Source organism: Lagopus muta, chromosome 4 (assembly GCF_023343835.1).
Source record: "Lagopus muta isolate bLagMut1 chromosome 4, bLagMut1 primary, whole genome shotgun sequence".
NCBI classification, from domain to species: domain Eukaryota; kingdom Metazoa; phylum Chordata; class Aves; order Galliformes; family Phasianidae; genus Lagopus; species Lagopus muta.
Window position 1 is genome coordinate 19,679,798 of NC_064436.1, and position 143,819 is coordinate 19,823,616.

Consider the following 143,819-nt stretch of genomic DNA (forward strand, 5'->3'; position numbering starts at 1 on the left):
GTAACATGGCTTTTGGTTTTATTTGATTTGCATCTAAGCACCTTGAAATCCTGTGATGGTACCATAGCATTCTCCTGGAAAAACAAAACAAAACAAAACACACACAAAAAACAAAACAAAACAAAAAAAACAACACAAAACAACTCTGCCTTAAATAGAAATCTCTTTGTAGAATTATAATGAATATATGACTGAGTAACCATGAACTAAAAGGGCTGAGTTTATTATTCCTGTGAGTTTGATAGAGCTGATGGTCCACATCTGTGTGGATGAAGTCAGTGTGAGCAGTGAGGGGAATGGCTTTATGCTACATGATAGCAAATGTTTGCAGATATTCTGCTTTGTATCCAGAAGCCTGTTGTTGTTGTGCATGTTTTCAGTATCATGTATCCCATTAAATGCAGAAATAGGACAAAGGTTCGTTAAACGACTGCCTATCAACCATTTGTCATAAATGTCCAATTTGTGAGGCACTGGGAAGATCTGCTATTGCTTAAATTTTAAGAGCTCACTTCTAGACCAGCAGTGTCTACGAAAACACACAGTTTGAACTTTATTTTTTGCAATGGAGAAGTGTAAAGGGTTGGTTTGGATGAATTTTTGCTTTGTAAGCCACTGTTCTGGATCCTTAGCAAAGTTATTTTGTGTTGTTATTTCTTCAGGAATAGTATTGCTATTTTTTACTTTCCTGTGAATGGCAAAACCATAAAGAAAGCTGGCATCAAGGATTGTGTTTTATAAGAAAGGAAATAGGAAAGATGAAATGGCTACATATGGCAACATGGACTGTTTCCAACTGAATGGGGAAAAAAGAGTCAGATTTTTGCAGAGTATACAGAGAACTGAACTGTATTTTTATGCAAATGCTATAGAAAATGCAGCTCAGCAAAGGCTGTTTTCCTCCTGTTGGCTGCAAAGCACTTTGAGTGCCTAAAGACCTACATTTTCCACAAGAACTTCATGGGAAAGAGTATAAAGAGGTAATAGAGTGTCTAAAAACATTATGCCTACCACTTTTTTTTATATCCAATTTTCATCTCAGGAATCAAATACGAGGAGGAAGCTCCGTTGTGCCTTTGATAAGTCTCACTATTAGTGATGTTTTCCTTGCTGTTCTGACAGTGAGCACACCCAAGGGCCATTTGCAGACAAGACAGCGAGCTCTGAGTGTCCAATTCATATGCCATTAGGTAGGAAGAATTGTTATCTGGTTTTGGAGAATGTGTGAATGGACAGGTTGAGTTTGGAGGGACACTTACAAACAGGAGGGGATCCTAAAGAGATTGCAAGACATCTGCGTTGACCAGAAGGAAGCAGACTTCACTTCATCAGGTTAGCTGGAGCATTTAGTAGTGTCAGAAGCATTCCACTTACTAAAAGGGAAAACAGAGATGATTGAAAATGTAGTAGGGCCACAGGACAGCATAGATTGCTTCTGGTCATGCTATGCAGCTATGGCAAAAAAGTTTGCTCCAACCATATCAGCTTTGATCAGCTGGGTGTCTGGCTGCTGTAAAAGAAAAATAAAATAAAATCACAGAATCATAGGGGTTGGAAGAGACCTCTGGAGATCATCGCATCCAACCCTGCTAAAGCAGTTTCCCTAGGGTAGGTTGCATAGGAAAGCATTCAGGTGGATTTTAAGTATCTCCAGAGAAGAAAGCTCCACAACCTCTTTGGGCAGCCTGTTCTAGTGTTCTGCATCCTCAATTTTTTTCCTCATGTTCATATGAAACATCCTATGTTCCAATTTGTGCCTGTTGCCCTTTGGTGAGTCACTGGGCACAACCAGAAAGAGCCTGGCACCATCTGGTTGACTCCTGCCCTTTTAGATATTTATAAGCATTTATTAGATCCCCCTTGAGGGGGACAGCCCCAGGTCACAGCCTTTCCTTGTAAGCAAAATGCCCCAGGCTCAAAAGCATCTTTGTGGCCCTCTGCTGGACTCACTCCAGCAGTTCTCATTCTCTCTTGAACTGGGGAGCCCAGAGCTGGACACAGTACCCCAGATCTGGCCTCAGCAGAACAGAGTAGAGGGAGAGGATCAGCTTCCTCAACATCCTGGCCACGTTCTTTTTAATGTACCCCAGGATACCACAGGCCTTCATGGCTACAAAGGCACACTGCTGACCCACGGCCAACCTGTTGTCCACCAGGACACCCAGGTCCTTCTCTGCAGAGCTTCTTTCAAGCAAGTCAGCCCCTAAGCTGTACTGATGCATGTGGTAATACCTCCCCAGTTGTAGGACTCTGCTCTTGTCCTTGTTGAATCTCATCAGATTCCTCTCTGCCCAATTCTCCAGGCTGGCTGGGTCCCACAGAATGGCAGCACAGCCTTCTGCTGTGTCAGCTACTCCTCCCAGCTTTGTATCATCAGACTTGCTGAGGTGTATTCTTTCCCTTCATACTGGTCATTGATAAAGATGTTGAACAAGACAGGTATAGAGGAGTGAAATTAGATATTTTGACAATCAATTAATGTGAGTCCTTTGATATATTTTTATCTCTAGTATTAACTTTAGTATACTTACTGTAATTTCAAACACCATTTAAGGATGAGTGGAAAACGAACACAATGTCGTCTTACAGAGCATGTTCAAAAGTGGCCAGCATTCTTCTCAAATAACATAGCTCTGCCTCTCTTCACCACACAAAGCCCTTTTATCTATTCCGTGTGGATAAGTGGTACAACAACCTGTTGGGTGAAAATATCATGCTCATCACAGATTCAAAGCTATTGCAAGAAACATCGACACTGAGAATATGTATTTCTCTGCTGGCAGCAGACGTTGAGTATTCTTAGAGAAGCATTTTAACAAAATACTTTTGATAGTAATACCTCAAAAATACTTCCCTGTATTCATGGAGGGGAGCATTTCAATGCACATTTTCTTACCTACAGTCTCTTTCCTAATACTGCTAGAGAAATTTCTCTGGAAGCAAGAGGTGACCCTATTTTGGTTATGGGTACACACTATACACTTTGGGGATGCCCACATTACATCACCAGTGGCCAGCTTAATCCAGAATGCTTTCAGAAAATTGATGTTTTCCTTGGTTCTTGTCTGTGGGGAATACTAGGGACAATAAAGAAGCTTACAAATAAACATGCAGCTGTAATTACCTGAGTAGCACCAAGAGGCCATTATATTCAGAAGGAGGCAAGAAGCTGTGCTTCTGCCCCCCAGCTCGTGTCCATTGCAGCAGGTGGTGAGATGGTTTGGGGATATGCTACCATGTGTTGAATTTACAGGGGTGAGATAACTCATCGCTACACACTGCTGATGGCAAGAGTCACGCTGGAGGAACTGAAGACTTATTTAGGGCAGAACGTGTTGAAAGCAGCACCAGCCCCTATGCTTTGTTGCACCAAGACTGTCCTCAGCTTTCTAGGCATACCTGGCACAGCGCATTTCCCAGGCTGAAATGACGCAGGCTCAAAGCCTCACAGCAAAACAACAACTTCTGCCCAGGGCAGACATAACAAATGTAACAGGGGCCATATGGGTGACCTGTGGAAAAGGCATGGTGAACAGATTTCACTGACAGTTGCTTATGAAACTGAGGGTAAAGAGAATGTGATGAAGGGGTGTGCTGATGGATTGCTGAGATGAAAGCTTAGAGGAGATGTCATACATGGCCCCAGAAGTTAATAAAAATGGCTTAATCTTCGCAGATATTATGTCAGGCAGTGATAACCAAAAGGAGAGGGTAGGAAAACATGCCAGTCCCATCAGGAATGAAGAACAGGAAAGGACATTGGGCTCTCTCCCACTGTGAATTCTGAGAGCTCCCACAGGATTGCACCTGTGATTTATCTTCATATGGGAGATGTCATTTGGGCAATCTACCAGGGAGAAGTGTGCAGTATTGACAAGCTGTGCCAATGCTGCAAAGCATAAGGTGTTGCTGATTTCCAGCTCGCTGGATAAGGAGGCTGAGATTTTGTGCTTCGTTTCCATCACAATTATAGCACTATGAACTGATAGTCTTTTAGGGGTTGCTTTTTCACAGGAGTTATGGTTTTCCAGTTTCTGTGTGTGTATCAGCCACATAACTGTTTGGAAACAACCTACAGAGATGACAAATCTGCAATGATAGCTACTTGAACATTTCTCAGGTATGGGCTGTCCCTGTCACTTCTGGATCTGCCTGCACCTCCACCAATGCCAAATCTTGGGTGGAAGGGGGCAAGAGCTTTCCTGGCAGCCCAGACTCTGGGATTCCAGCCATTCTCACTTTCCATTAAAAGATCAAGTTTCCAGCTGCAAAGAAAAGGTTGAAAATGTAAACCCTAACTACGTCAAAGCAGCAGAAGCAACTATAAAGCAAATGATTTTTCTTTTTCCATTTAGTCCTGTTTTGAACTACTCCTCCTTTCTCTAGGAGTCTGATTCATTCTTTTGAATAGACTGTGTTGGCAATACTGCATTTTTGCTCCCGCAGGGATAACTTCAGAGCTTTTCTTTCAAAACTACTTTGCCCAGTTTAGACATCTCTTAGAAAAACTAAATGAGAAGGAATTTGTAAGAAAAATTAATGATCTGCTAACATAAATTTTTCACAACCTCGCACACGGATGGAGTGGGTTTGTAGAGTTACAGAACCATAGTGACTAATAATAGTAATGAAGGGTCTGATTGTATCATGTGGTTAAAGATAGTCATAATACTCTAATTGTCTTTGCCGTTTTCCCACTCCTTGCTGTGACATCAGCCCGTCCCCAGACCATTACATCCTGCTCATGGTTCTTTCTTTGTTGATAAATAATGAGTCACTATACGCATTGCTCTATGACTTGTGCAGCTGCATTGCCAAATTTTTCCTCTCTGCAGAATGAATCTCCTTTCCCAAGGGCTTAGTGTGCCTTGCAAATGGTGACGTTTATCTGTTGACATACAAGCCCATTAGCAGAGGATGAACTTGGCAAGGGGTGACTAGGCATGAGGTTCAACAAAGCCATGTGCAAGGTCAGACACTTGGGTTGTGGCAACCTCTGCTATCAGTACAAGCTGACGGATTCAGCGATGGAGAACAGATCTGCCACAAGGACCTGGGGGCACTGGTGGATGGCAGCTGGATATGAGCCAGCAGTGTGCCTTCACAGCCCAGAAGGCCAACCATATCCTGGGCTGCATCAGCAGAAGCATGGCAACAACCAGAGGAGTGCCACAAACATGATCTGAGGGATAGAACACCTCCCTACGAGGACAGAGAAAGCTGGGGCTGTGCAGCCTGGAGAAGAGAAGGCTCTGGGATGACTTGAGAGTGGCCTTTCAGTATCTAAAGGAGGGGCTGCAAGAAAGAAAGGGAGAGACTTTTTAGTAGGGTCTGCTGTGACAAGACAAGGGGAAATGGTTTCACACTAAAAGAGGGGAGATTTAGATTGGATACGAGGGAGAAGTGTTTTACACTGAGGGTGATGAAGCACTGACACAGGTTGCCCAGAGAGGCAGTGGATGCCCCATCCCTGGATACAGCCAAGGTCAGGCTGGAGGGGCTCTTAGCACCTGATAGACCTGCAGATGCTCCTGTTCACTACAGGGAATGGGACCAGGTGGCCTTTAGGGGTCCCTTCCAACCTAAATGACTTTGAATCTCTGAAACAAGGCTCTGGCTCTGGCTCTGGCTGGCTGCTGTGCCCTGGGAGCAGGCTCACCTAAGGGAAATGGCATGCCTTCATTCATGGCGAAGCATCACAACTGTGTACGAACAGTGGAAGCCACTGCGTGCCTGTGTGGGGTCTCCATGGACTGCCATTGTAGGGCACGTTGGATCCAGACCTCAGCCCTGCTGTAACTCAGATTGCAACTTGAGATGTTTACATTATAAGCAGGTGCACAAGGAAGTTCTGTGTTTCATCCACAAACAGTAATTCTGCAGTCAGAACCTACTTTCCAGCCTGCTGACAGGCTAAAGAACTCGTCGCGAGCTCTGAAACAGCTGCCAAAAAGTAGTAAAAGGTGTGAGGTTGAGATGTGGTGTTTTCCATAAGGACAGCAAAGCGCACCCTTCGCTTTGACACCATTTCAGAGCGGAGGCCGCATGGAGCCTGGCACTCTGACCCAACGGTATAACAGAGCCCTAGAGAACAGGGATCCTTTCCCGCCGATCATTCCCGCAGCGCTCGGCGCTGCGGCGCCCTGCGCGCCTTGGGGCTCCGGGGCGGGGCGGTGGGGGCCGGGAGCGCCGCGGGCGGGAGGGCGCTGAGCGGCGGCAGGGGGCGCTGCGGCCCCGCCGTTGCGGCGGCGCGGGGGCGGCGGGAGCGCTGATCCTAATTGGAGGCGACGCGCGGCTCCTCCATCATCCTCCCGCAGCCCCCGCCGGCTCGCAGCGCCTGGGCGGGCGCTGACGGCGGCTCCGCGGGGGAGCGGCAGCCGCCGGGGCAGGTGTTGCCGCCGGGTGGCCGCCCCCCGCGGCGAGGCGGGCCGCGCTGCGCAGTGCCGTGCTGGCTCCCCGCCCGCTCCCCCCCTCCTCCTTCCCCCCCGGGCGGCCATGTTGTCCCCCGGCGCGGTAAAGGCGTGACGAAGCAGAAAGGTGCGGGGAAAACGCTCCCGCGGGTTAATAATTAAGCTTGAATGTCCTCCCCAAAGCCCTTTTTTTTTCTTTCTTCTTTTTTTTTTTTTTTTTTTAATTTCAATCCTAGGTGTTGTGTACAAACACTGGCACCGTTCTCTTAAATATGAAAGGTGAGGGAGGCGGCAGCCCCAGGGACAAAAGGCGGCCCTGCGGGGAGGCCTGTGCCCTCCTGAGGTGAAGGGGAGCGCCTCACCATGGACACTGCCGGTACTCGAATGGGGACAGTGGTGTCCTGGTGGTGACACACACCAAGCAGGGCCCAGGTCCCTGAGGGGGCCTGTAAGCCAGCTATGGGGCAGCAGCCCAAAGCAGTCCCACTCTTCTAGGGGGAAGCTCCAAGCAATGGGGTGAGGCCTTCAGCTCGCGTTGGTTGGAGTGCATGATCTTACTGGTCTTTCCAACCTTAACGATTCTACGACTTGATGATCCTTATGGATCCTTTCCAACTCGGGATGTTCTGTATTCTGTGACTTTTCAGGTTGCGTGTGTGCCCATCCTTTGACGCAGATGAGGAGTGCTGCATGCAGCAGGGCCGTGTGTCAGTAGGAGAAGCTGCCAAGCCCTCCCCGCCCATCACACCCTGCCAGGGCCTGTCTGTAAGGTAGAGTTTCCTGCTCTGTGCATGTTCAGAGGGAAGGAGACATCATGGTGTTGCTCCTGGGCTGTGTGGGACACCTGGGCCAATGTAGCATGTTTGTCAGCCGGAGTAAGCAGAGTATCTGAGAAGCAGATGTTCTCTGTCTTGCAAGTGCTACTCTGGCTGAGTGTGGCTGAGAAGGCAACGAGGTCTCCTGAAACTCGTGTGAGGTGTGAATGTGTAGGTTGTAATGATGTCTTAGAGGCAGAGTCCATGCAATCTGATCCCTACATGCAGAATTTAAAAACTGTTACATACCCTGTCAGATGTGCTACAAACATGGATTGGCTTTACAGAGATCTGCCATTACGTGTCTCTTTGTGTCTGCCGTGAGCTATTAAATCAAGCTTAGTAGATGTATTCTTCTGCAGCTTTGTACTCTTGGGGCAGATTTATATCCCCATCCCGTAATCACGGGTGCTGTACATCGCACCCTTGAATGATGTCTAGTGTAGGAGTGCAACACGTAAAGGACTCTTTCAGTCCTTTACAACTGATATTAGAGCTTTTTTTGACGGGACTGGGCAGCTCTACTGCCCACAGCATGGCTGTGTATTTGCAGGATGACAAAGACTAGGTTTCTCCTGCCCTTTTACTTATACATGCTCCCTGATCCCAGAAGATGGCTGTGTACTGGACTGGAACAATACTTCTCTGACCTTTACATGAGCCCAGAGCAAGTATGAGGAGCACTCCCTTTGTCCAGTGTTGGCTTAGACTCCAGGTAAACCTGGGCTCTAGAATGGGGCCGTTCTCAAATACTTCTGCTTTTTTTCATCTTGTGGCCACCTGGAGAAGACCATTTATCTTACGCATTAGAGAGATTTGCTTTACAGGATTCTGCGTTTTCATTATTTAAGTAGCTTTTTTTCCTGTTTCTTCACATCGACTTTTTTCCACATGTAACTTTCGTGTGCTTTCTTCTCTGGTATTTTACAGTCACCTAGAATGGAAGGCAAGGATGTATCAATTTATCTTTTGTTGCTGTTACACTGTCAAAGAATATCCACCATTCCCCAGCAAGAATTATATTTTCCTTTTTTGTGTGTTTACTTTTGGATCTTCACTTGCACTTCCAGCCCCTGCACGTTTTGATTCCTTTTTAGATATTCTCTTTTCAAAATCCATCAAGTTTCTGCTTCCCCTTGCAAGCCTCTGCCTTTACTTTCTGGAGTTCTTTTTGAATATATATATATATTATTCTATGACTGTTTGAAGTCCTGGTTCTGCTTTGTCAATGTGTCTTCCAACTTCTTCATGTTGGCTGTCAGGTTCCTCTTCACAGCTTTACTTTTAGCCATTCTCCCATGCAAACATTACCCAGACAAAGCTGCTGGTAAACTCTGAGTGGGCTTTCTATCTCTTCAAGTTGTGCTTCTGGGGTGTTTAGCAGGCTTGTGATCCGTGGAAGCAAACTCTTTTGTGGACAATAGTTTGTAGAATATAGCATAAATATTGGCCAGTGCCTTATTCTGCATGTAGAAAAGGTGCGGAGGAAACAAGTTTAAACAGACTTTTGCCTGTCTACTATTGCTTTGGCTTATGAATTTATGATTTGGGTTTTCATGAAGACTTACAAATTCTTACAACGTTTATCATCCTGAGCAAATTTGGCTCCAATTCTGGTATATATACATAAGTATCTATTTTCTCTGGAAAATAGTAATGTTCGTATTTCCCAGCGGCAGTTCTGTAGACCTTTGTATTTTTCTTTTTTTGTCATTTTGAGCAAATTTCAACCTGATTTTTGTTATATACATTTATGTAGTAGAGAGTATCTGTTTGTATTCACCAAAGCCAGTACTGCAGCAGAAGCTCCTGAATCCAATTTATCTGCTTCTGTGCAAGCAAAGGAGCCAACTACCAACCCAGCCGGTCCTGATAGAGCTATATGAAACCAGTAACCACTTGGGTTTCCAGGTGCACCCACTGCCAGCCAAGCTAAGGAACACATTACATAGACTTGTGGGAATGTGCTGATGGCATCTCATGGACTCTACTGCCCTTGGTGTAAATCTGTCTGCCTTTCATCTCACGCAGGCACGGCTGTGGGAGCAAAATAAAAATCAGCTGAGTAAGGAACTGTGGCTGTGGTTTTGTTTATAGGAGAACAAAACACAGCAAGTACAGTACAGAGAGTAAGTGAGGGTAGTAGTCTGTCCTTCAGAGGATAGTATTTGGTCCTCTTTCCCCTTTGTGGGGGAAAAAAATTGGCTGTACGCATTTTTTGATGCGTAACAACTAAGCAGATGAGTTTTCTGGCTTGAAAACTTGTCTCTTTCCTTATAGGCAAAATTCTGGTTACTGGAGCTCTGTACTTCGGACTGTACAATTCTTCCTAGAGCTGGATGAAGGCAACGTGACACTGAGCAGTAGATTTGCTGAAGGAAACAAATTTTTCAGGGAGACCGGATCTGTTTTGTGTGACATGAAATTTAGCACAGGCTAAAACAAATAAAAATCACATGGAGCAAAAGGAAGGTTTTAAACGATGATTTAAATTTGTGTGGCCTTTTTTTTTCCCTTTCATGTCAAAAATGTAGAGGAGAGGATTTAATACATTAAAATCAAACATTTTCCTCCTTTCTTCCTCCTTGTTTTTTTTTTTTCCTCAGCCATATTCCCCACCCCCTCAGCTTTTATTCCAAGTAGATTCAACTGAATTTTTTTTCTACCCATGATTGTTTTTTGTTTGGCCGTTGAACCAGATAATCCAATATTTGCACAGCTCTCCCTGGAGCTGCACAAAGAGGTAACGCTGTCATTATGATAGGTAGACCTCAGGAGATAGCTTGGAAGCACAGGGTCTCCTAGCAGAAGCTCCCTGGCCTTTAAATGTTCACTCTCAGATCTTCAGGATTTCCCTGCAAATCTCTGGGTTGTGCTGTATTAGAGGGGTTGAAGTGGCGAGGGTCTGCGCGTTCCCAAAGGAAATAGAGGAAAAATGCTATTCAGCAACAGGGTGTGGAGTTCCTAGACTGTTCATGAATATTTTTCTTCTAGGGAAAGATAAGGCTTCTAGTGTTAAATGGCAGGATATATTCTTATATATATACTTACATATGTGTACATATATATATATATATATATATATATATATGAGATTTATTTTGTGTTTTTTTTTTTTTTTAATTATTATTCTGAGAACAGGGTTATTTATATACATGTATACTTCTCTGTTGCTATTGGTTCTCACTTAGTTCAATGTACCTCGTTCCGTTTGTACAGATATAATTGTTCTTGGTTAAACTCCTTTTCTGCTGTTTGCACCAAACCATTCTGGTATCATGAAAAGTGCCTGACCCACTAAACAGCCTATTTGGGCAGATGGCTTTTTCATGTCTATCAGTTTGCATGTGGAAATTCAAAGTTTTGTTTCTCTGCCTTGGACAGTTAGTTGTATGCACTGCCTAAGCAAATGCCCACTGTTAGAAGCAGCTGCAGGTTTTGTGCTTGTGAAATTTGTTTGCACAAATACTCTAAGCCACCAAATTCTCCACCCAAACCTGCCACAGTTGCTCAGATCTTCCGACAATTACATTCTAATTAGACCCGGCATTCAAAGTCGCCTCCAGCACTTGAAACAAAAGTAATTTAGCCGTAATAAAAGTGGTAGATTGACAGCTCTGGAGGCTGAACCCAGTTCGTCTGCAAAACATACCCAAGGTGGGAAAGAGCTACAAGAATCGCCACAGTGACTGTCTGAAGGGCTTAACCCCTGCCTTGAAATGACAACCTCCAAGGGCTGAACATATGGGTAATCTTCTGCAGGTCCCCTACTGTCACTACTGAGAGTGCTGCTAATTACTAACAATCATTAGTGTATTATCTGCACTATGAGTACTTTTCCACGATGGAAAAACACGTGATTCATTGTACGATAACAGTCAAATGCCCATCATGTAGTGACAGTGTTTAGTAAGTTAAGAATTATTCTGAATTTGAACCACAGCTGGCGAGGTGAAAGGCTTTATCCTATTACCAGTCCCCTGAATCGTTCAGTCTGGAGTGTGAGGCACAGGGCTGTGATTACCAATTCATTTCATAAAGGCCAACCATTTAAAATTCTCTCAAACTAGCAGCTGCTTGAGGAATGAAAAAGCTCCTAGGTCTGGACAAATATCTTTTTCTTCATCTAGGTTAATTTGAAAAGAAAAACAACAGTTCTTTCCCTTGACAAATGAGACTTTCAATCAGCATTGAGCTATCCTTGCTGAAGGATAACCTGTGTTCGCTTACTTGACATATGGGATTCTTCCACTTCCAGAGGTGGGAGCCATGGTTAGGCTGAAGAGCACTTGACAAAATAAGCTGCTTCATGTGACCGGTCCATAAGAGGGATCATTTAGGTTTAATGGGGAGAAAAGAACAGGCAATCACCCGCCTTTGGTTTTGGTTTTTTTTTTGGTGTGGTGCTGCTGGATTCTTTTATTACTATTGCTTATAACCACAGATGGAGACAGGAAGGACTTTTACTATTTTTCCCTCTCTTCCCTTTCCTTCTGTTCATTGGTTTCACAGGAAGGATCACCGATGACTTCTGAAATCAGGCAGGTCTTAGCTTTCCTCCAGATGCTGAGTTAGAATGCTCCTTACCGCAAGAGGCAAACCTTAATTTGCTTGGCGGTAGGATTACAGCAGGTACATTCATCCTCAAAAACACTCCTTTTTCCATACCTAATTATCTCTTGATCTGCCAAGTCACAAGGAAAATCAAAATCATCTTGTGTTTTAGATTATGTTTTCTTAGGATTGATGGGAGAATTCTGGGTGACATTCTGAAAAGCATTCAATTTATAGGATCAAAAGACTGTGGCTTTTAGGAGCATCTGTTCCTCAGATGTATTAGGGGCATAAGAAAACAGTACCTTTGGTTTAGCATAGGTGGAAGATTGCTGCCTTTATTGCCATTGATGTAGGGTAAGATCATCACTTGTGTTTTCAGATGAGGCTTTGAAAACAATTATCTGGTACATTCTGACTGGAAACTGAGTTGCCCATAGGGCATGCTTCAAAAGAGTAAGAGCGTGCACTAATAATTCCACTATATTTTTTCCTTTGTCCCTCTGCAATACATTTTCCCAGCAACCACAATCCACTCCAGAGGAGGAACAAGGTGGTTTGGTTTTGCGTGTGTGTGTAAGGCATTTGATTTATGCTTAGGGCAGCTGGTGTTGTTTTCTTCTTTTCTGCAACATTCCTGTGTGATCTTTACATTACTATTCCCTAATTGAAAATTGGTTATAAGCAAGATGCTTTTCTGCCTGCTTCGTCAGTCTATTCTGCTTAGCCTACAAGCAGTTTCAGACAGAGGCTGTCTCTCATTCCAGAGGCATGTACACTGCCAGTGTGCGTGCTTTAATGGCCTCAGAACACTGTGCTGTAACACTCGCTGGCCACTTCTGATGTGGACTGGTTGTACCTACAGTCACGCACCGCATGTCCTTTTCTCATCCCTTTCTGTTCCCTCAGCCCTACTTGAGCAGAATTTGCTCACTGTGACTCTGTCTGTGAATACCCATGGCAGCGTGTAGCTTTTCTCCTTCCCTCTGACTGCGTGAATCTGTACCAGCGTTTTGGTTTAATCTATCACATCCTGGATCTCGCCAAAATCCAAATCCCATATGTAAGGTAGCAGTACAGGTAGAAGCATTCCCATGGGTATATGGTTTGTAGAATAGCTTGGGATCATTTAAATTGGTAAGAGCTGCATAAGTTTAAAGAACTATTATGTCTCACGCTCGCATAAACTTACATTCTACAGCTTTGCACTCTGCCGTGCAGATTAAATCACAGCAGATCTGTCTGAAGCACCCATTGAGGCTAAACAGCGGCATGTCTTCCGCTCCGTTGTTTAATATCAGATGTTTTATTAAGGGAATTAAAATAAAACTTGACCTAAACAAGGCAGCGTCCTGCTATTTTTAGAACATTATGCTGTATTCCATGTTCTTATTTCGCAGACTGGTGTGTAATTAATGATGTGTGTCCTTCCTTCCCTTGCTAATTGATGCACGACCTTTTGGGAGGTGGGCATCATTATCAAACGTAATCACGCGGAAATGTGAGAAGTGGAAAAAGGAAGAAACAACAAAAAAAAATCGCCTTTCATTGATGTTTTCTCACAGTTGAAGCATGGGGCACGTTGCCTACAGTTCAGGACTTGCATGTCTCTCCCACTGCTGCAGGCTCCATGGGCTTTGAACAGCCTTTGGCTCCCAGCGCCTCCACGATCCTCTTTAGAGAAGTCGTCCTTGGTGTGTCTGCTCCTCCTGCCACCCCTTGCCCTGGCACATGGCAAGAGGGCAGAGGAGCCTCTCCCTCCATTTTCTGCTCAGTGATCTCCATCTCACTGCTGTTCACTTTCAGGTTGGAAAGCAGGTGTGCCAGAGACCGTAGGCTCCTTTAATCCCTATTAAGAACAGCAGATCACAGTGGCCCCTCTGGCCTTGTTCCCTATGACTATGAAACTAGCTTTAGCTGCACAGCGATTTAATCTTTCTAGTGGAAATGTAGTGCTGGTCAAAGGTCTGTGTTGCATCTTTTAGGATGGTTTCTTAGCTCCGTGAAGTTAATAGTGAGGTAGCGTCTGCTCCAACTCACAGATTTTGGCAGAAGGTGTGTGCAGCACACTCACCTTCCTGCAGCTCTGCTCTCTTGTGGGGAGAGGTCCTGAAAAGGAGAACCAAAGACGCGCAGCAAGCCTCTGCTGCAGGCCCCTCTTCTCAGTGCCACCCAGCCAGTGACCGCAGGGAGCGAGTGAGCAGCTCTGGCCCGTGTTATGAGCTGTGAGGGGATGAGAAGCAGCTCCTCGTCATTTTATCTCTAAAACTGACCTGGTGCAGCCCGTCAGCTGCTGCAAGTCCTTGCTGAGAGTGCAGACAGGGTGAGCTGGGGTGCCTGCTCTGCACAATGAGCAGGGGGCAGAGAGAAGGGCTGATGGGGGTATCTGCTCCTTTGGCTGTTCCCCCCAGCGCTGTTCCTCCATTTGCAGTTAATTTAGAGCCTACCTAAAGTGCGTCCACAACTACGTTTAAGCAAAAGTGGTTACCATAGTAACACTGGAGCTTTTCTAAATGCAGTCTATGATGTAAACAACTGAAACGACTGTCACAACCAAACAGTTGTTTATTTCATCTGTGTAGTTTATTGAGTATTTAAATCTGTTGTAGCACACACAGATTTACCGCTTCTAAGTATAACTTAGAGCAGTAACACATTTTTTTTTCTTTTTGCTTCCATTTCAGCTGATCTGTTTCCATGTCAACAGCACACATTGATAAAGAATTGACATTCTGACTGCATGTGGCAGTGCAGGGTACGAGGTGGTAATTAAAGTAAATCAATGTTTCTAATGATGGCGATGTTAAAACTGTGCCAAAATCCTGGGATTCCCATGCACAGTAGCCAGAGATTGCTTCTTGAAGCTGCAGAGAGCGAGGCAAGAATTCTCAAGGGAACAGACTTTCTTTGCGAGGTTTTCAAGCCTTCCTGCTTATAGATGCAGAAATACTGGGAAAGCAAACTCATTCGCTCTCTGCCTGTCTCTCAGAAAAATGCACCTAGCACTGTCTACGTGTGCACATGTGTATTTGCTTTGGCTCATCCAATTCTAATCTAGGTGCAGCCTAGAAATGCATAAAGCATGCATTAAAAACAAAGAACTCAATTCTTGGACTACAAACCTGTTTTGAGTCAAGTTTCTGGCAAAAACTGTGGAGCAGGAGGGCTTAATTAGCCCTCTCTACTCTTGATTTTCTTGCGGTGAATGTATGTATTGAACTTACTGAGGGACCAGAAACATGGAGGCCCAGAAGGGCATCTTTTAAACTTGGAGGCCTGCTCAACAAAGACCTGCACTCCAAATTGTGTACTTGGGGGATGAAAGTGGACTGCTTTTCTCTGTCTGTGTGAGCAGCATGTAGATTCACAATTGCCACAGTTGAGGTGTCATTGCTGTGTTTGTTTTGCTTTCTGTTAGAGCCTAGAGCAGCTCAGATCTGCATTAAGCACCCCATTTATACACCCTACGAGAGATGGATGTAGTCCCCAAGAATTCCCAGACTAACCAGGCAGCAGATGGGGAGAGAGACAAAATGCTATCTCCGTTTTGTAGGGACAGTGAGGGATTGAAAGGAATTTGTTTAAAGCTGCAGACAGGAGGATGCAGGCTCCCTACCTGCAGTTCGGGTGCCAGAAAATCCCTCATCTTCTATTTTCTCAGGGTCATACTGAGTCTTGTGGCAGGCATGGAAATTGACTCTCCATACTCCTTAATTGAAATGTGCCCATTTCCAAGGGTGAGCAAAGTTTGGGAATACATTTACATGGAGACATTTAGCTCTGTGGGGATGCTCTGTCCAGTTTGAAGTGGGATTGAGCTAGTAATTTCTGTTATTTTTAGGTCTATGCTAACTTCCTGGTCTCGAGCATCTAAATGACATGCCTAGTGGTCATTGTTGCTGTGGATTCTGTTGGTAGCCACTGGAAAGAAATAGTTGTGTCCAAGCAACAGTGCAGGTCACCTTCATCAGGCATTTAGTACTACTGCTTTGTGAATGTATAAATTCACTTGTTCTGTCTTCCATATTGTGGGTTTATAGCATCTCTGTTTTTGACAGACCCATGAACTTTCTGTCTAGGGAGGTTTCCATGTTTAAATTAAATTCTTAGGTATTGTTTTAGAGAAAAAAAAAATTAAACGCCGATAGCAGTAACGTGATTCCTGATACCACTGAGGTGTACTAAAACGTGGTGAGTTTTATGCTGTCATGCAAGCGCAGAGGAGCAAACACCTAACCCCAATTGCAGTTGTTTGTGTATTGGAGAATGGCAATGAATAGAATAAATCCCCCACATGTGCTAATGATCATGCTAATTTTATTTCCAGATTGATACTTTGGAGGATCTCTGAGCATTTCTGAAGAACTAAAGAATTATTCCTCACAGCAGCCCGTAAGGTGGTAAGTATTATTACTATATTTTGTAAATGTGAAAGAATTGTGAGATACTGATAAGCAGAGAAATTGCCAAATCAGTCAAGTCAGTGGCAAGTAACTTTTTCCCTGTAGAAAAATATCACTCTTTCTGATACAAGGTGGGTACAACGTTGATGCTTCTACAAACAAGCCATTGCTGAATGACTTTAATTTGATTGCCTCAGAGTGAGACTCTTTTTAGGGTGTATTCTGTGATTGTCACTGAGGTGGTATAACACAAAGAATAGATTGAGGCTGAGAGGGGATTTGTAATCTGTTTGTTGGGCTTGAATATTGGCTGTAGCTGGCAGTAGAACAGCAGCCGGTTAGATGGGTCCGCACAATAATGAGGGCTAAGAAGATCTAGTGCTCTCAGTTGAACTGCTGTTGGCCTTCCTTATCATATTACCTCACCTCCTAGCTGCAGGGACTGACAATCTTTCAAGGAGGTGTGCACAATACTGTTTTTCCCCTTTGCATTAGAGGGAGGAAAGCAGCAGAGGCTGTGAGTGTTTCTTCTGAGAGGCTTGGCTGACTGTGCGGGGGAGTTCTTTGAAGGGTAACATCCAGCACCCGAGGGATTTGGCTTTGGAAGGAGCCAGGGCAGGCAGGTGTCCTTCCTAGTGCTGCAGCCTCTCCTACCTCGCTCTGCCCTAGGTGGGGTGTCTCACTGGAAATGCTTTACTGTAATCTTGTGGCTTTCGGCTGCCAAGTGGTGTTTCGGCACCTACAGCTATTGTTCCATATGGCAGTGCTGCTTCTACCCTCATTTATTAGCTTGGATTAATTAGCAGGCATTTATAATAATCTGATAGATCAATACAATAGGCTACTGCCATGCTTTATCTTAAATAATGGCCACAGTAACCGCAGTGATACTGTTTTACTTAACTGAAGGTGGTTACGCATGCTATTGAGAATGAACTGAATGTGATACATGACATAAACTGGTTATTAACATGTGGTCCCTGATGTCCACAAGCTCTGGAAATCCATTCACAATCATAAACAGCAGAGTTCTGAAGAATGGAAGGACGATCACAAACATTTATATACAAACTAATGCAAAATGGAGGAAATGCATATCCAGCCACAGATAGCTGTTGAAGAAAAGCAGTACCAGAAATTGTGTACTAAAGGCCTAGACCTTAAAAAGAGTAAACAAGACCCATTGCTAAGACACAATTGAGAAATCTTTGTGTAGAACAAACAGAGGGAATATGTGATAGATATGTAATGATGTTTGGCTATAATTGCATACAGCATGACTACAGTGAAAGCATAAACCTAATTCTTTTCCAAATCTGAAACCAAATCTTGTTTTTACAACCTAGAATTTCTTAGCTTTGCTGAGGTGCAGTTTTGGAACCAGTAATTGAAAGAAAACTATCGCTCTTATAGTTGAACTTGCCTTTTTTTTGTCAGTGCAGTCCAGTGACAGAAAGGGGAGGATGAAAGAAACCAGTTACTTTACAACCCGTACGTACTTTTCACGTACAAAAAGGTGTGATGGGAAATGTAAGGGTTTTTATAAATAAATTTGGTATATTAAGCCGCAGTCTTATGCCATTCTAAAATAAAAGAAAGTAAGAGTTTGTCAGTGACAAAAGCAAAACAAAATGAAAACTATCTTGTGGGATTTTAATAGAATTGTAAACCACACTCTTTTGCCTTTGGGAAAATGCAAGGTGTTACTCACAGTTCTGCTTGGTTTCTGCTTGGTTTCATTCAGATCTGAATCGCCTTTTCTTGTCAATGGGGTGCAATTCTCATGGAGTGAGAATAAGGCTAATAGAGGCAGACGCTAACAACAGTGAACTGTAGCCAGTAAGAAAAAGGGGAGGCTGAAAGAGACAAGCAGGAATACAGTGTTGCGAATGCTGATTTCTCTGTTGTTACTTTGTGACACAGGTTGCAACCTGAAACATACACAACTGAAATACTGCTTCAAGCTTTCCTAAACTTCAAAGAGGCTCAGTTCTACTGAGCATTGGGCAGAAGAAGTGGGAAGGGCAGTGGCTAGGGCACACTGAAACCTAGTGGGGCTTTCTGCTGGGACAGACATTACTGAGCAGTCCCTTTGCTACTTTTTGAAGGGATAGGCTGTCTGTGCTGGTGAAGTAAGCGTGCGGACACAGATTTCCTAGTGCTGTGAAGAAACCGGGGACTGGAAAGAATGGTGCAGTGATTCAGAGTTAGTAGGTTTCTGACCACAAACAGGTTGAAAGTGCACACAGTGAAGCATGCAATACCGCTTTCTTCCTGTGCTGCCCTGAATGCGCCAGGTACAGTCCACATCTTTGTCTGCTTCGCAGCGGAGGAGCACCATAGTAAGTAACTGATTGCTCCATTAATTCTCCCATTCCAGTGATGTGAAGAGCTGCCACAGGGAGCAAAGCTCTGGGTCTCTGCTGGCAGGGGAAGCAATGTCTGGCAAGTGCATGTCACAGAGAAAGGGAGTTTCCAGGGTGTCAAAAATGTCACCTTGGCTTTTGTTTGGGTGTTGAAATGCTGAGCCAGCATCCTGATGCACTTTGTTATTCTGGAAGAAAGCTACTCCATTTATGCCTCAGGTTCCTGTAAGAATTGCTGGGCCAGAGGCTGGCCTGTAATTGCAGCTGTCAGCTCACTGTTAAATGGAGAGATGTAAAATACCTCCCTGCACATCATTTATTAACATTTAAAATCCATCAGGGGACATATAAAACGTTTCTCTTTTTGTAACATTTATAAACTATCGAGGAACACAGACACATTCCCTTATATTAATTACTCTAATTTAGGCAATGTCCATAGAGGGCCCATGAGCACACCAGCTATGATTCCCCCCACAATCCTTTTATTTCTAGTCATTGCGGTTCCCCTGAGCCCCTTCCAGCTGCACATTCTCCCAGCATGAAGCAGAGTAATGCTGGAGAGTGAATGTATTTCCAGACCTTGTATACATGAGGGAGTTGCACTGAGATGACTGATAAACCTGCTTAGTTAAACCAATGCAAAATGTGTTGTGGGCAGTCTTATTTCATGTGGCCGCTTCTTTTAGATGTAGATTAGCTTTGAAATCAAGTAAACTCCCATTTAACATCTTCAAATAAAGATGTATGAAGGCATTCGCATCAGTTTAACTTGAATTGTTTCAGTCAGATGCAAATGAAACCGGTGAAACTTTCTTGTACTGAGATGACCTTAGTAAATACAATTTTCTGTCTGTCTTTTACAGGCCTGAGGGGTTGCAGCTATTCTGCAACTTTCTTTTGGCAAGGCATCATTTTAATCACCTAAGCCAGGAGCCGGGGGTGGGGTTATAAACTCTGCCTGATCAGTGTAATTCAAAGGAGGGACATTTAGTAGTCAAGAAGGAATATGAAAGAAGGCAGCTTCACTTGTCCCCCTCCTCTCCTTTTAACCTCTTCAGGCCTGATGCTGTAAATGTGTTGGGCCTGCTACGCATCCTTGGTGCCTTACTGTTGCTGGAAGAATTTGCCACAGGGCTGGGACATGTAGCCCAAGCAATGCATCTGATTAGGTCACCCTGCTGCATCTTTAGACAGTGAATTCTCCAGAGCTTTCAATCTTCTCTGCCAGGCTTTGGGATTGGTACCCACATGCCAGAGCAAGAAAATGAGCTGTCCTATTCCTCCTGGGTTATTTCAGCCAGCTGTTAAAATAGCTGATGAAAAGAAACTTGGCTGCTTGCAGTAGGCATGTTTTCCTGTGCTAGCATGACATTTGGAGAATAAAATGAATGTCATCATGAGTTTCCCCCATGACGTAATTTGAAGAGTATTCCCCAGCTGTATGTGTTGAGCTGTGAGAGTTGTTGCTGAAAGCACATAATATTGTGTATGCTTAATTTTAAATGACTACACCGTGAATAAGTCTGTATGTGTTACAGAATTACCAAGGTTTCAAATGAATAGACCTATGGTTTTCTTCATTAGAGATGAGGCCAGATAAATGTTGCTTGTCACTTTCCTGCTCTACACTAGCCTTGTCACCTGGGGGTGTTTTAGCAAGTGTCCCATGTCAGCAATGGAAAGGCAGTGTGAAATGTGTGGGGAGGCTCCAGTAGGGTTGTTGTGCCAAGGGTGGCTGATGAGGTCCGGTGCCCTGAGGAGGGTCCTTTGGCAGAAGCATTCTTACCGTGAGCTGTGCCACTAAGTCATATATCATAGAGGGCTGAAATTTGTTTTTAGCAATTCAAGAACAAGATCCTACATCTGTTCCTAATTACAGGTAGGGATCTCAGAGGAGGTCTGAGTTACAGTGTATGTGGATATCAAAATGCATAGCTCTCATTACTTGAATAGGTAAATAATTTTATTCATCATCTGCGCAGGGACGTAGGAAGTGTAGCCCAGGAGATGTTAACAATTAACTGCAATCTCGTTTGCATTACCAGCTATCAATATCTTCAGCTTTTCTGCACAGTAGTTTAATATTGACTGTGTAAACCTTCTGAGAAGTGGGTTGGGGGCTAACTTTTTTTTTGAGAATCGGGCATTTAAAATATGCATTTATATTTTTGCCAGATTGTATTTATCTTCTACAGAAAAAAAATATAATGTATGTTTCAATGGTTCTTTGCTTTCTTTTAGGGCCCAAACATATTTTGTAGTATGTGGGCTATCCTCAGCTCGTGACTGGCTTCCATTCAGGTTGAGATGCTAACCACCATGCTGGACTGTTTCCTGTTTCTGAAACAGTTTTCCCTGGATCCCAGAATTTTAGTTTGGGCAATATTGGTGTTGTTGCTCATCCTTTTGAGGGCAGCTATTTATTTCCCCTGCAATATACAGACACTACAATCCATTAAGTGCAAGGATTTGCTCTTGATTTTCAAAGGATGTGTCTTCATTGTAGAGTGCACCGGGAGACTCCACAACCCGTATTAGTACAATTTATTGCTATAGATTGAAACAGACAGAAGAGAGAAAAATAATGAGAAGTGGAGCTATTTGTGGGCAAATACGCTCTAATTCAAATTTGTAACTTGAGTTGGCTTAAGTGAAGCGCGTTGGTGCCTTTTCCTGAAGTTGTCTTCATGCTTGGAGAGTATAGGCAAAAATGTGAGTTACTGCTACACAGCAGCTGCTAATAGGACTCCCTTCTATGGCTTAACCGTGACACTGCAGCACGACTGTCCTCCCTCTAGTGCTCCTAACTCAAAGGCAGTTAACTCAAGAGCATGCAACTGCTAGGAGACTCCTTTCTGCAGTTGAAGATTCCACCTGTATCCCAACCAGTGCAAAATACTGCTGTCACATTGGTTCTGCCCTCTGCTAACTGTGGTGTTAGAAGTGCTTTGTTGGTTTGTACGTACAGGGTTCGGAAACCCCCAGAGAACCACTGCATATGCAGTGATGTAAAGTACTCCCCTGCTGTTCCTTCAGTTGTTAAGCGTGTTGAGGTGAGCAGCTCCTACCTGCAAATGGGAAGATCACAAAATCTGGATGTTGCAAAGCAGCGTGTGAAACTGGAATTCAGTCCCAAATATGTTGTTGGAGTTATTGGTAAAGTTAGGATGCAGCTACAGCAATATGGATGGTAAATAGATGGCAGCAAGGATTTATTAAAAGTAAATCATACTAATTTCTTTCTGTGATAGGATAAAAAGCTTAGTGGATAAGGTAAATCCCCTCAGTTTTGGGAACGTTCTTCTCACAGTTCCGTACCACATTCTTATAAGAAATTTAGGAGCCTGGATAAGATACAATTTTTATAAAATAAGATGGATTGTAAGTCATTTTGAGCGACAGTAAATATATATGTCAAGGAATATCTGAAGTGCTTGTCACATTGGTGCTTATATACATATTAATAACTCAGATTTGAGAGAGGAGAGAGCTGTCTTTCAGGAATCAATTCTGGCTCCAATACTAAGCTAATGTGCTCTATTTTCGTTAATTGCTTTGATGGTAGGATTACAGCTTCATTGATTGTATGTGTGAATGATGTTAGTCATGTTGGGACTGCAAATACCACGCAGAGAGCAGTTATTAAATTATAACCTTTCCTAGACACATCCCTGGCATACAGCGTCAGGCCTCAAAGAGGGAATGTGCACACAGCTCAGCTGCTCTGGAATTCCTCTGTAAGCCAAAACTCCCACTGTCCTTCTAACTACAGTCAAGACATGTGCTCTCTAACTACGATTGCATTAAAAAAAAATCTTGAAAAATGTACATTAAAGGAGCATTAAGGTTGTAAAGCGCACCGCTGAGTAATTAGGAAATAATAGAATTCAAGTGGCCTGTATAATTTTATTTCAGCTTCCTAATGCATATGTATTATGAGGCGGTCTTCAATTCCAGGAATCCGTACTATTTTTAGCTCAGGATTCTCCTTTGGTAGCCCTCCATGCAGCAAGGAATTTCATGCAGACTGAGTTTTGCATCGTGCAATTTCATGAAAAATTCCTCCAAGCTTCATTCCATGATGGTTTGCAGCCCACTGTTTCTCATGGTCCTTTTACAGAATTAAGGTATGCATACAGAAATGGGGGATGCTTCAGTGAAATGTTTCAGAAACATGGGAGAAGGAAATACGCAATTTTGAAGTGCAACAATATCAGAAGCTTGCAATATCTAACATTTTTCATAAACAGAACTTAAAAATAACCATCAAAACCAAGCAAACCTTACAGATTCAAGTTTCATTGCAGATATTTTGCAATGCCTTTAATTGAAGTCATAATGCAATCTATGTGTACACTGAATCTTTGTGTCTGAAGATTTGCACTGTTGCCTTAGATGCATGACAATTAGGCATTTTCTGTTGGATGCTCTGGATAATACCATTAGATGCACAATAATTAGGTGTTTTAATCTCATTAATATTCATTTTCATACATTTAAATGCCTCTCTTATAGCATTTGTTAATTAATGTACATCACAATGGTATATTCCTCTTCCCCATTCACCCATTCTGATTTAATTTAATGAGTTGACATATCAGATGACTTCTCTTACAGGATTCTGCTGTCGTATCTCTGGTGGGAACAAAGCTGTGGTTATCGTGTTGTTTGTGGGTGGTATTAGTGCTGCTATTTTTCTCACAAGGAATCTGGGGCATGGACAGCCTGTCCTCAGTGATGCTGTTGCTAAATAGATGGCTCCTTGCCGTGCATTTCCTTTTATTCATCTTATTATTTCCCACATCCCAGAAAGAAAGTTTGGGTCCCAATGTGTTTTGTGAATTGAAAGTGAATCCCGTTTGTACCTCTAAAAGCTTGCGTTTCTTCCACCACAGAAAGTAAAACGCAGCCTGCAAAACTGCAGGACGTGGCAACAATTAAAAATAGCTTTCCTCACTCTTCTAAGTAGAACTAATTTAAAAGGTAAACTAAAGCATTCAAGGGAGTTGAAGGAAATCCCTGTCTCCTGACAATGTCTGCAAGGAGGTGAAGTAGTAAGTGAAAAGCTGCTGTATAATTACACCTACTGGGGATATTCATTATGATTCTTGGGTTACTCCAGAGCCTGACTATTAGTATTAAGTTAGACAGCTTGCCTGCGCGTTGTGCAAATATTTTAACAGACTGCACAGCACCTCCCACAATAACGTCTGTGCTTTCAGTTCCTGTCTTCTGCCAAATACAAATAATAACAATAACGGTAAACATACAGGGAATAAACTTTGTTTTGTCTGCCGACTTAGCAGATAGAGTTATTGTGGTGATTTGCTACTGTTTTTTGAGTCTCAGTTCATCAAAAGTTAAGGGAAAAACTCCCTAAATTCTTCGTACTGATAAATTGGAAAGCAGTCTTAGCAGTTAACAGATTATTCAAATCCAGATGGAGAAAACACACCTGGAGGGGAATTTTCAGAAGGGCTCAGTGTCAACTTAACTCTGCTCCTACTGAAGTCAATGGGAGTTAAGCCAGTACGGAGCGATTTTCAAAATCTTAACCCTTGGATCTGCATACCCGCCTGAGTTCGGTGAGGTTTCTTCTTTAGGAGATTCCAAGTTATTAGGGAAGAGATTTCCAGTAGCACCTGGGGGATTTAGAAGCACAGTTCAATTAGTCTTTCACTGCAATTTGTGCTTCTAAATACCTGAGACAGGTTTGGAGATCTCACTCTAAAGCCCCGTCTCAGCTGCTGGTTAAAGCCTCAGCACACGCGTCTATTCCGATAAAAACGGAATTCCGGACGGAGGCACATGCAGGATTTTGTGTGTGGTTAGAGAGTACACTGGGAGAACAGGCTGTCACATTATCGTTAACTGTAAATGAAGGGCACTGTCAGCTGGGAAACGTTTGAACAACATTTCAAATGCTGCTGCTGTGGTTCAGTGCTGGGTTCAGCTAACGCTGATGAATCACGTTGTGTGACCTCTGCTAAGCCGAGGGGCACGTAACTCGCAGCAGGTGCCGAGAGGGTAAGTTAGTGTCTGTCTGGGTCATGATGGAAGGATCTGGTGCTCCACTTTTTGGGCTGCCATGTCATTCAGGAGTGATGTGTACGGTTTTATGTTAGACAACATGATTTGCCTAGATTTAGTGGCTCCTTTTCATGTGTTTTTTATGCAGCACAGCTGCAGCCACCCAAAAAAGCCCTACCCCATAGTACAGGTAAGACGATAAGATTTAGGTGTCTTGACAGCCCCCGCTTTTTCTGCTGGCAAGAAAAGACAGTTCCTGCTTTTCTGTATTTCATGGGAGTGAAAGTAGCATTCCTTTTAAATGTCTGGAAGAGAAGGGGGAGAGGGATCCGTCACTGTGTTAGAAACAGGGAGATTTTCAGCTGTGGTTCTTAGGAGGAAGGATTCAGAGCCCAGCCCTGCTTCACTTGGAGGCAGTGAGTCCCAGCTAACCCCCAGCCTGTTCGGGAGCTCCAGTTGTGATGTGCCTCTGCTTTCGAGTTTAATGTACTTAGCTTGCTCATAGGACACAGTATATGTTTCACACAGAAGTGGGCATATGCCCTGATTTAGAGGTCAAATATTCATTCAGATGAATCCCAGCATAACCATCGATGGAAACTAGAGGGAAACTAGTAATGCTGGTGAACAGCGTTACTGTGAGAATGATGTTTTGTACCATACACCTCAGGACTCTTTATGAAGAATTCCTTGCTTTACCTTTGAAACTCCAACTGTAGTGTAACTGAACAAGAATTTGGGGTTGGGATGTGGAAGAATGGGAGTAAGAAATCTGATAAGCGTTCTCCTTTAACAAAGATGACTAAAATGGATATTTAATTTAGATTATTTTAGTTGTCATTACCATGCAAAAAAAGAAGAGGAAACTTGTAATTTATAATGAGATTGTCCCAGTCATGACAGAATTAAGCTTAACAGACAGCCAGTCTTGGTCTCAGCTTGGCTAAGCAAGTGAGTGAAGAAGAGTAAGTCTGTTTCTGTACCAGACCCTTTCCTCAGCAAGCCTTTTATTTCTGTCCTGGGGGGGGGAGGGGAGAAGCAGGAACGTTGTGGCTGCACACCTAGAGAAATATCAGATGCTCACATCCTGTGAGGTGGGGACAGTCAGGTAGGGGGAAATGGGAGGAGCTTCATCCTGGTGAGTGTATGGGGATAGCAAGCTGTGTAAAGCAGGGGAAACAGCTCCGCACTGCAAAAGGGAGGAATCTGGGGGTGAAGCACAACTCATGTCAGCCCCTTCAGGGGACTGTACTGTTGTCCAATGCAGAGTGAAGGATTAGGGTGTGACTCAGGATCTCCTTTGTACAGTACTGACACTAAACCAAGCCTATTGTGGCCATTTAAAGGGAGAGCATTTGGACTTTCGCTGGAACTAACCATTAAAGAATGGCTCCAGAAGGCTCAAATTATACTCAGAGCTGAGCTTACCTCTCTGATCTCCTTATGACATCACCTTTGTTTAAACAGAGAGCCATGGGAGGTGCTGACCCACGACATGGAAGAGCTGCAGCCATGATGGTGTGAGGCAGGGGGCAGAACCAGCACAGGTGCCTGAATTAGGCACAGTGTTGTTCTGTACCCCATGATGCCACGTGGAGGGCCATAAAGGCACAAGCTGTGAACTGGGGCCTGGCTACTGCTGGGGGGTTGGTGGGCGTCACTCAACAGCAGTGAGTCCTTGTGTTGCTGGTGGGGCATTGGTTGGTAAATTGCAGTTACGTATATTGCTATCATTGCATCTGTGTTTCCATTTTCTTCTTCTGTCTTAGTAAATAGTTTTTAACTCATAAGTTCTGTCTGGTTTCCAGTTCTCTCCTTCATCCCACTTGTAAGGGAGTGAGCGAGCAGCTGCGCGGTGCTGAGCTGATGCCAGGTTAAACCACAGAACTGCTGTGGGCATCAAAGGAATGGAAGAGAGTTCAAAACAGCCATCTCTTGGTCTGTGTGAAGTCAGGCAGTGTGGAGCTTACCGCAGATCAAAGCACAGCTGCATTACAAGAGCACTAATGGCATGGGAGCTGTTGTGGTTGTGTGGTGCTAAGTTTGGAGGCAGCCGAGGTGGAGGCACAGGAAGTGATGGAGTGAGCTGTTGTAGCAGGTAGGGAAGGAGAGGAGTGATGTTACCAAAAAGGATACAGAGGAGTAAGAAGAATACAAATGTATCTCCACGACAGGAGAAAGCACAGGACAGCTGTGGATCATTCTCTGATGAGGGATGAAAGGCCCTTGACTCACAGAGATTCATGTCTGGTAGTCAATCTCTGAACGTATCCAATCTAGTTTACTTTGGTTTCTGTGAACAATTGCGGCTCCTGATGAACAAATGTTGGAAATACCTGTTTCATTCTGTATGGCTTGGCTTGCCTTTAGGCTTAGCCTAGTGTGACGTGTAATGAGGCTTTGCTTTGGCAGGATTTGATGGTTTGGAAAGTAGCACTTCCTTCCCTCCATCAGTCTGTTAGAGGAAGTAAGTTACTGCTATTGTTCCTCATTTGCTTGGAGAGCTGTGCTGATGGGGGGAACATTATTATAAAGACTCTGGTTTCCTATCCTTCCCTTCCTTCCATGTTTGTCTCTTGAGCTAGCACATGCCACTTATGCAGAGGAAAAAAAAAAAAAGACTGGAAAGAGAGCCCATGGACAAGTGGCTCTAGAAGGGAGAGATGAGTTTTCTAATTAATGGCTTCTGTTTGCTCCTGCCAACCAACATAGTCTACTTCTGCCTTTAACTGGCTGAAGGAGAAGAGCTTATGGGGTGAGCAGAACCTGAGACTATTCAGCTTCACAAGGAAACAGTGGATATGCAGCAAATAAATGTCTGAGAGACATTAATCCTGATGCCAGTGCGAAGCTACTTTTATGTCAACACTAGTAGGATGGGCAGGCAAGATATAAGATGGGAGAGAGAAGAATTTCAGGACATCCCTTGGGCCACCCATGAACTTGTGCAAATCCAGGGCTAAGGGTTCTTTGTCCCTCCTCCAGCTGAGCTGCTCACAGTGCTGTGGCTGAAGGCTGGAAAACAGCACATATGCTAAGGTGAAAATAGCAGAACACACTGTATTTTGTGCTGTTCTCTCTCCTGACGTAATCAAGTACTGTAAGTTTTACATACCAGTGCACAGATTACTGGCATTTACTAGGAAGCACAAGAAGCAGGCTGGCAACTGCTTGGAGGCACGCAGAATATATAGGCAATTGCTCTGGAGCATGGGGGATGCACAAGCAATTCAATTCCCAACTGGTTTCTAGGCAGGAGCTACCAATTAAAATTAAAAGAATAAAAGACTGCAAGCTTGGGACTGATGATGTGCTTTGGAGAGAGGAGTTGCCAACAGCTTGTGCTACAAAGATGCCTCTCTTTCAGTGGATTTCAAATGGCAAAAGAAACTCAGGTAACAGATCATTCTTTTCTTCTGGCTTCCCTGATTTTCATGTACTCAGTCATGCAGCCAAAATTCCTACAAAGACAGACAGGGCTGCTCCCTGTGAATTCCAAGCAGCAAGCCAACCTTTGGAGAGCTGATGTAGTGAATATGCCAGCAGTCAGCTGTACCTAGGAAGCAAGATTTTAAAACCAAGCCTCAGACACCTGAGTGCTGAGTGATGGGGGCTCAGATAATCTATGAATGAGAGTATGGTATTTACTTGCGCATACATAAAAGGATTTAGGATTTAAAAAAATATATATAATCTTACCCATCTAAATGTGCCTTTCCCATTAATTGTTAATGAATCTCTGAAGTAAAACTTCCCTTCTGATGGAGAAAACTGAGGCCTAACTAGGTGAAGCTATTAGGCATATGTGGGATCTGCATAGCCTCTGCATTTATGCTGTAGCCATTACAGGGAGCCCTGAGAATCATGACGGAAACAGGCAAGTTTTAACTGCAGTTACCAAACTGCAGCTGCCTTGGGGCAGATGAAATCACAAATCACAATCTGTCATTGGTTTTGAAGTCAAAGCATGCTTTCCTTGCTCTTCTCGGAGGTCAGGTGAATGTTAATGAACTCAGCATTCCACCAGCCACAGAAAAATGGGTGCGCTAACGCAGTACTACAAATGGCTGGAAGTAGTGCATGCAGTATTTTAGGATGCATTTTGTCCATGCAGTCTTTAATAGGGAAGCAGAAGGAAAATGAACACCCTTCAGGCACTTCACCTCCAGCTGCTAACTCAGGAATCTCCACACCACAGAACAGAGTCAGTGCGGTACCTCGTGTCAACACAATTCTGTTCCATTAGGATTTGCCTTGTGAAGAACAGGTTGTGTAGCTCTCAGGTTTTTCTGTCAGAGAGCTTAGCGTCGGAACTGACCTGCTAGCAGGTGCAGGGTAGGATCATTTATTGTTGCTTAGCTTAATAAACTGCATCTTAAATTATGATATCGATTACAGCACAGAATGAAAAGGCTGAGCCGGCATTATTGTATTTGACACAAGAAGCATTTTAAAATGTTTACACTGATTGCATGGTGCATCAGTATTGTTTTTGGAAAGCAATAGACTGAAAATATGGTGTTACATAAAGTGCTAGGTGCTTCTGAATTCATTTACTTAAATTTTCATCTAAAAATCAAAGATTTCACATGGCAGTTGGAGCTCATTCGTGGTTCTTCTCCCCGTTAACAAATACAAGCCAGTGTTTACTGTATCAATTCACCAAATTAATGACACTGAAACACAGCAAAAATACGTTTGCAACCCTGGTAAGTTCTGTAGGATGCTCCTGACAGGATAAACATGTCTGCTCTGCCCTCCTTTCCTTCCCTCCCCCTCAAACAAGCAATAAAAACATTTTGCATAAACAAATTCCAAATTACAAGTAATCATAGGAAAGCTGACAAATGTATGCTATGCTAGTCTGTGAAAATACTAATCAAAGCAGCCTGTCAATTGTTAAAGTTAATGATTTAGATATGCAAAATTCTGACTAAATTTTTGTGGATAATTACATAATTATGGCTGGGTTAACACAATCAGAAATAGCTATTGCGTGCTCCATCTTGAAATCACTGTGGCAGTTCCCCACTATTTTTTAAAGACCTCTTTCCCCTCGTTCCACCTGCACACAAAAAGCAGTAGGGAGGGGGAAAAAAACTGGGAGCCACCAGTGAGAGGAAAGCAAGTGAGAAGGGTGCCTGCTGCCTGCTCCAGCCCCTCTTCACCTCCTCTGGAGAACAGAGCACCTGCTGGGCTGGTGGTGGTGTGGGAATGCCAGTCAGATAGAGGGGGATTGGAAACAAGAGAGTTGGCTGCTGTAACAACTACGGTAGCAGCACCTCTACCAGTGGATTAAAACCTGTGAAAATGAGCTTTTTCTGTGGGAAGCCTCTCTGACTGAAATGGAGTTTCTGCTTCATTTTAAAGTGCTTGCTCTGGTACAGGAACCTGGGACTGGCAAGGCTTACCTACGCCATTCCATTTTTGTTAAATTATGAAGTCATTCTGACAGCCCTTTCACTCACAATCAGTCTTCTTGCAGGTGTTTGGTTCAGAAGGTGCTGTGAGGCCTCCAGATGCCCTGAAAGCCCCCTCTGGTTCAACCTGGGGCTGGAGGAAGGCAGTCTTTAGCGGAGAGGAGATCCAGGGAGGAGGTAAGCATGCCCAGTTCTCTGGGCACTGGTCTTTTTTAAACTCCTTTGAAAGTTGTTCTGAATTGTTCTGTCCTCAGAAATCGTGAATTTCCCTTGCAGCACAGCTTTCTCCCTCTCACGTTGGCCTCATGGTCTCTTTTTATACTAGGTCTGACTGGTAGAGTGTAGAGATTCCAGTTGGGAATTTCAGGAGGGTGACAAAAGCATAAATAAAATGAATGTTGGGCTCTTTCCTGAATGTCACGTTGTCTGGGATGGGGTAATGATAGTGATTTAAAAAGTAATATATCTCTCATGTAATTTTTTATCATAATTTTTCTATACAGTTTCCATTAAATAGATAAATGACCTAAATGAGGAAGAGAAATAAAGTGAAAGCATAAAATTAGTCCCTGTCAAGAGGGACTACGTAGAAAGAGTTGAGATAGTGCATCATCTTTGCTGGTGCAGATTGCGATGAGCGCAGCTTGTAGGTTTCTGTTCATCACTGATGAAAATGCAGAGCTATGGTGGTGACTGTGTTGAAAAAGGGTGTTTTGTAGTCCAGAATTTGCTCTGTCAAGCAGTTATTGTGCTCTTTGTATTGGTTGTAGTTTCCATGGGAACAATTAGGAGGCATTACTTTCAGACAACCTTTGTAGATCTGGCCCTGGACAATTCCTCTTCACTCATTGTGGCCCAGGGAAGCCGCATGGTTGGACACCCGTGGTCTTGTGGGAGAGGGAAATAAATGCACCTTTATGTAGATGCAGATGTGTCATCCTCCTCCCCAGTATGTTGTCAAAGTCAGCTTGAGGTAATTGATGATACAGGGCCGATGGTTGCTTTTGTTATATCCTCAAGAGAAACTGCTACAAATTCATTTGGTGGATTGCTCAGCCTGCAATAAGGGCATGAAATTAAATAGCGGTGCTGTTGGACGTCTGAATGAAACTGAAATGCTCTTTTGGAAACATTGCAGGCACCTGGAGCAATGGCAGGGCTCTGAGGCACTATTCGTTGGTCTTACCCTGCTTACTTCTGCTGCGCTGATGAAGCAAAAATAAACTTCCTGTACTTAGACAGATTTTAAACATTTTTTCTACAAGACAGAAACCAGATGGAATATTTTCACAGCTGACACCAAAATTCACAGTTTTCGTGACTTCAGTGATATTATGATTTATACAGGGATTGTGTGTGTCGGCAGCCTCGAGCAGACAGCCTCTTGCCATCCAAGCTTTTAAACATTATTTGGATTGATAGGTCAAAAGATTCGATGAGCTGAGCGCAGTGTGAAGTATCACTGGATTTAAATGGTAACTGTGGGCTGTTCTGGTTCTGTATCTTGACTATAAGGCGTAACAATAAAATATGTTAAAAGGGCGTCACTCCAGAGGGATAGCAAACCCTTAGATGCCTTGAAATTAATCATTTGTAGAAGTAAACAAAGAATTGTCATGTCGGGTCACGAGCACAAAGCAGGCTATTGACTTGAAGCCTTCATTGGCTCTCATAATGCAAGAGGTGAGTGGCAGCAGGCATAGTGCTAGGGCTGCCAGTCTCACAGGCAGTGTTTTCAGATGGCCCTGAAAACAAAGAGGAGTTGAAGGGGCTTTTCTCTCCACTGGGGAGCGAGCAGTCAAGTAGAAGCTGCAGACAGCCCAGGTAGAGGGCAGGGTGGGAAGCAGGCCCACAGAGTTGGGCACAGGCAGGGGGTTCTCTCTGTTTCCTGTTTCTTTGCCCTCCATTTGTGCCTGGATCAGCTGCTATTCACTGCACATGAGCTTCTTTGCATCTTTGTGGGAATTCCTGGTTTCCTGGGAAACTTGTGCTGACCTGTGCCTGAGAGAACTTCAGAAACACGTTGATTTTTTTTATATTTAATGGCGTTTTCTCTATGCTTAAGAGTGGCAGCTCATTAACTTTGGTGGCTGCCTTTCTGTTTTCAGAGGCGTCTCCAGACTGTGTTTTCTCCTTGGAGTTTTAGGTGATGTGTTTCTGGCTATGTGAGACTTACAGATCAGCACCGCACCTTGGTGCTCATCATGCCAGCGGTGTTGGAGTTAATCCTTGTGTGCTCTGTGTATTTATAGGATCCGTTCTGTGAAGTCCACACCTGATAGTGCACCAGAGCTAGTTTGCACAGGGCTCCAGGGCTCTGAAAAATGCCTCGTCTCTAATCAGGTGTTTGCTTAGGAGGAGATGTGTTGTTGCTAGGGGATGTACGTTCTCTCAGGCTCGGAGATAGATGGAGGTATATATAATTTCAAGTGCTTATAATATGTACACCTAATCTTTATAGAAGGATTTATTGTGTAAATCAATGACAAAATAAATGGCAGCGGCTCCTACGCAGCTAGGGCAAGGAAAGGCTGCATCTAATGTGCTTTTCCTGCTCAGCCACTTACTTAGTAAGGCTACTGGCACACCAAAGTGTCCTACAGTCTTTTGCCATGCATGCTTCAGACTCAAATCCAGTGCAATGGTCAAAGAAATGGAGCATAAAACCACCCTGATCCTTCATGGTGACATGGTAGCTGATGATGTTTGGACCTGAGACTATTTTTTTCCCCCATAGAAATATGGTAGAAATACGGTAGAGACAGAGTGAGAAGATGGTTAATAACCTGTAGCAAACCCTGCTAAGTTGTGGGCTAAATAAATGTTGATTCCAATGATATCTGCTGAAAATCAGCATACGACAAAACATTTGGTGATAACATACGGAAGGAGGTGTGGGAGACAGTTAGAGGAAGCCTTTCACTTTTCTGTACATGTTTATAATCTGGTGTTCTCAACATAATAGAGACTACATATTGAAACTGTCTGTAAGGAGCCTGGCTTCCAAAAAAATAAAAAGCGCTCCTGTGAGTAGAAACACTGCCTTTTTTACGTGCTATTTCCTCCTTTGGACTTCCCACCCCAAGCCAGCTTCAGTGAACACAGACACTGCATTATAGGGGCCATGCAAGTGAACAGTTGTTTAGAAGGCTGTACCACAGATCTGTAATGTAAGTAATGTTCTCCTATGCACTGTCGCTTAAATCCAGGAAACCACATTTTAAATATGATGCCGATCGCTATCTAGGGGAGTTTAAACAAAAGCAGCCACTCTTGCAAGATACTTCCTTTGGCTAAGCTGGAAATCCTAGGCATGTAGGAGCTAATCTGGCAAATTGCTTAAGTGTATGCTTAAACCCGTGTGTATTTGCTTTGAAGTCAACGGGATTACTTGTATGTTTATACGCTTCGGTGGTTTGAGGCCTTGAAACATAGGAGGACATTTGGCATCTAGACAAGCAGGGCTAGAAGGAGCATGAAGAAATTATCTCCCTTCTCTGGGATTGGTTATACTTATGGCATTCCTGGCGGATTTTTTTTTTCCTCGGCTGTTGTTAAAAACATCTGGTGATAGAGACTCCACAGCTTTCCCAGGCTCCATTCCTGTGCTTCACTATTGTTACTATTACAAACATTTTTCCCTTAAGTCTGACTTGCATCTGTCTTGCTGCAAGTTAAACCCATTGATGTTTGGGCTTTCTAGCTTACAGGAACGCTGGGCATGACAATCTCCTACGCACTTAAGAGTTTTAACGTTGCCTTCTCAAGAACTCGTCTAAAGACCCCAACATTTCCTTATCTTTTTTGTAGTCCTCTTCCAGGACTTTGTAGTCCTTTTCTTTCAGGGCTCTCCAATGAGTCTGTCTCTACCCTGCACTCTTCCCCTTTTTTTCCCCCATTGAATTTCAGCCATTTCTTGGCACCGCTGTGATTTGTCAACGTCTTTGCAAACTGGGAGCCTCCTTACTTGCAGCTGCCCTACGCACCCCATTTGTGTAGTCCATGAGCACAGTAAGTATGCTGTTTGAGGTCTAGATGATTCATGAAAATACCAAACAGAATCATATCCACAGCAATTTTGTATCTTCCCCCAGGTGGCTTGCTTTGGCTGTGGGCAAACGGTAACTTTCTCTGCATGTTCAGCCACTTTGTATCTGTCTTGTAACTTTTTCATTCTGGCTGTGTTTCCTTGCTGTGCATATGAGAGAGACAGCCCCAAAAGCTTGACTAAATCAGGAAATGTGACATCTCTTGCTTTGCTTCTGTCTACGAGGCCCGCTGCCCTATGGCAGAAGGAAATTAAATTGATTTGACAGGATTTATTCTCTACAAATCCATACTAGCAGCTATTCATTTCAGTGTTATCTTCTAGGCGCTTACAAATAGTTTGATTACTCGTTCTGGTGTTTTTCTGAGGATTGAAAACAAATTGACTGGCTGCTAAGTCTTCAGCTCTGCTTTCCCCCACTTGCCAAGCAAGGTCTTATTTGCTCCCCTCCAGCCCTTGGGCACCTCATCTCCACCACCAGCACTCACAGAACTGACTGTCCAGTGATTTAGAGATCGCATGAGTGGCTACTTAAGAATCTGGGGTTGAAATTCATTGTGCCCAGTCAATTTGAAGACCTTTAATTTATCTAACGGCATTTTAATCTGCTCTTTTTAGGTCATTATCTTCCTGCTGCTACATATTCTGTTCCTTGTCTGTGCTGGTGTCTGTGTCCTTTGGAAGTTTCTCAGAGGCACTCCCAACTCTCCTTAATTATTTATTTTTGCCTTCTGTGAGGTCTGAGTTCAGGCCAACTGCCTGGGTTTAATCCTGTTGTCAGCCATGGTTGTGTTGCTTCTGAATTGAGGTGTAACTGGAGGGTAGGGAAACAGCCTTAATTTCTGCTTCTTACTCAGGCAGCACTCTTGCTAATGTATGAGTGCCCTGCTTAAAACTAAGAGCTGCAATAATGGGACGTGGTGTGTTGTGATTTGGGATGTCTGCTGACTGAGGCTGAGTCGGAGTTGATATATTGATTTTTATTTTTATTTTTTGTCAACTAACTAGAACAAATGACTCAATGGTCAATGGGAGAGGATTAAGAATACTCTCCTCTTTGTTAGGAGTGAGAATTAATTTTAACAAATAGTCTGCCTAGAGAATGAATTTATCACATTGCCATTTACCCCCTCAAGTTGTTTCTGGGTGCACTCTCTCTTTTGCAGTCATACTGTTGTTCATGTACTGGGGTGATAGCTTTGTCCCTTCCTGTTTTCCTGGAAAAGTCAAGTGGAGATCCTCATTACAAACTTCACTACACTGTCATTCTAGTGTCCTCATAGTATCAGTTTCTCCATAGCCAAATGAGGAACATTCCATTGAAATTACTACTGAACTAGTAGCAATTGACTGTATGTAAATCATAAGTTTCTGTAAGTTTGATTTGAGGGCTTTTAGTTTCTCTCCTACAGAAGAGCATTCTCACTGCTGTTATATTTTGCCATAACCTTTTTCTTTCTGAAAGGGAAAACTGCAAAGGTGCAGTAGCCAAAGTTGTCTAATTGTTTTGAGACATGCAGTGAGATACTGGGCTAAAAGAAATGGCAGTATTCTACATAATTTCACAGGATCTGCTAGGGAAGTAGCCTGATTTTATGGGAGCTTTTATGGAAAAATTCTGATTTTATGTGGATGAAAAGATAAATTTCTTGGATTTCTAAAATTGGGTGGATTTCTTGAGTTCTATGAAATCTGTGACAGCCATGGACAAATGCACAGTTCTTGCCATGGAGTAAACTTTTATTGTGGTCTGCAGAACTTTCTTTTCTGTGTACATCTGTGTCTCTGACACATGCATTATGGACCTCCTCCTCATCTTGTATTCTCTTCCTGTGAATATTTTATGCTTCTTGATGGATGCATAGCACTCTGATCCTCAGATGATAGAAATCCATGGATGCCTACAAAGGAGGTTCAGCGTGCAAATGAGTGCAACGGTGAAAGGGTGTGAAAAACAAGAAATACCAAACCAAACACAGGTCTGCAGGTTTTGTGCTTTTATGCTAATACCAGCTTATTTATGCATTACAGGAGGGAAAATTATTGGGAATAAGGAATAGTAATGATTCAGTGTATGATGCTACACTAAGGAGTGTAGCATCAACAGCAACCTTCTTGCAATTTGTAAAATCCTGGCTTATGCAGAAGGACCAGAACAAGACCACCTGAGGAGCATATAAAGCTTCAGAACAGAGTGATGATATTGCAGCATCTCAATTTATCCTGTAAGCAATGCCCTCTATGGCTAGGATGTAAGTGTGACTGTAGCATGCTTGTCTTGTTCCCTGTCTCAACAGAGGAAGCGGAGCTGAAATAGATCTTGTTTTTCAAGGAGAGAAATTAAGACACAGAGGAGAAAATCCTCAGACAAGGCTTGAAAATCAATGGTGAGATGAGGTGAAAACTTGTAGGAAGGCTGTGTCAGAAGGGCATGGGAAATGACAAAGAAAAAGCGATGTTAGATAAGAAGAGGAATCAGAAAGGGAAGAATTGTGAAAGAGATTAAGCCAAATCTATGCAGGGTTTTAAATGAAGAAGCCTGAACAGTAGCTTGAGATGATCAGGGAACCATCTGATTAGCTTTGATTTAATGATATTCTTGAACATCTTTGTATGCCTGAGCAGCCAGAACTGAGAACGTTCCCAATGGCAGAGCTGAAGTGTCTTGGAGGGAATCACCTGCCCCTAGCTGGGAGGATGTGAGGAAACGTCACGTGGAGCAGAGGCAGAGGAGGATGCAGGTCATTTCCTTGTACTGGCAAGATGAATATCAGGGTCCTGATGATGTCCCGTGCTGCTGTTGCTTCAATAAGAAATATGAAGCAGAGAGCTGGAACTGAGGCTGGTTGTTGGTGCAGTCAGAGCTGTCTATATTTAGCCAAGCCATGAGGAGTTTCTGCAGGGCAAGTGGGACAAATGGAAAGGGATGTCTGGTATATGAGGGAGCTGTTTGTATTAGCTGCAGCAGGCACAGGTATTTGTGCTCCACGTGATGCTGTGCTTTATTGCCTGCTACTCATTCTCTTTACTGAACCAAATAGGTTCCCAGGATCTCTATTCCCTTTTGCTCAGTTTCTGTAAATGCTGAATGGGATTTTGCCGTCTATAATGTTTTTCGGAGAAAACATCACCTTTTGCTGTATTAGCTATATTATTCTAAAGGAGTTTAGGTCCTACTGGGACTGAGAACTGCTTTTCCTCTTTCCCCATCAAACAACTTACAATCCAGCTCTCCTTTGCATAATCCTATTTCAAATATGAACAATATGAATCCTCCAGTTTATGCTAGCGAGGAAATTTGGGTGGTTATTTCATCATTGCCTGGAGAAGCAGGACAGGGAAGCTGCCAAGCTGTCTCTGTACAGCTTTGCTCTGCTGAAATCTAGTGTAGAAAGTGTAGTCATCTTGATAACATATTCAGCTCTTTTTCACCTTTTGCTAGCTCGTGCTATCGGTGAGTTGTGGCTGTGCATTTTTCTCTCACAGTAGATAACAGTCTGCCTACCTCCTCCCTAAAGGGTACAGGTCAGACAAAGGTCCTGTTGTCTCTTTCTCTGGCTGCAGTTTCCTGATGTATCTGTCTCTACACTGGTGACCCTCAGATCACGGTATCGATTCTTGCATCACCTCTAGGATTGCTAATAAAGAATGGCTAGTTAAAATGTTCCTGTAGCAGCATGTAGTAACCAGCTGGAGGCTTACCTGTTAGCTGTGGTGAAGTTTTCAGTGAAGAAGAGGGGTGCCCAGCTTGAGGACAGCGAAGCCTGGAAGCAGGTGGTTGTCCGACCAGGTGAGCCCACAGGTCAGAAGGAGGCAGGAGGCTGGGAGGCTGCTTTCCCCTGGCCTCTGCTCCAGTGCCCCCTTCCTTGCCATGGAGCTGCCCTATACTCCATGGAGCTGTGTGCCCGTAGAGCTACAGCCAGTCCTGCTCCTCCTGTGCCACAGGGCAGGGTGGGGGGCTGTGTCTGTGGGCACTGCGCATGTTGTGCAGTCCTTGTGGTGCAGGAATCAAAGGTAGCTGTGATGTTGAGTGGGGCGAGGAGAGGATGTGCTGCTACTTCCTCAAGAGTGCAGACCAGTTCCATTCTAATGTAAAGGCTTTGAAACTTTCCAATTATTCCTTTTCCTTATGTGCAAAGTATGCTTGCCTTGTGTGTTTTGTCAAGTTAGGAAAGAAGAAAATGTCCACTTTGTAGTACATTTTCTCCAACTGTCCCATTTTCCACTGCAGCAATTTGTGCCAATATCTAACTGCTCCAAAGACAAAATCTGCATGGCTAATACCTGCAAACATATTCATGCTGATGAGTCCCACGTGCTGAAAGCGTCTTGCTTGCACCACATTCTGCAGCCATGGCCATATATCTGTGGATTAGCATATTTGATTAAACATATATACAGAACTGGAGATCATAGTAAAAGGGCATGTACTATATGAGCCTTTAATCTCATGTGCCCCGTGGGTAAGGTAGATGGATTACTATTGTCACGTGTAATCATCTAATCTTACCTCTCAGCCCCATTGACAGAGCTTCAGGGTTGGAATCCCCAGAGATCCATGGAGATCTGAGAAGCTCTGGAACACCTGATTTTGCATAAGCAAAGATACAGATTGCCTGCCTTGGTTGTTGTCTCCAGCAAGGAAGATTGAAGTGGCAGCCCAGATGCTTCCCTGTGGGTGACTCCATTTGAAACAGTTAAAGGTAGTGGGACTTGGAATGCCTGATGCCCTGCTGCCTGCATGTATCTGACATCATAGTTTCTCTCACCATAGAAGCTGGCTAAATTAATTTGATTTTAAAGGAGTGAAGCACTGAAACTGTGCCTGACATTTTCAGGATTCCAGGACACCGTGTTCCCAGATCAATATGCTGATTTAGTAACATAACTTATGCTCAGGAAGGCCATGAGACATTCCTAGACCCATCCGTCTTAGTGTAGCTTTTCTGTTAGAGCTGTGCAAATCCTTTCCAGGAGAGCAACTGTGATTTTAGAAGCTTCCCATTAGAATGAAATAGTGTGAAATTACAAACAATTCCCACTAATAGCAGATTTGAAGGTGCCTCTTCTCATCTGAGTCTCAGATAGGTCCTTATGCAAGACCAGCACTATTTTGCTAACAATCAGACAGGCACATGCATAGGTAAATGCACAGATATAATACTACGAGCCTAGTGCCCAGAACATGAGTGCTTGCACATGGAGATAAAGAGGGTCCACCTTTAAGCAGACATTTCTTCAGATAAAAAAATGCACTTGGAAAGGCAAAAAGGCACTGAAAGCATCAAAAGTTTATGTATTCAAAAGCCAAGGAGATATTTAAATTCTTTTCAGTCTCAAGTAGAATCTGAATCATGCTACAAAGATAGCTTGGGTTTACATGTATGAAAACCAGCCAGATATCACTTGATCATGCTGCTCATTTAAAAGTTATCAAAACTGTTTTGTTATGGGCCATTTGTGTTTGTGATGCTCACAGAAACAGCACACTGAAGTCAACGGCTGTTGTGTCACTCACAAAGTGATTTTAGAATGCAGATTATATGAGCAGACTTTCTGTTCTATCATTTACTGGTAAAAGAAGAAAGAAAAAAAACAAATGCTACCCTCATTTTCTGGGCTAAACCTCTCAAGTTTTAGCTTTCTTAAACAAGACAATGCCTAGAAGTTATAGCTCCTTATGCTTACTTGATACTGGCAGCTGTGCCTCCTAGCAGTGCTAGGAAAATCTGAAGATATTTCTTTCAAGGTATATAGAAATTCTAGTTTAAATAATGAGACTGCTAGCTTAACTTCTTCTTCCAAACGGAGCAGAAATTAACATAGTAATTAAATTGATTGTAGCGATGAAGCATCACGACTTCTAAATCCACACTGTTTGTTTCTATGTTATCTTAGCTTTGATTCAGGATATCTCAGTAGCACAGTGCTTAGCTTGTAAGGATATTTGCCTGACTACAACTTTAAGAACAGGCTTAAGAGTACACTGAAAGAAATCTGCTCCTTGCTAAAGGCCACTCTTTTTAAAGTGCCTTTCCTACTCCATGTAGCCAAAGTACTGTTGAAGATGTTTGCAGTGGAAATGCTGTCACAGCCTGAACCAGTGATTGAGCACCTGGAGGGAAGGCGGGGCCTACCCAGGAGAGCTCAGGTGCATGTAATGAACCTGAGTGACAAGAAGGGTTGGAGCCAGGTTCCACCCCTTCCCAGACTTCATTTAAGGCTTGGCTGTGGAGGTGAGGGTATCTCTCTGGAGCTCCCTGTGTACCTGAGATCTTCTAAAGGTAAGAATATTCTTTCCTTTATTTCTGTGCCTGCTGCTGTTGTGTTTGAGCAAATCTTCATTGCTGCAGCTCGGGGTCTTGCTGCTCTGCTGTCGTTGTTGTGCTTTCCGTTGTATTACCGGAGTTTGGAAGATGGTTTAGTTAGTGGTTTTGTGTCTCGGTCTTACAGTCTTACTTTAACTGTGTGCTTTTGAAGTTACAGCCTTGGTTTTGGTCTTGTACTTACTAAGTGGTATGGAAATGTTACATATGTAGAAATGCTGTAATCTGTTGCTTTCTAAAAGCCGCCCGAAGTACTACACCATTATCAAATAGTACTTCTTGATGACGCTGTGTGCCCCAGCTGTGTCCTGAAATATAGGGACACAAATAAGTTAACAAGGGGCACACAGCCAATTGGGAAACCTTGCTAAATGGAGGGCTCACATGTGCTTTTTTGTGTGCTTAACTTATGGCTTTATTTTAACAAAATGCTTGCTATAACAGTGAGACTGTTATAAACCTACACATTTGGTCTGTCTTTGTTGTTCACAACTAGGTTATTGCTGTGGCTGTGTTCTGGACTGTAGTTAGCCTGTGGTTAGCTAATCTCCCTGAAGGGGAGCAAACAGGCCTTGTTTCACCCCCTCCTTCAGGTATGGTGGAGGACATCATTTTTCACCATACTTATACCATTAAAATACCCCTGTTCTCTTCTGTTGTCTCTTAAAAGTCTCCCATAGGAAACTGTTCCTGTAGACTTCCATTTTCTGGAAGGTTCCAGATAATGGCTTCTCTCTCATTAGTCCTGGAATTACCACCTGAGCAGGCTTCTTGTGCCTGCACCACTCCCCTTTGTTAATGTACTTCTGGCCCCCTGTCTGGCTGCGCTACCTTCCTGCCTCCCACTGGATATCCAGCAGTAAATGTTAGCCTAAGGACTTGGGCGCCTTTCTGCTCTGGCCTGTCCTTCTCCTGCCAGTTCTAGGAGCTGCTCTTCCATGCTTTTGGATAACTTGTCCCTTGTTGCTCAGCTACAGAAAGCAGTTAGTCTCAATTTCTTTTTTTGGTTTGCAAGAGGTAGGAGAACTTTAGTGTGTCTTTTTGCTTTCATTCTGTGACTAATGAGGTGTTTGGTAGGCACCTGTGTGCAAGAGGCAGGTGGCACGGTCTCTTGCATGGGCATTGCCTCAGTAGCCGTTACTACTGTTAATGAATAAATGGGGTTTGTGGTAACTTTGTCAGCTGTGCTTCCCCTTATTCTCAGTGTATTATTGCTCTAGGCTTATAAGTGTACCCTGTAGCTTTGGAAACAGTGGATCGTCTTCAACCCTGGCAGTATGTCCAGTAACTATATATAATATAATTATTGCACCTTAGTTTGCAGGTATCTTATGTTTTGCTTCATCTGATGTGTTTTATAGTGCTTTTTTGCACTGTTCACTTCAGATGATTTATTTTGTAAGACAATTTTGCCAATACTATGATTCTTGGAGTGTTGTGTTCTATAACACAAATAGAAGCTAGCATATTCATGCCTTCTGAAGTCGGTAAAAGTCTGTCTGTTGACTTTTGTGGGGCTCTGGATTAGATCTTTAATGAACATCTCCTGATATCATTATAGGAGCAAATATTGGAACAGCATCATGAAAACTTCAGATTTAGTCGATACGGAGGATTTATTACATTTTTTTATAGAACATAAAGTAGTTTGGAAATTGCTTCTTGAATGACTTCACCTGCTGCTCTGTTCATGTTTGTCCCACAGTGACCTGAGCCACCCAGATGAATATTTTTGTCAGACAGGAGCTGAGACCAAGAACAGGAGAAAGGAAGGGACCACATAGTGTAAAATCCAGCTACAGGCTTTGAGGCAAGCAGAAAACAAATCGCAGACTCAAAAATCAAAGTCTGAGTGCACCCAAAGAGGTGTGGAATTCCTGTTAGCCTCAAATGTTCTTCCCCTTAGTCTGGAGATTGAGTTGCAGAGAACCTGAGAGTTTGGAAATGTAAACATGCAACTCATAATGCAGAAGCCACAGAATTAATGAATTTCACACTGCCCCCACCTTAGACTAATTAGTGCAAATTAAATGCTGCACTTGTCAGGCAGAGCAGTTTGTGCAGTTTGTCATGTATTGTGTTAAGAATTTTTTTGGATCGATTTTCACAATGCAAAAATAGTGTGAAAATATCTTTATTTCAATTAGTGGTAGTTTTACAGCCATTAAAAGATTTCTTTAATAGGCTTAGACTCCCATGGCCTGCACAGCTGCATGAGGTCTGGTTTGCATTTAAAGGTGGGAGAAAATATAGTAGGAAGAGAGACATTTAGCTGACTGGATTTGCTTAATTAACCCCCACCCCATGTGAAAATGCCAAAGCAGGCCGATGAATTATCTGTCCCTTCATCACAGGCCAATCGCTTAATTGCAAATTATCCCTAATAATTACGCAGTCAAATAACTGCTGGATTTATATTTAATGAATTAGGGAGCCCTTAACAAGGATTTAAATGGACCCACCAGGATTACTCAAAATTGACAACTATCAAAGGACTGGAAGCTGCTGCTTGTGCTTATGTGGAGGAGAACCAGGCTCTGTTTCCCGTTGGGTGATGTTTCTCCATTTCCACTGTCTTAGTGGGACAAACTGAAAATGGGAGATGACTGAAAATGAAAAAGGGAATCAGAACCAGGGAGGCTGGAGGCAGGGCAGAATATAAGACCAAGTAAGGAAACCCCAGCCTGTACTAAGTGAGATGGAGCCCTGCCAGACAGCACAGGAAGGGCGCACACTTGCCCTTGGTGGCATTTCTGGAGGGACAACAGTCTGCCCACTGCAGAGGTGTGTGTGCGTGGATGCAATTACTGCCGATGCGAACATGGGGCAAGGGTTTTGGCACTTGTTTTTCAGTTTTGACAGCAAAGGGAAACAGAAAGGAGTCTTCTCACCTCCCTTTCTTATTTATTTCCCTTCCTCTGCTCTCTCCTCATAAATAGCTTTTTCTCTTCAAATTCCTGTAAATTACTCAGTGTGTGGGATGTGTTCCATGCAATGGCCACTTGTCTTATTTCCAGGCTGACATGTACCTTGCTGAAATACAAAACCAATTGAGAATAGGAATTTAAACGTAAAGCTGCGTTTGCTTGTAGTTGGGAGGGGAAGATTCATTAATTGAATAAGCAATAGAAAACTTGGAAAGTGAAGTAGCGAATAAGCTGAATGCGAAGGAGCGTGCAGAGGAGAGTTAGATGATGCTTGCTTTCCTTAACGTGGTCCAATCAGATTAAGATGACTGAACTGTTTTTGAAATGGAAACTAATATCTGTCTATTCCTTATCTTTCTTGTATTGATGTCCTGAGGTTCAGTTGGGAAATCGGGATCCCTCTGTGCCTACAACAGTAAAAGCACTAGCTCTGTCTCTCCCCACCACCTTTGCACAGCCTCTTAGCAAAAGTGCTCTCTGAGCTCTGATTTCCTTTTTCATTCCTATGTTGCTTGCTCTTTCAGGTCATGTGTAAGCAATTTTCTGCTGCTTTTTTTCTAAGAGGGTAAGTAATTAACTTGGAAGAGAGTGGGAAGCTCTGGTTTCAGGTGGCTTTGAAAGGCCTTTTACTGAGATTTCATGGAGTATGCCTCTTCCTCCTCAGAGATTTCTCACTATGGATTCATGTGTAAGAAAGTGATATTCTGGACTTCAAAGTCTCAACTCATATTGTGAAGCAACCTATCTTATACTCTTAAAGAGATTTTAACGTTTGTGAAGCAAGGCATGAGGAAATATTGGACTACTTCTTTAGGTTTGTTTGTTCTTGTTTTCTAAATGCTTGAGCCCTATCTGCATACACTCTGCCGTGATGACTGTCAAATTTTGCTAGGACAATCTCTGCCTGGGAATTTCAGATTGCACTTAACAGCTCAGTGGCTAGGGGACATGATATTGGAGCTGCAGAAACATGGCTGCGTCTCCTGGCTGTCAGTGACCCCAAGATTGGTGTAAATCAGGCTTGTCATCTAAAATCTGAAGTTCTTCGAAATGCAGATAATTCCCAAAAGAAAAATTCAGGGATGTTCATCATTCCTGTGGATCATTTTGACTACCTTGTTAAGGCTCTCTCTCTAAAGCTCTGTTTCTCTGGTAGGTTTGCTCCTAGCAGTGTTATGAGTGAAGTAACATACTAAAGTGGATGTGATTCTCTACCTGCAGCCTTATTCAGGGAAAGGAAATGTTGCTGCCTTTAAGTTGTGATCTTTTGAACCCATTGCAAGGCACAGCATGGTCTTCTGTATTGCAGTACAATGATTTGTTGTCCTTTCCCATTCCAGAGTGTCCCATAACCTGTTGCTTCAGAAGTTGGACTCGGTGATCCTTAAGGGTCTGTTCCAACTTAAGATATTCTGTGATTCTGTAAGACCTTGCATTGCCAAAGCAAAGTGCTGGATTTAATGTCTAGAGCAGGTGCCAGTAACAAGGGTCTGGAGAAAGACTCACCTGCCTATCCTTTTAAATGAGCAGGTCACTTATTTTTGTAATTGTTGTAACTTACCCTTTGATGTTGTCTTGATCAGTTTCTCATTCTCTCCTTGCCAGTTTTTCCCTCACCTTTAAATATACATTCTAGTCTGTGCTGCTGTTCACACATCTTCAATTGTGGTTCAGTTCTATAATTTATTCGCAATAAAAATACATTTTTCCAGTATATGTGCCCTTGAGTTAATGCTGGGAGTGGTAGCTTAAGGTTGCAAGAATCTCAGTCAATATAATAAGAAAACAGGACTGCTTTTTGGCCCCGTCAGCTCTTCTTAACCAGAATGAGCGCGTCTTCCAACTTCCACATGTCCCTTGTCATTTGCTCAACATGAGGGTTTCTCTAAGGGTAATAGCAGGCACAGACGCCATACTTCTTAGGGTATCCTTTTCCATTCTCTGTCTAATAGGGATTTTGTGGCATCAGAAATACTGATGTAAATCAACCTTTTCCTCAGAGTAGATTGGAGCACATATCTCAATGAATCTTTTCCTGTGTTCTTCATCTGGTTAATAAACGATCAGTAGTCCTGAAGAATGTTGTAATTAAAATATCTTGGATTATTGTTGTTATGGGTACTGTTAAGTGCACTGAAAAGTGCCATGGTTTAACTGAGACAGAACACATACTAATATATAGTCTTCTGATGTTACTTTAACCTGGGGCGGTGGGGGGTGGGGAGAAGGGAGTATGTGAAACACAGGTATGCACTTTTATCCAGATAGCACGTTGCAACTGGAATACAGAGCATTTCTTCAATTTTTTTTCTACTCTTTAGTACTCTTTTTTTAGAAAGTATTTCCAAATAGCATGAAACCCACTGTGTCAATTGGAAATTCAGGCTTTGTATTTCACTGTCTTCATCGCAAATTCCTCTGTGGGCGTTCTTCATTGCAGGTCACCTCCTCAGCATGGCTCCAGGCACCCCACAAGGACCTGGTGGGTGGGTGAGCAAATGGATGGGGGTCTGGCCAGCTGGGTAACTTACCTGGTAGCATGAGCAGCAAAGCTAGAGCCAATGCCTTTGTGTGCAGGGTGCCTTTCTGCTTTATCACCTTCAGATCTGAGATTCGCCATGCCTCCCACACTGTGCCTCTTCGTTTCTGGCAATGACATTCTGGAGGGGAATTTGTCAAACACCCTTTGAAAGTCCAAATAATGTATGTCATTTGGTTTTTCTCTCCTTGCTCTTGCTGACAGCCACAAAGGATTCTAACAGATTAGAGAGGACATCTTTCTGTCTTTTTTCTTCTTAGAGAAGGATGGGTTTGTTTTACCATGTTCCCTTCATAGCTTCAACTACTATTGCCTGTACTAAAGTAAGACTTCTCTGCAAGCACTGTTAGGTGTGTGTGTATGTATGTGTAGATATGTATTTGTATACGTGTATCTGATACTACTTCATAGCATCTTTGTTTCTAAAGATGTATTAAAAAGCTTTGGTTAAAAAAAAAAATCACTTTATCTGTTCAGCCACTTAGTTTTCCAGGCGTTTCTTATATCCTTTAATCAAACCAACCTGTTTTATTAATTTGACACAGTTTTCTATTTTGATACCTTTATCCCTTGTTTTACTCCTCTTCACTGGAAAGTAATGGTTCAACAGCTTTCACTGCTGTGAATATGTGTTCAAAGAATCTTTCACACAATACAGCGGTTCACCCAAGATGCAAAGCATAGCTTTGCTTTTACAATATATTGCAATGTGTCAGTGCTGCTGGCATTATCCCCTGTAAAGGGCAGTGTTCTGCCCAGTAATTCTGTAAAATGCATAGAAGCAGATTGCAGAAAAGAGAGGAAGTAAACCTTGGACATCCTAGGAAGCCCTGGGAAGACCTATAAACAAAAGTAATAAAAGTCTGGAATGAGCTAAACGAAAGGTAAATGTTGAAAAACAATTGAAGTGGTGAAAGCACAGAATAGACTTTTAAGTGCTGTGAAGGCCTCTCATATTTGAATACCCCATTAAGTCTGCATGGGAGTTGAGCACCTAAATACCTTAAAATCTGGGCCCACATGACTTGGATTTTAAGCTATCTGGAAAAAAAGTGATTTGATCTTCCAGGATAAAGAAATATGAGATAAGCAGTTACTTTTCACTCTGTATATTTAAGACTTGTTTCATCAATCTTAAACGTAAGAAATAATAGTGAAAATGTAAGCTCTGTACAGATACATACTGGCCTGTTCTCAGAAACAGAGTGAAAAAGAATGCTAGAGGTCTTGCCTTGTGAATTAAATACCTTGTAAATGGTGGCTGCCTGCTGTGAGGCGTTTGGTTCAGAGCAGAAGCAGAGCTCTGTGAGAGCATCTCTGCACTTGGCTGGGTGTGTGTGCATGTCCTTGCCTAATGGGGACGTGTGCTAGGTTCAGCCTGGAAAAGTTGGCAGGTTGAGGCACAAGCACCTGAACTGTACGCATATACTCTCACCCAACTGAGTTTTTTCAAACTTCTTTTCTTTTAAAACAGCAAAACAAACAAAACTCTTCAGTTCCAGGCATGACAAATTGAGAGTTTTAGGGAAAAAATGCTTTTCAGTTATAATACTGAATTCAATTAGGAACTGGAAGGAAGAAGAAAAAGCATCCCAAAGGTACAATTAGGCATTAATGCTGAAAAATTTCAGCATATACACAAAATTATAAGTAGCTAAGAATATATTTAAAAATGACTCTGCCCTTTCTGCCATGCCACCAATGTTGCTACCATGGCACTACAGTAATTTATTGTTGCAGAACATTCCCTCCTAGAACTGTCTAAATATTTTAAGGAGTTTCAATTACATATTGCAGAGGGGTGTCTTGAAAAGTATGCAGGTTTGCTAGCTTTGCTACCTTAGAGAAATACACACACAAAAAAGCAAACAAAGCCAGTAAGAAAAAGCAGTAAGAAATGTAGAGTGTTTAATTAAAATATCAGGTTTTGGCACGTTTGTGTTCTTGTTAACCATGACTTTAGGATAAAAACCCAGCATAAAATCCATTAATTGTAGAGACAGGATTTTTTTTTTTTTTTCTCCCCTTTGAGCTTTGTTCCAAAGGCTTATGTCCTCACCAGGAGGAAAAAAACAACAAAACAAAGTCTATACTGGCTCTTCAGCTTTATGTGGAAGTCAGATGTAGTGTCCTTGGCTGCTGTAACAATGGAGTTGCTACTTTCAGCAAAAAACAACTCCTCTTTGTGCTCCAGGTAAATTTTATAGGGGTTTCAAGGAGTGTAACTAGGAATAAGAGGATGGCTTGGATGTGTCAGTAAGTTGCTGAGGGCCTTCTCCAGCTCAGTGGCTGGCTGTGGCCCTGTGTGACGTGAAATACTGCACAGCAGTGCAAGCACACCTTGAAGCTTCAGTCTGAGAGGCAGTAAATGGTTTCAATCTTCTAACAGGCTTCAATTGAGAGCCAAAATTTCTGTATTTTCTGTACAAATGTAGTTGGTCACTGTTCTTCGTGCTTTTCTGTTGGCCAGTTTACTAAGCTACGTAAGATAAGCGATGTGTCTCGGTCCTTAGAAATAAATGTTTGTTTCCTTTCTAAGTCGGGACTTCTCTCACTACTGGAAGAGTGAGGAGATGAGACAGGGATGTGCATGCTACCATAAGAGTAGGTAGTGGAGGCCTGTTGGCAGAGTAATGCAGATATTTTGAGTTCCAGGTGAAGTGTGTCTGCTCCTTGTCGAATTGTCTTATCAGGAGTGTAGCAGGGAGGGAGGATCTTGGGCACGATTCTGGGCCTTGAGGATGCAGCTTGACCATGTGGGTCCATCCATGCTGGTCCCAAAGTAATTTCTCTCTCTGAGTATACTTGGGAATCTGCACTGCAGGATGGTAATGCCATACCCATCTCTTATGTAGGTATGATCAGTATAAAAATGTTGTAAGTTTTTCTGAGTAACACTAGTGTTCTTCTAAAATCAACCAGCAAAGAAAAAATAGCTGAGAGCAGCCTGTGGCTGTTTATTCATTTTTACATTCTCCTGCAGCTTGGACTTGGTGGTGGGGCCTCATGATGCCAGCACCCTAATGCCAAGCATCTCTTGGCAGGCACTCACCTTGTCATCCCAGAGCAAGCTGTTTTGTATGCCGGTTCTAAAGAGGGCTAAGTGGGTTCAGGTTATGGTATTAATAGTACAGAGGTAACTAGGTGATGCGCCAGAAGAATTTGAAATTGCTAGGTGAGTTATAAGCACTGGGGATTCTGGCTTGTTCTTCCTTAAATACACTCTTTCTATATTCCCTTGACTGCAACTAAATTGCAGAATATTTACCTGCCTGATTGTTGTTTGTAAATCTTTCCTCCACACGTTCTAAATCTTCCTTGGATTCTGAGAGGAAAAAAATAGCATACAAGAAAGTGGCTGTAAAGCATTTCTTTTCTGTTCTGCCTCTCGGCGTAGAGCTTTTTGTGGCACTCAGGGGTGCAGTAGGGCTTGAATAGTCCAGACAGTGTGCCAAACCGTATTCCTGTAGGACATCACTAGAGATCCCTGCTCGTAAATGCTGCCTGCAGAACTGTAACCAGATAGAGAGATGTGATTCAGGGAGGACAAGCAGGTGTGATTAAGGGCTTCCAGGGGAAGCAGGGAGGGAAAACAATGAAAAGGCAGGAAAGATGGGAAGCGTCAACATTCAAAAGCCAGAATGAAAACAAAGGGGTTGAAATAGGATGTAAAGGAAAAAAGATAATTGCAAATCTGATATGATGTATCAGAGTGAAAAGCTGGTCTGGTCATAACAAGCTATGTGGAAGGTCCGAGAGCTGGCTGGCAATCAGCAGGCAGAGGCAGCAAGAATAAGGGAGAGATGGAAGAAAGAGGTTGGCTGTGAGAGCAAGAAGATGTGCTGCTGTGCTTTGTGAGGGATTGAGAGTTGTGCTGGGAAGGTCTGTTTGGTTGTAGGCAAAATGCTCAGAAACCTACATGGAAAGAAGGAAAGGGTCTTGTGCAGGGAGACGGAATGATGAGCTGCTCACAGTGAATGTTTTTTTTTTTAAAAAAAAAAAGGTAAAAAGGGCAGAGAATTCATTAAGAACTGCTGGATGCTGAGCTCAGGTGAATTTCAGTCTGCTTCTTTGAGCATCTGAATGCGGATGTTAAGGGTGCGACTTACAAGAAAGAAAAATGTGGGAAGCCTGGCCTTATTCTTCCTTCTTTGCTGGTGTAGATCTCTAGAAATCAAGAAGATACCTGAATGGTGGGAGGCTTAGCTTACTGCTTTTGCAGTAGATTTTCAGCAAATCGTTTCATTCTTTAAAACATAAGAAATATTTGAGACAATGGAAGGAAAAGTTGATGGAGCTTGTGCAAGCCTTGCTAGCTCAGTCAACCTGAATGTTTGTAGTTATGGGTTAGCTTCACCTTGTTTCCTAGTGGATGGTTTGAAAACCTTTTCCCATTTTTATGAAATGCTTGTGTACTTCTAATACGCGACATCTCGTTACTCAATTTTCCTTAGCTTTGTATAAGCTAAAATTGAACATGAGTTCTGTACCATCTATGGTGATAAGTAGCAATTTTGATTCAGGATGTTATTTATGTGTCTGAGCCGAGGCTAAGGAATCCCTGCAATATTAAGAGACTTTTGAAATTTTCAGCCAGTTCCCTGATTCTGACTACTGATGTCATGAAAAGTCAGAAGTGGGATAAGTGAGTAGGGCTGACTGGGGGAGTCTGAGGGTTGTGTTTCTTCCCTTCCTCAGTTCATCACAACTTCCATTACATTACAGACAAGCTCAATAAAAACAATGAGTGAAAAAACCAATGGCTGAATTTTCAGACTTGGGTGATGTGAAAAGTTACTTTAAAGATGTTAGGAAACATAAAGTCTTGAAATGTGAGACTGTGAACATCCAGGAGCATGTTATATTTTTCTCTTTTCAACTTCTGGTATTCACTTTCATGACTAGCCCATTTCAGTGACATTAGTGGGACAAGATCCCTATGGGTATAATTCCTGTTACTTCAGTAACATCAGTTCAAGTCAACGTCTCTACACAGATTAGAACTTGCTTGGTGAATTTTGTGAGGTTTGTGTTAAACATAAGACAAGATGTGGCTGCTGTCATCAAACAGACGTGCAGGGGAGACTGGTGCTGCGTACCATCAAAGCAGTATTTGCTGCAAAGTGCAAATAAGGCAGTCCTACAAACAGCTGAGGTTCTGAGAGGTATCTGTGTGGGAAGGAGTGCAGAAGGTTATGAGTGGGATCATTGTGAAACAGTAGCTAAGGCTCTCAGGTGCACTAGGAAAGCACTAAATGTCCCCAGAAAAGCAGTTCAGCAAACGCCTTTTTATGGAGCTGAATGGAGTGTCCAAAAAGGAATCTAAGCAATGAGTAAATGACTTTATCAACACTGCTTGATAGGCAAGCTGATGTTGTTTGATAATCCAAGAAAGGAAGTATGAAATTGTTAGCAGCTGTTGCAGAAATGTGAGGAGTATTGTACTGAGAGAGCACAAAATGCTGGAGCTACAATACAGGTTTCATATGGGAGACCAAAAGAAGAAGGGGAAATCAGAAATGTGTAGCAGGCTTAAGACTTGAGCTGTATTAGATGATTTGGAATCCTTGCCTTAGAAATAGATGGTAATGGGCATCTTTTAGCAATAGGACAAGAGGGAATAGCTTCCAGTTGTGCCAGGGAAGGTTCAGGTTGGACATTAGGAAGAACTTCAAAAACAGTGGTGAGGTGCTGGAGGGAGCTGCCTGGAGAGGTGGCACAGTCGTCATCCCTGAAGGTGTTCAAGAAAAGGGTAGATGTTGCACTGAGTGGCTTTGTCTAGAATGGTCACAGGCATGAGCTGGTGGCTGGACTGGATGATCTTATTGGTCTTTCCAACCTTAATGATTCTATGATCAGAGACCCTAGCTGTGAACCCATGGTAGATCATCCTCATCATGTTAGATCATCCCGAGTTAACCCCAAAAAGCAGTAAGGATGTGTGAGGCTATGGAACAGTGCCTGACCAGCCTGTGCAGGTAGGAAAGCCACAGCAATGCTTCCATGGATCAGGGCTGCCACCCAGCCCAGGAGCACAGAAGGCAGAGCAAAGCTGATGGCTCCAAGAAGGCTGCCAAACGTAGTCTGGGCTCTTTGTGCACCGCCTCAGAGTGCTGTGCTGTGTGCATGTGGTGGTGCTCAGCAGGCTGCGAGAAATGACTCAGTAGCCTTAGCTCAGTTCCACCACAGAAATGCCAAGCTTCTTAAGCTGCTTAGCAGGCTTGGTGAAGAGGATAATGATTAACTGTTTATTAAAGTCAGCCCCTCTAGGTCAGGATGAGGGATATTGGTAGCAAGAAGGCTCGTGCCATTCTTGCTTTCCCAGTGCCTTTTATGTAGATAGTGGGACTTCAGCCTTCAGGGTTACAGCCACTAGTATTAAATTTACTTAAAAGTATGAAGTGGCTTCATTCTGCTCCAAATACCACTGTGGGCCATTGTGAGTTTCCCTCTGTAGTCTAAATCTCCTTAAAGTTAGATATGCACCGGGTTCTGAGAAATAACTCTATGGGGGAATGCAGTGTACATGTCAACTTAATTAAATGAATTTGTTTAAAATACGATCAATGGTGTGTGAAATTATATAATTATTCTATAAATACACTTTGTTAATTAATTAATTTTTTAATTAAAGAGTAATTGGAAATTCTTTGCATTACTACCTTTTCTGAGTGGTGTGAATGTGTCTTTACCTCTTAGTAACTGATCAGACCAAAGAGGGATTTAAAAAAAAAAAAAGCATTCAACTGGAAGCTAGGAGAGTCTCAAAAGAAGCACAGGTGACAGCTAGGTCCCACTTTGCTATAGGAAGAAATTTGGCAGCCTTTTAAATTCTTCCTTCTCAATCAGCCTTCAGTTTTTCTAATATTTTTTCACATATCTTTTGGGAGGAGTAATTGTGTCCCTCGGAGGCTTGCCTTGGAACATCTCCCTGGAAAACGAACTGGGAACAGAGCAATGTGGACTAGTTGCTGGTTGGGAGCTGGCGGTAGCAGTCTGTCTGAGCTAGGCAGAGGTCCCTCTTTCTCCCTCATCATTTTCCTCCAGAATCTATCGGTTTACTTATTTTGTGGCTGTCCGTATTAACAAATTCTAACTCCCTATTACTCATTGCCAAATAGCATTGCAGCCTTCAGACTACTTTTTGTAACTGCTGGTGTGGAATAAATGAAATGGAGACTAGGAAAAGAGAGAAATGACTGTGGCCCTTATCTTCCTCCAGGAAATTCATATTTAATTCACACTGAAGCCAATGGTATGTAGAAAACAATTTGAACCCCGCCTGTGGAAAACTTACCAGGAATTCCCAAATTAAGGCTGTGATTTTTAGATGTGGGCATTCAGTGTGAGTGCACCCAGTGAAAGCAATAGTCAGGATGCTGCTTACATGTCTAACATGAGCTCACACTGTTGTGTGCAGCTTTAGGCACAGACTAATAGAATCACTTGAGTTGGAAGGGACCCTTAAAAACCACCTGGTCTGATGAACAGGGGCATCTACAGCCCCATCAGGTGCTCTGAACCCCTCCATCCTGACCTTGGCTGTCTTCAGGAACGGGGCATCCAATGCCTCTCTGGGCAACCTGTTTCATGGCCCTCAGTGTAGAACTTCTTTCTTCCTTGTGTCCAAGCTGAATCTCTCCTCTTTTAGTGTGAAACCATTTTCCCTTGTCTTGTCACAGCAGACCCTGCTAAAGGGTCTGTTCCCTTCCTTCTTACAGCCTCCCTTTGGACTGATGTGATCCAGGAAATCCTGGGTAGTAGGTGATTATTTGTGTTTCAATCTTCTGTTTAGATGGCACACTGTGACTTCGTGCAGCTATTGGCACCTTCTAACTGCTCGCTTCCACTGAATGGGTTTAAAGCTTACGTGAGTTGTTTTGCTGATAGAAAATGCCAGTTCTGTGGGACTCCTGACATACCCCGCAGTGTCATATCCACTGTAGACTTAAAACCTTATAGGGTTTTAAGTGAAATCACAGTTCAGTGCAGTGGTGGTGCTTTAGCAAATGACATGAGAGGAAAAAAGATTATAAGAGGCCAGTGCAGAAAGACCAAGGAACACAGTAACTAGCACAGGAATGGTCTAATATGTGATCTGAAGTATTACTGAATTCCTGATAGCAAAACTGAGCTCACTTTGTTGTATCCTCATAGAAAGCTCCTCTTATTTGCCTTTAAATTCAACAGTGAATCCCCCTGCCACGCCTGAGCTGTTCATGCGTGAGCTGTCAGGTGCATGAGAACTTGCATCATACGCCATGCGGCTGCATAAAATTTTTAAACCTGCCCTTGACAACCAAACAATTCGGCAACCTGGCCGTGAGCTGCAAGGATCAAAAAGTAGGACAAAAATTACAACTGCTTATACAGCTTTGCACAATGCCATGGCAATGCTTTTTGCAAGAAGAAATATTTACTGAGGGGAAACATGATTTAGAATGAGACATTATGTCTGTTTCTTCTCTGTGGGGTCCGCAGTGCTGCAAAATCCCAAACTTTTACCTTGATGAATTTTGTTTTTTCTAAGGTACAGGAATCACTGGGTTAAGAGTGTGATATGGGGGTGGCAACCCAACTTGAATAGGCAAGAGAGAAATTTAATGGAGCTACTGGAGGTTTTTTTCTGTGTTGCAGACTGTTGGACTGGATGATCTTATAGGTTTTTTTTCCAACATTGGTGATTCTATGGTTGTCTAATGAGACGAGACCAATTAATGCCAACCATGGCATTGTTTATGATATTGACATCTGTCCATGTCGATGTCAAAATGTCCAGAAAACAGCCTGAAAACATCAAACTTATTTTGCAGATGTTGCTGAATAATCATTAGGTGGTTACAGCTTTCAGTTGCCCAGTGGAGGAAGGTTCCAGCATGTTAAATGGATTAAAAGTTTCTCAATTTCAAAAATGTTGTGGCAAGAATTTTCACATGAGGCAGTAGGCTGAGAGACTGTGGTCCGTCTTTCTCATTAAGCATGAGAGCACAGGGAGGGGCCTATTCAACAAGGCTGGAGAAAATGTGAAATGTGTGGGATTTCTGTTCTGACCAGATTTACAGGCCCCAACATACCTTGGGATTTGCCCCTCTGGTAGCTCTGAAGCTGTGCCTGTTTATCTCCAGACTGATTTTTGCACATAGAGAAAACTGATTATTCTGGCAGAGACTCTTTACTACGTTTAGGAACTATATAAATGTTGAGATGATTTTGGTCAATGTTCTTTTCACATCTTTTTATATCATCTGCAAACATTCAGGCTTGCAAGAAATTTCTAACCTTTGGACCTCCATCTAGAAGACAGCGGAAGAAATGCCTTGATTCTTCCAGAGCATATGCAGCCAGTGCTTGGTGAAACCCACAGCCACCTAGCAGCTCTGGCTTTCGAGCTTCCCATGTAACTGAGTAAAAATGAAGTTATGTGTCACTGGGCTTCATGTGCCATGTGTTTTAGAGACCTGAGTATGTCCTCAGCTAAGTGTAGCTGGCTTTGTTTACTATATAGTTGTTTAACTCTAATTATCTCCCTAAGAAAGAACGTCTCTCACTGTTTCCAATTGCTTCCTGAAATTTGGAAGGGACAGATCTATGAAAGACTTACTGCATGTCCAAACTGAGAGCTGAATCGGAATGTGTGAGGGCTGAGGCAGTGTGTGCTTCCTGATTCCTCAGCCTCTACCTGATGGTGCTAAAAGGGTTGGGATTCCTTTTCATTTAAATCCCTGGGCAGCCACCCACACAGACTCCCAGCCCTTTGCCTCAATGCAGAATTTATACCTTACTACATCATCGCTGAACCTAATTCTCTTTTCTAACTAAATCTGAAGGAGTCTAACATGGCATAATTTCTGTGATGAGGAGTTGTGAAGATACATAGCAAGAAAGACAGTGATCAGAAAGTTACAAGAAGATAAAACTTTAGTAAAAGGAGGCTATGCTTACTCTGAAATACTTCAGATTCGTATGTGAATTTGGCCTTTAGTGTCTGAGTGAGGAACAAGACTCGTGATTATTTCGCATTACTGTGACAGATCTAAAATACAGACACTTTGAAATTCCTGTGTGTCTGATTTTAGAGGAAACTATAGGTATGCTTCTTGTTTTATTTTTGAGTTGTGTGCTCAGAAAACAATGCACTTGTGTAGATATGAGCAGAAATCATGGCAGCCTGTTAAAACAAATTAGGAAGCGTGCTTTCAAATCTTAATATAATTTCTGGAGGAAGGAGCCTCTTGAACAGTAAAGGTCTGAAAATGGTCAGAGAGAATCATAGAGCTAAGTGGGGATCCCAATTACAGATTAGCAATAATGCAAATGTTGCTGCAGAGGGACCACTCAGCTTCTGCAGCTCGGGAGCTGTGGCAGTGAGCAGAGCGCAGGCATAAAAACCTCTCTTTCATTATTGTTTTTAATTATCTGCACAACGACAGAGCTGGAATACCTGCTGCACACTGAGGCCCTTTGTGCAAGCTCATCAGCCGAGGCTATGCAGGCCAAGGCCTCTATTTCTTGCTTTCTGGCGGATATTCAGCTGAATTTTGCTTTCATGCTAATGCCTTTCTTTCCTATTTTCTCCTTATCTTTGCTGGCTATTTTCCCTGCTCCACTGAACATAAGTAACAGATGCAGCCTTATGTGACAATGCCAGGGCTTGGTTATCCAGCTGCAGTCCCTGAGTCCTTCTGTGCAACCCTAATGCTCTTACCTTGGTAGGAGGCAGGTTGGGTGCAGAAAGCATCACCAAAAACTGAGAGGAGAAGCAAAAGCTGACAATGGGAGGCTTGCTTTCTTTGCAGAGGTTCACTGAAACTCATCCCCTTTGAGAAAATCACTGCTGTTGTGTTGCAAGATATGCATCCAACCAGAGGCTGTGTTGTTTGAGACCATTGTGAAACTTACAGTGCTGCTGTGTACTTGCAGAGAAATGCAAGGAGATCTGGCCCAGGTTTTAGGCCACTAGGCAGTGTTATTGATTGTAGGAGGGCAGGAGGGAGGCAGAACGAAGCAACTGAGCCACGTTCCAGCATGAGCACCTAGCTGCCTGTGGCTGAGCCTCTGCCTCCAACTCAGCATTGTTGGGAGGAGCCTGAGGAATGATTGATAGCAAAGGGTATGGCATCCTATGGCAGGTGTTGCTGAGTCTTGCATCAGAGCTTGTGATAATGAAGGTGATCCTCATTCACCTGAGCTGTTTGCCTGACAGCCCTGTGCCAGAGATTCATGTGGCAGTGCATTTCTCCTTGTTGTAGACATGTGAAAGATGGCATTTAAGTACAAGGATGTAAAGGACCCTTTTTGTCAGTGGAGCAGCACACAGAGAAAAGCAAAAATGTGGTGTGGATAGGTGGAAAGTGGCAACGTTGGCTGAAGCCCTTCTGGACAACCAGAATTGAGTGTAAGGGTGCATCAGTGGGGACACCAATGCTGCAGGGCATGTGCCCATTGTGAAATGAGGAGGAAGTGACGGGTCAAGTCATCATAGCAATAAGCTCCTCTCACAATGAGGGGCAACTGGAGAGTAGCACCGACCTTTGGAAGATTGCAGAGAAGAGGCAATGTGGATAAATGCAAATCATCTGGCCCACACTGTGCGTACCCCCATGGGGAACAAAGGGACAAATGCGATGAATCACTAATGGATATTTCTCAGAAATCCACAAGAACTGTGGAAGCTCCAGAGAACAAGAGGAAGAAGCAAAGGTGAAATTCCACTCTGAGCCTGGCTGGGCTGAGCAATTAAAGCCCAGTCAATCCAGCAACGCTCCTCCGGGAAATAACGTAGCAAGCAAGTGGAGAGGAAAAATCTTTGAGAAAAGAGGAAACGATGAGTGGTGGGGGCAGGGGTGGCTGTGTGCAGCTCTCCTGCAGCTGATGGGAGGGCTGCAGAGCGGCTGCCTGGAGGTTCCTGTCGAGCCCTGGGTGGTGATTTGTGGCTCTGGGCTGCTCGGGGGCAATGCATGGGGAGCTTGGTGTGGGTACAGCTGGAGGCTCTGTGTTGGTGTGATGCAAGGGAGAATCCTGCAGAGCTGGGCAAACTTTGCTTTCAGAATTAATAAGATGTTTAAACATTGGCGATAATAACTATTATAATGCTGTATACTGTATAGAAACATACTGGCAGCTCTGTGTTGTTTAAGCATCTCCGTGAATGCAGGAAAAAGGGAACAAATTTCAAAGGGTAAAATATGTGGTAAGGCTTGGGAAAGTGTTTTGATTCCTACTGCAGCTAACCCATTTTTCAAACATTTTCATGAGGTTATTTCATGTAAAAACATCTGCACGGCAAGAGTGTGCAGGTTTCAATTAGAGCCTTCCTCTAAGCAACCAGAGGGTCTGCCCTGAACCCCAGAAGCCTTCTCAGCTTTAACACTGCTCAAATCCATCATCTCTCTGCAGAGCATTTAAGCTCTGACACAGCTTTGCCAAAATCCTTTTACTGAAAACAGTTTAGTGAATTCTGGCTACCTTGGAATTGAAGATCCTGGTGTAATTAGTTTTAGAGCATGGTTAGAGACACACACAGCTGAATGTAGGTGTCCATCGTGGTCAAGTTTGGTCATAGCTGGGTCAGTTTTTCCATTAGTATTGCTCTGACATGGCTTATTGTGCTGCTGCGTGCCTGCCGCTCCCAGCACAGGGAACTACTGGGAACAAAGACCTGGGAGGGGGCAGGGTGCCTGGCGCCTGGGCAGTGGCAACAAGAACCCCTGTTAGTGTGGGGGCTTCTTTGGCTCTGAGTGTGACCACTATCCTATGTACTTGCCTTCAGGATTTCTTATGTTTGCAAGTCAGGCTGTGAGAAAATTTCAGTTTGCTCATCTTTCACTTTTTGCTTTTGCAGGCTATTGCCTTTTTGATTTTATTGTTTTCTGGGGTGCAAGAGAAGGTAGTGGAAAGTGAATGGAAGCTAGGTTGTGGGTTTTGTGGTCTTTTTGTTTGTTTGTATCCATTAATGTGGCTCTAAGTGGCTGCAGTTTAAATGCAACAAAATTTGAGCAATATGGCAAATGTAACAAAGGAAGAAATATCAGGAAAGCTGGATAGCAGGAAAATAAGAGTAGGAAAAGTAATAAAATTGAGAGTCAGATTGGGAAAAGAATACAGAATCCTTTGCATGAGGACAGAGCACAGGGAAGAGAGGGAAGGCACAGAGAGCTCAGATTTCTAGCAGGTGTTGAGCCTGATGCACACATCCTTTGCACAACAGCGAGTGGCTAAGCAGGGAGAATACAAAGAAGCATGACTGACATAAGCACAGTCACCATGCCAATGAGCACAAGTGCCTGTATATATTAATAGGCCAGAGGGAAGACGTGAATGCAACGGCGATGTTAGCTGCCAGAGGTGAGCTGTATTGTCAGCAGTATTTGGATGCGGGGTGGAAATCGGACATTCATTTTCAATGCTTGCCGTCTCTGGAAGGAAGGGCTGTTAGGGCACTTTGAGAACATCCTTCCAGGGACAGTCTGAGTGCTCTGAGAGAGCAGCGTTATGGAAATCCCAGCGGTTCTGTGCCTGTGAGGTGGCTGGGGACAGATGCTGGAGCATCTCAATGGAGCAGCCCCTATGGCTTGGGGTTAGGGGGTGTTGTAGCAGAACCCTAGCAATGAGCTGCCCTCTATGGCTGCTGTACAAACTTATGGCTGCTGGAGGGGCTGTGCCCTGCCAGCTGTGCTCAGGGTTCCCTGGGTTTTGGTTCCCTGCTTTGTGCCTTGCCTTATTCCTAAAGCACAGAGACAAAGGGCCTGAGCTGCCTCTCCCCAGTTCTTCCTCATCAGAAGGGCTGGATACCTTCCCCAGTTCTTCCTGCAGTGTGGCTGTTCTCTTTTCATGTGGTACCCTGGCCCTGCCACCTCGCTGTATATTAATCACCATGCAGTCACCATGCAAATGTCCTGTGATGCTTCAGCTCTGGGAGCAGCTATTCTCACTGCTGATTGACAACTGGGCCTCCACCACTGCACTGGTTTGCTACTGTAAGGGTGAATGCATATGTAGATAAGCAGCTGAGCTTTCTTAAACATTTCGGAAGCCATTGTGTATCTCTATGCATGTAGCTACACATGGACTTCTCCTGCGCTGCACTTGGGAGACTGTTTTGCGTGCTGAATGGGCAGTTTCTGCTTTAGCCACAGCTCTTCATTCACTGCTATGACTTTTCATCCCCCCAGTGCAACAGCTCTCCTCTGCAGGATTTGCTCTCGTTTAGTAAGTGGAGCCCCATTTTTCTGCTTTGTGCCTGTGCTGTTTCTTTGCTTTGCAGCCTACTGGCAAAAGCCATTTGCCTAGCGAGACTGTGGTTTGTGTATCTCACCCAGTTTCATCCTTTTATTCAGTCTTTCTACCTAGCTGCTGGCGGCTGACAAGCATCTGCCTCCTATTTTTTTTTTTCCCTTCAGTCTGTCTTCCTGCCCTTTTTTCCCTACTAAAAGTCTCTGTGCTTCGTTTTTACTCACATTACATAGCACCTGGGAGCTGGAACAAATCTGACAAGCGAAAATGTGGGAACTAGATAGTTTTGGATATGTTTGGGGCGTAAACAACTTCCTGCCCTTTTAATATTCATATATAATTTGGGGAGCTTGTGGTTACAAATGCCTGAAGAGGTCCTTGGCTAAACTTTGAGTTGCTCATTTTTTTTTATTATTGTTCATTTTCCATAAGGTTTCTGCAGGTCCTTGTGATTCCTGTCTTTGTTCACTTTCCCTCATGGAGATGCATAAGGAAAACTTGCGGGAAGTTGGTTTGTAAAGTGCAATGCAAAAACAAAAAAGAAGAAAAAAAGTGTGATATGTGCTAACATCTTAGTAAGTAGCAGAGAGGGAATTTAGTAGGCTGGAGGAGTTTTCTAAAGCCCTGCTCAACATTTCACATTTTATGATTCTTAATGACAAATGGCAATTGTGAATATTCATGAATTTTTCCCTGGGTTAATGTCATAACCTTTGCAGTAGAAAGGTGCTTTTTACTGGTAATAGCTACCTTTCAATTTATGTATGCGATAGCCCCAGAATTAACATTCAGAGTGTGAGAAAGTAATTTTGCTTGTTTGTTTGCTGAGATGGGGAGGGCAAAATACATCTCAAACGTCTGTCCTGTTGTACCTTTATTGAGACAGTGCAGTTCTTTACTTTCAAGCCCTCTGTTTTCCTCACCATATTGTAGACTGCACGGAAAGGCGCCTCAGTTCAGCTTTTCTGAAGAGGCAACTCAGTGTGTAGTACGAAGAATTCGTTTTTCTTCCTGAGCACAAAGAACTTGTATGTGTTTGTTTCAACCATTTATTCTGAACATTAATTTAGTATTTTATCAGTAATTACCTTATATCCTTTCCCTTGGTCAGTATTCACTCTTCTGCTGCTTTTTCCCTGTCTGTGATTGTATTTGGTGCCTTGCAGTCATTACGTCTTACTGTGCCGCACTGAACGGGATGTGCCCTTTATCTGTCCATAAGCCTAATTTATTCAAATCATTTTAAATTTCCTTGCTCTGTGCACCATCTTACACTTATGTGCTATCAGCAAAAAATTCTGCTTAAATAATTATATCCCCTGCAGGCCATTTATATAAGTTGAACAAAAGCGGTATTGTGCTGGAATTTGGAGCACCGCCTTGTTACTGTCCCACTAGTCACCCTGAGCCCTTCCATTTTTTGGACACACCACTTCTTGTCCCAAAGATGACTTCGAAGCTGTTTGCAACCACTCTTTCCTATGCTTTCTGATTTTTAAAGATCAGTCTCTTTGTGGGGCGTGACACCATGTGAATTCTTTCCATGTGGATAAATTATGCTCATTGCTTCACTTCTGCCTCTCCATTTAGGACAGTGCTGTAAGAATTTTAAGCACATTTGACAGACACAATGTGAATCCTGGCTGCCTCTCCTTCCCCAGACTGTATGTTTCTATGTTGCATAATCCTGTCCCACATTAACGTCTCCAATATCCGTTCTGTGGCTGCAGTTAGGATTATTGGTGAGTAGATTCCTAAATCCTCCCATGATTTAAGAAAGCAGGGGGCGAAGCAACAAAAAAAAGCTGGAGTAACTACCTTCTAGGCATCTCAGATATGCCTTCCTCAGGAAGCTATCAAGCAGTATTACTACAGGTTTTCCAATTTCCCTTGCTATTTCCTTCCAAACTGTGAGATGCAGTTAATCTACATCTTGGGCCCTGTCAACTTTTAATAGTTCTAATTAACTATCTACCTGTCCAGATTGGATCATAAAGCCTTTTAACGTTTCTTTTTTTTTTTTCCCCCCACAAGAAAATGTATCCTTGTTTCTGGGATGTGACCTTCAGCTTCTTCTGTAAATACTCAGGCACCGAATATTAATTCAGGCTCATTGCTGCATCAGTCTTGTCTGTCACTGACTTCTCACTCATACCCTCTCACAGCCCCACGAATCTTCCCTGGTAGTATGCTTTTAATATATCAAATGAAAGATCTCCATTGAATTTCTTCACATCCAGAGTTGTTTGCTACTCCAGAGTTTCCTGCCAGTGTTTATAATTGCCCAATTTTGAATGCAATGTCATCAGCAGACCTGCTAAGTAATATAATAATAATACGATAGAGGAAACTGAAACCACGGTGTGGGCCCAAATGGCGGACTTGTCTGGAACTGGATATGCTGAAGTGGAAGCAGCTCCAATTTTACAGTGTGTGGAGTGAGAGCAGAACCCACTCCTGTCTGTGAAATAGCTCAGAAATGACCTGGGGCTTTTCAGCTTGGCATAGCTGCGAGGCTGCTTAATGCTTGGAGCTCTGGTGTTTTGTAGGGCAATCACTGGGAAATCTGAAACTCGCTAGAACACCAAGCTTGGTTGAGCTTGGATTTCCTCAGGAAAATAGAAATTCTGCTCTTTGTTCTGAAATAAATTCCTTTTTCTTCCTAGAAGATTGCTATTGCTGTATGACTGTGCAAAGGCTTTCAGTGACACCTTGGTGCTTTTCCTTGCTCAGTGCTGTTTTGCTGGGTGCAAATCAGTGTAAATGGGGTAGAGAGGCACTGCAGGAGCTGTTTTAGCTTAGCAGTCACTACTCCTACTTTTTTTTTTTTTATACCTTAATGTCCTAAATCATATTCTCTGTGTTGCTTAATACCGCATCTGGCATTCTTCCCTTCCTTGTCGGTTTATGTACACATTAAATTAGAAAGCAGTCCTGTACCAGATCAAGCTTTGCTTCCTCCGCTTAATGTAATCCACTCTGAGGTCTAGATAATTAAACTCTCCCACCCCTGCTGCTGTGGTCTTCTACATGTTTTGTTTCATATATGTGATTCTTCATAGCTTCTTCCTCAGTATGCTGTGCCTAATGTGTTCTTTTTGAGCAGCTCCAGTGTGGGTATGAGCTGTGTCTTCCTGCTACGGCTGCCTTTATTTTAGGGTTCAGTTCTCAAGTTTGGCCTGTCTGGAAATGGGACTCTGTTGCTGTGTCCTGCTTCCCTTAAACAGCCTCTTAGTATGGAGAGACTTCATATAACCTAGGGAAGAATCTGGGTCTGACTGAGTGCACATCAAAATAGGATGCAGATCTTCATGAAGCTTTGTCCTCGTGTCATCATCTTCACTCCCCACCTCCAGCTCTGGTCCCCAGTGCCTGAATTGAGGCTGTTGGATTTCAGTAGTAGCCTCCCTTAGAAGACAGCCCTGTTCTTTGTATGTTTGGTTTAGTACTTGATAAATCCAGAACCACTACTCCCTCCTTTGGCAGTGGCTGCAAAACCACTGTAGCCAGAGAGGCTCGAGTAGACCTCCTCTGCAGCCATTACCCTCAGTGCAGCTCTCTGTGGGACTCCCAGTACCATGCACCTGGGCATCGTCAGTGGTAAGAGAGCAGGCTCTCCCCCAGAACTAGTGATAGGACAAAAGGGAATGGCCTCAAGCTGTGCCAGGGGAGTTCAGGTTGGGTATTAGATAATGTTTTGTCTCCAGAGGAGTAATCAAGCACTGGAACGGGCTGCCCAGGGAAGTGGTAGAGTCGCTGTGGAAGTGTTCAAGAAAAGGGTAGGTGTGATATTAGGGTCGTGGCTTAGTGGATAACATTGGTATTAGGTGGATGGTTGGACTAGGTGATCTTTAGAGGTCTTTTCCAACCTTAATGATTCTATGATTTTAAACTAGTATCCATAAACATGTTTTAAAATTGTGGAGTCAACTTTGGGAATTAACCTGTGTAAAGTCATCTTTTCACCAGTCCTATTGGAAGAGTCCTTAGCTCTAGCCAATGCTATCTCTCTTGAAATTCGGAATTGTTTCAATTTTACTTCAAAATAGAAATAAGATGTTGTATTCGTGTATGTTGTTTTCCCAGCTAAGCTTTTTCGGTCAGCAAAAGCTTAAATAATGTAAAATGTGATGTCACTTGAGGAAAAAGAAAACATTCCTGATCCTCTTTGTCACATTCTGTAGTGGAAATAACACTTAACAGTTTTAGAGATTTAAATATGTCGTTACAGCTGAGGACGTGACTTGCTTCCACCTTGCTCTGAAAAAGAAAGGTTTTTTTTTTTAATGTAATTTTGCTTTCAGTGAGTAAGTCTCACCCAGTGTGGGTGTTTTTTGTTTTTTGTTTTTTTTTTTTTTTAGTGCCCACAGGGTAGTAAGCATTACATGGCTGTACTTTCACATAGCGCTTGCTGTTTCTTTCCAACATGGGAAGACAGTTTTATCAAGGTGGCTGTGTAAGCAATTTGCCTCAAGATGCTATTTAGAGGTCATATTAACAGGCTAAATTTTCTGAGATTTGAGCATACTGTTTTTGGTTGGGATTCCCAGGGAAGGAAATGTTGGGATGTTATTTGTGAAGGAATTACATCATTGGAGTCTTCTGTGTGGTAGACAAGCTAGCCATGGTTTCCTGAGCACTCACCCCTGCCTCATGGCCATAGGGACTCAGGACGTTCCGATTGCCTTCTACTACTCAGCTCAACACTGAGGTTTGAAAAAACAGGGTATTCCAGAGAAAGCACCTTCTCGTGTTGTCCCTGAGTCCTTCTTCCCAACTGGCAGAAAATCAAATCGTGGGCTGTGTCCTTCCACCCCTGCCTAGATTCCAGAAAACACCAGCACCTGTGTTCCCTGAGCAGGTAAGTGACTCTAGCCATTACACTTGCCAGCCCCCTGGGAGACTGACAAATGAAGCTGTGCTCTTGAGTCCTGAACGTATAATTTGCCACACGCAATTTGTGTCACATCATGCCTAGCTGGAGCTCTACTTTCTGGAATACCCAAAATATATCTACAAATAGATCATGTCATGTCAAAAATGAAATAGAAGTTGATAGTAATTGTGGACTGTATAATTAGAAAGCAGGAATCAGAATGTTTCACTAACGGCAACACCTGGAATACCTGCACAAAATCAAAAGTTGTCTTGGAATCCAGGGAAGCCTATATACACCTGTTTCTGCCTGTTTAAAAGATGCTTAAATATGGCAAATTACACTTTGATCACAGTTCTGCTGGGGTAAACCACACAGAGGTCAAGTGTAGGACAATAATCTGACTCTTCTTCAGGAGGTTACATCCATGAAACTGAAAACGTACAAAGCTGCACACAGTAGGTTTTTCTAAATTTGGACACTTCTCTATAAAGTCATGATGTTTCCAGGCCTAATGACAGTTGCTTGATGTTGTGCAGTCTAAAAGTCTTCAGAAATATAGTGGAGGAGGAGGAGGGAGAAGCAGCTTTAGGGCCATGTAAAAACAAAGCCTTTCTTTTCTCCTTTTAAATCTCTCTGCTGTGCCCTGATTGAACATAGGATGAAAAGCCACTGTCTTGAGATTTGAAGAAAACAAAGGATTTCTGTTTTTACTATTACACTGAAAAGCTCTTTACTGTATGAAAGGTTGTCTCTTCGAAACTTCCTCAGATTTGTGACCCAGGGTTTTGGGGAGTGCAACTGCCCAACTTCTACCACAAATCTAGGATGTAGTATCTCAGAGTAGTCCACGTGGGCGAGAGCATTAGCTTTCTGATCTTTATATCAATTTTACACTGTATTTTGGGTGAAATATCTTAAGAATAAGATTTTTGGTTTTCAAAAGTGGTGTGATGGAAGGGGTGGTATGTCTTGACCCAAACTATCTGCTGTTACATGGTAAGAATATACATGTAACACAATATCTTACATGGTAAGATAGCGAATGGGCTGAAGCATTGTACTGAGGACTGCAGTCATGATGTCAGTATGAGCAATGGGCTCTTTCTTTCAATGAACTCTTTCAAGATTGAGCCCTAACATTTTACGCTACTTTTGAGCTCATGTGTCTCTCCATTATGTTAATTGTCAGCAACACCACTAGCATCCATTAGAGCTTATCATGACAACTGTTTGGGGAAAAAAAAAAATAGAGAAAAACAACTTCAAGAAAACATTACTCTGTCAAAATACAACATTTTACAAAAATACAAAATGTTTTGTGGAAATGTGTTGGTTTCAATGAAAATTTCTCAGGGATAAGCTGGAATTTTTAGAGAAGCATGATTAAAAGGAAATAAACTACATGGGAAACAGTATAATGACCTAGAGTGCTGGAAACCCCATATACTGTCCATCTGAAGTACAGAGGTAATTTACTGTGCTCATCTCCCTATCCCACTTTCCATGGTGGATATGTTTGAACTGGGCTTTCCTTCCTGCCTCCAGAAGGTTATCTTCTTGCTTGTCCTTCTCAAGTACTTGGTCTATCAGCTTAAAACAAAATGAAACAGTCAGTAGTCCAGCAGATGCTAGATCCAGGCTGTTCTCTGCAGTTTGGCAGTGATTCAGGCTCTTCTTTAAGGAATAGTTGCTGTTGTGATGGTTGTAGTAAGAACCAAAAGTTAACTTCATTATGAGGGCAGGGTTACGGTTTGAGTTGCACAGTATGCTGATGAAGATAAGGCTACAATTAACAATGTGTCATTGTGCATTCAATGCATTTTTTGATCAGAAACCTCCTTTGTGCCCTCATTCCTTTGTGCTTCAAAGTAGAGGGAAGGGGGACTGTGGTCTGCTTCTTTCTTGCCTCACTTTCTAGTGAAAGCAGAGGAGGAGATGTGCAGTTCCTTCTCGAGCCTGCTCCATGGATAGCATGTGTGGTGTGGGAACTGTGCTCTCTGCTTTTTCTCTTTCTTCCTTCCTCTGACCCCTTCGTGGCCAGTTGCAGTCTGTCCTCTAGGAAGTATTTCCAAGAGAGTCGGCTATCACTGATGTCTTCATGATAGTGTTGGTCAAGTTGGAAAAGACCTTAAAGATCAAGTCCAACCACAACCTAACCATACCACCCTAATTCTAACAACCCTCTGCTAAGTCACGTCCCTGAGCACCACAGCCAAGCAGTTTTTAAACGCATTCCAAGATAGGGTCTCCAGGGAGGTGGTTGAGTCACTATTCCAGTGCTTCACAACCCTTTCTGTAAAGCAGTTTTCCCTGATATCCAACCTAAGGTTACCTTGCCACAACTTGAGGCCATTTCCCCTCATCCTGTCACCAGTGAGAAGAGACCAACCCTGCTCTCGCTGTAAGAATCTTTCAGATATTGGAAGAGAGCAATAAGGTCTCCCCTCAGCTTCCTTTTCCCCACGCTAAACAGCCCCAGTTCCTTCAATCTCTCCTCATAGGCCATATTCTCTGAGCCCTTCACAAGCCTTGCTGCCCTTCTTTAGACCTGCTCCAGCACCTCCATGTCCTTTCTGTTCTGAGGTGCCCAAAACTGAACACAGTACTTGAGGTGGCGCCTCACCAGGGCCGAGTACAGGGGCAGGATGACTTCCCTAGTCCTGCTCACCACTTAAACATAGAATCAAAGACTCACTTATAGATGTTTCAGTTGAAGTGATTGAAAACAAAGAGTCAACGAAAGGGGCTGATTCGTCATTGAGGAAAGCCAAGATAATGCCACAAGTAGATACTAGTTTACTAATTTGATGTAGAATTTGACTGTAATGAGGCAAGGTGACCTCCTGATTGGGTCACTGACTTGAGTTAGCTTGAGTTATTCTCAAAACAATATAAAATCTTGTTTTAAAATGTCACTGCTTTATCTGCAGAAGGGAGCAGCTTTGGAATGTATGGAATTGTTGTGATGACTGGGCAGCCTCATCCCAGTCCGTGATACAAGTGTACAACATTCAGGTGCAGTTCACAATTAAGGTACTTATAGGGGGTCTTTATTCTGTATCTGCGTGTCTAAACCTAGCAGCATGTAGATCTTACAGCCATCTATTCCTGGAGAACTTGATTATCAAAGAAAGGCATGTACCCAGATGCCCCCATCTGAATGACAGCCTGGCCCCAAAATGTGTTTGCCCAACCCTTGCGTAAAGACAGTTTGCATGGCAAGTTGTTTGAATGACTTTGGAATGAAGATGAAACATTGCCATCCTGCATGATGGGTGTTTAAAGATCTGGGTGAACTAGAATTTCCTGTTGTAACTCCATATAGCAGATATGGCTCATTTTGGGGGGATAATATAGGAGAGATTTTTTTTTTTAAATTTACAAATGATTTCTCCATAGGAGCAATGTGAATTTGAACATGATACAGGGTTTTTATTCAAAATTAGGTAAAGATCCATGTGATTAATGTGCTCAAGCTAAGAATTTCTAACAATCTCTTATATTATTGAAATATTTTAAACTAAATTGATTATAATGTTTTTTATGAAGGACAAGTTGTGAAGGCAGTAGTTTCCTACCAAATGGAATAAAGAGCATTTCACATGCACAAAAAACTAGTATACCAAATTTCAGGCTGTAAATAAGGCAATTGTAAAATGTAGATGCTTCAAAACACTAGCAAAACAGCCAACAAAGCAGGGATCAGAAATTTATACCCTCGTTACCAGTAATTACAGTCACATTCTTTACTGAACTGTATTCCCAGCCAACACATAAAAGTGTCCTTATGCATTACCTGCTTAGAACTAAGTCACCCCTAACACACATGTGCCAGAAAGCGAATCTTTAGCTCTGTGGCCGTGTTAGCACATGGAGCTCTGCATGCACTGCTGTAAATGTATCTGTCTACCTTTTAAGCAAAGTAGCTGAAAGCCCCTCAGGGTGTTCTTACGAAATGTAAATTCACTGACTTGGAGACCTCAGCATAAAATCGCTGCTTTTAGTGGATGGCAGTTTAACACTCTCCTTTCCTCAAGAAAGTGAGGAAAAAGAAATGCAATCCTGTGATTGGTTTCGCATACATTTGGCGTTTGTCTCTTCCTTTTTTCTTTGACAAAATAGAAGTGGTTTAGGCATCTAAAAAAGTTGCCTTTTTTCTTTTTTTCTTTTTTTTTTCTTAGTGCAGCAATAAATTCTTAATGCCCTTGTGACAGATCAATCTCAACCTGTCAATATTTCATATTAGATACTTCCGCTGGCTAAGTTAAGGCAGAATCGTGAGGAAAGATAAGCTGCCTTCTGGCTCAGGTTGACACCTCCTGCCAAGACTGTTAATGTGTATAAGAAAAAAAAAAAAAGGGCTCAGACTTGGGAGCTTAAATTCATTAGTGGTCTTTCTGCAAGTATTTTGGCAATGCTGCATGGATCACGCGCATTTTCTTCACATGGTACACATGCTTGATTCAAGTTTCTTAAAAAAAAACCAAATAACTGTAAATTCAAATACATGGCAAGCACCCACTTTTTTTTTTTTTTAAACTTCTGTGAAACTGTTGGGGATGCTTCATGTTGGAAAACCAGACCATTTCCAATGAAGAGCTGTATATCAACTGTTAGCTGTTGAAATTTTGAGGCAATTGGGCTGTATCGTGAAGCCAGACCAAAGTAATTGTGCTTGGAAAGAGAGTTGTTGCCTGGAAGTCTGGACTGCAGGGAATTGAGCACCTGCTATGAGAGACAGTCATTCAGATCTTAAATTATTTTGTAGTAAGGTTGCATTCCCGATGGGGGCAAGAAGCCCAGAGCATATTGCAGAACACAGAAGATGCTGCCTACCATAGAACAGTTGGGTGATCACATGTCCTCAGTACCCATACCCAAATTCTGGATGCTTTCGATTTGGAAAGCGGGGTGTCTGAAGCAAGTGATGGGGCTCAAGAAGTTTTGTTCGTGATCTTTCTGACCACTTCAGAGCTGAGAAGTCAGGTGTTAAGAATATTTTGTTTCAAGATTTCTGCATGCCTTCTCAGGTGAATAGATCCACTGTTCAAAAAGTGTTTTTCAACTTTTTTCAGTTTGAACATGCCTAACGCATTCCATACTTTGGGGAGGCAGGACCCCCTGGGTAGCAGATGTAAGTTTACTTAGAAAAGGCTTTCTTTTCTTAGTCAGCTTCATTGCACTATTGGAAGCAGTTCATGGAAAAAACACCAGTCTTAATGCATTTCAGTAAATTGATTCTCTTTGGGATTATTGAAGGGTAATGCTAAAACAACCTTGAGTTTTAAAGCACAGTGACAGTCTGTGTAAAAATATTCTCTATGTTTCTTGTGTCTGTTGCTAGTGAAATAAAAATAAAAATCAGCTCTCTTCCATTTTTAATTTAAAGTCTTGCCTTACCTTGTCCAGTGTCTGGCTACATAACAATCTTTGTCTCGTCTTTCATAATTTTCTTTTTTTTTTTCTTTTTTTTTTTTTTTTTTTTTTTTAAGACCAAGAACACTATTTCATGGACTTGCCAATTAGCGCTGGTTTCTCCCTGGTTGCTGTGCAAATACAGTGTGAGAAAGAGGCCCTTCTCTGGAGGTCTTCCCTGATGATAAGACACAATCAAACTGATTTTGTAGGTTGTTGGTGGATTTCAGCTGTTGGGGCTGATTAGACGGTCTAGCAAAAAAATCCATTGGTCCACAACTGATAAAAGTTTATTTAGAGCGATGTTGGAGGTGCATACAGAAGCTGGGCAGACCTTCCCACCAATTGCTAAGGGAACAGGTCACGCTTATCTCATTCTCAGAGTGGTCAGAGCTGCTTCACAAAGCTCAGAGAATGTATCATAAGGCTGGAGAAGGGGATCAGTCCTGCTTACACCCAGCATGAGAGGAAAGCCACCTGAACCCTCCAGTTACAGCATCCATCCTTCCTGTCGTGCAGTGAAATCTTTATTTCTTTGGGCTTACAGATGTCTCTCCTGAATTAATCACAGCTGGTTTCTCAATCCAAACAAACTCTTAAAGAAACTTGATTCTCTCTCTTGTGAATGCATGCAGGAAAGAAGGTGCTATTTTTTTGCATAGTCATCTTTCAGATTAGAAATAGATGATATAAGTGCAAGACACATCATTAACTAGAGGAATCTGCTAATACCCGTTATCATTAAATGGGTGGAATACTATTTCTTGAATTGCAATCACAAAACTGCGTGCAGTGTTTGCTAACTGCTGTTTGCTTCCAAATACTGCATGTTACTTGCTCATTAATTACTGCTACAGTTTGCAGGAATTATTTCATAATTGATTGGTCTTTAAAGCATTCTGCTGGGTCTTTCTCACATTTGGAAAGTGCTGCTCATGATTGTAGTTTTCATGCAAGTTTTTCATAGAAGCTTTACCAAAGTTCTTCAAACATGTCATCTTGGCAGATAAAAACATGACTTAGGAATGGCTACTAGGGATGAGATAGTGTGAAAAGTTTTAGAAGCAATGAAATATCACTATTAAATGTAAAATTAATGTGGTATTCCTACATTGTGAAATCCTTCTGCCCAAACTGTAAAACAAGTGATGCTGTAAAAAGTTTGAATGCACGGTACTCAGTAATTTATGTAGTAATCCAGGAATTGGTTCAACTCTTAGAAAGGTAAAAAAGTTGTTGAGTACCCATCAGCCTTCTCTGTGCCCGTTCTTAGCAGCCTGCCTGTTTGCACACTAGGGAGGGTATGCCCTCTTGGACTTTCCTTTTCCTGTTGATGTACCTATAGCCTTTCTTATCCTTCTTTGTGCCCCTTGCTGAGTACCATTTGCAGCATCTCTATACTCCTCCCAGGTTACCTGTCCCTGCTTCCACTGCCTGTGCATCTTCTTGCCCTCCAGTTTGACCAGAAGGTCCTGGTCAGTAGTAGTAAATAGCACAATCATGCTTCATAGGGCTGAATGTTCAAGAGCTAATCTCGTAGCAACACCTCACGTAGCACTCAACGTGTAAGACTCTTGGAGAAGCTTGACATTTATTTAGATGCTTAAATAGGATCAGAAGTGTTGTGAAAATCTCACCCTAGCAGCATGGGGGTGCAGGGCCTTTGGGAGATTATCCACCCAGTGGTTGGATTGTCAAGCAAGAGACCAGACGAGAGCCTTGGAAAGAGGCACTGTTAATCCACACCCTCTACCCAACCAAAATAAATAAAATTAAAGCTCTTAGTGTGTTATACTGATGCAAAGCTTAAGATGATGCAAGATATATTCTGTCCTGAGTCAGACACCCACTCCGCTGGAGTTGTTAAATGCTGGTGGTCAGAGCGCTGCCAAGAATGTGGAAGGAGCATTGAGAACAGAAAAGGAGGCAGAACAGAAGTTGCCTACAGGTGAGAGGGTGATGCTTTCAAAAGCTGCTTTTGTTTGGACTCCTGTTCTTGCAGATGTCAAAGTGTGTGCAGCCACGCACTGCTTGAGCAGATAGCTGCTGCGTGCTGGTGATGACAGCCATGACATCCTGCCTCTTACCCTCTGTGGCAAGTGCCATCACACCCACTCAAACCAACTAAGTGGCATCTTGCTTTTTTATACCTTTTCCCCTAGAATTTCTTTGTGAAGCTTTTGAACAGTTCCTCTTTTGCTCTGGTTTGACCAAGTGGCAAGTTGAGACTTTCACTTTTCTATTAAACTCTTTTGATTTAATTATTCCTGGTCCCCTACAGCAGCATGTTTTTCTATGTGCCGAAGCCCATCTGATACAAAATCTCCTAGTCTCCATAGCCCGTAGTGGTGCGAGCTGCAAAGCACCACTGTGAAAATAAGGTCCTGAGTCATTCCTGCTGTGTAGCAGACACAGTTGTGGCTTTTCATTAGTGAGAAGGATTCTGAGCTATGTATTCATTTAAAAATAAATTGCGTTTGGAGAGTTGGAGGTGATCGGTATTGGTGGCTCCGTTTAGTAGCAGCAGCAAATGATTGGTGCAATTTGATGTGGCTTGGGTGCCTTTATAAATGCTGAAGGTGGATGGATACGTGCAAAAGAAAATCATACCCACAGCTAGTATGCTCTCTGCTTTCTATATTGGGAGAGGACTAGCTTGGTACTAGAACTGAAGTGCTGATGAGTAAAGGTGGCTTCCCAGAGGGAAAAGGGATGCACTTTTCACAGTTAAACATGAGAAAGGTTGTGTGGGTGCATGTCTGGCTCCTGTAAATACATCAGTATACTTTGATCTCCAGGGTTGCCAGGCCAGCTTCCTCTTGAGTTTAAATGATGAGTTCATAGTGGATGTGGTGGTTCGATGAGCATTACATTGAGGTGAAATTACTGAGACAAGCAACTCATGGACCCTCTATACTAAAAAGCATTAATGATTAAGCTCTGGTGGCAGTATATCTTACCTTTTCTGAAAGTGTTGCTAATGCTGTAGAGTGGTGGAGATGACTGAGAAGAGTATGAACCTGAACTTGGAGTCAATGACTAAAAAGTGAAGGAAGTTAATACTGAATTAAATATAGAAGTGGTTGAACTGTGGCTTTAGCCTGAAAGTTGGAGATCTGCATCTTTGCCAGGATAATGGATTTTTACAATTGGAAACCAAGGGCCAACAGCACAGAAAGGTACTGGTAAATGCAGAGTTGACTGGCCTATATTAATATGGTACTGAAAATACAGCTAAGCCATCAAGATACTGGAGAGGCTTTCTAGCTATAATACAAACTCCCGAATTGTTTTGGCACTGAGCTCAGAATCGCCCAGACAGATGCATGGGATGAATCAGAACATGATAAGAACGCAAATAGCTGCCCTTGCTGGAACACAGAAATGCTTTCCTTAGTGCTAAATGGCAGAAACACGATTTGGGAAGACATCAGTAAAAAAGCCAAATGTTGTCAGGTGAGAAAATGAGGTCAAGGTAAAAGAAATGTATTTTCTTCTGATGTTTAAGGAGGCAGAACCAAAGCTGAGTTTCAAACTGGCAGAAAAAATTGAGGGAGATAAAATGATGCAGGAATCTGAGTGAGACTGCAGCTAAATCAAAGAGGTGAGAATTAATGATCTACCCTGAGGTATAATGCACATGGTATAGTTTAGGTGGCCCAGCAGAAGCAGCAAATCAAGCTTAGTGAGAGGTTTGGAACCAGGAAATCTGAAAAAGGGATGGAAAAAAAAAAAAGATGACCAATTTATTGCAGAGTGGGAAAAGTTTATAATAGATGGGAAGCGAGCTATAATGCAAAGTGAATACATGATATTAGCTAGATGTATTGTTTTCTTCTTGTGCAACCTGACTGAACACTAATGCAGTTTCTAATATATGGAAAAAGCAGCAGGGCTTTGCAAGAAGAGCTTTAATATCTTAGCAAAATCTGGTTGTCACCAAGAGCTTCTGGTAAAGCACTGCAGTTGTAACCTCCCATGCCAAAATGAAACCAGGGAGACTGAGTTGGACCAGCTGATATGGCACACTTTCCTATCAACACATAGGCATCTAAATCAAAAGCTTGATTTGTCTGATTGTCTGGAGCAGCTAGTCTAAATGGTGTCCCAAAACATGCAATTAATGTGACTTGATCCTCTTTGTCCTTGGCGTTCTGTATGCGTATGGCACTTAAGGGCAAAAATGAGTTCAAGTTGAGTGGGGAAGTAATCCATTCCCTTTGCTGATGTCTGCTAATGCTGTTAGAGCGTACACAGATTATACCGTATTCTGTTTGATCTACCTGACTTCATCTCAAGTGTTTTAAAGGTTGGTCATAGTCTGTGGAGGAAAACATCAAACGAGAAGCTCTAACTGAGATGGGAGTACCACGGAAGGGAAAATGCAGGTTAAAATCGTTGATGCTTTTTACAAGTTTTCTCCTACCTCCCAATCAAACAGTCTCCAACTGGAAGTAATAGAACTGTCTTTTTAAGGTAGAAACAACATACAATCATTAACATATATCTTCTATTTCCTGTGCTGTATCAAGCCATGCATCCACGTCTTCCTGGGTCATAACCAGCAGCAACCAGGAGACAGATAGCTTCCGACTGAAATGGAGGCACTCGTTGTCTGACTTCCATCCCCATTACTGAGCCAGCAGACATCCCTGCTCCCTAAGTCTATAGCAGAGCCTACAGTATAAATCTTTTGGGGTAACACACATGGAGGAATTAAGTGGTGTTAAAGACGTGTGTGTACGTGCATCTCCTTATATTCTGAGGCTCTTCCTTATAATTTAAAAAGCCCTTCTAAAGAATGCACCTCGTATACAAAAATGATCTCCTGAAATCCCATGTTGGGTGCTCTTTGATATTATCTCTTGTGGCAATTCCTTTTCCAAGACAGGGACTGCAGGAAGTGCTAGAATTGCGGTTGCCTTTGGCTTCGATACATTTAAGCTTTTCAAGTGATGTTCTTTCTCTAAGACAATGTGCTTATAGCATTAGGCACTTCTCTTCCGAAGAGAGATCTGAATACATTATCCTTAACAGAGAGAGAAGGTGAGAGTTTTAGCTCTTTTGCTCCCTTACACCACATAAAAGGGAAAGAATAAATTAAAGCCAGACTCAGTGTCCTGTGTCCAGTTGAGAGAGGTTCCTGGAAGTGCGGCAGAGAAGAGTTGCAAGGGTGTCATTTACCCATGGCAAGTATTGGCAGGGACAGGACTTCAGATGGTGAGGAAAGGAGTTAAGGCACAAGAGAAGGATAACTCTGGGATATTTATTAAGACTATAAACTTTTCTTAATTACGCTGACTTCTCCAGCACCTCAAACCAAGGTAACCTAAAGCCGTAGGGCAACTCACCCTGGAGTAATTCTGCTTGATTCTTGGTGGTATATTGGCATGGTATATTGGTTGGAATCACCTAAAATAAAAAGGAGCTTAAGTTATTTAAAGGAAAGTGAGACTTTGTAACAGTAATGTGAAATTTAAAGTTTAGTACAATTTTTGAATTAAAAAAATGGAAAAATAGCAAGGAGAAGCAAATGTTGGAAATGCAATCCTGAAAACTCTTGACTTGTATGGTATGTTAATGGGTTGTTAAAAGCTAAGAACTACAAAGAAAATGAATAGTAAGTGGAGAAAATTATGTCAAACCAGCAGAAATTGTTGAAGTAGGTTTTTTTTTTTTCCTCCTGGATGTTTTTCTGGGACCTGGCTGCTTTCTCTGATCAGCATCTATTTCTGCCTATTCTCTTTTCTTTCTCTTTCTCCCTTTTAAATGTTGTGACTGGAAAGCACAGTGTATCCAGTGGAGAACACATTACAATTGTATATGAATGTGTTGTAAAACGTACTGGAGAGCTGGTGTGCACATGCTAGAGTAATTGCAATCACGTATGTCTGTGTTACTACTGATGAATTTATTCATCTTGGTGGTAAGATGCACTGCGAGAGAAATGTTAACAGACATTTGATGGAAGAAGAAAGTAAGACTTTTGTACTAGAGTTTCCTGAGAACAGGTAGTATTGTGGATCTTATCACTGGAGCAGTTGCTTCTGCCTGCTTCTGCAGTGGCAGGCAGAACCATCTTATGTATCTTCCAAATAGAAGGAAAACCAGTCAATCAAATCATGACCACTTTTCCCACCCATGGCAATACTGACTTTCACTTCTTCTGTAATAGTCTCTAATCCATCCATCTGCTTCTGCCCTTTAAATCCTTCTGCAGTGCTTAAAGAAAACATCTGGCCAAAGGTACCTAGATTGATTGGTGATAAAGAAGAGATGATATTATAGTTACAGAGATCATAAGTAAGTCAGACTTAATGATAAATAAAACTACTTTGGTTTCAGAACTACTCCAGTGTGCATGGTTGCTGTACTGTTGTTGCCCAATCTTCTCTGGTCTTTTTCATCACTGCTGTGGGTCTTCTCTCAATCAGTCTAGAACCTGCCGTCTCCCTGCACGTGCTCTCTCACAGCTCTGACACAGCAGCTCCTCTTTGAGGGTGATTTGGGCACTCTGGGTTGGAGGGCATCTTACCTAACTTCACCTTTTAACCTATACATCTGAGTCAGGGGAGATAAATAAAAATCAAAATATGCCTTTCTGACCTATCTGTGACCTGGACTCTAATAAGAATTATGTTATTGACAACTAAAGTTTGTTCTTTCCTGGGATCACTGCACAAACCAGTGGCCACTGTATGTATGCAGTCACATATATTCATTTTGAAGTCTACCTTAGGAAGCAAAAATTGTTTGGAAACTTCCAGTGTTCTGTCAGAAAAGAACAAGCAAGTCTTTTGAGTTGGACCAAATGCAGAGAAAGGGCAGGTGAGCTGATGGTATGGAAAAGATTGGTGTGGGGTGCAGTTGCTAAGGAGAAACATTAGCCAAAGGGGGCAGCACAGCTGGAGGCTTAGCATGGGCATCTGTACACATGGGGCGCGTATATTATCTGTAGACTGATATATCTTACTGGAAAGAGCAGGATACAGGCAGATATTTGAAATAGAGACTTGATAACAGTAGGAAAGAAAGATGAGTAACCTTGAAATTGCCAAATACAAAAGGATGTTTATTACAGCTGCAGCAGGAAGTGCGACACATGAATGTAAATAGAATTACACACTGCTAGGAATCGCACATGGCTGGGAAATGTGCAGCCCCTATACTTCTTTCAATATATGAAGATATGCATTCCTTAAAGATCTGCTTCTTCATGCATGCTACAGGTCTGCTGTGACCCCACTGTTTTATGGTCGTGGCCTGAATGGGAAATTCAGTGGTTCCTGTTTCATTGAACGTTGTCTTTTGTCTACAGTCTGCTGCATGTTTGGCAGTGGTGGGTTTTAGCAGGTGGGATTCTGCACATGGGAGCAGGAGCAACAGGGGAAGCAACAAGAAGCTAACTTTGACTTGAACAAAGAGAAAGGCTAAAAAGCTCCGTCATTAAAGTCAAAATATTTAGAAGCATTCCCGAAGGACAGGTGTAATTTCTGATTGCAAGCAAGACTAATGTACCACTTAACCTACAAGTTTATGTGAGGTGTAAATGGTGCACAGTAGGAACTCTCTCCAAAGAGGTACAAAGCTCCAGAATTTTCAGTGTGAATGGAATGGTACGTAAAGATATTCATATTTTTGAGGTAAACATATTACTGATGTTCTTGGTACTTTGCTTTTAAAGATTCAGAATCAATACCTATTTTAGGTGACTATTTATTCACTCATTCTAGTGCTTTTACAATAATACAGACATTAAAAGAATCATAAGATAACACCTGCAATTTGTCTAGAAGTACTAAAAGAAAATAATGTATTGTTATACAAAATGATCGGTGTCTGAGGTCTTTGACAGCTGTAAAAACAGCACCCTTTCACAGGCAGCACTATTAAATAATTTTTAATTTGCACTAATAGTGGGGTTCAGGTTCTCTAACGATCCTGTGAAAACATCCACAGGAACGCTGAGAGAAGATTTATTTTGTGGCAATACCAATTCTAGGTGACAGACAGTGTTCTCGAGGTTTTTTTGTTGACAAAGACAACAATAATACTTCCTCATAAATAGCTGTATAATGACTACAATCTGCAAAATCCAAAGTCATTAAAAAAATCTACATTCAGAGAACACAATCCTCACTCTTTCTGAAAGACAGTTTCCTTATTACGACTTTTTTCATTTTGATTGAGCCAGATGCCAACAAATTTTTTGGAGGCTCTATTCTTTATAAATGGAGAGCAAATTATTAGCAGGAGCCAGCAGCAAAATAACAACAGAGTGCAGTTTGCTGAACAAACTTGAGAAATAATTACCAGATCCCTTATGAATCTTTTCTTTGTCTGTGTTTTTGCTGCTGAAGAACAGGATTGTTGGTTACATGCAGATGCCAGGGCTCAGCTCCTTACCTGTAACAGGACTTGGTTCAGCGCAGCTGAAATGGGGACTGTGGATTCAGACCACCTTCACATACTAGCCAGCAATCAATCTCTGGCACTGCAGAAAGCTGGCCACAGCCCCTGGATTAATGTCAAACAGTGTCATTTTGTCTCATTCTGCCCTCAGAACGTCATATGCTGCTTTCCTATGTCTTGTTAGACCCACATCTTGTTGTCAAGGCCACGAAATAAACTTTGGTGTCTAATTGGCGTTCTTCAATGCCACAACCCCATTACAGTTGGCATAAACACAAGCAAGAAGCATTGCTTTCCCCTTCCCCCCTCCTGTTCCCTCCTAGGATAACTGTGGCCATAAAATAAAGATAGTTAAGGAGGACTTTTGTATTAATGATTGCGTGTACGTTACAGTAATCAGGCAATGGCTGTATCAGCTTTCATTAGAAGTCTGAAGAAGCCCAGCTTTGCTATGCGTGATAAACTAACTTCTAAATACTTTGGTGGTGTTGTGTAAAGCCTTAATGTCCACTTTGTCTATACAGGCAATTGTTGGTCAATTCATTACTGTGTGTAACTGCAAATTCGCGTGTTAAATGGGCTTGGGTACTAAGGAAGCTCTGTGTGCTATACGAGCTCTGCACTAAAGTATTTGTGTTAGTTTTTTGTGTCATTTTTGTACTGCAGTACAATCCCAGATATAAAAGAGAGAAGCCTGTTAATCTCAGTTATCAACTAAAAAGTTGTGGGCCTTTAAGTACTGAGTGCAATAAGTGAATTCACAAGGTGCATTTCTGCCGTCCTGCTTCCAGTAACGCTTTGCAACTTTGAGTCAAGTAGATTCAGCGGGGATAACAGGCAAGAATTTAAAGACCAGAGGTACATTGCTTCTTGTTTAGCTTCTTGATAGCATCTCCTGGACTGCCTGCAGCATGTTTTAACAAGATCTCTGTACTCGGGGCCATGTTTGCTGTGTTGTAAGGCTGTGGTGTACGGCAGGTGCACACTTGCTGGGGGGTAGAGTTACACTCAGGGAGGGCTCAGTACCGGCTGGAGGTGATCCTTAGTGCGAGCATGCAGGCAGGGAAGCAGCTGGTGAGGGAGGGGCAGCCGAGGGGGTGCAGGCAGTGCAGCACCAGCTGCCTTGATAACAGCTCTGTTGCTGGCTTAAAATATTGGTGTGACTGCACCTTTGGACAGGACTGTGCACATGTGAGAAAGGATAGATCTTGTTGAGACAAAACAATTTGCTTGTGTCCCTGGTGGTGCTTTCTGTGTTTAGTCCTGCCCCTGTTTTCCTATCACATCCTCGTGATACAGTTTATCTATCTGTTTTGCCAGGTTTTGTTGGCTCCTCAGCATATGCCCTCTTGTCCACCTGCCCGGGCCCAGTAGCTCACATTTTGTCGCTGTTCTTTGAGTGTGATGCATTCTTTCACCGGCTGTTCGCATCAGGGGTCTCATTTCCTTTTTCCAACAACCCCTTTCTTGACTCTGCAGGGTCACAGCAGCGAGTATGACAACGCTGAGAGATACTCAGAGAGCTGAGGTGACAATTATGCGATGATGAAAGTTAGCATTATTTGAACCCCAGCAGCTACCTCTTCTGCAAGATGGTGCCTGCTGCTGAACGTTCACCATTGGAAAGGAGACGATAATTTGTCATTAGATGATGGATATTGTGCTGTCAGCATCTGGCATCTTTCAGACTCCCTAGTGTGTAGAGAAGTCAGCTGACCTCCACAGCGCTGCTCGGCTGTGGGATACCTCTGAAATCTATGAAAGAAACGGGTTCTGGGGACACTGGAGATGGTCTAGAGCGCTGCTGTGGGCTTATCTGTCAGTCCTGCACCACGCAGCATGTGGAATCCCTTTTTTATGCCTTCTGGCAGAAAAGCTGAAGGCTGATTAACATTGACCTCAGGGGACAGTAAGGGATATGGCCAACCGCTGTGTGCTGATGCTTGCTGCCAGTCAGAAGGGTGGCCTGTAGGATACGAATGCTCCTGGCACTGACACCAGCTTCGAGTGATTGATTGTCATTCCTCCCAATCAAGCCTTAGCCATAAATAATAGTGTTGTGTGAAATCAAGTACTTGAAAAACAAGCTTATTCCATATGAGTCTGCATCTCTAACAGTGAAAATGTGACAACAGATGAAGGGAGCAAGGCATTGACAGAGCTGTAAATATACACCTTTTCTTGCAGTGTGGAACTGAGATGGTAACAGAATCTGTGGTTATTTCAGGGAGAAAGCGGCCAGACCTATGCAACATCACAACCAAAGAAAGTATTTCTTGAGATTTTTATGGTCTTAAAGTTCCCTTCTGTCACAGACCATTCAATGACTCTATGGCTATTTTTCCTTTTGTTGTTTTAGGAGGCATTCAAAAAGTTGAGCATGTTTGCTGCTATCTATCTCCCCCCTTTTTCTAATGCTAATACAACACTTATAGGATCAACAACAGGTTGGGATAGGTTTACAATGGCCACTTTACAGATAGGCATGAGAGCAAGGCATGGAATAAACAAGAGCAGAAAAAATGAACTTGGGATCTTTTTTTTTACAGTTTTCTTCTTGAACAACCAGAGAAGAGCAGCTTCTGTGTTCACCACGGGCTCTGTATTCCTGCTAAAAATGAAATAGCAATGGCTTCTGGATGAAAAGCAGAGCCTGGGATTTCCAACTTTCCATCCCTCCCATCAAAGCAGGGATTACAGTGAGAAGGACAATCTGGAATTCGTTTGTTGCCTCGCCAACAAACACCTGTACATTTTCCATTCTTCCCATCCTCTGACGCTCTCGAGCTTGGGGTGGGCTGCACGATAAAGCAGGCTTGTATCTGAAAACAAAACAACCTTCCTGAACAGAAGGTTTTGGAGAGAACCCATCTGGAGTGAATTCCATGCTTCTTCCCAGGCATTAGAAAAGTGTGCAAGTTTTGAGCTGGAGCAGAAGGATTATCTATAGCATTGCAATCCAACTCAATTGGAAATCCAACTGACAAGTGGAAAATATATGAAACGTCCTTCCTTATACATGAGAAAAGTTGGGTAGAGGTTTTTCTCCTTTCTTCTTTTTGGTTATTAACAATGTAACTCTTTCAGAGTAATAGATTAACTCAGAAAGGACTGCTAGTGTGTGACCAAGGCTGCAATGAGAGGAAGTGTGCATTTCAGGCTGTGTGTTTGAATGGTGTGCCGAGTGCTTGGGTATTGCACAGGGCATGGGAACTAAGGAAGGGGGAAGAGGGGTAGGGAATCACAGAACCGTTTGAGTTGGAAGGGACCTTCTAGGCCATCTGGTCTGACTCTCCTGCAGTGAACAGGGACATATACGACTCCATCAGGTGCTCAGAGCCCCTGCATTCTGTGATGTTCCTGAAATACCATTTCCCCTCGGTTGTATTTTTCCCCAAAAGTTCTTCTGAAAAGACCCGTCCTGCAGGATTGTGCCGTCTCCTTGGGAGGTGATGCTTTAATGCGTTAACACCTGTTTGGGGTATTTTCAAATGCACACTGTGTGTTTAGAGGCAGATGATCAGTTGGATGCACCACCGTGGGCTCCGAATAATGCATACAAGTGTTGGTGCTCCTCAGCTAACTGAGGGCTGTCCGACAGACCCTGCTCTGCTACTGCTCTGCTGGACCAGAGGCAGATGTAAGATTCAAAGCGGTGGGGGTGTGTGGCATGCTTCTGGCCGGGTGCCCATGGGGTGACCCCACATGCGGCCAGCACCGACGTTGCCACCCAACTTCGGCTTTCCAAAGGCAACGTGGTCGCGGGCACACCGTGGGTTTCCGGAGGCCGCATCACATCTGCAAGCCAGCTCTTTCCCTTCCACCTGCCCACAACGCGCAGCACCTAAACCTCCCGCAAAATCAACAGCAGCAGCTACGAACGATGCTGCCGATCGCTGAGCCGCTGGCACCAAGTTGCGCGCCTAGCTGCGCCTCCCGTCAGCGCGGCTCTCGCAGCCCCCCGCTGTGCGCTGTGCTGTGCCGTGCCGTGCCGCGGGCAGGGTGGCGGCCCGTGCGCGCCTCTCGCGGCGGCTGGGCAGCGGCCGCCCGCCTCCCGCATCCCCGCCCGCTCCCCCCGGCCCCGCCGCCTCCCTCCTTCCTTCCCACCCTCCCTCCCTCCCGCCCCGCCCGCCCGGCGCGCACGGCCGCGGCGCGGGGACGCGGCCCGGGGCTCCCGCCCGCCCTCGCACGCACACACACACACACGCACACTCACACGCGCGCTCCCTCGGTGCCTGCTCCTTCCTCGCCCCCCGTCGCCTCCCCCGCCTCCTCCTCCTCCTCCTCCTCCTCTCTGCAACGAGACGGAGAGAGGGAGCGAGGGGAACGGCGCTCGCAGGTATTTGTTTAGCGGCTCGGCGCTGCCGGATGGGCACCCCCGCCCCCCGCGCCCCTTCCCGCCGCCCCTCGCAGTTTGTTTACAAGTCGCAAAGTTGTAATTGAGGAGCCGCCAGGACACAGCTGGATGCTCGCTGCCGCCGCTGCTCCGTCTCCTTCTTTGTGTTAGGGACTGATGTGCAACTAATTAGCGGCGGGCAGGCTGCGCATCCAAGCCCCCCCAATAAAGAGCCCGGTAAGTGACTGTTTTGCTTTTTTTCCCTCTCCTCCTTCCTTCTCTGTGTTTTTTTTTTGTTGTTGTTTGTTTGTTTTGTTCTTTAAGGGGGGTGGGTTTTCTTTTTTTTATCTTTCTCATTTTGTGCTTTGTCGGCGGCTTTTTGTATCTTTTATTTTTTGCCGTCGTTCTTGTCCTCAGGGCTCGCCAAAGTACCTGAACGCCAGAGCCGGGCGAGAAAAGGCGCCGGGGCATTAATTTATTAATTAATCTGCCCCCGCCCCTCCTCCCGAATGTCAAATATGACCTCTGCACCCCGGCTCCTGCACGCCAGACGTGCGGGAGCGAACATGCACGGCCACGGCCGCCTCCCGCCGGCGGTCCCCGGTGAGGGCTGCGGGCTCAGCCCCCGGCACGCGGCCTCTCGGTGCGTGATCGATGCGTGCCCGCCGCCGCCGGAGGCCCCGAGGCCGTGCGGCTCCGCTCGCCTTCCTCTCGGGGCAGCCTTTGTATTGCCGGCTGCATCCCAGGCTCGTCCCTTCCCCGCCGAGGGAAGGACGCAGAGCGGCTCCCGGTCTCCTCCCGCCGCACTCCAGCCCGGGGCGAGGCTTCTCGCTCAGGTTCGCGCTCCCTGCGCTCGGATCTGTTGACATAAAGCCCGCTTTTCGGTGCCTCGGGAGAAGATGAAGTTGGTGCGCTCGGTAGGTTGGGCTCCGAACGGTTCATTAATCTAATTACGATCGTAATTACCGTAATTGATAACCATTTGGAACTGAACGTGGCGGCGTCTGGCAGCTAGATGCGGCCCCGCGGCGTGCCCGGAGCGGAGGCTCTGCCCGATGGCCGCCCGTCGGAAAAGGTGCTGAAGTATCTGAGCCGCTCAGGTACGGCAGCTGGAAAACAAAGAGCCACTGTTCGGAAACTGAGGGCTTTTGAAGTTCTACTGCTGTTTCGCCTCAGTTGGCGAAGGCTGCCGTAACGTGCCTTTCTCCCGCCTCTAAACCGAGCCCCCCGGCAGCGGCCTGCGGGCGGCCGCCCTGACCCCGCGGCTCCCTGCAGACGGCCTCGGGGATCCCTCCCTCCCTGCGGGGTGAGCTCCGGCTCCCGCAGCGCCCGGGGCCTCGGCGCGGTTACGGCTCGCCTGCCCCGGCGCTGCTGTCTCGGCTGTCGCCCCGCTGCCAGCTGTGCCGCGGCGCTAATGACCGCCGGGCGCAGAAGGACACGGCGGCAGCTGGCGGCTCCCCGCCTCCTTCTCTTCGGGGCTTTTTTTTCATCCCCTTCCCGCCTCCCCCCTCACCCCCCCCTTTTTTTTTTCTTTTTTTTTTTTTTCTTTTTTTCTTTTTTTCTTTTTTCCTTTTTTTTTTTTTTTTTTTTTTTTTGTTTTCCCCTTACGGTTTCTCCGCCGGTGGGCAGCCCCGGCCCCGCGCCCGCCTGCAGACTTCGCCGGGAATTCCCCGCGCCCTCCCCTGGCTCCCGCCCCCCCCTGGGAATCCACTTTGTGTCTTTCAGCTCCCGTGAGGATGCGGCAGGCCAAGCCGGCCGGCCGCTCGGCGTCGCCGGGGACGCGCCCCGCGTGGGACTGAGCTCCCCCCGACCCCCACCCGCTCGCCGCCACCATGAACACCAACGTGTGCGTGGAGAGCGGCCCCAACCCCGAGGCGCCGGGGCTGCCCAAGGACAGCCACCTGCCCGAGGGGGCCCTCAACAGCCTTGTGGATTACAACTCGGAGATGGAGAGGTACCGCTCCTTCGCCACCTTCTACAAGACCAACGGCGGCGCCTTCCCGCAGGCGGCCAAGATCGCGCGCATCACCACCCCCATCTTCCCCAGCGCCGCCGCCGCCGCCGCCGCCCGCATCGGCATGTCCCCCTGGAACTGCGACACCGCCGCCGCCGCCGCCACCGCCATGCTCTGGGGCAGCGGCGGCGGCGGCGGCGGCGCGGCGGGCGGCGCGAGGAAGCCCTCCTCCTCCTCCTCCTCCGCCGCCGTCGCCGCCGCCTCCGCGGCCGCCGCCGCCTCCTCGCTGCACGCCGGCAGGGGCGGCATGCACCACCGGAGCGACTCGCAGCGCCTGGGCAAGCCCGGCTGCGCGCCGGCCGAGCAGCCCGCGCTGCCTATGGCCAACGGCAACTTCCTCTCCGGCTTGGCCCCCGAGCACTGCCGGCCACTGGCGGGCGAGTGCATGAACAAGCTCAAGTGCGGCGCCGCCGAAGCCGACATCATGAACCTCCCCGAGCGCGTCGGCACCTTCTCGGCCATCCCGGCGCTGGGCGGCCTCTCGCTGCCACCCGGGGTCATCGTCATGACGGCCCTGCACTCCCCCGCCGCGGCTTCGGCCGCCGTCACAGACAGCGCCTTCCAGATCGCCAACCTGGCGGACTGCCCGCAGAGCCACGCCTCGGCCGCCCCCGCCTCCGCCCTGGGCGCCGCCGCCGGCGCGGGGGGCGGCGGAGGAGGAGGCGGCGGCGGCGGCGGCGGCGGGGGGGCCGGCGGTGGTGGCGGAGGTGGTGGCGGCGGAGGAGGAGGCGCCGGGGCCGGGGCCGGGGCGGGCAACCCCGCCAAGAAGAAGCGGAAACGCTGCGGGGTGTGCGTGCCCTGCAAGCGGCTCATCAACTGTGGAGTCTGCAGCAGTTGCAGGAACCGCAAAACGGGACACCAGATCTGCAAATTTAGGAAATGTGAAGAGCTTAAGAAAAAACCTGGCACTTCGCTAGAGGTCAGAGGAGATGATTTCTTTTTCCCCAGCCTCCCGCCGTCCCTCCTCAACCCCCTGCCCCCGCCCCTGCAGTGCTTCTTGTCTAGCTTCAAGATGCAGCACCCGTTCTCCGAAGCCTCCTTCAGGCTCTGAGGGTGCTCCCGCCGCCGGCGCGGCCCCGCGCCCGCCGCCCCCGCCCCGCCGCGCCCGGCCCCGGCCCCGCCGCCCTGCGGCCGCTCCCCTGCGGGTTGCGGGGTCGGAGGCTGCGCCCTGCCCGCCGCCCCGTGCCGTGCAGAGCCGAGCCGAGGTGCTGCTCGCCCGGTGCGCCCACTGCGTGACCCAGTAGACTGGTGGCCGGCTGGTTTCGCTGCTTTTTGTTAATTTTTTTTTTTTTCTTTATTCTTTTTTCCTTTTCCTGGAGATCGTGGTTGTTTCAGGGCGGTTTTAGGGCCGGGATGGTGGGGAGAGGGAGAGCTGGAGCTGAGCAGTGCCCCAGCAGAAGTCTGGGGAAGCGTTGGCTCACCCATCTGGGGCTGGCCGGTGGCAAAGCCGGTGCTATGACACGTGCCCGTGTAGTACGTTTTGCAGAGTAGCCCACTCATGGCCTGGGGAGCACGGTGGGAAAATAGCAGAGGTACGCTGGGCTGCTTGCCCTCTGACCTGCATCCACGTTTGTCTTTACACTGTGCTTCCGAACCTGACGGATGTGCCTAGCGCTCCTGGCTGTGCAGACAGGGTCTTGTGTTGGCAGAGGTTTTGGTGAACGTGCCAAGCCCAACAGACAATGGAAGGCAGAACACCCGCTGCACAGAGCGCGGCTGGGGCTCGTCGGTAGGCAGGGGAATGAGGAGAGGGAAGCCCAGTAATCACACGTAATCCCTTGTCATTATTAAAAATTATAGCGTTGCTGGCGAGGCGCGTACATTGGATGTGTCTGGAGGTGTCGAGAATGATGGATTCAGTGCAGAGGAACAGTGCACATGGGGTGACATCGGGATCCATAGTCACAGAAATTAGCAACTAATTGAGACCTTGTTTTGGTGCTCTGGCTCGGTGCAGGCAGGAGTGAGCCAGCCAGAGGGCCTGGGGGAAACAGCAAGAGCCCGCTGGTCTGTCCTGCATTACATCAATGTGGGTGGTGGCATTGGTGTTGGCACTGCCGAGGGATGCTTGGTTCTGAAGGTACATGTGGTTGATGGCATTAACTCCTCTGTAGCCATCCTCACCACTGTTCTGGTGAGAGGGAACCACTGGTGAGAGGGACCTACTCTTGCTGGAGTTTGCTCCGTAGCTCTGCATGGTCTCAAGCTGTCATTGCGCATGTGTAGTGGCCCAGCATTGCTAACCCCATACCTGGCACAGACTCCGCACATGAGAAACCAGATAGGCTTAGCAGCTTATGTCTTTCTCGGTAGCAGCTTGGTTGATTTTGTACAAAGTTTGCTAGGAAAACACAGGACTCTCTGGTTGGGCTCACTAGCCCGGGTGCTGTTGGGCTGAATGTGATAAATTACAGCTTCTGAGGGCTCATCGACCTGTCTGGAAAGTGAGATATCTTGGGAAATGTGCTTGCACACTTGCCGATCTTCCAGTGGGTTCGCATGCTTCCCTGGCTGCATCTCCAGAATTTCCTCATTCCGGATGGAGGGATTTGGCAGCCCTAAAAGCTGCTAAGGCGTGCCACCTGTTAGAATTGCTTAACCGGTGTGACTGAAACACCATGGATTTACTAGCCGCTCGCATGCTCTCGTAACCAGCTGCCTTCACTTCTCTTCACTCCCTCTCCCCCTTGGTGTTCCATCAGCCACACAAACGCAGATCTCTGGTCCCATCTGTAGAGGTGTCAGCCGAGCATCGCCTCGTGCCACAAGTATGTCACAGAGCGTGGCTCCTTTCTTTGAAGAAACAGCAGTAGGATCAGTAGGCGAGGAAGGTCCCAAGAGGAGCAGCCTTCCCTTGAGGTTGTTTCTCATTTCCCTTTCGTTCTTTTCTTCTCTTTAACCACGTAACGGAGCGTGGCGGCATGGCCAGGGTGGGCGGGTGGGTGTCCTGGTGCATCCTTAAGGTGCGAGAGTTGTATTCAGCGTGGCTGCGAGTTGTAGAGATGGCTCAAGGCAGGGGTGGGAATGTGCTTAAAAACAAAATAAACAGAAAGCGAGAATAATAACAATAAACAGCAAACTGATTGATCCCAATGCAAGCATTTCTCTCGTTTTTCCTTTAAATTCGTTCTTCTGTGCAATGCAACTCTCAAGGTTAGTACACCGAATGGAAGAGATTCACACTAATGCGTTCCAGCCCCCAACCCTTACATTTTTAATGGCGTGCTTCCCTTCCAGCATTTTTTTTAAACACTTGACCTACTTTTTCCTATTTTTCTTGTATGGTTTTCACCCGCAAAGTGTCCCAATGCTCTAGTATTTTACATAGAATGTTATTATTACTAGGAGATTTTATGTACAGTAATAATAAATCTGTAAAACTCAGATTGACGTCACATTGCACACTGACTACTTGTGTATGTACGTTCTGTCTTCATGCAGATTTACAGTTGGTTTAAAGAGGCATAATCTTTATTCACCCACTGAGACTATTTGTTTGCCTCGGATGGGCGGACGTGTCTCGCTACTGCTACGAGTTAAGGAGATAGGGAGCCAGCTAAGGCTGTGCATCCTTCCCCTCTTGGAAGGAAGCCCTCCTGACCCCGCTGTCCAGTCGGTTAGTGATAGCAGAAGGGGATGGAGGGCTGGCTTGCAGCTGGCATGCACTATTCAACCCTGATGTGAGATGGCTTCTGTCAAACAGGTGGTGCCGCTTGCTTTACTTGTAGCAGCCTCACCAATTAGGAGCACGCACTATTAAAGTTTGCATATCAACCTGCAGTATCGACCTCCAGATACCAACTGGGAATGCCAGCTTCTGTATACCAACACAAAATACAGCCTCCAAACCTGAGGCACCTCACCAAGCCACATCCAAAGGTAGCTTGAGATCCTTCACCTAGGTTAAGGTCACAGCAAGTGGTTTCAGCAGAAGCAGCACCCAACCTGATCACCTTAACTGCTTTGCTGTGTCCGCTGGGAATGCCATGCAGCATAAGGCCTTCGGGTTTTCCTGAAAACTGGGTTTTCCTTTCAGCCTGTTGAGGTGCCTGGGGATGGTGTGATGCAAGGCCCCTGCATGTTGTCGTGGCTCACTGAGGCCCGCTCTCTGCTGCTCAGAGCACTCACCTGTTGGCAAAAAACCTGTTGGCTTTTTGCTCTAGAACCATGTCTCGCAAGGTATGTCATATTGCTGTCGGCAGAGATGTGGCATTGAGGAAGCCACTGAGGGCCCTACAGGGTTGAGCTTGTGCTTTGTCAAACTACTGAGCTATAAAAAGCCTAGCACAAGGAATATCTTGAGATGAAGCTGGATGTAACCCATTGTACTGCTTTGTATTTTCTTCTTCTCCCTTCTTCATGTGATGCTCACACGGCAAAGGAGCTGCCCCAGTCACGTGACAGCAGTGTTCAATCCGTGCGATGTGGGTGCCGCAGTTTGATGCAAGGGGGGGATGAAAGGCATTCTTTTTGTTCCAAATGAAGCCTCTCCCACCTAAGGAATTTTCTTGGTGAAATTTGGTAATTGAACTGAATAGAAATTGGAAGTAATTCAGCAAAAATGGTAGGCCAGTCAAAGTCTGAACAGCCTCATTCATACAAGCTCTGTTTTTTGTGTGTGTTGGAAATTGTTTGCTTTAAACTGTTGAACTGTGATTATTTGTCAGGGAAATTGTACATGTGGCGAGGGAGGTTAGCTGGCTGTGACAGTCCTGTGCCTGATGGCACTGAGCAGCTCTCTGAACATTTTTGTCCATACCAAAGCAAACTGTGCTGTTTGGTTTCAGGATGCTGTGTCGGACTTAGGACTTGGCCCAGTACTGCAACTGATTCATTTGTCTTCTTCCTTCTTTCTTTCTTTTTTTTTTTTTTTTTCTTTCTTTCTTTTTAACTCTACATAGATATGAAATGGATGTGAAATCGGATGTGCATTGTTTAGGACAAGTTGCATGTGTCGTGAGAAATATGATCAATGAAGATAACAGTTTTTTTCTAAAGCTGCAATAAGCATAACGAGTTTTTTTGTTTGCTTGTTTTTTGTTTTTTTAATTTTTCCCTCCAAATGGTCTGAATCCCTTTGGAATGTGTACATGGAAGCCAGTATGGGTTGGAACTGTATGACAGCTACAGCGCTTTTGGGAAATGTTACAGCTGTGATTGTGTAAAATGCTCTGTACACACCACACTGCTTGTAGGAGGAGACTTGTTTAAGTCAGTAGATAGGTGAGCACTGTGTGACATACTGTTCATTCAAGGTGGGGAATGGTAAACAACAATTCAGAGCAAGACTTCATCTCTGTCTGCCTGTACGTGTATGCTGACATCGCTTTGTGGGGTCACTTTCCACGCAACTCTGTTTGCTGGGTTGACACCAAGCGCGGGGAAGGCTTGGCTTGCCTAGGGGATGGATCAGTATGTCAGAAAGCAGTCCCTGTTGAATAGCAACATCTTGGTACTGCGTTTTTGGTTTTAAAAGAAATGTGCTCTAGGCAGTTCAATAAAAGACAGTCATTAATTTCTGTACTCCGTGTCATGCATTTGATGCGCGGTGATGGTTGAGAACAGGTGCCTTCCAAAGAGCCAAAAAGAAGTGTGTCAGTGAAAGGAAAGATGGTAGGATTCCAACTCTAATCGTACTTGTGATTTAAGGGTTTGGCTTGATGAATAAGACATTTCTAAGCAGGCAAACCTAGAATGTACACCCTAAAGTCTCACCAAATACCGCATAATCCTTTTGATCACTGGCTTTGGTGGGAAGCAGCTGCTGATTGCGCAGGGAAAGGCTTACGATGAGCTTTTTGAATATACCCGAGTGAGTTAGGAGGAATGAAAAAGTAACTCGTGTCCCTGTAAGGAAGTCCCTGGGACTTGACCTCTGTGACGAACAATTCCCAATACTGCTTGTTTAAAAACTGCCAGCAAACCTCACTTTCTGAGGAGAACCACCATGCCAAGGAAGTGTTTCTCTGCTGCTTAGCATCTGCATTTTTTTAATAACTCACCTGCTCTGAAGGATCGTCTAGAAGCATGCTAGTTTAGACGCTTCTTTGCTGTTTGGGAGCCTGCTCTGTCTGCCTGTCTTTTCTCTTCTTTTGGATACCCATATTGAGTTCCACTGTCATGTCTTGTTCAGTCACACACAAACACCTCCTGAATCACTCTGTGGCATCATCTCAAGCCATCTCCTGTTTGAGCATCCTGTGCTTGCTGTTCTTTGTTGAGCTATGTTGTACCATACTTTGGATGCAAAGCCATTTAATAATGTTGAAGCCTTAGCTCTGCAGAGGCTAAAAAGATCCCAGCAGGCTTGTTAACTTCTACTCTCAGACATTATGGGAAATATTTTGTCCTCACTGGAACTCCTAGGCATCTTCTTAATTAAGATCATAAAAATCCACGGCCAGGTTTGCGTTAAGCCTTTTGACTTTTTTTTTGCAGCTTTCCAGTGTTTCCCCATATTTAACCAGCCACCACAGTGCCAAGTGAAGTACAGGAACTTAAATGCAGCGTGGGGGTCTTGCTGGATGCTGCATTCTTAGTGGGCCACACTCATCAAACATCTTTGCTCTTGCCACCGTGGAGTTTGAGTCTTTTCCTCTTCTCTGCTAGAGTTTGTCCCCATCTCAGTTTCAAAAGAGACGTTTTCAAGCTCAGCTCCTCTGCAGTCTCAGGACAGTGTTCCCTTTGGTTCCAGGCTGCTCTGGCTGCAGTCTCTGCTGAGCTTCTGTGTGGGATTGTTTTTAGCTGGTGTCAGGCTTCCTTTGGCTAGGAGCTAATAATGGATTATTCAGCAACTTAGCAAGTAGAGCAGCAGTGTTAGAATTTGAGGTGGAGGCAGGAATCTAATAAACACTGGCAAATTATGGGAAGTCCCAGGGAGTTCAGGATGCAGATGAGTGAACTCATGCGAAGAGGAGAGGGCAGCTGCAGGGTGCTCGAGCAGGAAAGGACCCAGGACCGACTCTGGCATGGTGCTAATGAGCAAAGCCTCAAAGGAGCATGCTGCTCCTCAGCTGGAGCGAGTCAGGCACTGTAGGTGGATGGATGAGGTTCTGAAGGCACTCTGCTGCCAGAAAGGGCAGTACGGCCGTGCTGAAAATGACACTGAGACCTCCCATGGTAGAGAGAAAGCAGCACGCAGCTGCTGCTGGGAGCAGGCGGCTTGCGTTAGAGATGCAGGCACAGCAGCTCACCTATAGCTCTCTTCCCACGGCTTCTGCCTATGGTGGCCAAGGCTTCACACATCAGAAGAGGACCGTGGAATGGGTGAGCTGGGCTTCCTATGTCTCGTGACTGATAGGAAAAGCTTGTTTCTTTCATTCTTTTTCTAAACTGAGTGTAATTTATGGAGAGGATCTGGGTGCTGGAGCGAGCATGTGGTATGGAAGGATTCTCATGATCCGAACAAGTCGTTCCAGAGCCAAGGACACGATGAAGGCTTACGTACAAACGAGCAAATGTGAAAGAAGGAGGTGATACAGCAAATGAAGGGCTGAGAATGATGGATTGTTGTGCAAGTACTATGTGGGCTTAGAGTCTTCTTGGGCAGCATATACCACATGTCCCAGGGAAGTTGGATCACACCAGGAGTATGTGAGCATGTGAACTCAAAGAATTTGCTCCATCATCACAGGAGTAATACCCAGTGGCAGCTGTTGTTAGGTACCATCCATCTTTCTGCACATGGGGCATCCTTTGCTGTGCACCGGTCTCAGCAGGTGCAGGTATAGCAGGGAGACAGGGAGTTCATTCCTCTGCCTAGAAGTATAAGGAGGGCAAAGCGTGATCATTGGGGTGCTCTCAGAGGTCAGGCATGGAAAAGGAGAGGTAATCAGCAGATGGTTGTCCCATGCACTAACTCTATAATGAGTGGTACCTACCTCAACCAAAGGCTGCTGGCTTTAGAGTGAGTGGGAGAGGAGAAAATGTGCTTGACAGGGTCATGGGTCTGTATAGGTGGCCGACATGAAGTGAGTGGGAGAGAACTTGATGGCAGTAATGACATAAAAGCTGTTTGCTCTAAATCACCAGCACAACTCAGCCTCAGAGGCAGGGATTGCCAGTGGCTGCTTGCTTGGAAGCTGATGTAAAATAAATTGGAGGTCGGGAACCAGTGGAGGTGATAGCGTCGTGAAAATAATCACTGAGATGAATCTTAATTGTCATGCTTGAAAATTTCAGAAGACATACTAGGGAGCTCAAAGCCACATGCAGTCCTGTGAGGCTTTCCACTCCAGTCAGGCATGGCAGTGACCTGCTGCATAGGGGTTTGCCTTTTTTCCTCCAGCTGGGCAGCCTACAGAGCTCAGTAGCTGTGAAAGCTGAGCCAGCACCCAGCACCCACAGCAGGTCTCTGGAAATGCCCCAGCCCAGGTAGATTACTGAACAAAGCATCTTTTTCTTCTGTTAAAAAAAAAAAAGAAAAAAAAGGAAAAAAAAAAAAGATTTGCAGAGAAAGAAGAAGCAAGTGAGCAGAGGCCAAGCATTTAATGGATGTATTTTTCACTGGCTCTTTTATCAACAGCATGTGTGAAATCCCAGAGGACAGAAGCAGTTAGCTAACCAATGAGGCATCGTAGCCGGTGCGAGGCTCTGTGCAGGAGGAAAAGATGCCGAAGGCAGAGCAGCTCTAGGGGAAGGAGATTGAAGTGCAGGCCTGGCACTGGGAAATGTACCTCCTTCTGCTTGTGGACCAGTCCATGCGAGCTCACCGTGCCCCGCAGCAGCTGCTTTGCTGGTGATAGAGATGTCAGTGTGTGAGCGCGGAGGCTGGTACCGCTGGGTAATGAACCGATGGGGATTTCTCATTAACAGAGTGAATGTTAACACGAAGAATTCCAGTTTGTGAGCCTGCATGGGAGGAGGATCGGTGAGAGGAGCTGACGGATTTGATTAGGAGGCACTGTGCAAGGGGTTGGCAGAGGGCAGGTCCCTGGCAGAAGGCCTGCTTCCTGCTGGTCGTGTCTGACAGAGGACAATCAGCAGAAGGCAACTGCTGGGACCAAGGTGAAAGCAGGAGCTGAGCAGCAGTCTGGATGTTTCACTTGTAGTGTCTTTTGCATAGTAGCGCCTCATGCTCTATGTTGAGGGACAGTAATGAACCAGCATCCAAGAATTTCTTTACAAAACACTCCTCAACTTTTATGACTGCATGTTGGGCTTATTGATGCGCGTTCCCACTGCCAGGACGAGGGAGCGTGGAAGCTCCCCTGACCCTCTCAGCCCTGGTTCAGGCGTAGCACTGTGACATTGCTGGCATGGCTGGTGCTGCCATTGGTGCTCAGCGGAGATGGAGCTGGGCTAGGCTGAGTTCCTTATGGCTTCTGGTCTGTTTGCCATCTGTCTGCATGTAAAGGAGAGACACGTTTGCTCATTCTTTCTCCTGGGGAGAAACCCATTGCCCCAGGCTCACCCTACTGACTGGGCCAGGAGCTGCTGCACATGCTGAGCCCAGCAGCAAGACCTGGTGCTTCTGGGGCTCCTTTGAGGAAGCTGCCGGGGAGGAGCTGGCTTCCTGAGGCATTGCCCCAGATGAGCTGCTCATCTCACATTGCCACTTGCTGCATCTTGTGGCAGAGCTTTGCTTTTCGCTTCGTGCACTCGGCGGGGAAAGCCAAATGAGTTTCCTAACCCGGTGTGTGCTAAATCTGGTTTGTGTCAAATACGGTGCGGGAGATACGCAGTGCGAGTGGAAAAATAGCTGCTGGCAAGCAGATTCATGTCTTCCCTGAGCAAATAAAGCTAGCTTTTAAAATAAATGTTAAATCTCCTCCTCAGCTTGAAGAGAACCAGGCCCACAGCTCAGCCGCATGAGAGGGATTTTAGCCTGGGCTGCAGCCAATGTTGAGACCCCATGCCTGTCCCTGTGCCCGCTGGGGCCACAGACTGGGATGGCTCCTACCGCTCGGGCTCAACATTGGCAGCAGCTCTCTGTTTGCAGGGGGGACGAGGCGGGGGATCCACACACCAGCTCTGTGCCCCGGAGCCTCCTCGCCTCAAGGCAAACATTCAAGGAGACTTTGTGCGGGCTGGATGTGAGTGCTGGGAGGTTTTCCCCAAAGTCATCGCTGTAGGTAATGTATATTTATGAGGGGAACAAAGCGGGCAGCAGTTGCTTCCAAAGACTGCTCTCCTTTCCTGGTGGCTCTGCCTTTGGGCGTGTGGCGTGGGGAAAGGCCGCTTCACCTTGGGGCTGAGCTCACTGCTGGGGCTCTGCTCTTCTCAGGCAGTCTTGCAGACATTGTGCTCTGTAGTCCATACTCATAAGTGTGTAAGAGATATGTGCAGTCACTGGCAGCAGTGGTCAGTGTTTGCTCTTGGATTGCTGATTGATCCAAATGGTGTTTCATGCGGCACCATGACTTCTCAATTGAACTTGTTGGTCATCATGTAGCTTTGAATTTCTCACTTTAGTTTGGTGTGTATGTATCTATCTGTATGTATACATATATGCCTACAAATGTATAAATGTGTAACTATCTGTAAAAAACACGTTTGGCCCAGATTTCATGCTGTGCATCCAGTAGCCTAACTGCCAACCCGCCGCTCCTGTGGAAGAGATTTCAGCAGAAATGGTTCTCCAGCCTGAGACTCATGTAGGATTTGTAACACTGACTTTCCCATGGTCTTTCTCCTCTATGTGGCCAGCACCAGTCCTGCTGCTTTGGGAAATATGAGAAAATATACCAGTTTTGGTTGCGTTGCAATTGGGATTTTGGATTCAGTCAGGGCAAAGTTCCTTCCCTGCTGCCAGTTTCTGTGCTTGCATAGGTTTGTTGGGTTGCCATTATCTTGAACATACCCCAGCAGCAGTATATCTCCCAAAAGGCCTCTGTAGAGCTAAATTGTTTTAGCCAGGACTCCTGAAGAGAAATGCCACATCTGACAAATAACTTGCTGTAACCAATGTGTGGGTTTGCTTCTGTGAGAAGAGGTTTTTTGCTCTCAGATCAAACATCAAAGGGTTCTTACATAATGCAACATCTTTTAGCATTAGTAAGGTATTAGGGCATCATCATGTAGCACTCCGATACATTTTAGTATTCTATTCTATTTCTGAATGCAGCTCACCTCTACCCAAGGGATTCCCTAGCCCTACAGAAAATAGTACTGAAAGTGATCTAGAGCAAACCCAAGGATTTGGGTGCACTCCAAACAACAGCATCCATAGCAGGAATGGCTGGCTCTCCTGATTCTAATCCGCCTAGAATCTTTCCAGCAGCTGTGAGACTCATGAACACTTCCAGCAGGTTTTGTAGGTATAAAGGGTATAAAGTAGCCAAGAGCTGGGGCTGGAGCTGGCCTGGGAAAGCAGGTGGGCCTGTGGGTAGCCCCTTAGGATCCAGTGGGTGGTCAGTCCACCCAATGTGGAGGGTGTTGATCTTTAATGAACACCTTTGATGTAAGAATGAAGAAGTCAGCTGTCAAAATAGAGTCTCTGGTGATGAATACGTGTGTGATTTTCATACTGCTGCTTAATTTCAGGGATTTTCCCAGGTCTGTCAGTCCTACTTGCCTTTTTCACCTTGTGAAACCCAGAATCTTCACTACATCTGAGCAGCACCTTCCACTTCTGCAGCAAACTTATGTCCTGGTGAAAGCTGCTGAGAGGAAAACGCAATAGCAAGTGTTAAGCGGGAAGGTCGTTCGGCAGCAGGCTTGCGCAGGGATAAATCCTCCATCCTGCCGTGCCTTACAGCATTACGGGTTTGTGAGCATTCTCCTGGGAGCCAAGCTGCCGTTTGTCAGCATTTACACCAGCGTGAACGGCAACGGCTGCCTTCAGGAATGCTGATCAGCCCCCGGCCTGCTCCTCGCCCGATGCACGGGGGAATCTGTCCTCGCTGTCACTCAGGATAATGATACCCCGCCGGCAGAGCACGAGGCCACAGCGTGCCCTAATCTCCTCCAGAGCTGCCTTTCCCAGCTGGGACTCCCGAGTTTAGTCGTGCAGGCGGTAGATGGAGGCTGCAATTGAGCTGAGCCACCGAGTGAGCTGCAGGGTCTTTTTTGTCTTGAAATAACCTTAGTTTTCACAGGGCTCAGCCCTCAGGGCCTTGTCTCATAAATCGGGTTTGTGTTAACTTGGGCCATCTACTTCCCTTTTAAAAGCTTTCTTGTTTATTGTGGATGAAAAATTTATTCCCAAATTGGGGTGTTAGCATACTGGATATTTGATTGTAAATGTATATCTGTAATTAGAACTTAGCTTGTGGATGCAAAATTCTGTATCTTGTGATTTTTTGAAAGCACACATCTTAAACTACAGCCTTGCCCTTCAGAAATACTATTCTGTGCATTTAAAGGTCTGAATGACCTTTTAATCAGACATTGCACCTTTCCTTCTAGCCGATATGACAACGTCTGACAGTAACTCAACCTGATGTTGTGAGGAAATAAATAAAGGCCATTGCAGCCGCTATGCCTTTAAATCTGTCTAGCTAGCTGCGGTTTTTCGTGTTTAGGTAGATGGACCCATGGAGGAGCATTGCGTTTAGTTTTCAGGCGAAGACAATATATCGAGTTCAATACATTTGCATGTCTGGCTGCTCTTTTGAGATCAATTTAGGCGTGTGATTGCTTCCTTCCACTCTGAACTCAAGCCTTTCCTGCAGCCGACCTCCTTATGAATTATGAATCCACATCCCTGGCTGGAGCTCAGCAGCCATCTTACAGCCTGTGCTGACCTGGGGCTGTCCTCAATGTTCCCGGACAGCTGCTCATGCTTCAGGTTTTGGTGAGGGGCTGGCAGGGCTGGCTGCCAGCGACTCCTGTTTTAAGGCTATTGCTCCATGGAAATTCTTACTGTTGAAGGCAGGTGTATCTAAAAACCAGGCCATTGCCTGAGGGAGCTGGTGTTCAGATGATCTCTCAGATGACACCAGCCCTTATGGAGAGGGACTGGGTGCTGGGTAGCGTGGGTTGCACTGCTGCTCTGTGAGCACACAGGGTAGATATAGTGGTAGCACAGACCCTGTTTAGACAAGCTGGTATTTGTATACATGGTCAGCTACATCAGCAAGTCTTTGTGTCCCAGGGTTGTGTTTTTAGTGTAATCTCATGTGCTGTGATGCTGCTTCCCCTCAGCGGTTCTGTATGTCAGTATGTAAAGTGTATTACACTATGCGTTGAGGTGCGAAAGGAACTGGCCTGTGCTCAGATGCATGTGGGACACCCAAATGCAGGTGGATATCGTTCTGGGGAGACAGCAAGTGGAGCGGTAGGGGTGAAGAGCATCAGCCCTGAAGGCAAACTGTTTGATGTGAGGCCAGGGGCCTAGCACGTGTGTGGAAGCAAGCAGGTGGGCAGCCTGGGCAGCCCCCTGGGTCAGTTGGTGTTTCCCTTCCTCAAACTAAGTTGAGGATGTGCTTCAACTGAAATGTGGAATGAGGGGAGGTAGAGCAATGCCTGTTATGCCCCTGTCCGAAGAAGTGCTCCTGCCAAAACACATGCCTGACTGGCAAGCAACCCACCCGCCTGCAGCCAACAAACCGTACGCTGTGCCGAGTTGCAGCTGGGCAAGGTTGTGTGGTCATTCCAAAGGCATTGTCTGTTTTCCAGGAGATATTTTTGATACTGATGTTCACACGCCCGTGGCTACCTTGCTTAGCTAACTAAAGGGACTGCATGCTAGGGGTGTTACTTACTGCCTAAGATGTGTCACATGTGACCCTGTAATGGCATGTGCTTGGAGGAGGGATGTTTCTATGAATTGTCAAGCTGCGTGAGGCATCGTGCTGTTCCTAGATAACTGAAAGTATGCCGGAATTGTACAGGGAAAGAACAAAGAGAAGAAATCGAGTTTTGTAATGCCACAAAAGAAAGCTTAACTTGTTTTCTTGCTTTTTTTTTAGAGAACACCTGTTCCCAGCGCTGAAGCATTCCGATGGTTCTTTTAAGCAGTAGTGTATCTTATTTTCAAGGCAGTCCGAAGTGAATGGCAAGCTAAAGTCTTGTTTTAAGAAACTGCTTAGTCTACCACTGAAGAATATACTCAGATACTATTTTCATTTCTGTATAGGGGTTTCCTCAAAAGCAAAAGACAAAAATCTGGGAGCCTGGGGAATTGGCCAGCTTATTCACATTCAGTACACTGATTCTTTCTTTGATGTAACTTAGCTATACTAGTGAAGTTGTTGTCTATTTTTAAAGTGGCTGTTAAAAAAAAAAAAACACACAAAAAAAAACCAAAAAAAAAAAACAAAAAAAGTTTGGGTAAACCCCTGCTATAAAGTCATGTATCTTTGAAAAGTAACATATCTATACTTCATTTTCAAATATATGTGTTTCAGTACTGTAAACTGTACAGATAGCCGCTTGTATTTTGTGTGTTTAGACACAAGGAGACAATCATGTCTGAGCATCTATGGAGATTAATGGTTTGTACACAACGGTGTGGTTCTGCGAGTTAAATCCGGAGCAATAAATCCTAGCTTTAAATATTATTTTGCTAGTTGTTTAGCAGCAGCAGCAACAGCAGCACTGTTTTACCATGCATCCTTCCATAGAGACTTGATACCAAGTTTTGGAAGATAAAAAGATTGTGACGCATCTAGCAATTACCTTCCATCATGGTGTTGTGAGAGGGGAAGACATAAAATGTAAGATTAATCTTTCACGCACTATATTAGAGTAGTGGTTAATGCACTTGCCTTGCTTCCGAAGGAGCTTTACATAGGGGTATCCATCCAAAAATGCTGTATGGTGTTTGACCTACTTTTCACTGAGTTCTAAGGCGAAGTGCCCAGCCTATGTGGATGTGCATAAAGCTTGTTCTAGGATGGAAAATGAGGTGAGCATGAGCCCTTAGTATAAATAAGGACTCGGCTTCATTGCCCTCCGTGTACGGGTTCTTATGTAAAGTTTTTGGTCAGTGGAGTAAATGTTTTGTAAAGCTGAATGCAGTATTTTTGGTCCAAGAGGAGCTCTTCACGGTTGAGTTTTGACCATTGGACTGGTTTGGGTCTCACTTGCAGTTGTATTTATTTGAGAACCTGAATATTTTTGAAGTATAAAACTGAATTTAAAAATACTTCAATAACAAAGACCTCCCTGCATGGTCCTTGTTCCACTCTTCTCAGCTTTGCTGAACCACTGCTCCCTTAGGCCCTGAGCAGAGTGCTGTGCTGCTCTCCTTCCTGCTCTGACTGGGTGGAGGAAATAGGTGGGAAAAATAAGGAGGATACTGAAACTTAGCGATACTTAATACTGGTTGATCATCACTTCTTATTGCTCGGCTATACCATTCATGAGTGAAAAGGCCATCCCGTCAAAGTAAATGAATGCTGTTGTGCCGCATACTTGATAGATTTATCATTTTATACAAAGTAAGACTGCCAGTAGTTTCACAGAACAGGTGCTGGGCATGGAAAGAACTGATCAGTGGTGCACAGCCCACCCAAATCTTCTCTCATTTCAGCTGTTTCTTCATGAATGTGCTCAGTGCTCCAGCCTGTGGTCCCCAGTCACCCTCATGAGGTGGATCGTGTGGGATGGTGGGGAGTGTGGCAGTGCGGGGCCTGTGTGGCTGAGGGGATGCTGGTTTTGGCAGGGGAGGGGGCTCTTGCGAGCCAAGGTCCTCCAGGAGGAGCCTCCTGAGATTACCCACGTGTGTCGGCTGGGCTGGGCATGGGTGGGTCATTGTATCTGAAGGGGCATGGATGGATGAAGGGTGGACCACAGGCCTACGTCTTTGCGTGCATGACTTTGGAAATGGAGTGTTACACTCAAAGTGCTTCTGTCACAGTGCCCCTCTTTTTGTTTATAAGGGGTCATCAGTTGGATAAGCATACAATGAGCTTTACGTCTGTTCTTATGTCAACTGTGTACGGATTTCTCTTTGTGTTTGAGACTTTTTGGTTAGGGCCTCTGTTGTTGACCAATTGACTAACACAAGCTCTGTAAGGTCTTCTCTACTAAAATGCTGATTGATTTATCAACTGAAGCCTTATTTGCACATCTGGCTGGTAAGCTTGCCTTGCTTTTTGGAAAATTGTGATTGTTCTTAAAGAAGTAGAGACAAGATTAAATTCAGGCTGCATTAGGTGTACAAAGAATATTCATAGCGATGTACTTACTGTCTAATACCCTAATGTTGCATGTCTTGATGTGCTTTCTTTTTTTTGTTTTGTCGTTTTCTTTTAAAGAACTGATGGATCTGTATATTGTAATTGTGGTGTTTTACATGTCAATTCAAAATTGTTAAAAAACAAACAAGCAAACCTGTTAATTACTGAAAAAGAACAAGAGTTGATTTTTCTTTGGTTTCCCCATGTGGCTTTCATTTTGGATATTGTTCCTTTACACCATTGCGGTTTTAGACTTGGGGAAAACAGTATTTCTGAGATGTGGTACGCATAGAGATTTTGGTTTGGGATGTTTGAAGAACGAAATCCCTTTGCTGGCCTTCCTCCTCCCCTGTTGTATACATATTTGTAAAATGGTTTCTTTTTTTTTTTCAAGTTCTAATGACCTAATTTGTGCTTTTCTCAAAGTCCAAAAATATTTTCCAGTATGAAAATCTGTATTCCTCTATGTCTTTCATTCACACGGTGCAAAAAAAAAAAGTTAGAAATTGTAAAAGAAAAGCAGAACACAATTTCACAGTCTTCTAGGTATGAGCACTAAGCCTAATGGAAGCATTGTTGGCATACCCCAGATAAATGTAGGAAAAATGGTAAGGCTGAACGGGAGGCATACGTACCCATTCTGTAAATTAATAACAGACCCTCCCTAAGAGGGAAATGCTCTCTTTTGTGCAGAACCCCTGGTATGTAAGTCATGCAATTAATGTTAAAGCATATCAAGTCTTTAAATGGGCTATATCTGTAATCAAATAATGAAGAAAGAAAGTAGTTAAATGAACATACCATTCAGGGTCGAATACACTCAGCAAAAAGCAGTAGTGGGTCTTTGATCATGGTTAGATGCATAGTGATATCAAACAGTGGATTCTCATGTAACAGCTAAATGTTTCAGATTTTGTTTTTATTAAATTTGGCAGTTTCACGCTGAGCTCTACTGTACTCTTAGTGAATAAAAGACAGCTCCTATGTTAGAAAGTACTCCATTTTCACAATTGCAGGGAACTAGGAGGTTTTTTTTCAGAAACACGAGCCACAGAAATGTACTCCTTTCACAGTGTTCTCCTATTTCTGAACTGTGCAGTTATCTATTAAATTTTCTAATAGATATTTGTGTAAGGTGTATGTATGCTTGTGCAATTATGGAAAAAAAAAACAGTTTTGGAAAACGGTGTATTTATGAAAAAAAATCACTTATGGGGCATGTACAAAACTGTATAAAAACATTCAATTTGCCCAGTAAAGTTGTTTTTGTGATATTTCTGTGTTGTTGAATAAAGGACTTTAGTATTCAAGATATCTCTCTTTTTCCATAAACAGGTTTTGTTTGTGGGATCCTAAGCAATGAAAATCTCTTTTAAAAAAGAATCCTCAAAATGATGAAGAGGGTCCAAAGCTGACCTCAATCGCACGTTTGGGAATGAATGCTTATGAAGTGGCGGTGCAATAGCTACACAACTAATTCCTTCTCAATTGGCAGTCATTGGAAACCCCATAAGTTGTGTACCTGCAGGTGACGCTGTGCTCTGAATTGTTTAAGAGAACAGAAAAATAGTACCACCTTTGTAAGACTAGGAGTGTGATGTTGAGTTGTAGAGACTGTGAAAAGTGGAGTTAGAAGGAAGACAGATTGCAGAAAGGTCTTCAGCCCTTTGGTGCAGACCTCTGTTGTATAATGGAGTGGGAGTGATGTGATGAGTTAGCGGTTTGTTTCATAGGGAGGAGCGTATGATGGTGAAATCTCATCTGTGACTCTTGCAGCACACCGTAGACCTGAGGGTGGATTGTCACATCAGTACTGGAGCATTTGGGATTGCGAACATGGCTTGTGTGAGAATGACAGCAATATCCTTCTCTTTGTTTTTCTGCCTTTCAGTTTGAAGTTCTGCTCTTTTTCCTGCTATACCTAGGAAATAGTTTCTCGTTTCCGTTTTCTTCCTTCGTGCTACAGACAGGTGCTAACATCATGCCAGTAGGTGGGAGAGTGTGTGGCTGAGTGGGTAGCATGTCCCCTGACTGTCATGAAGTTTGGAATGTCGTTGCTCTGCCATTACACCTCGTATAAACATAACGTCAGCTCAGTGTGCCAGTGCAGGACTGTGAGAGGGGTGGAAAGAAGAGGTATGTCCCCTGGGCTGCAAGGTTTCCTTCGATGCCAGCTGATTTTCTGGGAAGCCTAGGTGTATCCTTTTGGTTTTTAGAGAAAGCAATAAAACCAAAAGGAACGGAGTTGGATTTTCCCTTGATCCCATCTTCTCTCATCAAAATCCGTAAGGATATATGCTCTTATGAGACCTAGACCGCTCATTAGACAGCACCAGGGATGAGCCTTGAGTTGTTTGAAGAGGAGGAAGAAAGGGGCTGCCAAGTTGCTTAGGCACAATCAGTGATGTCTCTGGATTAGATACAGAATTCACAGGGAGGAAATGTGCTAATTTCATGAGATAGTCGATTTGGAAGCAGGAAAAGGTCTCTGAGTTCCTATTCCTTTAATGCTTTCTCTTTCAACTTTTTTCCCCCAGGGTATTGTTTTATACTAGTCTGAATGAAAAATATCCCTTAGCTCCAGAGAAAAACTCACCCCAGATATGAACCCTGCAGTTTAAAACTACCTCTAGCTTTTTATAGCTTTTGTTTTTTAATTAAAAAAAAAAATCTTTAAAAAAAACAACAAACTCAAATAAAGAGTAGGTAATTCTTCAAAGCCAAAACTTGACAAACTCATTAGTGAAGCTATTAAGAGGAAGGAAAATATCCTTTTGCGAGAAGCTTGATTCTTCTAGGCTGTGATGGACTCAGTTTGTTTTTGCCACTAGCCATTTCAGCTCTCTCTGATATTTCTCCAAGGAACAAGTCTGAAATTATGAATGGCCTGGTGGTACGAGGCAGCGTGCTTCCTGGGACATCCAGACCTCCCTGGATTCCCATGAGCTTTGCTAGGTAACTTGTGAAGTTGGAGGAACTTCACAAGGATTAACTCGGTCACCAGCATGTGTTGGGCATGGGTAGATGGACCAAAAATCTAAGAAACGCGTCATCTCAGTAGGAAATACAATGAAGTTTGAGACCATTGGACCTATCTGAGGAAGGAAAGATGAAGTTCAGTGTGAGCTTAGCTTTCATAATCTCTTCCTACCATTGCCTTGATTCTCTTTTCCATTTGGCTTTTAGGATAGATGTGTTTGGCTGGGTAGCAGGGACCTGCAAAACGGCCGTTTTGCCTTAGATAGTGAGAGTGAAGGAAATGTGTGTAGTAATCTTGTAACAAAAAAAGTCTGTGCTGCCTAAAGAAGCTGTCATGTTCAGGAAATAAGGGGTTCTATTGTTCTAAGTATTTGAACTATATGAAAGGGTTGGGGCATTACTCAATAAGCTGAAATAGTTTGTAATTCTACTACCCGTTCCTGGAAAAGGGGTTTTCAGACATGAACCCCAATGGGTTACTGGGCTTAGAAGGTAGTTCTTACTCTAAGCTGACTGCTCCATGAGAAGATCTCATAATTGGGGGTTCAGCAGTCTGTGTAAGCCATCTTTGCCTTCCTGAGTGCAGGATCTTTTCTATAAAGCAGTCAGAATCCTTGTGGGCAGATTGTCAGATGTTGCCATGTCAAACAGAGCCCAGACTAATTATTCGGAGCGGTTTTCCCCAGCTCTGTTTATAATACGTATAAGAATCCTCCAGCTGAGAAGAAAACACCTTTATTTCCTTAGTCCTCTACGTCTGCCCTTGTTACAGAGTTAATAGCACTAGCCATCTGCACATCTTCAGGCAAAATAAATAAATTGGAAGAAATAGAGGACTGGTTTGCTAGACTTTTTTTCTGGGAGAGGAGAGAGAAAAGAGGTAGCCCAGGTCAGAAGCTCCTGCTGCTGGCCCACCTCTCCTAATGTGGGTGCTCTCCTATATAGCCTGTTATTACCTTTGGCAATCAGATGCAGCCCTGAAGAAGACCAGCATTAGGGTAAACAGGGTCTGGGAGATAGGCAAACCTCCTGATCCTTCTGATTGCAGTGAAGGTGCTGGGGGGCTTGTAGGCAGAAAGAAGGCTTGCACATCAGGATGGGGCCTAGAACAACTCGGCCTGTGTGTCTTGCAGAGATTCTGCTTTTGGCTGGGTGTCTGAACCACCAGCCTCTGTGATAAGTGTGCTTTGTCTCTCACGTGTCTGTGTGTTGATGCTCATGCCTAGGCTGGGTAGCTCATTTGGCCAGCTGATACGTTGGCTGAGGATTTGTGGTTTAATGCAGAACTGAACAACTGGCTTTCAAGCTGACTTTGGACAATTAGTAGGGTAAATAACCTGGTCTAACGAGATCTGCCACCCAGATTAGGGGATATGAACCTAATTGTTGCTTTCTGATACTCTCCTCTGACTTGTTTTGCCTTTTTGATCTGATTGTTTGCATTCCTAGACCTGATTTGCCTTTTTGATGCAATGCCATGTGACCTGCTGATTAATTTTTGTGAGCAACATAACCTCCAACCTATGGCTGACTCGCAATATTTTTATGCTGTGCTCCATAAACATTCATTCATTTCCTATGATTACTGTGTGGAAACAGACTTTTACGAGCTAATAAACTTGGATTTGAACTGGACGAAGGGTTTTCTTGTGTTGATTCTTTCCTGTTGGTGAGAAAAAAAAAGAACGGAGAAAGGGAGGTACAGCCTTTGACTTGACGTAACTGCAGTTCTCCCCACAGATGCTCTCCACAGCAGGCATGGCAATACCAGCAGCAGCGCCTTGAGTTCATTTTGTGGTAAGAAATGCTCCCTGCTTGAACTCAACCAAACTTTCAGGGCTGAGGGCTGGCGGAGAGGGGGAGGGGAAGTAGGGCTGCTCTAATTGCTCGCTGCAGCGTCTCCTCTCCATAGCCCTGCTTTCTACATCGTGCTGACACGTGCAGAGCAGCCTCCAGCTGAGACCAATTAAGCATTTCGTTCACCGCCACTACTCCATGCCTGCCCGAGCTGGGCGATGCTCGCGGCTGCTTGCATGTCGTTGGGCAACCCCCTCAGCATGAGTGGGTCTGGGAAGCGTCCTCGCATGTTCTTGGGGCCTGATGTGCCCCAGGCGGCGACACGTGGCGAACATCTGGTCCTCAGCCTCAGCCGGCTGGAAAATGCTGCTGGCATTTCATTGAAATGAATTCTCACGTTGCAGCTGTTCGCTGTGTCCCTGGGGGATGCATGAGCTGGCAGCGGCTGGTAACCTGCTGAATGGTCCCTTCGAAGGGCTCTCTGGGGTGGGACATCACTTCTGCAGGCTGGAAGCAGATGGCTGAATGCCTGCATGTGGCTACGCACAGTCCACCGATGTGAAGAATTCCTCTGCCTGTATCAATCTGACACGCAGTACAAGCGTGCACAAGAACTGTGTTGTTAGGATGTCTCAGACCACCACCACAGGCCAGTGAGGTGTGCATGATCTTGATGTTGCTGAAGGAAGTGGGCAGCAGCTGGGAGGTCAGGCTGAACTGTGCAGCTGAATGAGACAGGTCCTAGCCGGGCACCTTTTCGGGCACAAGCATCCCTACTTCTGCTGGAAAGGGTGACTTTGCAGGGAAAGCAATCCCTCCTGGTGTTTAGCCACCCAGCATGCTTCCATTGCAGCCTCAAGCAAATTTCTAACAAGTCAGTTTAATGGAGCTTCCCTTAGCAGCATTGCTGTAGGATGCCCACCATCACTACCCACCTTAGAAAAAATCATTATTACTGGAGAAGAGGTTTTCTGTTCAGGTGTTGGTATTACCTACGTTGCACGTGAGTATTGCAGGATGGATATGTGGTTGGTGCTCACTACTTTCTCCAGGAGTTCATCCAAGTCACTGCATTTCAGGTGCTGGAAGCAACTGGGGTAGGAGTAATGTGCTGGCTGGGGAGTCGCCCAGCAGCCAATGGAGGGTGACACCCGTGATAGAAAGGGGCATTCATTTGCCTTTGGGATGGAAGGGATGTGACACCTCTTGTCAAGTCCCATCTTTACAAAGATTTGAGATGTGAGGCAGCAAGGCAGAAGCCATGGCAAAAGGTCAGACAGCTGCAGCACTTTGCATGCGCAGGCCTTTGCCCCCGTGCTGTGATGGCACAAGCACTGGGCATAAGAACAAGTGTGGCGAGTAGTTGCAGTACTTGTGCCATTTTGTTCTCCTTAGCTCCTGTGGTTTGCTCCCAGTTTGCACCTCATTGAGATTTTGCACCACAAGACTTACTCAGAAGACCACACTACATGTCACAAGTCCTTCGCCACAGCTTGCTTGTGCCATGAGCTCCACGTGGGTTTCCACCATGCGTTGGATTTGGAGACTTCTCTGAGAGCTGTAGGAGATCAGCATCTCTGAGGTATCGGTACAGTGATGAATTTTAGAAATGGATGGAAAATATGGGCTCAGGTGTGTTTGAGTGGTTGTCTGCAGAGTTTGAAGCAAGTCCAGCTAACTAAGGCTGGCCATGAGCTGTGCTCCATAGAGGACTGGAATGCATTGCTCTGATATGGGCATAATCAAGGCAGGGCAGAGAAAGCAAGCTTCTTCCTTGTGAAACAGGGCACTCAGATGTCTCAGAGCTGCAGGCAGGAGAACAGATGGACCAGGAAGAGACGAATGAAGGACTCCTTGCCTGGGAGATGACTTTTCTGCCCATAGCCCCTCTCTGGGGGTTGAGGCCACATCTAGATCTCTTTCCCAGCCCTTCCTCTGCTCTGCCTGCAGTCCGGCCCTGCTCTTTTCTAGAGCTCATGGAAACACAGAGCCCGATGCCTGCTGAGACCCTCTCAAACTCCTCTTTTCCCATCAGTAAACGAAGGCAACCAGCACTTCGCGCCATTACACCTCCTTAGAAATGCAGAAAACACACGGGCTGTTTGTTTTCACATCTACCTACCTAATTGATGGGTTGAGAAAGGGGAGGCGGGAAGGGAACTTCAGCCCTATTAAACAGCGGGGAATTGCGTGCAGTAGATGAGGAGTGTTTGTATTGCAAACACCACCAGCCAAGCTCTCGGCATCCAGGACACAGCCGTGGTGGTGCCAGAGCCCTTGGTAAACATCTGTATTTTCAGGGTGTGGAGGATGGTCAGTGCAAGCAGGGTGCCCAGGACAGGTTCAGGCTGGAGGTGGCTGCCTTGCTTCTCAGCTGGGCTGTGCTCTAGAGAGAGGAGGAAAGAAAAATGCTGGGCTATGAGGCAGGTCTGCGACCTACAGCATGATGAGAGCGTTGCAGGGTGGCAGGGCTCAGGGTGGCCAAGAGGTGATGGCTCCCACTTGTCATTGCCAGCACAAGGCTGGGTTCAGCCTGACGGTGCATTGAGCCGATTACCTCTCCCCTTTTAAAAATGATAATCAAAAAGAGGCGAGAGCCAGAGGTCCTTCAGTGAGTTATCATTTTCCCACACTGTGCATCTGTGCTGAGCTGAGACGGCTTCCCCTCTGTGCCGAGCTGGAAACAAAGGGGGAGTGGGAGCTCCACCCAGCAGGGATGGGCAGGGGGCCCAATGCTACTCTGCAATAAGAGATCAATAGGCCCCCCCTCAAAGAATGTCAAGCTGCCCAGGCAGCACCAGTCCAAAATGGAGAGCAGTGCTGTGGTGGACTGCTGCCTCTCTGGGAAGACGGGTGCACACTGCAGTGACAGTGCTGCTGTGGGGCGGCGAGGCTGTGGGTCCCCCCGCCTCCAATCTGAGCAGTTTTCTGTCGATAATAAAAAAAAAAACAAAAACAAGCATACCATTCCCCAGAAACTCAGCCATTAGCATACTCACCCTAATACTTTAATCCCCATCATTGTTTATAATCAAGCTGCATGCAGGGTTACGCATGGCACTGCCTGATTTATGAATATATATATTTTTCTGTTTTAATTGAAACGGCAACATTTAGGTTCCACCTTAACAGTGCACCTTAAAAGATTATCTCGGTTATTTCACAGGCACCGAGCCGGCACTAATAGTCCAAGGCAGATATTGAAAAGCAGCACAGGGCCAGGCAGATCTATTAGAAATTCCCATCCACGCGCCTCATACATATTGATTTCTGACACCAAGCAGCAGTGAAAGCCCCCGTGGGAATAATATATTTAGCAGGGTTCGCTGCGAGGAGGTCACAGAGTGCATACAGATTAGCTACAGAGGACCGAGGCACTAGTGTTGGAGCCAAATGCTAGATTTTATATCATTTTAATCTGAACTTTTATAATCCTTTTAGTTCTTCTTTCTCTGGCTGGCAGAGGGAAGGCTTCTCCACATGGATCACGCATTTCCCCCCCACCTTTATTCCTCCCATAAATGTGCAAATGCTGTTGTAATGGGGAGGAAGGCACCCTTAGCATAAGCAGAAAGAGGCACCAGCAGATTTGGGTTTTATACATGGTGCGTGTACATGTATATATCCATACAGATAGATATAGATATGCATGTGAACGGGTATCATAATGGTCATTCCAGCTGGAGAGATCTTTATTTGAAGATTTCCTTTCACGGGTTGTGTGTGTGTAAATCCCAGGCTCCAGCTTTAATGTGCAGGCATAAAGGGCTGCCAAAGACCCTCTTTTATTTTATTTTTATCCAGGAACTTAATTGAGCAGAAGTCGCAGTTGTGCTGTTGAGCCTCAGAAAGCAATGACAGCAACAAAAAATACCTAAACAGCTTTAATTACCTTTCTGCGTATGCTGATGGAGAGGAAATGATGCCTGCTCGTTATGCGGCAAGGTGTTGTGATGGATCAGATGGAGGTGTCAGGAGGGAGCCAAGCAGGCACTTGGGAGGCTGGAGCCATGCCAGCAGCACAGAGGGGAAGCTTGGGGTTGACACACTTTGACACCGGAGTGAAATGCACTCCGACAACAAAGGAAACCGGGAGGTTTCAGCTAAACAGACACAAAAGCTTACTGGCGTCTTCAGGGCGATAGAAACACAGTGACTTCCATTTGTCGCTTTTTTTTCTTCGTTAGGAAAAGGGCCTTGCGAACGTTCTCAATTAAAACTGCCATGGGGACCCCCGCCTGTTGTGGGGTCAGCTTCTGCACTCTGTAGGATACATACAGCATCCTCCCTGGCTAGGAAAAGAGAACTCATTTTAGACTTGTTCTCTACTTTGCAAAATCAAGTGAAACATCTTTCTGTTCTCTCTCAAGCTATCGATGTGCTTGATGTGTTATGAGAGGCTGCAGCAATTTTCCTTTTCCTTCCTTCTGCAGCTGTCTGGATGCTCGTTTCTCTGCTTTATGTGGGTGGAGACCAGTATGCCGCCTTGCAAAACCCCTGTGCATCGCATCTGTACTTCTCATGAACACTGAGATGCAACCCTGTGGGCCATGAGTGCTTCCACTTCCCAGGGTGCCAAGCTGTAATTAGGCCTCTACTGGCTGTCAAGGTAATCCAGCTACCAATGGTGAGGCCCATAGAGGACCAAGAGGGTCATCCTCTGAACCCTAAGGTTCTGAGCCCAGGGCTGCTTTTCTTAGGCTCTTGAATAAGTGCTGCCTTGTTCTTGCTCTGTGAGACAATTTATGGTTTCACTGACTGCGTTCAGCCACGTGTCACTGGTTTGGGGCAGTCCCTTTTAGCCCCATGCCCTCTCCCAGAGGGCACATAAGCTTGTGGCACACGATGATGTACCTAAGTTGAATGGTGTCAGAGCAGCTTTTGTTTCTTGCTGTCTGTTTGGTTTCTTGCTGTACCCATGGCAGCATGAGCAGGCCTTCAGCAGTGTGGACAAACCGTTTTTCCATCTCTTGCTGCTGCACTTAGTTTGTGATGCAAAAAGGCTTTGCTATTTCCACTGCAGATTTGATAAGCCAAATGCCCAGAGTGATACTGTCACAGCACACCATGGCATAAACAAACAGTTGGCTAGGCTTCCAAAAAACACAGAAATAACATTGGGTTATGGTTCCAGAACAAAAAAAGAAAAAAGTAGGAAATGCCATGGGATTGGAATTCTTTTTAAATTAATGCATTCTATGATATGCCGTCGAACTTAACATTTCTTAGAAGTTGTGCCTGGCTGAGCCAAGTGCTGGTATTTTGCAGAAGAGGTCGACAGGAGCTGTGCCTGGCCCAGGCCTTCTCCATCTGGAAAATGCCATACCTGTGTTAGGCTTGCCCTGCTGCTGGGGGGCTCAGCCAACTGGCTGCCTGGAGGTGCTCCCACTGGCAAGATTTGTCCTTCAATCCAGAACCCAGCCCTGGGACATGGCAGAGGTGCTGGCAAAGGCCTCATGTGTCTAGTTCAACGTTTAAAAGGTTTTAATTGTATTTGTCAATATAAATGATTGGGTTTTATCCTCTGGTTTTTTTTGACTGCTGGATACTTTGAATCAAATTATGGCTGAAAGATCACAGTCATTGACTTTAAAAAGTAGTGGGAAGGGTGCATGATGCAGAAGCGTTTAGGAGTGGGGGCCTTCATGGCAACAACAGCTTGGCCTGTCTCAGTAAAGACACAACAGAAAGCTGTGCATACGTTTATACATCACCTCAGGTCCCTGGTCACACTGTTTTGTGTGCCAGGTCCCACATCCCAGCATCAGTCTGTCTGTTTGCTGCTCAGACAGGGTTTCTGCTGACAATCTGGGACCTGCTCCACTCAGATTTCGTCTTTTTTGTTTGTTTTTGGAGATTTCCATCAAGGTGGCAAACAGTCACAGCATACTGAGGGGAGGCCAGTGCTGGCCCCTGGTCAGTCTCTGCTGCTGGGTCTGGGGCAGCGCTGAGGCCTACGAGCAGAGGGACAGCTGAGGGCACGCAGGCAGCCAGGCAGCATGGTGGGGCACGGGTCTTGTCCCAGCGAGGCAGGAGCTGATAAGTTCTTCTTTTTATCTTTTCTGGCATGGTGGCAGCCTGATGGCTGCCTCCCTGACCGTGCCTTGGGTGAGTGGTTTTTGCTGAGATGGACAGAGCTCCCCTGACGCTTGTATGAAGGTGACACTTATTTCCTATCCGGCACAGCCGTTAATCTCAGATACAAACGGCCTGAGCGTTTCTGGCATCTAGATAGGATCTCCTAAGAACCACCTTCTTAACAGATGCTTTTAAAATTGGTGGGGACAGTCAATGTTATCTAACAGAAGCAGCCTATTCGTAGCTCCCCACAAGCATATTCCAGTCTTTCAGGAGCATAGCTTGTGTGGGAGTTCCCTAGGATATATATATATCTTTTTTTCCCCCATTTTTATAGTGTAGACCTCAGCACTGCTTGAGTCATCCCCCCAATTAAAGTTTTTATTATTATTATTATTTTTTTTTTTATTGCTATTTCCAGAAATGCTCTCCCCTTTGGGTTTCTCTCTCTTTAAGAGGGAGTCCCTGACTGACATTGTTAAAATCCACCAAACTGAGCGTGGTGTCAGACGTGACAAGCTGTGTTTCTGTGGTGGTGGGGCAGATGGGGCTCCCCACACACCCTGCTCCTCCGCCTGTGGCTTTGGAAGGGCTGAACAAGGGCCAGATTCACATCTGGCTTACTATTCAGTCTCGACACGCACGCCAGCTCCCTGCTGTTTATACAGCTGGGTTTTAACTCACGAAGCTTGTACTGGGCTTTGGTCTCATCATGTGGTAAAAAGCTGAGACTTGTTGGTATTTCTTTTGGCACGCTACTCTACAGGCTGGGGTGTCTGAAACGGAGCAGTGCCAGTACTAAAGGAATACCCTGTCCAGTCAAGGATCCCACCCATTGTGGTTTCAAAACACCATGTTTTTTCATATCTACATATATGTATTTGCTATATATTTCTATTTTTACATACATCAATGCATTTCTTCATGTACGTACACATATAAATTAATTTTATTAAGCAATTCTACTCGAGGAAAAGGAAACATCTTGTTCTAATGCAGATATGCACGTCATCCTGTCTGTATCAGCAACTCTGATCTGTAGGCATTTTCAGCTCAGACTTGGGAAAGTAATGAGAAATGGTGAAAGTTAACAGCTGAAGAGTTAAACCTGCTTCTGTTGGAAAGGGAATGCAATACAACGTGACCTATCCAAGGTAGCTGTGGGTGTGCTGAAAAGAGGTGTTTGAGACAGCAAGTAAAGAAAAGAAACAGATGTTATCATCAGGAAATACTTTGTTTAAAATATGAAGCTAGTATAACATTATGTGGTTTCTGAACTGAGCTATTTGGTAGGTGCTTCCTGTGGGAAGCAGGGCTAGGGGAAAAGGAAGATCAGGTAAGTTAGCATTTCTTTTGAATAAATGATCTTGAGATCCAAGTACAAGCCACTCTACCAAGAGAGGACAAATGGAAAATGTAATAGAACAAGTAAACATAAAGCATCAGATATATTCAGTTGCATACAGTAATCAATGAGTAGAAAAGAAATGGCATGCAGCTTTGGGGTCAAAATGAGAATGCCCAAGACATGAAATGAGAAGCAACATGTAAGGAGCATAAAGAAAAATATATATTCCACAGCTATCTTATAAAGAAATTGTAGTAACCCACAGTTAAATGAAGTGGGAAAGTTAGCAATAGGTAATGCTATGAAGGCAAAAGCACCCTGCATCATTTTCATTTTGCTTCAGCCTTACCCATGTTGCTGTCAGTGAACAATTTTTGGGTGATGGTATTCACCTCAGCAAACAGGAGGTCAAATTTAGGAGGAGGAAGAAGATGGCAGGATACTTTCCATTAGGCTGCACGTGAGAGCTCACAGGAGTCATTTAGCTGTTGGCAAGGTGATGTTGTTGAGAACTTGTGGCAAGGAGGGGAGGCTCCTGTACTGTGGGAGAGGATGGGCAAAGTGCCTGTCTTTGGAAAAAGGCAAACCGGGGAGCCATGGAGCTATAGAACAGTCAGTCTACTTAGCGCATGGAAAAATGCTGGAAGAAATAATCAAACAAATTATTTATGAGCCTCCAGAATATAGTGCAGAGATAAGTAGCCAACAGGGATTTGTCAGGAACAAATCATGTCAAACTCACCTTATTTCCTCCTATGACAGGGCAATAAGCCCTGTGGAGAGGCAATGAATATCATATATCTTCGCTTAGGGAGGCTTCTGGTGCCATCTCACATTGCACTCTTTTACGGATGATAGGGAATGGTGGCTTTTAGTAAGCTATGGTACGGGCAGAGGATGACCCCACCAGCCATCACCAGTGGTGCCCTGTGGTAGGATGTACTGAGTCCAAAGGGCCACTCCAGTCAGTGTCCGGGAGAATCGCTCAGGGATGGACCAGGGGTCAAGACGGGGAACTCAAGGGAGGGCAGGGATTCAATGTGCTCATGGCCACATTGGGTGAGGAAAGTGAGAGAAGTGATATGGTTGGATAAGGCAAAGTGTGAAGTGCTGCCCTGAGGTAGAAATGAATGGCATGTACCTTGGGCCAGGAACCTTTAGCTAAACAGAGGAACAAAAGGAAAAAAATATCCTCTGGGTCTTGGGAGCATCTCAAGCTGCATTCGATGCATGGCTGTGAAAACTGCAAACACCTCACTGGGAGAAGGGAGACTGCAGGTGAAGCAGGCTTTCTGCTCTGCTCAGCATGGCCAGGGCTCAGCCAGTGCTTTCTGCCCCATTTTGAGCACTGCAGATTAATCAGTGGGAGCCCAGCAGAGAGCACTGAAGGGTGATGCAAGGTTAGGGGAACATGTCCTGCAAGGGAGGATGGAGAGGTGGGGACTTACCTGGGCTAAAGGAGGGATGGCTGGGTCTCAACCTGCAAGCGGCCAAATGGTGACCGCAGGGGGCTGATCCCCGCAGGGAGCAGAAAAGAGGCTCCTTACAGCCAGTTTTGTGCTGTGGTAGTTTTGTTTTCCCCAGGTTTTCTCTCAGCCCGGCCTTAGTGCTGCAAGAGAATGCTCTCTGCAAAGCAGAGCAGGCATTTGGGATGTCTGCTGCTGGCATGCTGAAATGAGACCCGTGCTAATCAGCGCAACGGGGAGATAATTAATTATTCCCCGTGCCTCCTCAATGGAAATGTTAGGAAGGAGGGCTGAACCATCCCTGCTGCCCTGTCTGTAATCCTTTGCCACGGCTGGCTTTATTGGCTCTGGGGGGAAAAGAGGCACATTTGCCTTCCCGCTGATAGTACGTTAAGCACGCTCACTTCACAGGCGCGTGTGGATGAAAGTGTAATTGCATGGAAGGTGAATTGATTGCAATTAACCTTGGGACTTGGCCTCAGGCTGGGGTGTCCCACCTTCCTCCCCGGGAAAGTGCCGCTGGGGGCATCCCACACAGCTGATGAATGTGTACATTGTGGCACCCAGCACATACGTTGCTCGAGAACGCGCATAAATCACGTAGGAAAACGCATATTATGGCAAAATGATCAAATTAGAAATGAAGCGCATAAATCATGAGATTACACTGTTGAATTGTATCTGGAGACATAAATTATACAGTGAGATCCCAGGTTCACCGAGAGGTTCATGGCGTAATGAAATGGGGCTCATGTCGCTGGAGGAAAATGCTGCTGCGCCGTGAAATGTACCCAGTCCGACCCCACGTGTATTTTTGCAACATCTTCTGTCAAAAAGGATCACAACAATAGGGACAATAAACCCCAAGGAAGCCTCCCCTGCCGAATCAAACAACGATTACACATTAAAAAGCATGTTAGGAAGATAAGTTTGTAAGGAAGATAAAAAGTCTCCAGCATGGCTGAGAGTTGGATGGACCAGCTGCTCTGAAAGCTGGTGACATGCGAGCGAGCTGAAAGAGCCGTGCTGCTAAATGTGAGAAGTGGGAGGACGTGTGTGAGTGGCTGCCCAATTTCCTATTGCCCGGAGTGTGGGGTGCTGGGGCTGCTGCCTGAAAGTGGGCTCAGCATGAGATTGCCTGGTGGCTGCAGCAAAGCAATTGACAGTGAGCAGGGAAGAGGAACTCCAATCGATGGGCCGGGCGGCTGAGAGCCAACAGAGTTCATGGGAAGGAAGGGGAAAGGGATGCTGAGTGCAGCTGTTCTGTGCCTGACCGTCTTCTGTTTTTTTTCTTCCGTTGTGTTTCCTATAGCTGTCATCTGTCTTCCATAGCATAACCCTTTTGTGAGCATCTCAGGAGATGGCTCGGGCCCTGTGAGAGAAGGCTCCCTGCTAATTTATTCTCAGTGAGCTTGGGCTTGGGTTTGCATTGTGTGCAAACAAACACACCTTCACGATCTTTTGGACTATGGGTCCCTGGGAGGAGAGGCACCATGCACAGCCTCCTACCCCAAACAAGTTGGTTCCAAATAAAGAAACGGCATGGACGTTATCATTTTACCAGATGATGTATGCATTTCATTAGTTGGAGCATGCATTTCGCCACAATAAACATGCTCGGCAGATGATCTGCACATTGCTTTCTGGAATGCATGTGCTGCAGTGGAGTAGGTACGTGTGCACTGGCTGGGTAACGCCTGCTCTCCCCCAGCCAGTCCCGCTGCTGCCGATGGCATCATTATTTGCTTCTAATGACATCGGTTATGGCAGCAGCATGCGTATTAGTTGTGGCCACAGGATTAATGATTGGTATCCGAGCCTTTATTTTAAAATCACTTCTCATCAATACATCCATTTTTATACGTAGAGCTTTATGTAATTTGTTGCACGTATTTCCCCGTTCTGACCTATTTTGCTGTACCCTGCATCTATCACCGCAGACGCTGTTCTCATCTTTGGAAAAAAACGCTGCCTTTTCCACTTTGCTGTTCATTAATATGTGTGGAAGCTGCATTTACATGTATTTTTGCATTGTTTTATAATTTTTTCCCTCTACCTGGAAAGAAGTTCTGATTCTGAAGAGGATTGTGAAATCTGAGCGAAGCTGAATTAATTAGGCACTCTGCTGATGCTGCGCAGTGAGCATTACAGTTTACCCCGTATACATTCTCTGATTAGTCCCGCTCTCTCTCCCTCTCTCTCAACAAAAATAAAAAAAAAATTAAACATCTTCCAGCATGCCATTCGGGAGCAGCAGTTTTAAAGGAAACCATTTGTGATGGATCTAGTTCAGTACTGAAGCATAGCTTCAAACTGGGTCAGCCTGGAACACCGGAGACCATTGGGAGACCTGAAGTGTCCGTTCTCCAACGGGGAATAAATGTTTGGGGTTGGGTCCTTGGCAAGCAAAGGATGGAGCAGATCTCACCATAAAACCATCTAGGTTGGAAAAGACTTAGAAAAAGATCACCCAGCCCAACCCTGAGGCCGATCAACACTAAGCCATGCTATGAGCAGCTCTGGGCATGTGTTGGTGCAGGCTGAAGCACAGCAGGGTAAGGAGCAGACCCACTAAAGCTGATTTTTTCCACGCCTACAAGTGTGGTGTGGAGCTGCCCAGTGTGTGCGGGGTCCTGCTGGTTGCAGGGCTCAGCACAGAGCGTGCTGGGCTGCAGGTGCCATCACTGCTCGGTATTGAAGCCCTGTCACTGATGGAAATACTGCAGGTCAGAAAGGTGGGAGATGCTCTCGTTTCTTCCCCAGAGAGCATTGCTCACTTATCTCCTTCTTCAGCTTTTTCCCCTGTCCTATTTTATTTGAGGCTTGCAGGGTATGTCAGGATACCTGCCAAATATTTGCTGACTCAGGACCGTGATTTGTGTGCTGGCTCCTCCACACTCATCTGCTCACTGCAAATCTTTGCGTGTGCTCTGGGACAGGCTTTTTTAATTTTCTGTGAATCGCTGCTTCCTTTTCAGATGTTTTTGCTACCATAGCATTATGATTATGAAACACGGTTCAAAGAACACTGGTAGGAAGAAGATAGACTGGGGCATTGCTTCTGCTTGTGAAATGCCTATAGGTTTTGAAAAATAACAAGAGGAAGGGGGGAAAATATTGGGTGATACACAGAGCACCACAAACCCCACATTGCTCTGATGTTTTGGTTATCAGCTGCAACTCTGGTCAAGAATAAATCAATCTGCAGCAGCTGCAGACACGGGAAATGCCCATCATCTCCAAAGGTTTTTTGAAGCTGCGGAGGGCTGGGGGAGGGGCAGGAAGGGGACGAGCCCATAAAGCAATATCCTGACTTATCTTGCCACTTGGATCCATTCAGGTGCATGCACACCATGCCTGAGGTTTGTGAATCTGATCCGCTCCTGCCTGCTCCCAATCTGTAAAAGTAAGGCAGGCTGAAGGAGGTTGCAGTTGTCCAAATCCTGTTTGTTTGTTGCAGTCAACTGCTTCTTATTAGAGCATGATTTAATGTGCTTGGCAGCAGTAAAACCACCAGTTTTATGTTCTTTTAATCTCAAATGGAAGCTAAACTCGGTTTTCCAAAATGTTAAAACCAGCTGTGATCTAATATGAGCTTCTTGAAGGCAATAGAGCTGGGTGCTTCTCAGGATAGAAAATCTTTAGTAATAATGTCCCAGATTTTTAAGATGAAGTATTTACAAAGGGAATATGGTTCTTCTAAAACCATATAAAGGATCTTATTTAATCTGTACTCGGTCTCCCTTTTCCTGCAGGTTCTTTCACTTTTTTTTTTAACCTTTATACGGTTAATTTTGTAATATTTCTCCTGTGATTCTCCAAATAGCCGGAATTATTAGTCTGTTGCTCGTATTATTTTTGCTTTCATTCTGCCAGGAGCAGCCACAATTGGTTAATGATTATCTAAGATTTGTCACGGGACATCTTTTCTGCGAATGCATTTTCCATGCGTAATAATCTCACCCCATCGCAGACCTGTGGCCACAGAAGGGTTGAGCATCACGCTCTGCGCATCCCTGTAATGGATGGGGTTTTCATGCCAAATGATTTCAGAGCGCTATCGGTGCCAAATATATTCCTGGCTGTAAACGCTGTTTTTCCACTCGTGCGTGTAAGCTCTGCTTTCCTTGCCATAGCTCGGTGTTTGGAATAGCTAATGACTGCTGCTGATGGTGCATTTTAATATGTCTAGTGGGCCAAGGCACTTATCAGGTGCTGCCTGCCTCCTCTTCCTCTCCCCCACCTCGAACAGCAGTCAGGCAAAAGCCGAGAAAGATTTTTGATCTTCATCTCTGATTGGGTGATGCAGCACCGAGTGTTGGTAGAGTTGGCAGAAGCAAAGAGAAGTCTGTCCTTGCAAAAGCATGTGCAGAGGTTTCTCTCCTGGCACCTCTCTTAGCAGAGGTTTCCATTTTGAAGACTTTAAAGCATAAACCAAGAGTGAAACTTGGAAATGGCATCAACTTTAGGGGAATTTCCAAGTGCTTTTTTCAATTGTGCTTATGGGATGGCCTTCCTGCCCTTTGGGTTAACTTAAGGTAATGGATAGAGAAGGAGAGAGTGAGAGAGCATGCTATAGCCACCAGCCATTAAAAGAGAGCCTCTCAGCATTTTCCTTGCAGACACTGCTGGTTTCTCTTGTTTCTTGCATACTTAGCGGTGTGGAAAAGATAAATTTCCTCAGACCTCCAAAAGGAACTATTCTGCTATGTCATTTAGCTGCTTGGTAAAACCTTACTGATGGTGCCTCAAAGCTTGATATGCTATTCTCACAACTGAAAACTGGGATTTATGAAAACAGTCTCCACTAACAGGTCAGGCTTCAGTGGAACAGCCCCACAGAAAAGTGAAAAGTAGGACTTGGCCTTCCTAAAACAAAAGAAACCATTGAGGTTATTGTCATGAGAGAAGACAGTACCCAAGTAGCCAGGATTTTTAGATCCCTCAGTAGGAGGACAAAGCAGAGAAGTCTTTTGGGCTACACTTGTACAGCAGCTCTCAGGCATGTGATGGTGTTCAGCAGTCCTGCAACTGGGACAGCTCTTGCTGTGCACCCTGGCTGTAGGGCAGGGCTTCCATACCAGTCCCCTCCAAGGGTGAAAATCCAGCAGCCCTCAGGATCTGGTTGCAGCCCTCTGGATGAACACTTGTGGCTTGAGTCCAGGAGCTCCTCTACAAGCCCGTTCTGTGTCTGAAATGTCTCCAAAAAACTAGAGTTGTGTTGCTGTAATCAGGTACAATCAAACCCCAGCCTCCACCTGCAGTTTGCAGTTGCAATTGGGTGTGTTTTTCCTACAAGCGACTGTCAAAATCGCGAGATGGGCTGATTAATCCCAGGGACAGCACGATGCTGCTTCGCTTTCTAGCACAGTCACCTCAGGGCCAGCCCCAAGAGGGACCCCTGGTAATTAACACAGCTCTCACCCTTCCACTTTTAACATGCCTCCTAATTAAGCTCTCTGGAATCCGAGCCGCACTTTCTGGCCGCAGTGGCTGTGAAACGATTTATCCTTAATGGTGGCCACCAGCAGTGGCCCTGTGTTTAACCCTGTGACTTGTGGTGTCTCTGCCCCGCTGCCTGGGGTAGGGCTGGCAAAGGCACCTGTGTCACAGAGCCAGGGCATCAGTGGGCATATGGCTCTGTGGGGCAGCTCTTACCTACTTACGTGTTATATATAAATATAAGAAACAGTAAGGACGCACGTAAGAAGACACTGACCTGTAATTAGCCCGTCTTGCTTTTTTTTTTTAGCCCTTGTGTCACTCCATTTGTGGATTAATTAAACCTAATAGATGTAATGAAACGCAAAGAGAGCTAGATCGCTTTCTAGCGATTTAGTATTGATTTGTAGGCTAAGCCAGCTCCGTCGGATTTTAAGCAATTATTGTCGATAGATAAATTCTGCCATAATTGTTTTACGCGCAAACAGATCACGCCGAGGCACAAAGCCTACCTGCGTACGCGCTGGGTAATTAAAACCCCCCTCGTTTATATTTCCGTAGCGCCGAGCGCTCCCTGGCTGGGATGTGCTGTGCGCCCGGCGTGGTTTAATTCCGCGTGATGGATGCGCCACCGGCAAGCCGAGCATCCATCATCGCTCGGGTGCGTGCTCCCTTCCTCGGGGACGAGCGCTGCCAGCTATCAGCCCCGCGCTGCGCCGAGAGCACTGCTCGGGGAGCGGCGGTCGGGTAGGGGAGAAATCCCATTTCCCAGAGCGTCTCCCCGCGGACGTGCTCTGGGCAGCCCTTGCTCCGCGCCGGGGGGCCGGTGGGAGCTTCCCCCCTCCCCCGCCCAAAGCGCAGGGATGTGATGATGAGGGCTGGCGCCAGTCCCCCGAGCCAGAAAGCAGGGATTCCTAATTGTCAGCTGCGCTGTGCTGGGCTTGTTTAAAATAATTAGAGTGCGGCGGCTTAAACAGAGCGGGGGGATGCGGTGTGGTAGGTTGAGTGTTAACGCGTCCGTGCGGGTTTTGTCGCTGCGTCGACTCCCGGCTGACAGCATCGCTGCTGCGGGGGGATGGGGCGGGGAGGCAGGGTATGAGATTTCAGGACACAAATGTCAGAAAGGTGGGAGGAAGCAGCCCCAGAGCGCGAGATGGATGGAAACAATACAGCCAGCGCTCCCCGGCTATATTATTAAAATTAAAAAAAAAAAAAAAAAAAAGAAAAAAAAAAAAAGAAAGGGGGGGGGCAGGAAGAAAAATCTGCTTTTCCCTCTTTCTCCTTTTTCTTCCCCTCCGAGAGGGATAGCTGAAATCTTTCTTAATTACCGCTTATTCCAATGACAGAATTGTAATTTATCATTTAGTCGTAATTTGACATATGTTCACACCTTTGCCATTTCCAATTTCCTCCCTCCTCCTAATTGTCTGCCTGTCACGCGCGCCTCCTGGGATTAATTCGAGCTGTCTGTCTGCGCCCGCTGCTGGCACCCGGGCTGCCGGGAGCGTGACAGTGTCACTGCGCACACCGCTTAGCCGCCGCGTCACCCGGCCGTCACGCACCCGCCGCGACCCCCCTCGCTGCTTATTTGTCCCGCGTCGCCTCTGTGACTTCGGGGGGCTTTATTAGGCCCTAATTACGCCGCCGACTGTCAGCTGCGGGAAGAGGAACCCTCGCGCTAATTACCGCGGGGAGGAACGAGAAGGGAGATGTGTCTCGCTCTGCTTCTGCGATGCGTGCCGCATCGAAATGCTGTGCCGGAGCTTCCTCCTGCTGCACGGCTGCGCTCGCCTTCCTTACAGCTGGTCCCGCTCCTCCCAGCACCTGCATCCTCCTGGCAGAGCCTCCGGCAACTCATTGAGTCGTTCTCAGGATGTTCTCAGTGCAGAGATGGCGCATCGCCCCCGCCGTGGCCACTGGTGTCCTGCATTGGCTGGCCTGGGGCTGCAGGGAGTTGGGGTACCCTTAGTGCAATGCTCAGAGAAAAAATCTGGGATCAACGGTCCTAAATGCAGCCTCGCCATGCAAACCCCCATCAGCACCTCCAGCAACAAAAAGAGAAAATTGCATGCAGTGGAGTGCCGAAAGGATGTAGGGTTGTGTGGGATGAGCTGCCTCCCAACCCAGCAACAGGCAGAAGCTGAGGTAGATGGGCTGGCGTTGCCTTCAGTGTCGGGGATGCAGGTGCTGCAGATGCAGTGCATAAAGTCAAGGTAACGCCTTGAAAACACAAAGCCATTCACCCAACGCAATACCCTCACTGACCCTCACCTCGGGCCATCCTGAGCCTTTCCTGGCTCCACACCGCTACAAGGGCCCAGTGGAGCCCTCTGAGGTCAGCATGCTGTGGCTCACCCTGACACCCACATTTCAGCAGACACCAGCCAGGGCTCTCCATCTCTGATGTGTCACATGAGCTTTCAGTCCCCTCAGTTGCACCCTCTCGCAGCCCGGGTGTGAGGAGCAGCCAGGCAGCACCGCCTGTGAGTATTTCATGTCTTGTAGGAGGCAAGGCTGAATGGATTTACATCTACTTAGATTTTTTTTCCTTTTCAGGTTTGCTGACCTTTTAACAGTATTTCAGTTCTTGCTTTGTTTTCTGTATGCTGCTGTGAGGATTTTTGTCTTTTGGATGCCTTCCTTTTTGCTGTATGTGACAGCCAGCATTTCCATGAAGTTTTCTTTTGTTGTGGATGGAGATGTTCCTGAAGCACCTACCAACTTTCAGGAGCATTTCCAGCCTTCTCTGGCAAATTACAAAGATGTGAAAATGTTTTGAGATGAGCCCCAGAAGAGAAAGCCCTCCACACACCCAGCCGTGTTCTCCAGCTTTGCTCTGAAGACTGGGCTGCGAGGTGCTGACATTTGGTGTCAGGTCTTTGCTATCTTTAGGAGCTATTTCATCTACTGGAAGTATTTCACTGGCAATGCTGTTGGAAATCAATGTGCTCATTAGGAGTCGATGCTAAGTGCTTTTGAAAATTCCCTTTCTTTTTCATTCCTCCTAGCTATCAATTTTGTTTTTGTTTTAAACCTGACTTCCCAAGGCCTTATTCATTAATAGATAAGCAGCAATAAGTAGGTTATGAGAATGCAGGAGGCTCTTATTCTATGCCGGCATACCCAGTGCGCTTCCTACTTAGAAATAAATCTGATTTTGCAAGGTTGTGCAGCTCTGGTGGCTCGCAGAAGGTTTCCAAAAGGGATACTTGATGCATCCCTATCAAATCAAACCCACTTTTGTTTCAAAATAGAAGGAAAAACTAACCCAACTGAACCATCATTGCTGTCTGTGAGAACGTGAGATGCTTCCTACAAGCAAAGAAGCCTCTCATTCATATATGGAAGAAGAACTTTGCTTTGAGGAGAGCACTCCCCAGTCCTGTGACCTCCAGAGAGCACACACAGCCACTGTTCCAGTGATGCCCAGGGAACCTGTGGGGAGGCAAAGCCCAGGCGGTGCCCCCATGGAAATGGCTTTGTGTGCTGCAACAGAGTGGTCGCTACTGGTGGCCGCTGTAAAACTTTTATATGTAGAAAGTGACAGGCTATCACACTTTTTATATATATGCATATATAAAAGTGACAGGCAGTGGAATGGGCTGCCTGAAGCTGTAGGCTTTGAGCGCCACAGCCCACAGTCTTGTTATTTATCTATCTATCTATCTACTTATTTCTTTATTTATCTTCCAAGGACTGGGCTGCTGAGAAGGCCTTTCTGCCTCCATCCAATCACTCAGCAGTACTGCACAGTCCCAGCTCATGATTTAGGGTTATTAGGGCGGGTTCTGGATGCCCTCTGTGGGGTGGCTTACATTGGTAGGGACACCAGTGCCAGCTCCCTGAGGAGCACTTGGGTCCCCCCGATATCTCGGAGTGCTTCCCAGGCTGCTGTCACACCACGCTGTTTGCTGGAGGACACGGGTTGGGGAGCAATGAGCTAACGAGCTGAGCAGAGAAAGAGCTGTTATCAGAAAGTCAGCGGTAATGTGGCCTTCCAGATAAATATCCCAGCTCTTCCTGTGCTTTATAGTGTCATTTCTAACTCTAAGAAGTCAGGGTGTAAATCTAATGGAGTAGGTATTCGTAAAAGTTCAGGTTGCGTAATAAAAGTAACAATTTTCCGTAATGTTCCTTTATAGATATGAATGAGATAGAAAGTATTTTTGCTTTTACAGTATATGTAAAAGGAGTAAGTACACCGTATCTATAAAACAGGGATTACTTTTAAATCCTTAAAAGATTTCTAGAACAAAGTAAATAATGCTCATTATTTTTTTCCTGGAGGCTGGAAACTTGTATCTTTTGCATGAAAACAGCACTCCTGCAGCTTTTATGAATCACATAATCATTTAGGTTGGAAAAGACCACTAAGATCATCCACTCCAAACACCAGTCCATGCCCACCAATCCCACTGACCACGTCCCACAGTGCCACATCCACGCGGTTCTTGAACGCCTCCAGGGACAGTGACCCCACCACCACCTCCCTGGGCAGCCTGTGCCACTGCAGCAGCACTCTTTCTGAGAAGAAATGCTTCCTAAGACCCAACCTGAATCACACCTGCTTCCCTCTGCCCACAGGTTCTCCTTCCCCTTCCCATTACCAGACACCCTGGGGTATGTGGCGTGGCCATAAAGACACGTAGCTATAGGAAAGTGGGCAGCATGAGTCCCTCGATGCACTTCTCTGTTGTCCTGCCTATGGATCTACACCCACAGCTGAGCTCCTGTGCTTAGCTCAGATGGGATCGCTGTCACCTTGCCGCCACATAAGCGCAAAATAGTGCTGGGTGCTGTTTTCTGTGCAGCGGGGATCACATGTGACCAGTTACAAGCAAAGTCATCTTTTTATAATGCTTTTCAAAGAGGAAAATGTATAGAAACCTCATACATGAAACATTCCCTGGCTGCTGGGTGAGCAGCAGGCCAGCAACAAATAACAAGTTACAGAAGACCTTTTGGGTCAAACTCATGGTCACATTTACCTGGAAGTAAACCATAAACACAGGGCCAGCAATGCTGCTGTGCTGGAGCAGGACGGCTGCTTCACAGCACTGAGGCACCCAGGGCCTCGCAGCTTAAATGTGGGAGAGGTCTCACTGATGGTCTTATTTAATATCTGATTTCTTTCATTTTACTTTCTTATTTTTTTATATTTGATTTCACTTCTTCATTTCATTTCATTTTCTTTCTTCATTCCATTTCATTTTTTAATTTTTATTTTTACAATTATTATTTATTTTTTTATTTTTAATTTTTTATTTTATTTCATTTTTTGTTTTTTTTTATTTCAAGTTTATTTTTATTTTTCATTTTTCATATTATTTCTTTTTCTTTTTATTATTTTATTTAATCTTTATTTTTATTGTTTTATTTCACTATATTTTCTTTATTTTTATTTTTTATTAGTTTTTATTTTACTTTTCTATTTTTATTGTTTTATTTTATATTTTCTTTATTTTAGTTATTTTACTATTTTATTTTTATTGTATTTTATTAATTTTTATTTTTATTAATTTTATTTCATATTTCTTTATTCTTGTCGTTTTATTTAATTATAATTTATTTTTTATCATGTTACTACTATTTTTTATTCCTTTTCTTTTTATTATTTTATTATTTTATTATTTTTATTATTTTATTTTATTGTTATTGTTTATTTTTGTTTTTATTATTTTATTTTCCGATTTTATTGTTTTATTCTCTACTTACTTACCTCTATTTATTATCATTATTTGTGGTGGTTATTTTTTGTTTTATTTTCATTAATGCCAACGTTGTTGTTTTTCAATCTGCTGGTTGGCGCCCGCTAACAAGTCAGCGCCCGTTTCTGAGGCCCGGCTGCAGCTCCACACATCGCTGCGTGCAGGCGGCCATGCGGGGATGCAGGCAGGCGGTGCAGCCGTCCCCTGGCAGAGCAGCTCCCGCTCCCACCAGGCAGAAGGCTGCGGTCCAGCTGAACGCTCACAGCGAACGGAGAGGCTCTGTTCACCCGTACCGTAGTGATGGAAAGCAAGAAGGGAAGAATTTAAAAAATAAAGGTCGAATCTTAGAATCGTACTATTTTTAAAGCCTGGTCCAAAGGTGACCGGGCTGATGAGCGGAGGGAAATGCTGCTTGGGATGCCTGGCTGCGGAGCTGCTGTTTCTACCTGTAAACAGTGGAGCTGAGCGAGCCTGGCGCATCTCAAAGCAAATGATGGACAAATGCTGCAGGGCATGCTGAAGAAAATAAAGCGCTTCCCCTTTATCCCAAATCTGTTCATCTGGGAAACGCTGTGGGAGCAGAGGCTCTCTGAGCCTTTTCTTCTCTTTGCCCTTGTTCTCTTCATTTCTGAGAGCTAACCCCAAATGTCTGAGCACTCTGGCTCTGGCTTCAGGCCTGACTGAGGGCTGGCTGCAGGGTCAGTGTCTTTTTGGACATTTTTTCTGGGGGGTAGGACATTCTAGCTAACTTTTCTCTAAGCTGGAGCCTTGCTCCAAAGCATTAGTGATAGGACAAAGGGGAATGGTTTTAAACTAACAGAAGGGAGATTCTGATTAGATGTCAGGGGAAGTTTTTTGGCTGAGAGGATGGTGAGGCACTGGCACAGGCTGCCCAGAGGGGCTGTGGATGCCCATCCCTGGAGGTGTTCAAGGCCAGTCTGGATAGGGCCCTGAGCAACTTGATCTTGTACTGGATTCAGCAGTTGGCAACACTGCCTGTGGCACAGAAGTTGGAACTAGACTATCCTTGAGGTCCCTTCCATGGGACCCAAGCCATGCTATGATTCTAGGACATCTCAATGAGGATCGAGGGCACTGTGATAGAAAACCATCCTGCCGTGTTTTGCAAAAGGGAAAAGGTTTTTCTTGGGTCCTTCTGAGTTCTGCAGATGTCAGGAAAGCTTAGGACAGCTTCTGCTCTTTATTTAGTTTTTTAAAATCTTGGCTGAGCAAATTCCATTAACCCTTTTGGGTTTTCCCTTGCTGCCAGCCATGGGAAAATCCCAGCTCTCAGTGCTTCCACTTGCACACCACACAGAGAAGCAGAGGCAGAGGCTGTGTGCCACGGGAGCGATGCTCCACACATGCCAAAGCCATTAATTAAATTAGAGGTCTCCAAAGGCGGCCGCAGCAGCAGCTGGGCCATCAGTCATCGCGCCCCGGGCTGACACACAAGCCCTGGTGCAGGCAGGGAGATGGTGGTTTCTATTTAAAGTTGGCTGAAACCCAGCCCTTGGCCCGTGCCGGGTCCCGTGGCAGCACGGAGCCCTGCGGTTCATTGCATGGCGCACGGGGTGAGCTGTGACCCCCCTGGCATGGCACGCTAACAGCAACGTGCTGCTCTCGGCAGGGCCGGGCCAGCTGGTGGGAACTCCCTGCTTCCACAGGGCAGCGGCTCGCAGACGGTTAATCAAGTGAGGAAGGCTGAGGGGAGTCGCTGCACCCTTGGCAAATAGCAATCCAGACACAAGAGCAAATAATTTGTGTCAGCGTGACAACAGAAAATGGAATGTAAACTTGCTAACCAGCCAACAGATAGCAGCTTTTATACGTCTGTTTGTCTCAGCCATGTGCCTTTACATTTGGGATCCAATAATTCCACCAAGGGCATCACGTTTCTCTTCCCCATCTCTCCTTAATATTAATGGGGAGCAGAAAGCTTGCCACATTAAACCCTGGGCCAGTTCCTGCAGTGGGGCCTTATCCATCCCGTGGCTCACTGACACCAGGCAGTTTTGTGCCTGTGAGAAGTGGCCCGCGTGTAGATGACCTGCAAAGAGAAAATTGTCAGCTCAATTATTTGTATTGAGTAATTTGATCGGCTCTCCTTGGAAGCCTAATGAATAGGTTATTTTCTGCAGCAGCTGCTGTTCAGGCTCTTGGGTGCAAGACCACGTGGACTGGATGTTCAAAGGGAATTACTGTGTCGGGATTTTTCAAGTAACCTTTCAAAAATTCAGACTTGGAGCGCTCTGTCAGTCAGTGGGGAGGAAAGATGGAGTGGGGAAGGCTGAAGCAGGTAGGAAAATCTTGTGAAGCCCTACAAGCCAGCAGCTGAAGGGGTTCTGGTGTGAAGATGTGTCCCTGGGGCTGGAACGGACCCGGCTTGGAGGTCTCAGCTGCACCCTGTACATGATGCAAGAGGGATTTCAGCCAGGGGGGCTCCCAGTTAGCAGCCCACTGCCACTGCGCTCTCATACTGAGTGCATGGAATTTGGGGTTATGGGGTTATGTCCAGGGGAACGTGGATTTGGGGGTTATGATGACAGGCTGCTGTCTGCAAGCCTGCCACCAAGGTGCCGAGTCCAGCACCACCTGGCAGATGTTACCAGCACTGGGATGGAAATCACGTGTGGATCTAGGGATCATCTCCCCCAGCATGAGAGCCTGGATATTAAAGCAATATTTGCAGGTTATAATTACCATTAATGTCAGCACATATGCACAGTAAGAACAGCGGCAAAAACGTAGCAGCAGGTGGCTGTCACATCAATCAAGTTTTTTTGTCTGTTTTGTTTTCTGCACATTTGGGCTGATTCAGCAAGGAAGCTCTTTTTTGCCATACCTTTTATTGCGTGGTCTTTGCACGGTGCCCTTTTTGACAAGGGCTGATTAAGATTCCTGTTTCTTTCCTCCAGAAGCGCTCTATTTACACCTGATACAAGATCAGTGGGCTAACAATTAAAGCAGTAGTGTGCTGCTATTTCGGATCTGTCGCCTGTTTATTTATCACAGCTGTCTGTGCATGTGGACTGCATGATACAGAGGTTGCCATGGTTAAAACCTTATGTACTGTGCTTAGTAAATAGTTGCACAACTGGCTGTGTAAATGCCAGGTAGCACACTAGGGTTTCTCTCAGGCAGTTTTGCACAGGCACAAGCCTCCTCCCCAGTTCTGCACTTGCACTGATTTGGTTTGCTTGCTCCCATCCACATGGAGTGGGAAAAGAAAGAAATGTGCCCCCAGGAAATGACTCACTTTGTGTTTGGCCTCGAGGGATGAGGATGGAGGGGATGTGCAGGTCTTCACACGCATAAAAGGCCACCAGCAGTTAGCTTGGAGGAATCTCCTCCACTGCCAGTGCATGGGAAGGGGCTGTGGTCTTCAGTCACCGCAAGGAAGAATACAGTTAGGTGCCAAGGATTAACTTTGTAATGATAATGGTGGCGAGGCGACAGCCCATGGAGGCTGTCAGACCTCGACTGCTGAGGATCTCTAAGAGCAGACTGCATCTCTCTTCGGCAGGAGTGATATACTGTGACTAATGCGACCTTAAATCAAGGAAACGGGCCAGCTGACCTCTCGAAGTGCTTCACAGTCCATAACTTTATTTATGCCGTTAATATTTGGAGGCAGAGCCTGATTAAACCATGGAAGCTGGCAGAGCTGTGCAGTGAGCGGCTTGCTGTGCAGGAGCATGGGGCCGCAGAGCCCAGGGGGTGGGATGCCAGCCTCCCAAAACTGTACCACTGGGCATCCTCTGGCCCGTGCCCCTTTGGCTGTCATGGCAGGGAGGTTCTGGCACCAAGCACATCCCCTATTTCTCTCCAACGCTCCAGCCCAAGGACTTATCTTAAATTACAGCAGTAGAAAATTAAGAATATGTGTTTGTGGTTTGTTTTTTTTCCCCCTTCCATTCCAAACAGCTCATGCTCACATTTCCTGGAGCGCTGTGTTTGGTTCTGCAGATGTAAAGGGGGGCCCATGGGGTCAGGCAGTGCAGGTTTTCCATTTTTCACATCGCTGCACCCACAGACAGACAGAATTCAGTATCATTCACAGGGTACAAGGGAAAAACCTTCCCAGTCATTTTGCTTTTAACACTGCGTATTTTTCTTGCAGTAATGCTGAGGAAAAGAAAAGCTCTTTTCCTGCAGCAAAAGGCTGCTGTAGGCCCAGGTTCTGCTGCAGGTTGGGAACAAACATGCTTCCCAGCAATGTGGTTTTCTTTAAAATGGGAAATGTGAGAGGTGAAAGCAAGCTGTAATGGTAGCAGGCTGCAAGATGGATTAGCAGATACAGAGCTGCTGGAAATGGAAAGGGCTTGCCTCTCGCAGGGGTCTGGGCATGCTCATCTGCCACATGAGGGCTTGCAGAATAACAGCTATGAGGTGTATGGTAAAATAAAAACATAGATTTAAGTGCTGAAGGAGGAAAAAAAAAAATTGAGATATTTAGGTCACCTTTATCTACCAAAGTTGAAAAAATTGATGGGAGATCTGTGAGGAAATTAGCAAAATAGAGAGGAAGACGTCAATACATGTAATGGCTTCCCAAATTCTCTCTGCGGTCACTGCAATTTAACCATGGCTTCCCTTAAGGAACCTGCCCTGCTTGCAGAGCTTCACCAGAATGGCTTCACCTGCAGCATCCAACCCCTGCAGCCTCCAACCCCTTGCAAACAGTCACCCGCAGCAAATGCTTAGCAAAGTGGTGTGAGAGGATCTGAGCAGAGTTGGGCAACCTTGGAGGGTTGGAGAAAGCAGGGTAGCCCACACCTCGCTTTTCCTCCCTTCCCATATAGCAAGAGAGTCAGTGTGGCATTAATTACGCAGACTTCACATCAGCTTTGTGTGGTGTTGTCTTCATAGCAAAACAAAAACACAAAGGAGCTGCTTTTTTATTATTATTAATAACTATTCCAGCATCTGGCTGGTCCAGTGGCCCTGGCCACAAATGGGTTTTGGGTGCAATTCAGCCCCTGGACATCAAGGTCTGGAAAGTCAAACTGCTGTGGACAAATGAGGAACAGTGCCAGCAATCAGCTCACGGTGTGAATGCAGTGAACAAGCCCTGCTGATCCATGGGGCCAGCTGACAAACCAGCTGAGCTTCCTGCCCACAGAGCAGCAGCTCTGCTCTTAACACCAGCTATTCCAAGCAGCAATCACAGTGAGCAGCCTACCAGCAGTTCAGCCTGGAATGTGTTTGCGTTGCTCATCAGATAATTTGGAGAGCTGGACACATTCATAAGAATTGTGATCTCTTTCAGGACAATGCACACGCAGGAAAAAAGGTAAATTCAACAAATCAATTCTTAGCTGTGAATAGCTCTCCCAGAAATAGTCCCTCGCAATACGGCATTGTGCATTTCTCATTTCTAACTCAAATCAGTATGCTGCTCTGCCATTGCATTGTTTACTCCTAGCAGTTTTGACTCCCTACTCACTGAATCATGAAAGCAAGGTTACATACAACTTCTGGCATGTGGAAAAATGAGTCCTTCCCTCTTCAGCCCCCTCCCCTACAGCTCTAGCAGTGTACCACACTGCTCCTCAGTTTCCTGTTTGATGCTGTGTCCTTTCCCACCTAGGCTTCTCTTCAGTGGGGCAAAGAATGGCTGAAACGTTATGATTCGGTGTTGGCACCTACTGGCCATAGATACCAGTTATTCACCAAGGCTTTTTCCTGGGTTCATTTTCCTGTTATATTATCTCCTAGACTCAGGAGTCAAAGGAAATTGGTGAGTCATGACTCCTGCTTTCTCACATGAATGAAACTTAAAACTCCATCAGACAATTCCAGGTTGTTGGCAACTTGGCATCTGACTGCTGTAGGATGGGATTTTATCCAACAGGTATTTTGTCCAGATGTGACATTGAAAATAGCTGTCTTAACTGGGTTAGTAATTACATGCAAATGCTTTCCCTTACATTCCTGAAAGATTTGCTTGTTTCTGTTCATACTGGTGGATGTGCTCAAGGATCCCAAACTGCTGCAATTCCTGCTGGGGGAGGGGGAAACATGCAAGCCAGCTTAGCCAGAGCTCAAGGCATTCAGAGTTGACATTGTCAAATATTTCTCCCCATTTGCTGTCCCCTTTCTGCAGTCTGTGCAAAGGAACAGGCTCCCTGGTATCCTGTGGGTATGCTCTCAGCCCAACCTTGCTTTTGGAAGCAGCTCACATACCTCCCGAATTGTTGCTGGGTGGGTTTTTTTTGGCATTTCTTTTTTTCTTCCCCTTGGCTCTCCAAATGTACTAAAGTGTCATTAAGACAAATGGCAAACATTTCTCCTTTTCTCACATCTGTCAAAACCTCAAAATCTACTTTCATGACATTTCACACAGAATTTTTTTTCTACATACCACTCAAAGGACATAGAATCCTAATGAGCCTTGCTTTCATGATTTTAATCTGTCATGTGCTGCTGCCCTCATATAATAAACTAACAAAAGGGAAGGGAGAAAAACAAGGAATATAAAGAGCTCTGGGCGGAGAAGGAGGGAAGAAAATAGATCAGCACCCACCTGGGGTTTAGAGGCATTCGGAGTGAGGCATCAGTGCTGTGTCACCAAGTAGGCACGTTACAGAGGAGCTGAGCAGGGCACTTTTCCAGCCTGCACCTTGTGGGCAAAGAAGCTAAAGATATGGCATGTTCCTTTGGTAGCTGCAGTAGGACTTGAGAGTATTTCTCTATTGCCAGTGTCAACAAAGTGCTAAGAGCTGAAAGAGGACTTCACTTTTGGCCCTTAATTTTTAAAATTGTTGTTCCTGCGGTGGTAGACTTGGCCAGCAAAATGTTAACTGGTGTGCTTGCTTTTACTGTCTATAAATATAGTAGCTGCTATATAATAGTTTCTAATGGAAGAATGAGAATGCTATTTTTTCTCATCAAAAACAGAAAGAAAATGTACCAAAAATTGCTTAAGTGCATCCTTTATGGAGGAAAAAACTGGACAGCCGTTTCTCTTAATTCATGACTGGGAAGCTGGGGGTAGCTCAGGTTCTTCCTCATTAACCACAGCAAAAGAAATAGAGCCACCTCCTCCCTGCGTCTTGGGGAGGGGAAAGATGTGTAGAGATGGGCCAGGTAATAGCTTGGATAACAGTAGTTAATAAGACTGTGGGCAAGTCTTTAGTAGTTTGTTGAAGGCAGTCCATGGGCAAAAGGCCCAGTTTCAGTATGAGGTGCTGAGGAATAGCTCTGCTGGCAGCATCCAACTCACCTAGGAGTTATACAGGGCTTCTGCTACTAGAATAGTGTTTGTCGTACCTTTATTACCAGATATGAGCAACCGTAGCTGATGCAGGATGGTTGTTTTCCCATCTTTAGGATACTTGTTCTTCTACCTGAAAATGGTCTTTATTGTTGTTTCATAGTGTGTGGGAACTGCTGAGTCACGGCCTGAACCTCTGATGGATCACCTGAGGCGAGCCATAAGCCAGCCATGGGAGCACAGCTGAAGGCAATTCACCCGTGCTGCAGGAAGGGGTGGAGCCTGGCTGCACCCCTCCTAGACCTATTTAAGAGCTGGCTACCAGTGGGGAAGGGTCTCTTCTGGAGATCTGCTCTGCTGGTGTTTTGTGAGTGAGCCCAGGATAGGGGTAAGCTTTCTATTTATTCTCTTTTGTTATCATAGTCTGCTTTGCCAAACTCTCTTGTTTATTTTGTGATTATAACATCCTAAAATTCTTTGATTATACACATAGCAAGTGTGGAACTCACACTGGGTACAGCACAAAAAAAAAAAAAAAAAAACAAAAAAAAAACAACACACAGGAAAAGAAAGTCTCTTTCTCAGGAGATGTTCAAGACCCTTCTTAACACTTTCCTGTGCAGAGTAGTCTAGGGAACCTGCTTTAGCAGACAGATGGACTCAATGATCCCCAGAGACCCTTTCCAATCCCTGCTATTCTTGGATTCTGTGATAACAAAGAATTTTGGGGTAGGACACACTGTCATTGAGATGCTCAAGGAATTGCTCCTTGCACACTTGTAGGTCATGCAGTATTTCTAGTTTAGACCAGTGTAACATGATGGAAAACAAAGCAGTGTCAGCAGAGTAGTAAGGTCCTAGGCTGTAGCAAGAGAGGGACCTTACTCTTTCTTGCATGAGCCATGATCACAGAAATAAAGGGGGAGAGAGAGAGAGGAAGGGGGGAAAAAAAACCAAACATACAAAACAAAAACCAACTACCTACCTTAGAAGACCTCAGGTACACAGGAGTCTCCAACAAGAGATACCCTCACCTCTGCTGCCAGCCCTTACATGAGGTCTGGGAAGGGGTGGATCCTGGCTACACCCCTTCCAGTCACTCAGGTACATTGCGTGTACCTGAGCTCCCCTGGGTTGGTCCTGCCTTCCCCTCAGGTGCTCAATCACTGGTTCAATCTGTGACTTAGCATTTCTGCTACACCTGGAAGAATTCCATAAGGAACAGCAGTACTGTCCATGCTACAACACTGGTCAATGAAAAGAACCAGATCTTGTTATTTCCTTGCTTCAGCTTTAACCTGGTGTATTGGAATGCATACTGATGCTGTACATCCACACACATATCTTTTTACAGCCCTAATCCAAGCCAGTGCCCATGTGACAGTCACCCTTTTGTTGCTAGCCAGCAGGAAAGGAAACCAGAGCCTGCAGGTGAGCTCCAGCCTTGGTGGGGTTGTCAATGCCCCCAGTTCCTGCCTTTGTTGAGGGCTTCAGGGGTCCACATGAGAGGAAAAGCATAGCTTCTTCCTGCCCAGCATCTGAGGCACACACCAAACTGCATCTTGCCACCTCCCTGATGTGAAAGTTCAGTCTGCTCCAGCAGCAGTCAGCAGGGAGCCTGGATAATAGTTGGACACGGCACGTGGCAGCACGGCAGAGGACCTCCAACAGCCCTTCTGATATATTTTCAGAAAGTTTCCCAGTGAAGCAGATACGCAGAAACTGATGAAAATTTTATTTCACCTACAGCAGGGGAAAGAGAGGAGGAAGTTGGGTTAATGTGTGTCTGAGACAGAGAGCCTCCAGGAAGCATTGCCTGTGCCATGTTTACCTTTCACATCTGATGTCCCTTTTGCTAATTGCCAGGCTGTTCGTTCACATCAGGAGGCGGTTCAAAGTTCAGGAAATCAGCGTGCATTTGGGGGCCAGAATCTGAACCCAGAACAGTTCTTGTGTTTTCCTTACCACTGAAAAATGTAAATGTCGTTGGTGCAATGTTCACTCATTATCGCTGAATCAAAGAGCAGTCTCAGCTCCTGCTGGAATCGCATGGAAAAAGATACAGATCTCTCTTCCCATTTCTGACACATCTTGCTGTGTGAATGGGCGATACTTACTGGATACTTAGGTCTCACTTCCACATTGGTGAGCTGCCCTATTTTAGGACTGTTTGTATTAGGCAATAGGCTAGTAGAATCATTAACATGCAAATAGAATTATTTACCTTAAGAATGAAACACATGATTAAAATGGAAATGGCAGAGGTTTTTAGAGGGGGTGAAACCACATGACATAGGTGAGACACTGTGGTTTGAGGCAGATGAGCTTCACTAGGGATGAATGACAGGGCTGAAGCACACATGTAAAAGTAATCAGAACTCCTGTGCGAAGTGACACTGATATATTCTGAATGTCACATTACGCTGCATAGTGCTGTGCTCACTCCAAAAATGCTCTTTAATTATAGTTGCTCCAGCCTTACAATCACAAAAGTCAAACAGAGTGGAGGTGGGCACCATTTAGGCAACGTAAATCAAGTTGCTGAAGGTGCTTTGTAAACAGGATCTTCACCTCCCAGATAATTTAGTAAGACTTACCAGTGACTTTTAACTACACATAGGTCTATTTAAGGCTAACAGTTAGCCAAAGCTCAGTTTCTGAATTAAGCGGGACAGTTCCACCCATGGTTGGTCAACTCATGCAGAATGCAACTGTGCTTCTGTTGGCTCTATAAACTGCTGGCCTGGCTGTTTAGGCAAAAAAGTCTTTCCTTGAGCTCTTTCCTCCCAGTTTTCTTCTCAGGAGTTGGCCCAGAATAAAGTACCTTAAAAACAAAACAAAACAAAAAACACCAAACAGGGCAGAATTTCAAGCAGAATAACTGAAAAGCCCTCCTGAGCCGCAGCCGCACACTGTCGCATACTCGTGACTGTTCTAAGATCCCGCCAATACAAAGTTTGCTGACTTTGTTGTTGTTGGTGTTCTCTTTCTTTTCCATGTCACCCATGACAGATTTATCAGCAGGTTTCTGAAGAATGGTGTTAGATTGGACACCACCTCAGATGCTGGTTTTCTTTCATCCCCACAAGCAGGGGACGTGTTTGTCAAAGGCTTTCTGACTGACATTCTCAGTAACAGCAGGGTGTATGTGCCATAATTTACCATTAATGAACGGGAATGTGGTATTTCAAGTGTGCTATGTTACAGTGAGGTAGGTGTTTTGAAAATGACTTTGTGGCCATTTGAAATTAAACTACTCATCCCTCTGCTGCTGCACAAAAGGCAGGGCTGCTGAAGTGCCTGCTCGTGCATCACCTGCTCCTTACCTCTACAGGTATCACCATTTCTGTTTTTTTTAAATGAGGCATTTCTCACATGGAGAGGAAAAAAACAGAACTTTCTGAACATCTGCTTTCATAAAGTGTTTTTTTTGCTTGTGTCATGGTGACAGATGTTAAAAATTTGGGACAACCATGTGTGGGTGAGCAGCACCCTGGGCTGCACCTCTGTGATCCATGCATGCCATGTGTTCTTCTAATTTGAGGGTTTTTTAGGTGGAAACTATTTCTGCACCCACACTTGGAGTGTTGTGCAAGAGAATAATGGATGTGAAATGGTTTCTCTCCTGGAAGAGCAACAGTTCATTTTAGTTGAGGAACCTGGAGCCATGCATAAAGGCTCATGATTGTTCCTTCTCCCTTACTCTCTCCTTTTTTTTTTTTTTTCTTCCTTCATTAAATATCTTTTTGCTCTTATAGTGCCAAAGGAAAAATTCAGTTGGAGCTGAGTCTCTGCGCAAAATGCAAGAGGTTTGCTGGAGTCCCCTGCTGTGCAGGGAAGAAGCATCAGCTGATTGATCCACCATATCATTTTACTTTCGCCCAAGATTTCACAGCCTTAAATGTCTTTGTCTGTAAAGATCCTAAAGCTGGTGTAAATATGATTGAGGTTTTACACTGGAAAAGAAAATCAAATGTAAGCTTTAAGGGAAAGAGGTGTGTGTGTGGAGGAAGCAGTAGCTGGATTTGTTTCTCAATCCGTGAGCGCGTTTGCATTTTGCTGTTTTGGACACCTGCAAGTGAGAGGCTTTGAAGTTGTTCCCTTTTCCTCCTAATGAACCTCAGTTCATCAGGCACAAATCTGTGCCTTGTTTGGGTTGGAAAGTGTTTGGTGCTCTGTACATTGGCCCTGCCATGCTGCATGGCTCCAGCCCCAGCCCTTTGTGCTGCATACTTTCAGATGGATGGCTTTTTCCATCATACATCATGGCTGTGACAGCAGGCTGATGATCTACAACTCTGAGCACTGTAGCTCTGATGATGTGGCTGTGGCTGCAGTAATAATGTGGGCCTATTCCTAGGAGAGCAATGCTGTGCCAGGCTTTTTTTAAAGGTGAAGAGAAAGGCTTAAATCCCCTCCTGTTTGCTATCTGCAACTCTCCCTAAAGCCCCAGATCAGTGGGAAGAAAAAAAAAGAGATTAATCCATCTTCCGTGGGAACATCAGCACTGGTGAATGAGAGAGCTCTGATTTAGATGCTGGGCAGGATATGACAAAAGTCAGCTTTGTAAGTAAAGATTTGGGTCTCTCACCCCAGTGGATGAATATGGCGGGATGGGGGAAGAACGAATGTGTCCTCTGCGCTGCTGCGGCCTGATCAGTGCTTGTCCTGGCTCTCTTCTCGTCTTCCTCAAAACTCTGGTCCTGGAGGCAAGGGAGTCTGTTAAATCACATGCTTCTGAAGTAAATGAACGTCTTTCTTCTTCAGAAGGAGATGTAACCTCTCCAAATCATGGCATCGCTTACCCACAGAGCTTCAGAAATAAATAAAAAGGAGGAAAAAAAAAGTTGAATTTTATCATTATTGTATTTCATGGGTTTAAAGCCATTCTGCTGATGTAGGGTTGAGTCCCGATGCTGGATTATGTGAGCTAATAACGGCACTGGATTTAGACCCTTGCCTGGCTGTTGCTGACAGGGCTGAGCTCTTTGCCTCTCACTCCATCTCCCTAGGGCCTTGCCAGAAACAGTTTCTAATGGGCTGCATCTACTGCCATAGAACATGTGTGTTTGAGTTAAGGTTAAAGGCTTTTAGCAGGTGAATGTAAAATCAGCCTCTGAATCAGCCTAAAAGCAAAGTCATTCCACCTTTCCTCTGGCAAATGAAACAGAAAATGCACTAGCAGATACATTTGATAGTGTTAATTAAGCTACAGCTGTTTGCAGGGACCTTAAGGATCTCTGCTGGCAGAGGTAAGTTTTCAACTAAAATAGACAGGTTCAGATTAGCTGTAAGGAAGAAATTTTTTGCTGTCAGGCCTTGGCACAAGTGCCCAGAGAAGCTGCAGATGACCCATCCCTGAAGGTGTTAAAGGCCAGGTTGGATGGGGCCCTGGACAACTGCAATAGGGGATTTGATCTGGATGCTCTTTAAGGTGCCTTCCAGTTCAAGCTGTTCCATGACTCTGTTTCTATGAAGTCAAGGTACCAGCTCTGTAGCAAATGTTCTGCTTTATTTTTTTAGGTGTTCTCACTAAAGTTTTCAGCCCTTCTGTGCAGCCTGCTCTCTCTGTGGCACCTTGTTGTGCTCACGAACATTTTGGCAGAGAGCTGATGCTCAGTGCATTGGCAGTGACCTCCAGCCTGGCTGCTGGTGGGCTGCTCAGGCACCTTCCTCATTGCCTTTGGCTCCCGGTGCTTGGCCTCTCTTGGCATTGCTGAGCCAGTGGATACTGGCCAAGCTCCTTTGACACTTCCACTCTCCAGTTTCTTGCTCCATTACACGGTCTACCTTTGAGTTAAGTTTTCCCTCATATTTAACCTATTTTTTGCCTACTGCAGTTAAAGCCATTAGTTCCTGTTCTGTCCTCTCTGACTAATGAGAATTGGTCCCAATCCTCTTTATAATGTCCCCTAACATACTCGTAGACAGTTATGTGTCCCTTCAGCCCTCTCTTCTCCAGACTGAACATGCCCAGCTCTCTTTGTCTTTCCCTCACAGGCCCTGTTTTCCAAACCTTTATCACCTTCGTTGCTTTCCCATGAGCTCTTCTTCCCAATTAATCCTTTTAAAAATGTGCTGCCCCATACTGAACACAGTGCACCATTGCCTCTGCTGCTGAAGGAGAGCAGCAGCATTAGCATAATTATCTCGCCTGGTTTTCCCACAGCTCTGCTATTAACCATTTTATTTCTGGGACACCTTGCCTGGCTGCTCAAGCAAGGAGGAGAGTACTGCAAGCAGGGAAGAGCTCTAGGGACCCACTGCCCCACAAAAGTGGTTCCAGGAGCAGCTGGTGGTGGTGTACCTGCAGGTGGAACACTGTCCATGCTGGGCAAAGCAGGTCATTGGTGGGGAAGTCGGCTTTGAATCAGCATCTGCAAGGAGAGTTTGCACGATCCAGAGTCATGGCTGTGGCTCTGTCACCCCACAGAGCCCATCTCACCCAGCTCACCAGGCTTCTGCTGCTGTGGTGGGTTTCACAGTGACCTCCACGTCGCACAGAGGAACAGCACGACTCCCAGCCTTTTCTGCTGATGTGCTGCAGCAGCACATTTCATTATTCTCCACCCTGCAGAATGCACTGCTTGACTGTGTTGAATCTCACTGTGCTTCTTTAATTTATCTCCCAAACACCACGTTATACTTTAATCCTGTCCTTCTAGATATTTGCATATCCTCCTTGGTTTGAACAGTGCCTAAATGCAGGCTGGCTCTTAAAGGCACAGAGAGATTTGCACGGCTGCCCGTGCCAAGAGCTGCTAATGAAAGCACCAATAAGCATGGGAGTATAAACTCACCACCTGTGGAGTCTTGTTTGGCATCCTCATTCAGCCTAATAAAGAATCATTCATGTTTAATTGCTACATTTGATTGTTTAATTACGGTTATTTTACATGCCATCTTGTTTTGTCTTGGCTTTAGACGCTATCTGCTACCTTACCCTTTCTGAATAGTGAATTATGCTACAAGAGAAAATTAGAATTAGAACTAGGCCTTTAAACTGCAATCAGGTTGTTTTTTTTTTTCTCTTTTTAAAAAAGCTGTTCATAAAATCCTTTCTGTTTGACATTGCTCTATAGATTCAAATCCAGGGTGGTTTGTTTTTTTTCTGTGCAGCAAGAATTATATGAGTAACTTTTTCAAATGCTCTTGCAGGGCTATGATGTGGGTAGCTTCATCTTCTCACTGAGGTTTTATCAATTAAGTTTACTTTGTTTAAATGTCAATTCATCTTAACAACTGCAAGATTGTTTTTTTTGGCAGAGGCTTAACTTGGCATAAAATTAGTTTATTGCAGGTTCACTTAGTTCAGCAATGCTGTAACTTCAAATCAATACAAATCTGTCCTAAAACTTCAGTAATATGGTCTGCTTGCAAATCTGGCTCCTCTTTAAAGGAACGGCAAGGAAGCCAGGACCTGCCCCATGTTTCTCCAGCTGTGCAGTTTTGTTGCCCATCCTGTGCTGGTGCTCTCTTCTGTCTGATGACGGACCTTCCCCGGGCGAACTGCTTCCTCATGCACTCTCCTCAGTCTGGCAATGAGCTGCTTTTCACTTACAGGGCAAGCTCCCTTTTAATTAACGTGCTTAATGACTCCAGAAGCAACAGCACACCTCTGGTTCACTTATGATCCTTTCTTGGATATTATTGCACGGTGAGCTGTCCCTGGCTCCGTTTGGCTTTATGGGCAGCACAAGGCAGCACTCATCTGTTCTGAGCCCTCCTGGTTCTGCTCTTGTCCCTCGATGCATGTAAGCTCTCTGTCCCCAGACTTCTATGCACCAGAGTGTGCTGTACTCCATCTTGCTGGTATGTGCATGTTTTTCTTTTTTGACCTTCATCCATCAAATTGCCTGACATTGGGTCAGTCACCATTGCTGGGGCACAGGTCTCTGATAGATCTGTGTAGATGCAGCTGAAGAGATGCCCAAGTCTACAGAACCACCTATCCTTTCTGTCCTCTTCTCCTTCAATATTATGACCTTCCCAAGTCTTCTTCCCCGCAGCCAATGGATGTTCTCAGGAACCTCTGAATTAGCTCCTTCCCATGGAGAGCGATGTTCCTGGTGTGACACCATTTTCTCTGGTTTGCTTGTTCCCTTTCTCTATGACCAACATAGACCCAAGAGGAGGAGGAGGGCCTCCCTTTCACTGCTGCCTTCATTCCTGCATCACTAATGCCTAAATCTGTCTCCAAGCAGTTTGCTCTGCCCACCCTGAAGAGAGGTGACCTTTGGATATTGCTCTTTAACCAAGCTGTTTAATTGGAGAAAACTAGCAACTAGTGTCTAGGATTTAGAGAAAAAATATGGAAAAAGCATTTATCAAATAATAAAAAGAGGGACTAAATTCAAGCCATTGTACTCTGCCTGGGTTCTTGCCTTAGAAAGAAAGAAAGAAAAAAGGTGAGCTGAATTGCTGAAGGACAGCTGAATGCAGTTATTTCCCTGCTTGGAGGCTGTAAGGGATTTCCCTTTGGATAGCTCACAGGCTCCTTCCCAGGAAATTTTCCCCTTGCTTTTACTGCTGTCTTGCCTTTTTCCATCTAGCCTTTTACAGCTAGGAAATGACCTGCCACCCAAGTGCTTTTTTTTAGGGCAATTTCAGCTGCTTCTTGTTCACTTAGAGGTTTGGAAAATATCAGGCTTATGTACTAAAATCAGTTTAAAGCGCTTTGCAAGAATATGGTACAGGAATATGAAATCATTATTCATCATTTGACCAGATATGAAAATAATCCTCACTCATAACTAGCTTCTGAAAATGGCCAGCGTAATTTTTATACGTGCAATAACAAAGTAGGAAGCGACTGCTATTTCTGCAGCAGACAAGGAGCATCTCACTGAGACAAAGCTACAGCAAAGCAGGCAATTTTCAGTTCCTTTTCAGCAAGCTTTCTATATCCTTTCTTGCCTTTGCACTCACAGAAAGCCAATTTTCCGTGTCCCTACTACACACAAAATGGGGCAAGATTTTAAAGATACAGCTCTGCTCTATTTGACTGCAGCAGACTGAAAGAAAAATGAAGTTCAGTACTTAACCGATCCCTTTGCAATATTTCAGGGTAAATTAAAAATCAAAATGTCAAGAGGTTCAATATGTCAGTGGGCTTTTTGACAGGGCGGCTACTTTGAAGCCTAAATGAGAACTGTGCTGCTTTTAAAAACTGGAACCAAATGTGTGCAGCTGCTGCGCCATTTAGAAATTCTGGCCCCTCATCTTTTTTCTTTTTTTCTTACGTAATAAAATTAGTAAAATATTCTGGCTTCTGTTCTACTTGTTTTCAGAGTAGAAAGCCTCCACTTCATAGAGTAGACGGCCATTTACGAAGCTGGCTAGTTTTCATTATCTGCATTAAGGTGAAGCCTGGCAGCATTACCCTCTTGCCTTTTGTACCATTGAGCAAACCCATCTTTGCTGCCCCCAGTGCATTTATCTCTCGTGGCCCTCGACAAACCATTTTTTTGTTTTGCCATCTCAGTTCGTCTTTGTAAAACAGGGAAGATAATAAATGATACTGCTTACCTCCTTCAGAGAGATGTGGTGAAGATTAATTAGTCCTTGTTTATACAAAGATTGGCAATAGTGATCTGCAGGTTTGCTAAGCACTGGGATGATTGCTATCGCTGCCTCTCCTGACAAAGAAGCACAGCCAAGGACAGGAGCTGGTGCCACTGCAATCATTTACAGGTTCAACGATAGCTGTGGCCCTTGAAGAAAACTCTACCAAATATTCTGCATCTGAGAAGAGGAGGAAATGCATACTGGCAGGGCCATGGCATCTCTGGAGTCTCTTCCAGTGGGCATCTCCAGTCCCTGTTGCAAACTCTTCCGTGTGTGGGAAAGGTATGCACATAGGCAATCTGAACTGCTTATTCAGAGCCAAACTATTTCTTTCTGAACTTCGTTTTGGATGCAAAGATGGACTCAGCCTCTCACATACGTCTTTGCCAGAAGTTGCTGCACGCATGCATCGTGCCACAGCAAATTGGCACCTTTCGCTTCAGCCTGCTGTGTTAGATAGACACTTGCAGGCAGTCCTGTCGGCAGGTTAGACTATTTCCATAGTGATGCAGCCAGAGTGAAATGTATTTTTCCCCACAGCTGTCCAATTTGCTCTTGCTGGTGCTCTGAGCATTGCTGGTTTGCCTGGTGTGTTTGCTGCAGGCAGGGCTGTCTGTGCATGAAATGACGGCAGGCTGTGCTGGCCTCAACTTGTCGTGTTCCCCCACTTGGCAACAACTTTCTGTAGTGTGTGGCTATCACTTTTCACTTCACTCAGTAATTTCTCAGGCTTTGACAGCTGCCCCAGCCCTCCCTTGCCGCTGGACTGCCCATGGCGAGGAGGAGAGGACGCATCCACTGGCGATGAGGCAGCAGGTCCCCAGAAAAGCCCATCCTTCGATGACTGAGAATTATAAGATCCCCCTCTTGCTATTGTTCAGACAAGCCCCAGGATCTAATATCACCCTTTTCTCCTGACTACACAGCTACATACTGGTGTGCTGGCCCTCTCCAGACCGCGACCTGCTCACCTTGGTCCTGAAGCACACATCCATAGGTACAGATGGCATCAATGAGAG

At 45.0% G+C, this 143,819-nt stretch overlaps 1 protein-coding gene and 2 long non-coding RNA genes across 7 annotated transcripts in view; 2 read left to right on the plus strand and 1 right to left on the minus strand.

Moving 5' to 3' along the window:
* The first annotated feature begins 6,508 nt into the window (after nucleotides 1-6,508).
* LOC125692105 (uncharacterized) lies at nucleotides 6,509-101,715 on the plus strand. The gene is made up of 5 exons (XR_007376465.1): nucleotides 6,509-6,537; nucleotides 7,058-7,180; nucleotides 16,107-16,179; nucleotides 30,067-30,178; nucleotides 98,983-101,715. It is a non-coding gene; the product is annotated as an uncharacterized LOC125692105 (long non-coding RNA).
* On the plus strand, nucleotides 84,906-86,217 carry CXXC4 (CXXC finger protein 4). Its single transcript, XM_048942209.1, has one exon. The coding sequence runs from the start codon at nucleotides 84,948-84,950 to the stop codon at nucleotides 86,178-86,180; it is 1,233 nt and encodes a 410-aa protein (XP_048798166.1). The 5' UTR covers nucleotides 84,906-84,947; the 3' UTR covers nucleotides 86,181-86,217.
* A 33,001-nt stretch (nucleotides 101,716-134,716) lies between the features above and the next one.
* LOC125692101 (uncharacterized) overlaps nucleotides 134,717-143,819 on the minus strand; it is a 208,112-nt gene continuing 199,009 nt past the window's right edge. For 3 of the 5 annotated variants that reach the window (XR_007376450.1, XR_007376452.1, XR_007376451.1), the window contains 3 exons: nucleotides 143,772-143,819; nucleotides 135,065-137,936; nucleotides 134,717-134,976 (listed from right to left, as the gene is read on the minus strand). The exon at nucleotides 143,772-143,819 is cut by the window's right edge and continues 44 nt beyond it. This is a non-coding gene — a long non-coding RNA (uncharacterized LOC125692101). The remainder of the gene's footprint in view (nucleotides 134,977-135,064; nucleotides 137,937-143,771) is intronic. The other 2 variants (XR_007376454.1, XR_007376453.1) reach the window with 2 other exon arrangements.

Coding starts and splice junctions, on each gene's coding strand:
- CXXC4 (XM_048942209.1), top strand. CDS start 84,948: ATGAACACCAACGTGTGCGTGGAGAGCGGCCCCAACCCCGAGGCGCCG.